Below are 144,179 nucleotides of genomic sequence, written 5' to 3'. Positions count from 1 at the left end.
TAGCCAAGGATGAAAGAAGATGTGAAAAAGTATGTGGAGACTTGTATTGTTTTCCAAAAGGCCAAGGGCACTTATTCAAATGCTGGTTTATACCAACCTCTTCCATACCAAATAGAACTTGGGAGTGCATTAGTATGGACTTTGTAGTAGGTTTACCAAGGACAAAGTGGGGATTTGACAACATTTATGTCATTATGGAAAGATTTAGTAAGATGGCCCACTTTGTGCCTTGCAAGAATACACATGATGCATGCCAAATAGCTCATTTGTTCTTCAAGGAAGTGATAAGGATACATGGTTTACCCATGAGCATTGTTTCAGATAGGGACTCAAAGTTCATGAGTCATTTTCAGAAGACACTTTGGAAAAAGCTTGGCACCAACCTATCTTTTGGATCAACCTACCATCCACAAACAGATGGGCAGACCGAAGTGGTGAATAGAATCTTAGGGAACTTATTGAGGTGCCTTACCAGAGAGTATGGTTAGACATGGGATCAAGTGCTATCACAAGATGAATATGCTTATAATGACTCAACAAATAGGACCACCAGAAAGAGCCCTTTTGAAGTAGTCTATGGTGTTCACCCAAGGGGTATATTGGAGCTAAGAGACTTAGGGAATGTAGCAACAAGAAGTGGATGATGAGTTGAGACATTGTCATATTTCTATCCTCAAAACTCTTGAGTTTTTGTCATCTTTTGGTTTGCATAGTAGTAGTGATGTATTGGAAGTTTACTATATGTATTCCATATGTTAAGCCTGAACCTATAAAATCATGTTTTATATTTGCCAGTTTATTCCTGCAACCATGCCATTTATTCATGCAGCCATGTGATTTATTCCTCTTGCCATGTAGATTATTGAGGGCAATATCATACATGAAATTAATAGATGTCTTGATTAAATAAAATGCGTATGTATGTTCTTGTATGTTATTTCATTTGTAGTGCAGGGAATAAATGATGTTGTGGTGGATGTTTTCCTATCGCGCCTGTTGAAGGGAAGGATACTCAAGAGTTGATTGAAGATCAAACTATAGAAAAGATGAGAAAGCGTGAGGGATGGCATAAGAGGAGCAATCAAGTGATACTACCAATGTCTAACTTAAGTGGACATTGAAGTTGTAAATAACACCATAGTATGTTATGACTGTGGTTCAGTTTAGATCCGCGTTTCCTGCAGCATAACTCTAGCTATCTCCTTTCTCGGTCAATCATCTATCTCCTCTTTTCAGCGTGATTTGTGTTGTCTATTGTAGATAAAAAAAATTTAATAATAAGCTCTTCTTCTTCTCAGAGGTTAGATAGAAAGGAGAGAAGAATAGAGCAAAGGATTTTTCATAAGCGTTTTTTAGTTTCTTTTCATATTGAATTATGTAATGACTTTCAAAGTATGATGAATAAAATTATATTATTATGATCTTTTAGAGTTGTTTTCAGGAATCCTGGTATCACTCATCCAAGGGGGCCCACTTGGTGAGTGTTCCTGCGCATTTGTTAAGATTAGTTTTCTTTCCTTAGCTGCACTAGACATTCTTGCATTGACTATTCCTATAGCCACTGGAAACAGATCCACTGACTGTTCCTGCAGCCTAGCCAGAACAGAGTAATTTCTGTTTATCAGCATTGAATTTATCCAGTATTATTTTTATGAGTTTATGCAGATTTTTTCCTGTAGCCTTTCTATAGTTTCAATTCTTGATTATCTTTTCCGCATAATGTTAGTTGCTGCAGTAATGCAGAATAGCTATCACAGAAACTTAGTGCATATATAGGGCAGACCCATTTCAAGTATTACGTCCCTGGATTCACAATCAAATGAACACTAGCTACGAAAATAGTGACTTTACCAAATGAATGTCCAAACTTCGGGTTGAGACTTCAACTAGAGTTATTATTCTTATTGTTGGGTTGAATATTTTTTGCGTCATTGTCGGGATGGTCTCAAACTAAGAACCTATTATAGTTATTATCTTTTCAGTTTTCAGTTATTTGTTTTTTTTTTGGCATACCTGATTGTTCGAAAAATTTCATGAATCTACATGCATAGGCGAAGAAGAGATGTTCTAGGTAGATTTCTGCCCAGTCATCCTAATCATGCAGAAAATGATTCCTTAGATATAAACCCTTTTGCTGAACTTTATCAAACCCTAGAAAATTTGAACCATCCTGAATCTGAATTTCCAGAAGGTAGTCTTCAATTCCTCTTTGGACCTCAAGAAGAAGAATTTCATATAGTAACTACCCCCACAAGTCCAATGCAAGGAAACCCACCTCTTGGTGGAAATAATCCACCACCACCTTTGGACCCAATGTTTCAGTTCCCCATATCTAATCAGCATGATAATGCTAATCTCAAGAGCATTCCAGCTTCTTCCCTCCCTAAATTCTATGGATTGGTGATAGAGGATCCAGACACATTTCTGTTTGAGTTAGATGTTCTATGTAGGAGTTTTGACTATACTATAGATGCCCATAGACTCAAAATATTTCCTGCCACCTTGAAGGAATCGTCTTTAAGATGGTTTATGAGCTTGGGTAGTATCACAATCAATACACGCAATGAGATGAAATGATTGTTTCTTGCAAAATATAAAGAGTATTGTAGAGGCTCTGATCATCATGGGAATGATATCTTTAGAATGACATAGAAAGAAGATGAGAGTCTTGAAGATTATCTGGAGAGGTTTCTGTTTAGTGTCAAAAGCCCAAACATAGTACTCTAAATGAAGATTCCCTCAAGTTGATATTTTTGAGGGGAATCAGTGATGAATGCATTGATTCTTTGGATCTTATGGGAGGAGGTGACATTACACAGTCCACTTGGGCTGAAATAGGACATATTTGTAAGAAGTATTCCAGATCTGCTTCTAAAAAGAATAGGCATTTCAAGCTAGGAGTATCTTCATCAGCATTTGGTACTGGAGTTTCTAGAATGGAACTTATCCATTTATTGAAGGACTTTAAGGAGGACATCATAAATAATATGGCTACTCAGTTGGATACACTTTTAGCTAAGAAGAAGCATGAAGAGGCTGATGCATTTCTTGTAGAATTTTGCCCTCATTGTAGACAACAAAAGAAGGATTGCAAATGTAAAATGGTTGCAAATGTTGAGGTTCCTGACTTCAAGCCAATATAAGGTGAGGATGAGCAATTTTTCTATGTTTCTCAAAGAAGGCCAAATTTCCAAAGACAAGGTATGCCTCCGGATCCACTTTCTTTTTCTGGTTATAGTGGAAATTCTTATGTACCAAATAACCAATGGCAATCACCATATGCTCAAAATTTTGGTAATTATCAAAACTGGTATGGTTCTCAAGGCCAAGGGAAACATTTTGCTAATCAAATGCCACAGTGGAAGCAACCACAAGGGAATTGGTATCCACCTGAGGGCCAAGGAAGTTAGTTTCAAGGGAATTGGTAACCTACTCCTCAATGGAGGGGGGGTTAGCCATGGACTGCCCAATCTTTTGGTTATCAACAGCCGAGTCAGTAGCCATAGCCACCTACAATAATGCCTCCTCCTGCAGCCACCATTGTCCCACCTAAACCAACACAGTTGCCCACTCAACCAATGCCAAATCCTAATATTAAATCTCAGTAACAACAACAAGCTCATTCAGCCGATCTTAATCAATACCCAACCTATTCTTTATCCCTAAGTGATATTCACCTCTGATCTGGGAAAACTCTTCCTAATCCATCTCCTCCAATTATCACTGAGGTACAAGAAGAACAAGAAATCTCTAATCCAATAGATACAATACCTTAGAAGCAGATATTATCGTTGTTTCCCCAAACATTGCAAGAAAAGGAAGTTCTCATAGAACAAGAATAAGGTTTTGATATTATAGATCAACTGAAACATGTTTGTGTTAAAATTCCATTGTTGCAAGAATTAAAAGATGTTCTTATATATATTAAGGCACTGAGAGAAGCATGTTTAAAAAAACCTGGCAGGAAGAAGAAGGATTTGCAAACAATGCATGTTATGGGTCAACTGGCAGATATTATGTTAGGCAAGGTTGCAATTCCAAAATATTCTTATCCAAGTAGTCTTGTTGTAAGTATAGTCATTAATGGTAGCCAGATAAGAAATGTTTTAATTGATTTAGGGGCAGCCATTAATGTGATGACAAGAGAAGTAATGAAACAACTTGAAATCAATAGTCTAAGGCCTACACCCATAGTTCTACAACTTGTTGATAGATCTACAGTGAGACTTGATGGAATAATTGAAGATGTGGTGGTTATTTTGGATTCTTGGGAATACCCTACATACTTTATGATTCTATCTCCAAAGGCAACACTGGGAGGATATCCGGTGATTTTGGGAAGACCTTGGCTTTCCATGGTTGATGCATATATTGGATGTAGATCAAGGGATATGACTATTTTAGACGGGAACTCGACACAAACATTAGCTTTGTATTCTCCTGCACAACCCCAGTGTGATCAACAACAAGTAGTTTGGCCTATTTTGGGAGAAGAGTCTGAGGAAATTGACTCTATTAATCACCTTATGATGATTAATTGAGGGCCATTCATGCAATTACATGAGGAAGACTCAATTCTTTATAAAATTCTAATAAATAAGTTGATACAAGAACATCAATTGCAAGAGTTGGTACCGAATATTGCACGTTTAGACTTTCCTGTAGTCACTAATGTATTGCATACCCTATTGCCACAGGAAGTCTGTACTTCTCATTTTTCTGATATGTCCCACATTGATCTTACTACTGATGGACTTGAAAAGCACTGAGAGGGGGGGTGAATTAGTGACTCCAAAACACACACTACTTTCAATACTAATCTATAGATGTTCTTAACCAAGAGGTTAAACAAAATACATGGTATCCAAAATGAAATAACAACATCCACAAAAAGCAAAACATCCACCATAACACAAGTGTTTATACGTGGAAAACCCAAATAGGTAAAAACCACAGTGAGATGGAACTCACAAGTTAACTATCTGCAGTAATAGAAAACTGACCGATTAAGGCCTTACAAAGAGCTCTGCTAGGAGCGAATCTTGTTGGAGATTCCAAGCTTGATTAGAAGCTTATACCTTGTTAAAAGTACTACCCTATTAGGAGTAACCTCGCTGGAGAATTTGAGAATCCAAACTAATGGATCACCTTGTTAGAGGATTTGTACAATGAAGCTTGTTAGAGCTTACCCGGTTAAGGGATTTGCACCTGTTGTAATGATTAGAAAACAACATGAGTAGCTTGATTTGTTTTGAGTAGCACAGAACTTGCTTGATCGGATCCTTCTAAGTATATTCAATTCTTCTCTGCATCTTAACATTTATCACTTCTTAACAAAATCTTTTTCATTCTTTTCACATAACAACTCTCTATCTTCTACTTGACTCAAAATATGGTTCACTACAATGTCTTAAATAGGCATACAATCCTTATGTCGGCCATAGGAACACAATTTCCTAGGTGTAGTGAATCTAGACATATAATCATAACTCATCACAAAAATGACCGCCAAACAAATGGTACTGGTGACTCATCACAAAAATAGATACCGATTAGAGCAGTTTAATATTGGTTGAAAATTAACCGTTGTTATGGAATCTTCACTAGATCTTCTTCTTCATTTTCATTTTGATTATAATGCTGATCTGATGTTATCTCAGGTTATCTCATAGGTACATACCGGTTGACACAAAGTACCGGTTTAGAGATAAACCTTAAACATACCAGTTAGAAGTGTAAGCCAATTGAAGCTACACTGGTAGTTAGTTTTGTCACATATGTGTGTGAGAGTGTTTCATCAATGACAATAAGTGATGAATACATTACAATCATCATCAAGCCAATAACTATCAAGATAGAAGTTGATCTAAATAAATGTTTGATTATCAATAGAGATCTTTCACATACTCAAAAAGGGGCCCTTGTAGACTTGCTAAAATGTCATAAAAATGCTTTTGCATGGGATTTCAAGGATATGCATGGAATAGATCTAGCAGTTTACACCCACTGTATCTATATAAAAGAAGAATGTTGCCCACTCAGACAGCCACAAAGAAGAATCAATCCTGCATTAAAAGAAATAGTTAAAGAAGAGCTGCAAAAATTGTTAAAGGTCAGGTTTATCTATCCTATCTCTGATAGCCAATGGGTATCACCTTTGGTAATAGTCCCTAAGAAAGGAGGACAATGGAGGGTATGTGTTGATTATAAAGTCTTGAACTTATCAACAAGAAAAGATCATTTTCCATTACCATTTGTGGATCGGGTATTGGATTATTTGGCTAGTAAAAGATATTTTCATTTCTTGATGGATTCAGTGGTTACAATCAAATTCAGATAGCCCCAAAGGATCAAGAAAAGACAACATTTACTTGTCCTTGGGGCACATATGCATATTATGTTCTTCCTTTTGGGTTGTGTAAAGCTCCAACCACTTTTCAAAGGGTAGTGATCAATATCTTTTCTGATATTTCTCAAGACATCATGGAAATCTATATGGATGACTTTACAACTTATGGTTCTAAATTTGAACAAGCATCAGAGAACCTGAAAAAAAATTTGCAGCGATGTGAGGACTATAGTCTGTCACTAAATAGTGAGAAATGCTTCATCATGATGCAAGAAGGAATTGTCCTTGGTCATCATATCTCTATAAAAGGCATACAGGTGGACCCAACAAAAATTGAAGTCATTCAACATATTAATGCTCCAGTGAAGAAAAAATATGTAAGAAGTTCCCTTGGTCATGCTAGATACTACAAAAGGTAATCAAATATTTCAGCAAAATTGCAAGTCCCTTATATTCACTGCTTACCAAGGATATTGAATTTAAATGGACCTTTGCATGCAATGAATCTTTCTTAAAGCTTAAGCATGCCTTGACCCAAGCACCAACTTTTAAAGGTCCAAATTGGTCTTTACCATTTCAAATTCATACAAATGCATCTGATTATGCAATAGGGGTAGTATTAGGACAAAAGATTGACAACTTGGAAAGTGCAATATATTATATTAGCAAGAACTTACAGGGACCTGAGTTGAATTACACAGTCACTGAAAAGGAAATGTTAGCTGTTATATGTGCACTCAACAAATTCAGGCACTATATCACAAGATATCCCATATTTGTGCATACAGATCATACTGCAATCAGATATCTCATGAATAAGCCTTCAATTATTGGTAGATTAGCTCACTAGTTATTGTTGATGCAGGAATTTGATATCATTGTTGTTGATAAACCAGGTAAGTCTAATGTGATTGCAGACTATCTTTCAAGACTTCAGTTACAAGAAGATTCTACAGCAATAGATGATGTTTTTCCAGATGAACATTTATTCCTTATACAAACTCACACACCTTGGTACACTGATATTGCCAACTATTTAGTTGTTGCTAAAATGCTAATTCATTTCTCTCCTAAAGAAAGAAGGTTGTTAGTAGAAAAAAAATTTAAATTCTCATGGATTGTTGATTGTTTGTTTTATACTGGGTCTGACCAAGTCATGAGAAGATGTGTAAGGGAAGATGAAACATATGATATCTTGCATGCATGTCATGATGAGCCATGTGGAGGATATTTTGCTGCCAAAAGAACAACACTCAAAATACTAAATATAGGATACTATTGGCCCACATTACACAAGGATGCAACACAGTATACAAGAAAATGTGACAGATGCCAGCATATGGGAAGACCTACTAAATCTAATGAGATGCCATTATATCCACAAATATCAGTAGCACCATTTGATAAATGGGGATTAGATTTTGTTGGCCCAATTGATCCACCTTCTAATGACAAATCCTACATTTTGCTATGTACAGATTATGTAACAAAATGGGTGGAAGCTCGTGCCATGACACATGCAAGAGATAATAAGGTGGTTGAGTTTCTTTATGAGAATATATTTACAAGATATGGAGTACCAAGAGAAATTGTCTCAGACCAGGGCCCACAATTTACTTCAACATTGATTGCAGCTTTGGTAAATGAATACAATATAAGGCACACGAAATCTACTCCATATCATCCACAAGCTAATGGTTAGATAGAGGTTACAAATAGGGAGCTTGAGGCTATTCTTACTAAAATATTATATGTTCATAAAAAATACTGGTCTCATAGGCTTTCAGAAGCAATTTGGGCACACAGAAAAACTTGGAAAACACCAATTGGTTTTACACCTTTTGAGATGGTTTATGGAAAAGCAGCAATGATGCCTATTGAATTTAAGCATAAAATTCTGAGGACAACTTTGCAATTAAATATGACACTATCTGAAGCACAAAAGGAAAGTATTTAGCAATTGAATGCTCTGGATGAATGGAGGAAAATAGTTGTCCAGCAAATAGAACTGATCCAAAATCAGAGAGCAAAGTGGCATGATAAATATATCAAAGAGAAGCTCAAAGCCGGTGACTAGGCACTATTGTATGACTCCATATATAAAGATACTATGGGAAAGCTGCAAACCAGATGATTAGGTCCATATGAGATAGAACAAGTTTTCAATAATGGAGTTGTTCGTTTGACCACAATTGACCCTGTTTGGTTTAAGCTTTTGGTGAATGGTCACCGATTGCATCTATATCATAAGTCGGCCACTAAAGAGGAGTTTCTACAGCAATTTTCCCAAAAGGATGAAACACAGGTTCCTGTAGCAACTGATAAGGTTCCTGTAGCAACTGATCAAGCTCCTACTACAATTAAGCAAAGTAATGAAGGTAAGGTTCCTGCAGCCACTGCAGTGAACATGCTTGCCGCTTCATCATAAATATTTCCATGTCTTATGGAAATATTCTTCTCCATAAATAAAATTTCATCCACATCATTCCATCCCATTTTCTTATCTGTCATTTCATTTCATTTTGCCATCATTTTCATACGACTACAGTTATGTACATATGGTACTTTATTTCAATTACGCATTTATGATTTCATTATGATTATTGTCTTCCTAAATCTGCGTACACTCCCCTAAATCTCGTCAGCTTGTGTGGACACCTGCTAAGTTAATTTGGGGGGGTGTTTTATGGTTCAGTTCCCAAAGTTAGTAATTATTCATCCTTTTCAGTACTTAGAATTGATTGCTTGCCATCATTGTTTTAACAAGATATTCTTTCACACAAGGAAGTAATAAATTCTGCCGCCAATTTGGAGATATGTATGGAATTTTCAATTTTGCAAGTTTGTCAGATATTTTGGTTCTTTGTTTCTCAGCTACAAAGTGTTCTATACTAACAAAGTAAGAAATGGGTGGAGATCCAATCTGCCATGAACCAACAGTCCATGATGCATTGTTGCAGAATGCTCTTTGTGAGCATTATTTTAGACACCATGGCTGGCTTGATTACTTTTTGAAAATCAGAGATTTTATTGAAGAAATTGTTGCAGAGTTTATGCATTCCTTCAATAAAGGAGAATCTACAGTTAAAGGTTTAAGGGTAATTGCTATGGAGTAGTAGATAGCTGAAGTAACAGGATTTCTGCAGGAAGGATAATTGTTTCCAGAATCAAAAGACGCAAGGAGCGCCAGGGAAGAGTTTACACTTCCCACAAATGGACCTCTAACGATGGACAAACAAGGAACTAGGAGGGTTTCCCTACCAGCAAAGTGGCCTCAAGTAGCTTTATATGTCATTAAATACATTACTTGCAAAGGGAGATATTCAAATCTACATTCACCACATTTTAAATTACTTAGTCATTTACGACATGGTCGGAGGATGAATATCCCTAATTTTCTATACCACCTCATTTCTACAAGTGCTAAAGAAACACAGAAGAATGGAAATCACTCTGTCAGCCATCATGGTTTGGTTAAGTTGCTTGTATAACTTTCTCTTAGAGACATTTCACAAATGGAATGAGGGGTATTTGAGGACAAATTTCAATTTAGAGTTGAAGATGCTCCTGTTGCAGAGGATCCACTAGTTGAAGAAGAGATGGTTGAGGAAAATGTGGAGCAACCCTCCACTTCTCTTCAAAGAGATTCACCACTTGCTAAGAGAAAGGGGAAGGAATTGGAAATAAATGAAGAAAATGAAGAACATATGGCTCGGCTGCATGCAACTCAAATTTCTCCTGCATCCAAGAGGCGTAGGTCAAAAAGAAAAACTCTTGCAGCAGAGCCGCAGGTAGAAACCAGTTGGCAGAAACCAGTCCTGCAGCCACTCCAAAGGTTTATGTGAGAAGAACACGGAGTAGGACCCAGAAGGCTTGCCCAATAGGTGATCTGGTAGAGGTTATTGCAGTAGAAACATCAGAAGAGGGGAGCCCTACAGATGTTGAAATCCAGGAAGAAGGTGATGAAGATAGACTGTCAAATCTTTCTTTTGTGGTAGAGGAACTTGAGAAAACTATTGTAGAGATTCCACAATAGCTTGAGGAACTTATTGAAGAGATTCCATGGCCTAAGGTAACACCTATTAGACCTCCATCATCCTTAAGCAGTTTATCTATTGCTTTAACATTTTATAGACAATGGGAAATAGAGAGGGCTAGATTGCAAGGGGTTATTGACAAACAACAAAGAGAAATTGAAAAGAGGGATAACAAAATTGAGGAATTAGAAGCTAAAGTTGAAACAATCACTAGTATGGTCCCCGAATTGATGCAATATAGGGCACCTCCAAGGGTTTATGCTTTGCATTTAAAGGAGTTGTATTTAAATTTCAAATTGAACCGCATTGTAAGGGACCTTATCCCCTCTTTAGAAACCCCTAAGGAATTTTATTATGCTTACTAGACTTCTCCAGCGGCTGTGAAGAATTTGCTATGTAAATTTTATTTACATAACTATGTTGTACCCTTAGACAGTGAGTGGAATCCTTTGTTATATATTGGAGATATCCATATAAAACCTTTAATGTCATGGATTCAGAATGAGATTAGCATGGAGGCACAAGCCAGACCATACAAAGACTTTGAATTTGACTGTCCATTGCCATTAAGGAAAGAAGAAAAAGAACCAAGAACACTTTATTATGAATGGCAGAAATTATTGGTAAGAGATGATGTTAGGAAACTAGGGCTTCCAATGAGAGAGGAAATATACCAGACATATGAGCATTTAGTTCAGACTAACACTGCAGCTACAATAGATGGGTTAACTAGGCACTGGAATAACTTACCAGAAAAATTGAAGCAAGGAGAACCTCATTCACTACAAAATTTTTAGGAAGCTATGCAAAGAGCCCGCAAATATATACAATTGGGCAGAGAGAAGACCAATAACTGGTTACCATTAATCTTTCAACCTCCTATTCTGATGTGGCCACTATTGGGATGTAAACCTACGGATCAACCCTATGATGCAGTTACAAAAAAATCAGCTAGATGTTCCAAGCTAGAAAAGATGAAAGGATTTTACTGGAATTCAGCTTCAGGAGGAACAGGTCAAGGAACCATTGGTGATATGAGAATTAGTGCAAGAGTCAGAAATTTTCCTTTTGCTATAGAATCAACAAGCTCTTAAGTTGGGGGGCATAATGAGTTGAGACATTGTCATATTTCTATCCTCAGAACTCTTGAGTTTTTGTCATCTTTTGGTTTTCATAGTAGTAGTGATGTATTGGAAGTTTACTATATGTATTCCATATGTTAAGCCTGAACCTATTAAATCATGTTTTATCTTTGCTAGTTTATTCCTGCAGCCATGCCATTTATTCCTGCAGCCATGTGATTTATTCTTGTTGCCATGCGGATTATTTAGGGCAATAACATACGTGAAATTAATAATTGTCTTGATTAAATAAAATACGTATGTATGTTCTTGTATGTTATTTCTTTTGTAGTGTAGGGAATAAATGATGTTGCAGTGGATGTTCGCCTATCGCGCTTGTTGAAGGGAAGGATACTCAAGAGATGACTGAAGATCAAACTGTAGAAAAGTTGAGCAAGCGTAAGGGACAGCATAAGAGGAGAAATCAAGTGATACTACCAATGTCTAACTTAAGTGGACATTGAAGTTGTAAATACCGCCATAGTATGTTATGATTGTGGTTCGGTTTAGATCTGCGTTTCCAGCTATCTCCTTTCTCGGTCAATCATCCACCTCCTCTTTTCAGCATAATTTGTGTTGTCTATTGTAGATGATTTTTTTTTAATAATAAGCTCTTCTTCTTCTCAGAGGTTAGATAGAAAGGAGAGAAGAATAGAGCAGAGGATTTTTCATAAGCATTTTTGAGTTTTTTTTCATATTGAATTATGTAATGACTTTCAAAGAAAGATGAATAAAATTATGTTATTTTGATCTTTTAGAGTTGTTTTCGGGAACCCTAGTATCACTCATCCAAGGGGGCCCACTTGGTGAGTGTTCCTGCGCATTTGTTAAGATTAGTTTTATTTCCTTAGTTGCAGTAGAGGTTCTTGCATTGACTATTCCTACAACCACTAGAAACCGATCCACTGACTGTTCCTGCAACCAAGCCATAATAGAGTAATTTTTGTTTATCAACATTGAATTTATCTAGTATTGCTTTTATGAGTTTATGCAGAAGTTTTCCTGTAGCCTTTCTATAGTTTCAATTCTTGATTATCTTTTCCGCATAATGTTAGTTGCTGCAGTAATACAGAATAGCAGTCACAGAAACTTAGTGCATATATAGTGCAGACCCATTTCAAGTATTAAGTCCCTGGGTTGACAATCAAATGAACACTAGTTATGAAAATAGTGACTTTACCAAATGAATGTCCAAACTTTGGGTTGAGACTTCAACTAAAGTTATTATTCTTATTATTGGGTTGAACAGTGGATATGTAGAAGACTTTGCTCAGTCAATGAAGGAAGTACATGAATCAATCAAGCAAGCATTGATGGAGAACATGATAACTAAATGATGAACGATGAATACCAAACTGGTACTGAGAGGGGGGGGTGAATCAGTACAAGCACAATAACTTCTTCCTAACTGATTTGCCTGCAAACTGTGAACTTGAGTGGCAATAACTAACATCGGTCAGAACCAGATTACTACCGGTTAAACACAATGCTACTGGGAAAGATAGAAACCTACAACACTTAGCTTTCCATACAACCTAATCCCTCATTTCCACTTTATCCTTATGCATAAGAAGATAATCTATCATCAGAGGTACAATAATTTACTAGCATAACATGATTCACTGCTTGATAGAAAATAACAACGCATCACATGAAAGAGGCATCACACATGACACACATATTTTTCACGTGGAAACCCAACTAGGAAAAACCACGATGGGGATGAATACCCATAAGTTGTTTTTGAACTCTTTAGAAGTCCACTCTGTTAGGAGCCTAGTCTGGTTAAAGACTATTACAATAGGTTCTGTTAGGAACTGATCCTGTTAGGGATCACCCAATTAAGGGATGGCTAGAATACCTGGTTAAGGGTTAAACCCTGTTAGAGGTTACCTTGTTAGAGGATTTTGTAAACTCAATGGCTTTGAGTCACCCTGTTAAAGGATTTACAGCAAGCTAGTTAAAGCTACCCGGTTAAGGGATTTTCCAACTGTTGAAGTGGTTAAAGATCAACAGGTATTACACTGATCTGGTAATAGCACTCAATGCCAATGCAAATCTGCTTTAGTTCCTTTCTTTTGCACACACACTAGGAAGGTATCAATCCTCTTATCTGGTCTGGCAAGAATCACGTATCTTTGCACTTAGATACACACACAACATTTGCCAACAACCTCAACATGAAACACAACATCGACCTTATAGAACATAGCTAGGTCGGCAGCATAAACCATAAACCCTAAACACTTAGGCTGGGTAATTAATCATTTCAATCCTGACCATTGAGCACTTTGCATTTGAATACAATGGTCTTGAATAGATCTCAAGACATTCTATATTGTTTGTTCTTCACCGCTTCATGGAGGCGATAACCCATCACATGTTCTCCACTGTTTGTAAATACTTCACACATTCCCAAGGTAGATAGGATCAATCTCTTTCATGCAAGATCCTTCATGTGCACGAGACTGACGTGGCAACATGATCTGATCTTCATTACAATGCTAACCCATCACACAATGTCATCGGTTGAATCACACAGGCTTGGAACAGTTCAACCGGAAACCCTGAAGCTAAGACTGCCAACTGGTAGTCCTACCACATTCCATGTACCAGTTCTCATTCCTACATACTGGTTTCGGTTCAAAATATCATACCGGTTCACTTGGACAAGCATACCGCTTCACTTATTTCACATATACCAGTTTACACCACCATACCGGTTCTTCTTTGCCAGTTGCTTAACTTTAATGTATCAGTTCACTTCCCAGCATATTGACAGTTACACCACCATACCGGTTCTCTTTTCCAGTTGCTTAACTTCAATATACTGGTTCACTTCTCAGCATATTGACATCAATGACAACATACAATGTCATCATGTCATCATACTCTTGCACATATGCCAACAATCTTCCCCTTTGGCATTGATGGCAATATACAAAGATATCACATCTTCTCCTTAATGCTACAGATATCTTTTCCACTTCATATCTTCTCCCCCTTTGACAACAATGCCAAAGTGGAGGCACAAGCTTCCTTGTTCCACTATGTTTCTCCCCCTGAGGAGTAGCATCCTTCAACACATCAATCCTGAAGAGATATAGGAAAGTAAGATCTGACTGATGTGGAGCACAAACCTTTTAGTTCACCTCTTGAAGGGGCAGCACTCCTAACTCCCCTCTTAGATAGGTAAAAGTAGCCTTCGGTAGAGGCTTGATGAATATGTCTGCTAACTGCTCCTTACTAGAAACATGTTCCAATGCCACCTCTTTGTTCTGAACCTTTTCCCTTAAGAAATGATACTTGAGTTCAAAGTGCTTGGTTCTAGCATGTAAAACTGCATTCTTGGATATGTTCATTGCACTTGTATTATCATAGAATATACTTACCGGTTCAGATACAGGAACTTTGAAGCCATTCAATACATGCTTCATCCAAATAGTCTGGGTACAGTTCATAAAAGCTACAACATACTCTAGTTCTATTGTAGACTGAGAGATACAGCTCTTCTTTTTACTCATCCATGAGACCAGTCTACCACTGAGAAACAATGCACCATCAGTTGTGCTCTTCTGGTCATCTACATTACCAGCCCAATCAGCATCTGTGAACACTTTCAGGTTGAAATCATTATTGTATGGATACCATAACCCATTGTCAATAGTTCCCTTCAGATATCTAAGAATCCGCTTGACTGCTACCAAGTGGGATTCTCTTGGGCTTTGCTAAAACTAAGTGGTAATACCCACCGCATGTGCAATGTCCAGTCTACTATGCACTACATAATGCAACTTACCAATCATTGATCAGTAATCCTTCTCATTCACCAATGCCGAGTCATCCTCTTTTGATAGCTTACAACCGATCACCATTGGTGTACCAACCGGTTTACTATCTTCCATGCCAAAGGTCTTCAGTACCTCTTCGACATACTTAGACTGAGTAATAAAGATTCCATCTTTCATTTGCTAAATCTGTAGTCCAATGAAGAACTTAATCTCCCCTATGAGTGACATCTCAAATTCCTTCTTCATCTCATCTGCAAAATCATGACTCATCTTGTCATCTCCTCCAAAGATGATGTCATCAACAAATACTTCACAGATCAGAATCTGATCTTCTTTTGATTTCAAGTAGATATTGCTATCTTCACTTGTTCTTTCATATCCAATCTTCACAAGATGGGAGTGCAAGCATTCATACCAAGCTCTTAGTGCCTGCTTTAGTCCATACAAGACTTTATGTAGCCTACACACCATGTCACTATCTTCTGATAGGGCAAACCCATCTGGTTGCTCTATATACACCTCCTCTTCAAGTATTCCATTCAGGAATGCAGATTTTACATCCATTTGGTATACCTTGAATCCTTTAAAAGTTGCATATGCAAGAAGCATACGAACTCCTTCCAATCTAGCTACTAGAGCAAAGGTTTCTCCATAGTCTTCTCCTTCTTCTTGGGCATATCCTTTACATACTAGTCTGGCTTTGTTCCTTGTCATTGTGCCATCCTCATTTAGCTTGTTTCTGAAAACCCATTTGGTTCCAATGACATTTTTATGCTCCGGTCTGGGTACCAAAGACCATGTACCATTCTTTTCTATCTGGTCAAGTTCCTCTTCCATTGCCTTGATCCAGTCTTCATCTTTATGTGCCTCTTTGAATGATTTAGGCTCAAATTCAGAGATCATACATGAGCTTTCTCTGACCTTTCTTCTTGGAAGAATTCCTGCATCTTTGTCTCCTATGATCTGGTCTGGATCATGATTGAGTTTGACATACCTAGGTATGTTCTTAACAAATTCCTCTTGCTTTTCTTCTTCATCCTCATCTTCATCAGCATCAACATCCACCGGTGTAGGAGCACAATTACTGGTACTAGGTTGATTTGCAACCAGTTCCCAAAAGGTTACTACTAGTTCATCTCCTACTTGCTCACTATCGGTTTCCTCATGTTTCCCAGAGTTTTCATCAACCCTAACATTGATACTTTCAACAATTCTCTGAGTCCTATTGTTGAAGCATTTGAGAGCTTTACTCTTGGTGGAATATCTTAGGAATATTCCCTCATCACATTTAGCATCAAACTTGCTCTGATGTTCACTCCTCTTGATGTAACATTTACTACCAAACATTCTAAAGTAGCTTACTACTGGTGTCTTACCAATCCAGTACTCATGAGTCTTATCCTTTCCCTTTTTGATGAGCACCTGGTTCATTGTGTAGACTACAGTGCTCACCGCTTCTCTCCAAAAGGTGTGAGCGACCTTTCCTTGGATCAACATAGTTCTAGCCGCTTCAACCATAGTCTAGTTGTTTCGCTCTGCTAGGTCATTCTGCTGTGGAGTCTGGGGGGAAGACAATTGCCTCTTGATGTCATTCTCTTCATAATATTTGTTGAATTCACCAGAAGTGAATTCCCCTCCTTGATCAGTTCTAAGGCATTTGATTCTTCTACCACTTTCCTTTTCTACCAGTGCTCTGAAAGCTTTGAACTTTCCAAAGGCTTCAGACTTGTCCTTCAAGAATGTGACCCACATCATTCTTGAGCAATCATCTGTAAGAATCATAAAATACCTATCTCCCTGCACACTCCTAGTTTTCATATGACCACACAAATCAGTATCTACAAGATCAAGTAAGTTGTCAGCAATGAAAGATTTACCTTTGAAGGTTGAAGAAGACGTTTTCCCCAATTGACATTCTCTGCACAAAGCATTTCCTGGTTTGCTCAACATCGGGAGTCCTCTAACTACCTTGATCTTACTGGCCTTTATTATGTTATCAAAGTTTACATGGTAGAGTCTCCTATGCCATATCCAGTTATCATCAAACTTAGCCATAAGACATGTACTTATATTTTCATTTAGCTGAAATAAGTTACCTTTGGTCTGCATACCCGTGGCCATCAATTTACCATTCTTTCCTTTCATTTTGCAGACTCCATTTTTGAATTCCAGAGTGAGTCCACTGTCATTCAGCTAGGCAACACTCAATAGATTGTGTCTGAGACCTTCCACCCAATACACATTGTCAGCACTGCTCTTTCCATTTAGAGAGATGGACCCCTTGCCTTTGACCATACATGGTGCATCATTACCAAAGAGAACCACACCACCATCATACTCTTCTAGAGATATAAACTTGCTTCGATCACCAGTCATATGGTGAGAACAACCACTGTCAATAATCCACTCATTTGAATTATCAAAGCGGGAGACAAGAGCCTTTTTGTCTGACACATCTTCTTTGACTGCAACAAACACAATATCTTCATTTTCTTCATCTTTTGATTCCTCATCAGTGACACCTTCATCAACTGCTACAAAATAGTTTCACCGGTTTCCTCCTTTGAATTTCTTGAACCTTTCTGATTTGTCCTTGCTATCACAATTAGGATAGTTTATAGCAATGTGTCCTATCCGGTTACAAGAAAAGCATTTCAAAGGAAGCTTACCTCTGTATTTGTCGGTTCCCTTAGGAAGTCTCTTGGCAATAAGAGCTTCAAATTCCATCAGAATCTCCTCATCATCCATTTCTCTACTCTATCTTGGTTCATCGCTGGTGCTTGCTTCTTTTCCTTTTCTGGAAGGTGCAATAGATGCTCTAAAAGTTGATTCAGTCTTCTAAATACTGCCATCAAAACTATTTAGCTCATAGGCTGTCAATTTTGCAATGGTGGAGTCTAGGACTACCTTAGTCTTGTCTATAAATCTCAACTCATGAATAGCAGCAACCCTTATTGCATAGACTGGTAATAAGGATCTCAAAACTTTGCTAACAATAGTGGAATCTTCCATTTTACCACCTGCACTCTTGATATCTCCAACAACGGTTTTGATTTGTATTCCATATTGTTGAATGGTCTCACCTTCAACCATCTGCATGTCTTCAAACTTCCCTCTAAGGCTTTCTTCCTTAGCTTGTTTTACATGCTCATCACCGCCATAGCTATTCTCAAGAGTATCCCATACTTCTTTGTGATTGTCTTTATCCTGGACATCAATAAACTCAATGTCAGATAAGCTACTGATTAGGGCTTCCATGACTTGCGCATTCTCCTGAATCTCTCTCTTTTGGTCATCGGTGAGAGTACCGGTAGGGATAAGATAAACATTCTCAACATAGCTCTAATGTTGAGCACCCATGCTTCTGATGTATATCTTCATTCTATCCTTCCATATTTTAAAGTTATCTCTATTGAAATTTGGACCTTCCCTCTTCATCATTACAATAGGATCTTTCCCTCAAGTAGTTAAGCTTACAACACAGAGGACCTAGAGGATGCTTTGATACCAATTGATAACTAAATGATGAATGGTGAGTACCAAATCGGTACTGAGAGGGGGGGATGACTCAGTACAGGCACAATAACTTCTTCCTAACCGGTTTGTCTGCAAACTGTGAACTTGACTGGCAATCACTAACATTAGTCAGAACCAGATTACTACTGGTTAAACACAATGCTACTGGGAATGACATAAAACTACAACACTTAGCATTCCATACAGCCTAATCCCTCATTTCCATTTTATCCTTATGCATAAGAAGATAATCTATCATCAGAGGTACAATAATTTACTAGCATAGCATGATTCATCGCTTGATAGAAAAAAACAAAGCATCAAATGAAAGAGGCATCACACATGACACACATATTTTTCACGTGGAAACCCAACTGGTAAAAACCACAGTGGGGATGAATACCCATAAGCTGCTTTTGAACTCTTTAGAAGTCCGCTCTATTAGGAGCCTAGTCCGGTTAAAGACTATTACAATAGGTTCTGTTAGGAACTGATCCTGTTAGGGATCACCGAGTTAAGGGATGGCTAGAATACCCGGTTAAGGGTTAAACCCTATTAGAGGTTACCTTGTTAGAGGATTTTATAAACTCAATGGCTTTGAGTCACCTTGTTAAAGGATTTATAGTAAGATAGTTAAAGCTACTCGGTTAAGGGATTTTCCAACTGTTGAAGTGGTTAAAGATCAACAGGTATTACATTGATCTGGTAATAGCACTCAATGCTAATGCGGATCCGCTTTAGTTCCTTTATTATGCACACACACTAGGCAAGTATCAATCCTCTTATCTGGGCTGGCAAGAATCACATATCTTTGCACTTAGATACACACACAACATTTTCCAACAACCTCAACATGAAACACAACATCGACCTTATAGAACACAGATAGGTCGACAGCATAAACCCTAAACCCTAAACACTTAGGTTGAGTAATTGATCATTTCAATCCTGACCATTGAGCACTTTTCATTTGAATACAATGGTCTTGAATAGATCTCCAGACATTCTCCATCGTTCGTTCTTCACCGCTTCATGGAGGCAATAACCCATCATGCGTTCTCCATCATTTGCAAAGACTTCGCACATTCCTGAGGTAGATAGGATCAATCTCTTTATGCAAGATCCTTCACGTGCACGAGACTGGCATGGCAACACGATCTAATCTTCATTACAATTATAACCCATCAGACAATGTCATCGGTTGAATCACACAGGCTTGGAACACTTCAACCAGAAACCCTGAAGCTAAGATTGCCAACAGGTAGTCCTACCACATTCCATGTACTGGTTCTCATTCCTACATATCGGTTCCGGTTCACAACATCATACCGGTTCACTTGGACAAGCATATCGGTTCACTTATTTCACATATACCGGTTTACACCACCATACCGGTTCTTCTTTTCTAGTTGCTTAACTTTAATGTACTGGTTCACTTCTCAGCATATTGACAGTTACACCACCATACCAGTTCTCTTTGCTAGTTGCTTAACTTCAATATACCGGTTCACTTCTCAGCATATTGACATCAATGACAACATACAATATCATCATGTCATCATACTCTTACACATATGCCAACAGAACACAAGCAAAATCAAGCAAAAAGTTGATGAGAGAAGGAAGAACCTACAATTCCAAGTAGGAGATCTTGTCATGGTGCACCTAAACAAATCCAGGCTATAGCAAGAGGTACCTAACAAGTTGCAAATGAGAAGGTTGGGTCCATGTGTCATTCTAGCCAAGTATGGAGAAAATGCATACAAGGTGGACCTACCTATTGACATAGGATTGTCACCAGTTTTCAACATAGCAGACTTAGTTTCTTACAAAGGACCAATTCAAGGTTCGAATTGTAGTCACTCAGAGGTATCAGATGATGCAAACAACCTACAATTACAAGGAAAACCAAATCCAAAGGCTGAAAAGGTGTTGAGTTCAAGGATCTCTAAGAAGACAATGCATCAAATCTATTGGGAGCACCTAATCAAGTGGCAGGGTATAAATGATTTTGAAGCTACATGGGTGCTTGAGACAGAGTTTAAGAAGCTAGGCATTCATCAGAATCTGATCCCCAAGGACGAGACTTAGTTTTCTTTTGTTTGGGAGAATGGTGTAGGAGCACTTAGGACTTAGGCTTATAGTATTTTCTAAATTGTGTCTTGTACTGACCTTATCCAATTCAAGTTCTTAATAAGGACTCCAAGAGGGTCCAAAGAGTGAGTGTGATGAGTCAAGTGTAGGCTTAGTTGAGTTAGTTTCTTCCTAGGTTTGCATTTTGCGCATAAGTGGTGGTTTGAGTAGGAAATTGACCTTCTTGATGGTCAAAAGTGGTAAAACTTGGTGTGAGAATGAGAGAGGTTTAGTATGGTCTTACAAATGCTTAAAAAGTCATGAGTAATGACTTAAAATAGGTTTTATAGGTTGGCAAAGCAAAAAGTGCAAAATTGTAAAAGTTGTCATGACAACTTTTGTCCTAAAATGCTTAGCGATGGGTTAGGGATAGCACAACACCCTATAATTCCTCCACACATGGGGAAGACTATTAAAACCTCCTCTTGCATGATTACCAAGGTGGGAGTTTTGTTTTTGTATAATCAACAATCTGAAACTACTCATTTTCTAACTGTTTGTCACTATTTTGGCTTATCTTGCTCATAATGTGAATAAAAATGGATTGAATCCATTGATCCAGTAATGGATGAGTTTATTTGGTGTGTTTTAGAGTCATTTGATTAATTTCAAGCTTTTTAGTTAGTGTGTGTTAGTGTTTTCATTGCTCTGTTTTCAATCAGCCAGTTTTGGCTTGTAAATAGCAATTTTCTATAAAATGGTTGCCCCATAAAATCCCTTTGTGCTACCATCACGGCCTATTGGTAAATGGAAGGCAACCACTTTTATAGTGTACATATGTAGGGACAAGTTCTAGAAGTGATTTCTGACATGGCTATCACCTTGTTCTAGGCGAGTCCAGGAGCAACCCAACTAGAGAAGACAGGGTGAAATTGGAGTACAAAGTGCAGGTGTGAATACTAAACCACAACGAAACATTTTGGAGAGGTCCATGAAGTCCATATAGAGTTTTCATTTCAAAGAGAAGCCTTGAGAAGAACATAGATTCCCTTTTCACAAACTTGACCAGACACTGCCAGTTGGGAGGCCTCGAAACCCTTCAAAACCCTCATTTTTGGGTTAGGGAATTGTACGGTGATTTTGGAAACCAAAACCACCAAAATCACTTGGGGATAGGTGAGTGTTTGAATAGAAACCAACCTTTTTGCAGGGTCTTTTGGACCATTTTCTTCTAAGCCCTAGAAAACTGGATTTTGGAGGCCTAAAAGGGGGCTCATTCCTTGTAGCCCTTTTCTAGGCAAAATGGTGAAATCGGTAGGAAGTATGGTGGATGTAAACCAAAAATGGACCCAAAAGGTATTCATTTCATGTTAAAATCCACCTCCACACCTCTACAACAACTCACAACGGTAGGAGGTGAAATTGACAAGTTGGAGACAAGACAACAAGAATGAGCATGTGGGAAACACTTTGAAATAGTAGGGTTCCTCGTTAAACACTTGATGCAAACACCTTGAGATTGGAAAGAAGAAATCCCTAGAAGAGATTGAGAAGGACTTGGAGGTCTTAGTGCATAGCTAGACCTGGAGAGGTTAGTGAAATTGAGCAACACCAACTAGGTGAAGTGTGAACAAGCTAGGCAAACCCCATCAGTCATATGGTCTTCTAACACATGCATGGTGCCTTAGGATCCCATATGATCCCTTAGGACACCATATGACCCTTGATAACACCATATGATCCCATTTAACCTCTTAGTACACGACATGGTCTCTTATGACACCATATGACCCCTTAGGACAATATGATGTCCTAATGGGTCATATCGTAAACTAAGGTGTCATATAGTGTTCTAACACATGTGTGGGCCCTTAGGACCCCATATTACTCCTAATGACACCATATGACCCCTTAGGATACCAAATGGTACTTTAGGACCCCATATGACCCCTAACAACATCTTTTGACCCCTTAGGATACCATATGACCCCTTAGGACAACATATGACTGCTTAGGACAATACGATGTCCTAACAGGTCATATGGTGTTCTAAGGGGTCATATGGTGTTCTAACTAATGCAAAACATAGAGGGAGAAATGTCAAACGAGGTTAAAACCCTAGTTACCTTGCTAACCAGGTCTTCGTGTATTAATGACTAAGCTTCTTCTTCTTTGTAACGAATTCGAAACTCATATCACTGGCAATTGGAAGGTAATTCAATGCTTAACCATACATATAACTTGACCAACTTATTTGAATTCATACAATGACATGTAAGTATAGGAAACAAATTGATTATAGAAAAATGGAAAGAACTTTCAATACGATGCTAGTGATTTCAAAACTTTCAAACTGCGTTACAAAATCATATTCAAATTCAAATTTTCATATTTCAACCTTCTAAATCTATTTTCCAACATCGCTATACAATTTATACAAAATTTATTTTTTCCCGCCATGACCGTTGGGCTGAATGACTATCCAACTTCCACATTTAAAAAATCAAATTTGAACACATACATCAGAATCACAATTTTGAACTGACAAAACACCACTGGACACTGATGTCGGGATAGCAAAATCCTGAAGTGAAGTCTAAAACACCCATCAAAATAACTAAAATAGGCAGAGTAACCATTTTGTGTAATTCCAATGGAGTAACTTCATCTAATGTCCCTCATGTCAGCATAGCTATACTGAATGAGGCAAATGAATGACTATCAAAATAACCTTCCACAATCGACTAAACCATATTTTCTAGACCCGATAGAAGAAATTATCTCGATGACTCTGATTTTGACATAGCTATATCGATCGAGATAGTCAAAGGCCTATTAGAATAGCCTTGCAAAGTTGGCTAAATTAGTTTTAGCAATCGCAATAGTAATAACTATCTTGATGACCCTTTTATCGAAATAACTATCTCGATGATCCCTTTGACAACTTATTACAGTAATAACACGATATTAGTATAACTTATTCCAATGATAACATTTGACAACTTTTACAGACTTGCAAAATATGACTCCAAATTTTACATACAAACCTGAAAACATGAAATCACTACAAATGGTCTCCATAGACCTTATTGAATCAGAAAGACATGACCCCTAACTACTAAGACTCAAACCTCTAACTAACATAACAACTAGACTCTAGGTGCTCCTGCACCATACACCTGAAGAGGAAATATTTCATGCTCCTAATGAAATGAGATCTGCAATTGAGACCCCATGTTGTGTTATATCCTCCTCTGACATCCAGGTGGCAACTTCATTTGGTAGTCCTAGCCCCTTGACCATGTGCTCCTTATAAACTTTCCTCCTTATCCTCTTCACTTCTCTTGAGTCCAAAATGGCTTCAAGTTTCATAGACTGAGCAGGTGGAAGGTCCTTGACCCACTCCATATCAATATCTTTAGCTCCTTATTCCCCTTGACCTAAAAAATATGACTCCTTATAGGGATGCAAATCTGCTACATTGAATATAGGTGAGATAGAAACCCTTGGTGGGAGTTCAATCTCATAATAATTATTGTCATATTTGTGAACCACTTTACATGCCCCTATCTTCTTCATCATCAAATTTGTATACTTTCCCTTTGGTAATCTCTCCTTCCTCAAATGTGCCAATACTAGATCACCCACCTTGAATTGTACATCTCTCTTCTTCAAGTGTTCCTTCTTCTTATAATTTTCCACATTCTTGTCAAGTGTCTCCTTGACTTGTTTGTGGATTACATGCATGGCTACTGCAAAGTATTTACCTTGGACATTCCTCCTATCCATTCCACTCAAATATCTCAATTCATAGATACCTTTGGGATAAAATCCATAGACAACTTCAAATGGACTCTTTGTGGTGTGGAAAAAGGGTGATGAGGAGATCAAATAGAAATCTTTGCCCTACTCAAGAAGGAATGAAAGTTTCACAAACGATTCTCTTCAACCTCTCATGCACATCACATTTAAAAGAGGGGGTTGAATTTACTAGATCCAATCTCAATGGAAATAGATTGAATGCTAAGTGAATTGTCAATGGATTTGGAAAGTAAAGTAACCCTCTTTTAGAATGGACAAGTTGAATTAAGCAATTTGAGACTAAGTGTAAAGATGAAAAAGAAATGATTATAACTTGAGATAGGAATGCAGGATGAAGTTGTGCACCTAGAATTAGCCGTAAAATACCAAGACAAAGCTCCCCTATAAATTTGAGCGAAAGTTGTCAAGACCAGGTTGAAAGTGTACTTGGTCCTCCAAAAAATCCATGCACTAAAATGGGTTTTTTCGTCTCTAAAAATGAAGTCTAAACCTACAAATACAACTATGCACCTGCCACCTACACGCAGAAAAGAGAGGAAATGTTGTTGGGATTGGGGGTTTGCCTTTAGGTCAAACCTCGGTTTTGGAATTAACCAAATGATGAAAAATACTTGCAAGTAAATGAAAGGAAATGTTTGAAGTAGAATTAACATCAAGATACGATGCAATTGAAATGTAGATAGAGTTGTTTGAAAGGATATGTAGAGTAGGATGTCAAAAGAGATCTCCTCTTTAATTGTTGAATCCTTGACTTGAATGCAACACCTAGTCTTGAAAGGAGACTTGAGATGCTCAATACTTGAAAGGTTACTTGAATGCTTGAATGATGATAATGCTTATTCACCTTACTTTCGCTTAATTGTACCTGATTAAAATTATGCGAACAGGAGGGGAAATGCATCTTATATATTGACCAATTAGGGTTATTTGACCGATTTTTTATCTTAGGCCGACATAGGGAAACTTTTACCATTTCACAATTGACAAGCCCAATGTAGGATTTAAGTGGAGGGGCCCCAAAATAGGGCAAGGATAGGAGCGCCATGCCCCTATCCTACCCTAATTTAGGAAAGAAAGCAGGAACAGGCAATGCAGGGTGCAAGAAAATGCATGTTTTGGGAGGTATGATCATGTCTTGGGTCTCCAATTAGGCTTAGGGATTCGTTCCACCAATGTGAAGACCCAAATATGATCAAAAATTGCAAGGTCACAATTTTATGACACTACATTTAGCCCCCACTTTGGCAGGAGTATAAGTGTACACCAATACTACCAATAAAGTACAGGAAAACAAGATTGAAAGACTTTCACCACGTCAAGGAGGCAAGATACACGAAGCCCCTAGTGGACTAAGGATCTTACAACTTCAATTGACAAAGTAAAAGGGAAGATCAAGAGGGAAGAACCATGACTGCAAGTAGCAAGGTTCTCCTCACAATGAGTCATGAAAAGCAAGGATACCAAAAATTACAAAGCAAAGCCAAGTTCACTAAGTAACTTTAAGTATCTGTTACCAAAATTTTGCACATGCCAAATTTGGTTCCCTAATGAAGCTTTGCATTCATTTTGAGAAGGTCAAATCATGAACCAGGAAGAAATGCACTATTTTTTCTAACTTGTTTGCTTCATGTGCAGATATAGGAAAGTAAGACAGTATGTGGGTTAAAATGGGCTCCCGAAGAGGTTGAGCTCAGCATGCTGATTTAAGAATGCCAAAATCTCCCTGTCACCTGATCAAGTAGTGAAAAAGAAGGACTCAAAGGTTTTCAAGCATCAAGCTCAGATATTTTCATGACAAACACTCACGTGCAAGTCACATATAACAACAGGGATCGTGAAAAGAACTTATCCCACATTGGTAGTGGGAAGGAATTCTTCAGCATTTAAATGTAAATCGCACACATACCAAGCGTCAAAATCTTGAAAGCTTTTGGCAAGAATAAGCTCGTGGCCTGGTGGTCCTCGTGCATGCGCATCTCAAGGCATCCTAATTTTGTGACCGGCTGGCAGGAAGAGACTAAAGAGTGAGCAAGTTGAAGAGAGATCAGCGGTGATCATATAGATCTAACGGTGGTCGCTATGTCACAATGAAAAGATGCACATCGGGTTATCACTGCGACTTAGTGACTAATGATGTGGTAGGGCAGAGAGTTTAAGACCAAAGATAGGTGGCATACAGGTGGCAGTCCAGTGGCTGGTGACATGGCATGTATGGGCAACATCGAGCAAATCTTGGATGCAATAAGTCCCGAAAGAATTTCACTGAAGGCTCAGTTTCATCGACATAATAATATCGATGAAACCTTAGGTTCAATGAGATTGGTAAATGATTCATCGAGAGAGGATTTTGGCAAAAAAGAAGAGGTCTGATAGAGCAAGACACATAGCGATTGATGACGTCGCAGACAGGTGGTGCCCAGGCGGATCTCTGGAGCCAATCAAGCGGTGACACATGTGTACACGTGGCACAAGAGAGATCAGTCGATGCTAACGATCGAGCAAGTTTAGGAAAAATCAATGATAGTCTGAAGGATCTAAGGACTATTTCTATACCACTATAGAAAGAATCTCGCTAGTAATCATAGCGACTTGGCGACTAAGCACGTGCGGAAAAGGCAAAGGGGAGGTGAGCAACTAAGAGGTTAAAGATCGAGCAGTTTGAGGGTAGATCAACGACCGTTGCTATACCACAAGATAAAAATGCTCGCTGGTTATCTCATGCAACTTGGCAACTAATGATTTGGTCATCTAGGTGGACTTGGAACGAATAAGGATGCGCCACATGGTAGAGAGAAGACGAAGAACCATGGGAAGCCCAAGAGTAATGATCAAGTAGATTGCTCACATCCAACGGTTGGGTGGACAAATCCAACAGTGGTCGCCATACCGCAAGGAAAAGTTGCTCGCCCAGTTATCGATGCGACTTGGCAACAAGGTGGGTCCAGTCTAGATGGCAGTCTAGATGGAAGACAAAGTGGACCCACGAACAAATCAGAGGCTGACACGTAGCAAAAGTCTACAGATGAGCGGATGTCTAAGTCAACCTTGAACTTGAACCAGTTCAAATTGGTTCAACGCTTCAAAATGGTTCAATGGTTCAAAGTTCAGTGGTTCAACGCTTTAAAGTGGTTCAATGGTCCAAAGTACATTATCGTAGCTTGTTCCCATGATGCCAGGATGAAGAAAGCAAACAAGCAAAGATAAAATCAAATGGTGGGGCCCGCTAGGAAGTAAACGAAAAGTTAAATGCAAGCGGCCATGGTTCATGTAGGCGATCTAGTGGTTGACAATAAAAATTGCACGATGGACTCAGAACTAGTTGTTCAAACAGTGAAAAGACCGCCAAGCAAGGGGATAATTTCTACATGAAAGATTAATGCAATTGATTATCTGAATATGTAAGTGTTACATAATGTTGGAAAGCTCACGAAACATGAAGATCATTTCTACAACCATTTTCAATAGAATTTTTCAACACAGAGAGCAGTTGTCAAGGGATGCATAAGATTTTCTCAATGGGATTTCTTTTAATATAGTCACAGTTTAGTTCATCATGCAACTTTCACATGGGGATAGCTATTTTCCCATTTAGATATGCAGATTTTTAAACAGGAGAATCAGTGGCAGTCCTTTTGAGGAGTAAAGATTATTATTTTACAGTATTGTCCATGAATTTTTATGCATTTTTGGGGCAGATTCGCTCAAGGCTTTTTCTCATGCAGTGTTTTTAGGGTTTTTGAAGGGGATTCATCATGATTTCTATATATTCCTTCTCTCCTTTTTTCCCTCAAGTTCTTTCTTTTTTGTATACTCATTTTTGCAAAAAAAACATTGTATTTCAGCAGTATTTGAGTTTTGTAACAGCATCACTCCTTTATTTTTCAGTAATATAGCAGCAGATTTCCTTCTTAGCACTTCTTGTATTATCTAGTGAATGAATGATTTGATAATTTCCTATGGATTTATCCTCTATTTTATCTCATTCAGTCAATTTGTGGTGCAAGGAGATACGTGTTAGTTACAGGTTCTAGTTTGTGGTAGTTGATTTTAATTGCTTGAAGTTGTGAAAACTTGTTGTTTTCCTTCATTCATGCATTAAATTCATCTCTTTCTAGGAAATGTTTATGCACCTACATGTTCAGTTGAGTTGTGAAGCAATCAAGGTTATTTGTTGAAGGTTTGGTAAGTTAAGCAGGTTGTAGATCTCAGATAAGATATTTGGTGCATCACCTTCATTAGAATAGATTTTTATTACATACAAGATTTCTATCTCTTTCTATCCCTTTTCTTATCAACAGTATTTACATGAGATTCACCAAACAAGAAGCCCACCTGATCTTCGGAGATTCACCTTCACTTTGAGCAACCCACGGGATTGCTTTTTTTTCGAACTTAGCATCACGGGTCCAATCCTCAGTGACAACAGTTTTTGGCACGCCCGGTGGGACCTCTTTGGATTGTTTTAATCCAAATCTTTTCCACACACTTCTGATTTTTGGTGTGAAAATTAGAAAGTTCAGCCTTTGGAGGCAAGATCTACCCACACCGGGCGACTCCGAGTTATAAATCTACTAGTTCCAGCAGTCTAAGTGTTGGTATGATTCAAAACAATTCTAAATTTTTAGTTTCCAACTCTTTATATGAATAAAGATGTCTAATTTCCAAGGATGATATAATTACCCACCTCTGTATTATGAGAATTATGTCCAAAATGCTTCTTATCAGCAATACACAAATAGCCATACTGTTGGTTTTAACCCAAATAGCCATATTGCAGCTAATAACCAGCAAGTTTATCCTTCTTACCACCCACCCACCACAACTCAATTTGAATGACAACCTAACCCAGCCTATAATCAGCCTCAGGAAGGTTTTATTGATGCAAATCGATATGCTTCAGAGCTTAGATAGATCAAGGATATGGCGAAAACGCATTTTAAAGACCTAGAATCCATCCATAGTATATTGCAAGGCTATGTTGTGCAATCCTCAGTGACAACAGTATCAAGAAGGAAAATATGAGCAGAGTGCATGCCCCCATGTTAAAGCGATTGTGCACGCCTTATCGGGAGTGATTGCTTTAAGGTAGGATACACCGAAGAGAGAGAGAATAAGAGGGAGCATGTTATCACAAGGATTTATCCCCCAATCGACAAATAAACCCAAGGATAATGAACACAAAACACAAAGCACGAGGTAGTTTTGCTTTCCTCAAGGTCAATATGTTGCATGATAACTCATGTATATCATGTATATATATGCATAGAATAGTTGTCATTCCCTAAAGAAAGGAAACCACCTTGGAAGAAAGGGAATAGAAGTGTCTTTTGAGTCAACATGAAAGAGACCAAAAGAGATCTCAATGCTTTGCATCGTCCTCAAGTAGACATTACTAGGGAAAATAGAAGAAAAGGGATACACATAGAAGAATGATCACAAAAGAAAAAGAAAAGAGAAAGAGGTAGAAGATCTATGGTGCTAATGTAGCTAATCTAGCACAGCATCCACCTCCCGATCTTGTTGATCACTATTTCGGGAATACAGAAAACACACCAGAGGAGCGACATCGAGCATAGAAGATGGAGCTATCACAATATCCAAACAAGGACTATGCCCATGTGCTAAGTCACTTTGTTCAATTCTAGGAGCTAGGATTAAGGCTTTGGAAAATTCTGAAGATAAATGTTTGTCAACATCCACAAATTCATGTTCACTATCAGAAGCATTAGGAGTTGTATTGCCATCATGAATATCATTTTCACCTATTTATTCATCAATGTTTATAGAAAGAGGAGCTCGAACATGAATAGGAGTAAAACCATCACATGTTTTCTACAACTTATGATTTGGAGATGTAGCTTCAACATCTTGTTTAAGAGAAAAGGGAATCATGTCAATTGTTGGAGTTTTGGGAGATTGAATATTTTGAGGAATAACTTCATGAGCTCGAGCATGACGCTTTCATCAGTGTTCTCTTGCACAATGATTCCATCAAGTATTAGTGGAAGGATGAGAAGAAAGAGGAATATTTGTTGAAGGAGGAATATTCTCATCTTTGGTAGTTGGAGGTTTAGGTTGAGGTCTTTTAGGTTGAACAAGAGGAGAGATAGGTTTCTCCTCTCTATAAGAGAAAGAAGGCGGAACTGCACCATATAAAGGAGGAATTTTTGGTGTAGGGAGGAGACCAGGTTCATCATGAGGAGGAGGTATAGGTCCAACCTTCAGAGGAAAATTATTGTTCTTTTTAGGAGAAGGCATAGGTTCATCCATAGGAATAGGTTGGAAATCTTCCTTAGGAGGAAGATTAGTTTTATCCGTCAAGGGAAGAACTTCATCTTCAAGAATGATGGGAACATCAAGTTTTGGAGTTCTAGGTTTCCTTAAGGATAAGATCATATCGTTCTTCCATTTTTGATAAGAATGAAAAAGAGAATCGTTTCTTGGTGGAAGAGATTGAAATTGTTGAGGCCAAAAGTAATCAATAGGAACTCCTAGGCTTCTTTTGGTTGGTCGAAATAAGCTATGGTTAATAGTTATGATTTCTCCATTGTGGAGAAATTTCAAACACTTATGGATTGGAGAAACAATAGCCTTCATGGAAGATAACCAATGATAGCCTAACTTCACACGAAATTGTTTAGAGGAATGAATGATAACAAAGTTGGCATCCATAGATTTAGAGTGAACCTCAATAGGAAGTGTGATAAAACCAATGGTAGGACAAGAAAATCCATCAAATAACTTAACAATCACATTAGTATTATCATAGATTGGTTTATGCAAATGTAAAGTATAAAGATATTCCTCAGTGATAACATTAATCATGCAAGAGGGATCAATAAGAACACCATGAAAAGGTTTTCCTTGAATCTTCGCAACTATGTAAAAAGGGTCATCAGGTGCTCTAATGGTCTCACTAGGGTCAAAAGTGATACATGAATCCTTAGGTTTTTCTTGTTTCTCTACCATATTCACCAAATTCGGAGCCATCGTATTAAGATCAGAAGGAGAGAAAGAGGTGTGTTAGTATTAATCACATTAGAGGTATGAGAGGGTAAAGGATCAGTGAAAATATTTAGATTTTGATTAGGATGAGCTACTGATTTGTTTCCCTTATCATTCACACCTGCCATAGATATAGTATTATTATAAATCAAGTCCTGAATTTTACTTTTTAATGCAAAACATTTCTCAGTATCATGACCAGGTTGACAATGAAATTGACAAAAATAATTATTATCAAAGTAGGGTGAGGCTACCTTGGAAGGGTCAACTGGTTTTATTGGAGGAAATTTGATAACATTTCTTTGTAATAATTGAGACATACTTTTATGTAAAGATTCATTCAAAGGAGTAAATTGTCTTTCTCTTTTGAAAAACTTAGAAATAGGAGGCACACATGTTGTAGCATTCACATTGTTGTTGTTGATGGTGTCATTGAATTTAATGAATTCTTTTCTTGGTTTGAACTTCACAAATGGTTGTTGAGCACTATCACCCTTATCACTCGGAGTCATAGGAGTGGATTGCTCCAATTGACTCACAGTCAGTTAATAATTGTGAAGTGTTGTGCACAACTGCAGAAAGGAAGTAAACTAAAAAAGGAGAAGTTTATCTCTAATATTTTGTTGTAAATTAGAAATGAAAATTCTTTGAATATCATTATTAGGCACTGGAAAATAAATATGAGAACACAAATGCTTATATCTATCAATGATATCAGTCACTTTTTCTTTAACACCTTGTTTACAATGCATTAAATAAACCAAATTAATTTTAGGACCTATGCTATTTTGAAACTGTTGAATAAAATCATTTGCTAATTGTTGAAAAGAAGTAATAGAATAGGAAGGCAAAGAGCAATACCATTGTAAAGCCTTATCTCTTAGTGTTCTAGTAAACAACTTGGCAAGCAATCTTTTATCATAAGCAAAGTTAGTACACAAAGTTTGGAATGTCTTAACATGTGTTAAAGGATCACCTTTTCCATTATAAAGCTCCAACCAAGGGACTTCAACATGTTTAGGAGGGACAATTTTAACAATATCAAGAGAAACTAGGATCACAATATCAAATGTGGGCACACTAAACTTGGATTGACTCACAGAGGTGATTTGTTGTTGTAATGAGGACACAGTTTGAGCAAGATTATTAATGGTTGCTTCAGTTGAGGAATTTATGTTAGACATGTTTGATTGAGAAGATGGTGTGATGTTGTTGAAAGAAGGAATTGATTGAGAATAAGGTGGAGGAACACTATGGTAATTAAGTATAGGTGATGATTGAGTAGGAAATTACACACTAAAAGGAGGGATAGAATGATTAGATGAATTGCCCCCTTGTGTCACATTAAGTGGTTGAGAAACAATAGGAATATTTATTGAAGGCATAGATAAAGATGGAGGATTGAATGAAGAAGAGGGATTGCCCCCATGACTAATGTTTGTAGGTATAACATTTTGAGTTGATGTAGTCATGATGTTTGAAGTGAAAGTAGGAATACTAGTTATTGGAGTGGTCAAAGGAATATAATGATTGATTTGTGTAGAAAGATGTGAATAACCTAAGGTCTATGAGAAATGCCACACAATATATCAATTCCATTCTTATCACTTTGAATTATGTTTTATAAACCTTTAATTAATGGAAGAGCTTCACTATTAGGGTATTCTTGGGACATCCATTGTTCAAAGTTGTCAAATTGATTGTCCAATTTTGAAAGTTGATATATGGAAACTCTAGTCAAAGCTTCTTCTTCATCATTAGAATCATCAATTGGGTATATAAGAATGTTATTAGGATGGAAAGAATTAGCATTATCCTCATTGAAGAAGTCACCCAAATTAGGCTTTATCTCTTCAGGAATTAAACCTTGGGAAGCCTTAATTCTAATGCTTCGTCTAATGAGGATAGTATAGGTAGGACTAATAGTGGTAAAACTCATGCACTAGAGGGAAATTTTGAATTTTGGTAACAAAGTTGGCAAAATTGAATAATGCAAAATTAGAGGAAACAATGATTACATAATTTGAACTTTGTGGAAAGAAGAAAAATGACACAATTTTCTAAGAAAAATATTGAAAAAAAAAGATTGAAATTTTAAAATTAGGGCCAATGGGATACCACTTAATTTTAAAATTAAAATTGACAAAATTAAGATTTTTAAAATCAAGGCAGATTATACTTAACCACTTAATTTTAAATGTTTCCTTGAAAGTTGTGATGTTGAAATTGGGAAGTATTTTTTATTTTAGAGGGATCAAAATTCGACAAAATCAGCCAATTTTCTGGATTTAAGTAATTAAATACAGTCATAACAGTCTCCCGAAATTTTAGGAAAAAGTCAAGGACTAGGTTGAAAGTGCACTTGGTTCGCCCAACTTTTTCAGAAATTTTCAGGGATGAAAGATATGATGATTTTAGAGCTAACCCCAAAAAATTGGTTGATTTTACGAGCTGTAGATAGGCAAAATTAAGGTTTGAATGTGAAAATAGGACCCTATTAGGGTTTTGAAAAAGATAAGAATTTGGATTGCAAATTTAAAAAAGGTCAAACCTAATGGATAAGGCCACCTTGAATAATATTTAGAAAACTAAAATTGGTTGAAATTGATTGAAATTTGCACAAAATCCAAGTAACTTTAAAAATTAGGGTTTTAGTACCTAATCACTAAATTTTAAAATTTAAATTTTGGAAAAGGGAGGGAAATTGAAATTTTGAATTTGAAGCAAGAAGACAAATCTAAAAATAGTTCTAAATCTGAAAATTAAATGTAAATACAAGTTTTTGCACAAGTTCAAGTTGATTTTGGAAAGTCAGGGTTTTGACAACTAACCACTTAAATTTGTAAATTTAATTCACAAATTGAACAAGACAATGAAGAAATTGAATTTGACAAGCAACGCAATTTTTATATCTAAAACAATAGATAGCAATTTTTTACAAGACACAAGTTCATTTTCAATTTTAACAACTAGGATTTTGAATAAATTAACCACTAAGTTTTGCAAGAAAATTAAACTTGTAAATGAAAAATATGCAATAATTTGAAATGTCAAGCATATGAGACGTCGAGTTCACCAAAATGTGATGTGGAAAAAGGGTGATGAGGAGATCGAGTAGAAAACTTTACCCTCCTCAAGAAGGAGTGAAAAAATTGCAAAGTATTCTCTTCACCTCTCACGCACATCACATTTAAAAGAGGGGGTTAAATTTACTAGATCCAATCTCAATGGAAAGAGATTGAATGCTAAGTGAATTGTCAATGGATTTGGAAAAGTAAAGTAACCCCTCTTTTAGAATGGACAAGTTGAATTAAGCAATTTGAGACTAAGTGTAAAGATGACAAATAAATGATTATAACTTGAGATAGGAATGTGGGTGAAGCTGTGCACATGGAATTAGCAGTAAAATGCCTAGACGAAGCTCCCCTGTAAATTTGAGTGAAAGTTATCGAGACTAGGTTGAAAGTGTACTTGGTCCTCTAAAAAATCCATGCACCAAAAAGGGTTTTTCCATCTTTGAAAATGAAGTCTAAACTTGCAAATATAGTTGCACACCTGCAACCTACATGCAGAAAAGAGAGGAAATGTTGTTGGGATTGGGGGCTTTCCTTTAGGTAAAAACCCGATTTTGGAATTAACCAAGTGATGAAAAATACTTGGAAGTAAATGAAAGGAAATGTTTGAAGTAGAATTAACCTCAGGAGAGGATGTAATTAAAATGTAGATAGAGTTTTTTGAAAGGATATGTAGATTAGGATGTCAAAAGAGATCTCCTCTTCAATGGTTGAATCCTTGACTTGAATGCAACACCTAGCCTTGAAAGGAGACTTTAGATGCTCAATGCTTGAAAGGTTACTTGAATGCTTGAATGATGATAATGCTTCTTCGCCTTACTTTCACTTAATTGTACTTGATTGAACTTATACGAACGGGAGGGGAAATGCATCTTATATATTTGCCAATCAGGGTTATTTGATTGATTTTTCGTCTTAGGCCAACATAGGGAAACTTTTCCCACTTCACAATTGACAAGCTCAATCCAGGGTTTAAGTGGAGGGGGTGCAAAATAGGGCAAGGAAAGGGGCCCCATGCCCCTATCCTGCCCTAATTTAGGATAGAAATTAGGAACAAGCAATGTGGGGTACAAGAAAATGCATGTTTCAGGAGGTATGAGCATGTCTCGGCTCTCCAATCAGGCTTAGGGATTCATTTCGCCAATGTGATCAAAAATTGCAAGGTCACAATTTTATGATGCTAGACTCTTCCCTATGCTCTGGTTGATTGAATTATTGTATGCATACTCTTCTTTTGATAGGATTAGATCCCATGACTGATTGTGTTCCTTAGTCATACATCTCAGTAGGTTGCCTAATGACCTGTTGACAACCTTAGTCTGCCCATCCGTTTAAGGATGATGGGTAAAACTAAAAGTCAGATTGGTTCCTAGTTTTCTCCACAAAATTCTCCAAAAATATCCAATAAACTTTGAATCTCTCTCAGACACAATGGATAATGGCAATCCATGGATCCTTACAATCTCCTTAAAGAATAAGTTTGTGGTGTGGGAGGCATCATTGGTTTTTTTGCATGCCATGAAGTGAGTCATCTTGCTGAACTTGTCCACAACCACATACACACTGTCATATCCCCTTGTGGTCCTTGGTAGACCAAAAAATAATCCATATTGATGGCTTCCCATGGTCTATTGGATATGTGAAGAGGTTGATACAATCTTGCATTAGAACTTCACCCCTTTGCTCTCTGACATATACCACAGCCTTCCACAAACTTCTTCACATCTAGGTGTATCTTAGGCTAGTAGTAAAACCTTTTGACCTGATCCAATGTCTTATCACATCAAAAATGTCCTCCAAGGATGCCACTATTCTTCTCCCTGATCAAATTTTCCCTCATAGAACACTTTGGGACACATAACTGAGCTCCCTTAAACAACAGACCACCTTGTACTACATAATCTGCATACTCACTATGAAAAGAACCCTGTAACTTCTCACAAATAGAAAACACTTCATGAAAGTATATATCATTCTCATACATACCTCTTAAGGTATCAATTCCTACACTTTGAAACTGCACCTCTTGTATATCATTATCCTCTTGCTCAAAGAATTAGCTACCTTGTTAGCTTGCCCTTTTTTGTGCTTTATGATAAAAGTATAGGACTGCAATTGCTCTACCCAATTCATGTGTTGATGAATCAACTTCTCCTGACTATTTAGGAAACTCAAAGCATGGTTATTTGTGTATAACACAAACTCCTCGTGCAATAGGTAGTGTCTCCATTTTTTAAGTGCTTGCACGATGGCATACAGCTCCAAATCATAGGATGAATACTTCTTTTTAGCTTCATTCAATTTCTCACTAAAGAAAGCTATTGGCTTCCCTTGTTGACTCAACAATGCCCCTATGGCATAGCCACTGGCATCACACTCTATTGTAAATACCTTATTAAAATTTGGTAAAGGATAGGTTGGTGTGCTACCCTTGTCTTGAGGTACTCAAAACTCTGATCGGCCTCCTTGGTCCATTGGAATCTAGTCCTCTTCTCTCATTTGATGGTGTCTATCATGGGTGCCACAATATGACTCAAATTCTTGATGAACTTATGGTAGAAGCTTGCTAAACCATGAAAACTTCTGACTTCCCCAACTAATTTAGGTGTTGATTAGTTGAGTATGGCCTCTACTTTTGCAGATCCATCTTCAAAGTTTTTTGTGAAATCACAAACCCCAAATATACTAGCTCTTCTTTCATCCATTCACACTTCTTGAGATTGATCATCAATTTTTCTTCATCCAACCTTCTTAACACCTTATCCAAGTGTTCCACATGGTCCTCCTTTGTCTTGATTAATACCAAAATGTCATCCAATTATACTACCACAAACTTGTTTATAAATTCTCTCAGGACTTCATTCATGACTCTCATGAATGTACTCGGAGCATTAGATATCCCAAAGGGCATGACGAGTCATTCATACAAGCCTTCATTAATCTTGAAAGTCATCTTCCACTCATCCCCCTCTCTGATCCTTATTTTGTGATAGCCACTTTTTAAATCAATTTTAGCAAAGTACCTTGCTCCGACCAGACTGGCCATAAGATCTTCCATCCAGGGAATGGGAAATCTATATCTAATGGTTATCTTGTTGATAGCCCTTGAATCTATATAAATCCTCCAATCTCCATCTTTTTTGGGTGCCAAAACAGTTGGCACGACACATGCGCTCAAACTCTTTCTCACCAATCCCTTATCAAGTAATTCTTGGACCTGCTTCTTGACCTCCTCATTTTGTTGAAGTGTCATTTTGTACGTTGCCTTGTTGGGAAGACTTGCACCAGGGATTAGGTCAATATGATGACTCACATCACAAATGGGAGGAAAACAACTAGGTAATTCCTTCACTAATATACCTTCATACTTATCAAGCAGTATCTACACCTCTTTAGGGATTTCCTTGCTGTCATTATTCGTTGCTTTTGAGATTGGTTTCCCCACAATGGTATATCCACACTCCTCTTTTTCTAGGTTATTCATGAACTCCTTCTCCTTCACCACCATTACACTAGGTCCTTCATGGTCTGCACTCTCATCTTCCTTTAGTGGGGTAAGGGTATAAGATATGCCCCCCTTCTTGATGACAAAGACATTTTTATTTCCATCATGTTAGGCTTCCCTATCATACTTCCAAGGCCTACCAAGTAGGATGTAGCACACATCCATGGGAATGATACCACACAAAATTTTATCCTCATATGGACCAATACTGAACTCTACCCAAGATGAATCATTGACAAGTACTTGTTGACCCTTATTTAGCCAAGACACCTTATATGGTGTAGGGTGAGGGATCCTCTTTACTTTTAACTTTTCTACCATCTCTAATACAACTAAATTATCAGTGGAACTAGAATCAATTACCACTTTACATACCTTACCTTGTGCCATACATGTAGTTCTTAACAAATTTTTTCTTTGTCATGGATCCTTGATGGTTGGAACCTTGATCAATGTCCTCCTCATGAGTAATTTTTACCCTACCACAGGTTCTGCAAGCAATGATGATGAGTTCACACTCTTTGCCTCTTCCTCATGAACAATGTGTGTCCTCATTTCTATTCCCTATGAGATTGTACTTGGTTTGTCCAGGCATATTCAAGCAAGGTGACCAATTTGGCCATATTCAAAACACTTCCCTGATAATGTAATTAATCATCTTCCTTGGTTTCCAAACCTGCCTCATGTGTTAGATCTCCTACCCCTGAGTCCACCTCTTTTCTCATTGGTTTGTTCTTGTTGTCTACTAGTCTCCCCTTGATGCTTTTGGAATTGTGTTTTACCTCCTCCAAAGTTTCCACTTCCTCTATTGTTCTTTCCTCTACCCCTGGTATGTTGCTCCCACCTCCTTTTAACCTTCTCTTCTACTCTTGTGGCTAACTGAAAATATTCTTCTACACTCCTAGGGGTAGTCAGACTCAATTCGTCTTGTATGCTATGTCTCAACCCATTTATATACCTTGTTATTTTCTCCACTTCATCTTCATGGTGCCCTGCCCTTAGGCTCAATTTATGAAACTCCTCTGTGTATGTCATCACATCCATTTCTTTTTGCTTTAGGTTCTGCAATCTCCTAAAGATTTGAATCTCATAGTCACCCGATAGAAATTGGGCCTTCACCTTTGCTACTATTTTGCCCCAAGTGTTAATCTTGGGCTTTCATCTTCTCAATCTCTCTGACTAAGTCTAATTCCACCAAGTTAGTGCTGACCCTTCAACTTAGTCTTGGCCAGCTTCACCTTTTGGTCTTCCAAAACCTCCTTGAAATCAAAATAGTTGTCAAGGGAATCTATCCAATCCAGTGCCTCCTCATTATCTATCTTGCCACCATACATTGGCAAATCCAATTTCACATCAGAATGGTCTCATTTGATAGCCTTGAGCACCACTAGGAAATTTTTCTCTTTCAGCCCCAACTGTTCTTCTTGGGGTACATTTTAGGGAGCTTCATTCCCCTACTCACCTACCTCTTCTTCCTCTGAGTCTCTATCCATATTAGCAACCCCAATTCTCCTCAAAGTTGCTTCTAGTGCTGTTATCCTGACTAACATACCATCTTGGCCCTCCTTGACTGACCTCACCTCTTTTGTGAGGACTGCACTTGCCTTGGGAGGCATCTTGCCCTTCTCGTTTTATGCAATCACTATTTTTTCTCAGACTACACACACAAAAAACTTCCAATATAAACCTAAGCTCTGATACCACTTTGATGCAATACATAGAGCGAGAATTGTCAAATGAGGTTACAACCCTAGTCACCCTGCTAACTAGGTCTCCATGTATTAATGATTAAGCTTCTTCTTCTTTGCAATGAATTTGAAACTCAGATCATCGGCAACTGTAAGGTAATTCAATGCTTAACCATGCATATAACTTGACCAACTAATTTGAATTCATACAAAGACATGTAAGTATAGGAAACAAATTGATTAAAGAAAAATGGAAAGAACTTCCAATACGATGCCAATGATTTCAAAAATTTCACTGTGTTACAAAATCATATTCAAATTCAAATTTTTATATTTCAACCTTTCGATTGGTTTTTCAACATCGCTATACAATTTATACCAAATTTGTATTTTCCCGCCATGACCATTGGATTGCATGACTATCTGACTTCCACATTTGAAAAAAAAAAATGAACACATACATTAAAATAACAATTCTGAATTGAAAAAACCACTGCACACTGATGTTGGGATATAAATCCCGAACTGAAGTCTAAAACACCAATCAAAATAACTAAGACAGGCGGAGTAACCATTTTGTGTAATCTCGATGGAGTAACTTATTATGATGTCCCTCATGTCGACATAGCTATACCGAACGAGGAAAATGAACAACTATCAAAATAATCTTCCACAGTTGGCTAAACCATATTTGCCAAACCCAATAGAAGAAACTATCCCGATGACTCTGATTTTGGTATAGCTATATCGATCGAGACAATGGAAGGCCTATCGAAATAGCCCTGCACAGTTAGCTAAATTGGTTTTATCAATCTCGATAGTAATAACTATTCTAATGACCCTTTTATCAGGATAACTATCCCGATGACCCCTTGACAACTTATTACAGTAATAACACGTTATTGGTACAACTTATTCTGATGACAACATTTGACAACTTTTACAGACTTGCAAAATATGACTCCAAATTTGACATACAAACCTGAAAACATGAAATAACATTACAAATGGTCTCCATAGACCTTATTGAATTAGAAAGACATGACCCCTAACTACTAAGACTCAAACCTCTAACTGACATAACAACTAGACTCTAGGTGCTCTTGCATCACTAACACACGTGTAGCCCCTTAGGACACCATATGACCCTAAAGAGGTAGGGAGGGGGAAGAGAGAGGGAGAGATAATGAGAAAAGGAGAGAGGGAGAGGGAGGAGAGGGAGAGAATGGGAGAGAGATACACCCGAGAAAGGAGGAGAGTGAGATAGAGAGATAGAGTCTGAGAGGGAGAGACTTAAGAGATAAATAATGGGAGAGAAAGAGAGATGGAGAGAGAGCTAGAGAGAGATATGGTAAGGGATAGATGGAGAGACACTTGAGAGAGAGAGAGAGAGAGAGAGAGATGGAAAGAGAGGGAGAGATAGAGATAGAGATAGAGGACAACAGGGAGAGAGAGAGAGAGAGAGAGAGAGAGAGAGAGAGGTATGGGGAGGGAAGGAATGGGATAGACACACCTAGGAGAGGGGGGGAGAGAGATGGGGAGTGGGGGAGATATCAAGAGACCTGAGAGGTGAATAAAGGGATTGTGTGAGAGAGAGAGACCTAAGAGGTGGAGGGAGGGAAGGTGAGAGAGATACCTAAGAGGTGGAGGGAGGGATGGTGAGAGAGAGAGATGGAAGGATATTACAAGAGACTACAAAGAGAGAGGTGAAGAGAGGGAGAGAAGGAGAAAGAGATATAATGAGAAAGGGAGAGAGGGAGAGAATGGGAGACACATACACTTGGGAGAGGAGAAGAGTAAGATAGATAGATAGAGGCTTAGAGGGAGAGACTTAAGAGATAAATAATTGGAGAGGAAGAGAGATGGAGAGAGAGTTAGAGAGAGAGAGAGGGGGGAGGAAGAGAGATACACTTGAGAGAGGAGGAGAGTGGGATAGAGAGATAGAGGTAGAAAGGGAGAGAGACTTAAGAGAGAAAGAATGGGAGAAAAAGAGAGGGAAAGAGAGTTAGAGAGAGAGAGGGAGAGAGAGGGAGAGATGGAAAGAGATGAAGAGAGGGAAAAAGAGTTAGAGGGAAAGACAGAAAGAATGGGAGAGAGAGACGCACCTAAGAGAGGAGGAGATAGAGATATATAGATAAAGGTTGAGAGTGAGAGACTTGATATAGAGGAGAGATACTTGAGAGAAAGAGAAAGGGAGAAAGAGGGAGAGAAAGAGAAAGAGAGATAGAGGGAAAGAAAGACTTGAGAGAGGAAGAGAAAGGGAGGGGGAGGGAGAGAGAGAGAGAGGGAGGGAGGGGGAGGGAGAGGGAGAGAATGGGAGAGAGTGAGAGATAGAGATACTTGAGAGAGGGAGAGAAAGAGAGAGCCCAAGTGAAAGAGGGAAAGAGAGGGATAGACGAAAAAGAGAGAGAGGGTGAGGGAGATGGGAAAGAGAGGGAGAGATACCTAAGAGAGTGAATGAAGTAGAGAGGGAGAGACGTGAGAGAGAGAGAGAGGTAGGGGTTAAGGAAGAGAGAGGGGGAATGCAGGGAAGAGACCAGAGAGATAATGTTGATATGAGCATGCTAATTACTGAAATTTGACTAAGTCTGAAATTTATTAGAATACTTAAAAAACTAGAATCTACATTATAACTTCTAGAGATCTGGAACCAGTCTCAAACATCTTGACAATATATACATAAAATATAACTTAAAGAATAAGAAAGAAAAAAGACAAATAGAAAGGTGACTTATACTTAAATGTTATATTTTATGTATATATTCCAAAAGAGAGAACACTTTGTGCTTCCTAGCATGAAAATTTGCTATGAAATTCATTTAGCATGCACCAAATATAGCACACGCTAAATGAATTTTTGAATTTTTTTCATTTGGCGTGTGCCAAATGTGGTGCCTTGGTAAAAAACAAGCCAAAGGCCTGGATTTGCCTTGGGCATCCAACCCAAAGGCTTGGATGCCCTTCTTAGGCCTGAGACGTGTTTTCCAGGAAGTATTGAAAAATTTCTTACTTTTTTGTTCGTTCTCTCCGTCAGGTTTGCATGTGTTTCAATAAAATAAAATAAACACCACACAATTGTCAAGCTCTCTCTTAGCTATCCAACCATATAATTCTTTTCAAATTTTGATAATGTTAAGGTCCTCATCCATAATTTATTTTGTTAGTGTGTCCATTTTTTGTCAAAAACCAACATGTTGTATTTCAGCCATAGATTTTTACTCGTTTATTCAATTTTGAAAAAAATTACATTTTTAGAAACTAGACTTCATTCTACACAATTTTTTTTAAAAAATTGATTATTGATTAGTTTTCACAAATTTTTAGGGGGAGCATGCTCAAATTTCATTAAAAAATTAGTGTCCACTTTGAAAATTGGTAAAAAATCATATATACATTAAAAATCTAGTATAAACTACATGATGTTAGCTAATTTATCACTAGAGCAATTTTTAAAATTCCAAAAAAAAGTTGGCATTTTAGGGGGAGCACACTAGGTGCTATGTTATTTTTTTCTGAAAAAATAGAACCACTTTGTGTGCTCCCACTTTTTGAAACCCTTAATCTCCACCATTTTCAAAAAAAATTAGTAGTTTAGAAAGTATACTCATAGCATTACAACTATTGTTCTTACTGCATCCTCATATTTTGAGTGTAACTATCTTCATTTTCTTGTCGAAATTCAGACTTTGTTGATTTTAGAAAAAATAAGTGGCATCTTAAGACCCCTTTTTGGTCCCCCATCTTTGTGCACTTACCCATATACGATATATTTGTACATTAGTACATTAGTGTAGTTGTATAATTGATGATACACAATGTACTTGTATATGAGTACATGGGTAATCAAAAAGACATGTAGTTCTAATTGTGATTATGTGTCACAATGTATGCAAATCATGATGATTATGATGAAAAAGATGCAGACTAAAAAATATTGTTTATGATCCACTTATGTATCTTCATGGATGTCACATGTAAGTGTAATGGTAATTATGTGTATAATATATTCAAATAATAATGATCATGATCATTAGTGCTTCCCTAAATTCATTAGGGTTCTCCTAGATTCATTAGTTCTTAATATAGGCTTTTTAGTCTATATTTATCCTTTTCATCCTCATTATCATTTTGTTACTTGGCTATTCATTAGGGTTGTCAAAGGTTCACTAGGCTGCTAGAAGAGTTTGATCCTCAACGTTCGATCGAGTTGGGAGGCAAAATAGGAGCATGTCTAGGGTAAAAATGTCTAACTGAGCGCTTGGAAAAAAACAAACAAAACGATAGTTTGGCCCCGTTGCAACTTTTCATTGAATGCATTTGATGATTTTTGCATCAACTAAAAAATCATTTCCTTATGAAAACTGCTTTGAATCTTAAACATTTGAGACAAGCTATTGCACAAGGCCCTCACATGACCCTGTAGATTCAAATGGAACATTCACAAGTTCCACATATTCTGAGATACAACTTGTCAAAGTTTGACAATTTTCACACTCAGGGCGCTCAAGGGACGACGTCACTACGGTATGGCCATGAGAATTTGACCAAGTAGGGAGGCAAAATAGATGCGTTGGAACTAACAGTTCGCACCCACGATTAACATAATGAGAATTTGGCCCCATTGCAACTTTTCATTAAATGCATCTGACGATTTTTGCATCAACAAAAAAACTATTGCCCTAGAAAATCACTCTGAATATTGAAAATCTGAGACAAGCTATTGTAGAGGGCCCTCACGTGACCCTGTAGATTCAAACAGATAATTTACAAGTACCACAAATTCCAAGAAATAGCCTATCAAAGTTTGACAATTTTTTGCACTTAGGACGCTCAAGGGACGACGTTGCTACGATATGGCCTTGAGCGTTCAACTAAGTAGGGAGGTGAAACAGGAGCATGGCTAGGGTAAAAATTCCTAACCAAACATGTTGGAACCAACGGTTCAGACCCACGATGAATAGAACTAGAATTTGGCCCCATTGCAACTTTTCATCGAATGCATATGACAATTTTTACATCAACTAAAAAATCGCTTAGAATTTTAAAAATATGAGACAGGAAATTGTAGAGGGCCCTCACATGACCCTATAAGTTCAAACAAATAATTCGCAAGTGCCAAAAATTTTGAGATAAAACATGTCAAAATTTGACACTTTTCTGCACTTAGTGCACTCAAGGGATGGCACCGCTACAGTATGGCTTCGATCATTTGACCGAGTTGGGAGGAAAAATAGGAGCATTGCTAGGGTAAAAATGTGTAACCAAGTGTGTTGGAACCAATGATTCATTTCCATGACGAATAGAACGAGAATTTGGCCCCATTGCAACTTTTCATTTAATACATTTGATGATTTCGCATCAACTAAAAAATCGTTTCCCTAGGAAAATCACTCTAAATATTGAAAATTCGAGATAGGCTATTGTAGAGGCCCCTCACATGAATTTGTAAGTTCAAATGGATCATTTGCAAGTGCCATGGATTCTGAGATATAGCCTATCAAATTTTGACACTTTTTCATACTCAGGATGCTCAAGGGATGACATCGCTACAATATGGCCATGAGCATTCGAACGAGTTGGGAGGCAAAACAAGAGTGTGGCTAGGGTAATGCCTAATAAAAAACGTTGGAACCAACGGTTTGTGTCCATGATGACTTTTGAAATTACTTCTATAACTAACATATAAAGTTAACATTTAAATTGCATTTTTAGGAGAGAGTTAGTATAACAAAAAAGTGAAATGTTTTGTAGGAAAATCATCAAAGAACCCTGCACATTGTTTCTCCTATCAAAAGAACATGGCAATAGAGTCTACTTCGTTCAAATCAGATAAATCATTTCATAAAATGGTTATGAAATCATATAATATTAGTGAGTCATACCATCTAGTGAGACCAAATTCTTTGCCTTCTCTAGTTATATACATTTTCAAAGTTTAAATTAGTAGTAGAAGATTTTAAAAGAGGTCTTTAACGAGAAAATAAGTTGTCTTAATTTTTCCCATAATTTTGTTAATATTATACTCATACAGGGATTTGCATGTTTGTGAATTGTAAAGTCTAAAAAGAATGGAGTAAATTAATGCAATCTAATGTCTTGTTTGGTTAAGGAATGAACGGTACAATGCATTATGAAGCACAATATGCCTACCTTAAGTGAGGGGTGGAGATATTTTGGACGTGATAATAATATAAAGGAAGGTGACATTTGTATCTTTGAGCAGCTGAATGACAATCGAAACAAGTTATATTTGGTCATTAAATTTGGTGAAGTTGCCCAAGGCAACCAAAAATAACAGTTAAGATTTAGCCAAACAAATTATATCGAATCTCAAGATTATACAAATAACATGCTATTGTTCATTATTGCATTCAATATTAAAGTTTCAAATAATGAAGCCATGCACATGGGGAACAAAATATATCAAATCTCAACTTCTATATATCAAATTGTTGAATAATTACAAGTGTATATCCATATGCAAAAATGGCATAATCGCCAACCCAAACAAAATATATGTTCATATACAAAATATACATGCCAACTAGACATGTATTTATCTCAAATGTCTCTATCACATCCTAAACTACTAATGTATCATCAAAATTGATCCTCTTCGAAGCACTCCTTGGCTCTAAAGGATCCTACACAAGAAAAATCAAACCACAATTGAGATTAGTTATATTATATAATTTACATTCAAAAAGTTAACATAAAAATCAATATATATCAAACTATAATTGAACTCTAAATTTAATTTCTTGATTACCTCAAGTCCACTTCTTCTCTTAGGATGGTTGGGAGTCCTAGAATATGCCTATGGTAGAGAGGGGATGTCATCAAGATTTTCGTCAATAACCTATAAATGTACACAAACATAACATTGATACAAGTTAGCATATAATTGTTTATGATAGGAGCATATCTACTAAACACAAAATAAAACAAACACATGCACCTAAGGTGTCTCTTCTGCTTCTTCATGTATTGTGGGTGTACCCAACAAGGATGTGAAGCTAAAAATTCTCTATACATAAAGATGGCATGTATGTGAAACTATTAATCTATGTAGACATGTATAATCATTATGTTATCTAAACTTAGTTCAATCATATTTGCATTTAATTACCTTTCCCTTGTCTTTGGTTGCGCTTCTAGAGCTTGGATCGTGTGGCACTACACTCATGCTAGGTATGTCCTACAAGAGTAAAATAAGATAAGCATGTAAGTTAATATATAATTTAATTAATGACAATTTAAATGAAAAGCATGTATACAATAAAAAATGTAAATGACTAGGTGCAATAATATATACCGTATAGTTGTTAAAGCCAAATGAAATGGCTGTCACAGTGTAGTCATGGACCTGTGATAACTCCTCAAACATCAACTATTAAATAGACCATGTACATAAAAATTAGTACTTAATACTATCTCTTATTAATATTCATTTAAAATAAAATGCACTATGAAAAATTACAAGTTAAGTCTTACCACTATATCGTCAGTGTATGATGAAGGTACCTCCTTGTCACTAGCATGCAAGGACTCCCTAGTGTATGCTCCAGTTCCTGTCATCTCATGTGGTGCATTAGCCATATCATGCACCTCATAATCAGTTGTGTCTATGGGAGGATAAATAGGTCATCCAAGGGGACCTAAACATACATGATGGCACATAGTGCAAGTATACGATACACAAATAGGTAGAGATGAGGAGGATGTGTTAGTGCCACCCGATCCACCACTAGCATCACCAAAAGGTTGAGCTAGTGCTCCAGCTTGAGAAACCAAAAGGCCACTCAAAGAGTGAATAGCTTATATAGTCCATGACGTTTCCTCAACAATAATATTTGGATGTTGTACTAGAGGTGAGTGATCAATGGGTGGAGGGGGAGCACATGGGCCTTGTAATACTCGAATTGTCCCAGGCCTATCCTAAGGCATACCTCCCCCCATTCCCTGGAAAGACTTGATGTCAAAGTAGTTGGCATGCTTACCCAAAACAAACTCAACATACAATTTTTTGATGAGTAGAATGGCACATCGAGATTGTTGTTGGATGGTCTATCAAAAACCATCCACCAACAATCCCAAAAATGTTTTACAATATCTTCATTTTGACACCATTTACTGGAAAGTTTTTATTTTTTCACATCTACGAGTTGTCTAGTGCAAGGATTAATGAACAGGGTAGAAATATCATCTTTAGATATCTCAAGCTCCTTCACCTAATCATAGGTCAAGCCATACACATATTTATCCCTTGTGGCCCCTCATCACAAAAGAATGGCATTGTGCTTAGTTGTGATGGTTTTTAAATTGGCTATTATAGCATTTAATGTGGTTAACATGTCGGATGGACTAGGGATTCTACTATAAACATTTGCATTGCCCCTCAATTAGTTGAAATTTTAACCAATTAAATCTTGAATTGAGGGGGGGTTTGGTAAAGGAGGGTTTGGTGGTTGTCGCGGTTGTGGATTGTCATTGTTATCACCCATTTTATCAAATTGAAGTTGAAAATTTGGATTTAATTAACAAATTTCAAACAACAGTATATTTGAAATCAAAAAACCTAATTTATATCATAAAATCAAAAAATATGAATAAATGATAAAAACACAAGGAAATCAAAAGAAAATCATACTTGTTGGCAAGATTTTACAAAAAAATGCTTCACAAATTGAATATTGGGTATAAATTTGATATCAAGCCACTCCAATTTGCATAGCCCATGGGTAAAAATGACCCACGGGCTGTCCCAATCGGGTATAAAATACCCACAGGGATTGGATTGAATTGGATATCCAATCCCTGGACCCTTTTCTGATTTGAAAATACAATGTATGTATATTATATGATATATGATATATGATATATGATATATGATATATGACATATGATATGTGACATATGATATATGATATATGATATATGATATATGATATATGACATATGATATATGATATATGATATATGATGTATGTATATTATATCATATATCATATATCATATGTCATATATCATATATCATATGTCATATATCATATATCATATATCATATATCATATGTCATATATCATATATCATATATCATATATCATATATCATATGTCATATATCATATATCATATATCATATATCATATATCATATGTCATATATCATATATGACATATGATATATGATATGATATATAATATATTATTAAATATATTATATATTATTCATATATAATATAATATATTATATGATATATAATATAATATATTATATGAATATTATATTATATATTATGTATTATATATTATATATTATATAATATATTATATATTATATAATATATTATATATTATACAATATAAAATTTTAATAATATCAGATATTTGACTATGTATTGTGCCATGGATAAATGTACTGACATCCAAACCAAGCAAAAAGTCAACAAAGATTTTTCACATTTTTGGGTGAGTGAAGAAGGCAATTTTTTTCATATCTCCACTTTTTGGCCCCTCATGATTTTGCACATACCCATGAAATCTTAACAGGAACAAGGGAAAATGGTGGGCTTAGAAAGAAAGGCATGCTTGGATGGGAAATTTTGATGTCCCAGTAGGAATAAATGAAATAGTAGAGTTGGGAAGAAAAGCATGTTAGGATGAGAAAGTTTGATATTTTGATAGGAATAAGGAGAAAGGAAAAGTTCAAAGAAAATGCATAACAATAAGGGAAACTTTTAAACTTCAACAACTTGCACATATTCAGAAAATTGAACATATCTCCATATTTAGAAACTTTTGGGACCTTAGAAGCTTTTGAAAATAGGATAGACACATTGGGAATGAAAAGAGAGAAATAATATCCAAAATTTGGCCAGTGGGGACACTGGAAATAGGAAATGGACCTTGAGTCTATAAGCATAAATTAATTAAAAATAAGGCATTACAAGTTTATTCCGCCAAAATTTGCTTGTCCTCAAGAATTTCAAACTCAAAATGGTTCAGGTTCTCTAATTCTTCCCTTGTAACATACTTTGTAGGTAGGTCCATTCCATGAACCAAATATTTTGTGGTGACTCATCTCATAAAAAATTACCCTTGTGACAATTATGACCTCAAGAGATATATTGGGTGATATTATAGCAATATTTTCTAAATTACACCCACCTAATCTGTGTAGATTTTTTCTCTAAAATATATTCCCTCGGGTATTCTTCAACCCACGTATTTACCATTTTGAATTGTTCTTGACTATTTTTAGTTGATAATACTTGTGCTAAGAGTGAGTTTAGCACCTATAAAATGAGATAATTCCTACCAAAAGTAACTAGCACATCTGTTAGCTCTATCCATGGCAGTACTTTTAGGAAACTCATGTAACATAGTCATCTCTCTCAAAGAGAATTCTACTATATGATGTGCATTGTATTCAAAATAAATTGCAAAGTATTCATACTTAATTAGCTTATCCACCCTAACTTAAATTCAATATTTACCATGTACCTTGGGAAGACTCTTAATGGATTCCATGAACACACTTCCCAATCCACCCTAACATAAATTCAATATTTACCATGTACCATGGGAAGACTCATAATGGATCCCATGAAAACCCTTCCCAATCTTTATGGGAAATAAGATTAGGTTATAGCAAACTCAAAGAAAAGACATGTTCTCTTTCATTATGATGGTAGGTAGTGTACTCACTAACATGCTTGATAACATCCTTATTGAAGAACTTCCACAAGAATATATGTGTTTCCTATAAATTTTGTAGAGTCTAAGGTGTCCCATGAGGAGTATATCATGCAAATCCTTAAAAAAGGTAATTTTATGGGTCTATGCACCAAGATGGTATACGGGTCTTAAGTAGCCACCTTTTTTTTTTCTAAAATTATCTTAACCTAAACTTGGAGGAGTAATTTGAGACTCGTGGACTCAAAATTTGAAGATACCAAAAGAACAATAACTGTAGTACTCTAAATCTAGTTTTTAAACTACTTTTTTTTTTGAAAAATAGATAAGATTAAGAGGATCAAATGCTTCTTGCATACAAAATTGTTCCTATCTTTTTTTAAAAAAAAATAGCATAGTGTTTGGTGTGCACCCCTCAATTTTTTTTATTGCATTTAGTATTTTGAAAAACCCAGAGGTAGAAATACAGTAAAGACTAAGTATTAGAAGTAATTTTTTTGTAATTTTTTGTTGAGTATTTTTTTTTAATGATTTTCAAAGTGGTTGCATCCTAAAAACCACATCACCAAGCATGTGCATCAAATAACTTGCACCAAAATAATTAAATTTTTTATTTCTAATTTGTGAAGAATGGAGTGTAGAGAAATATTTAAAAACTTTAAAAATTTGGAAAAATAGGTCAAAAATTATTAAAAAATGTAACACACATGTCTTTGATAACTATGGAAACATTAGTGAAAGACATTTAAACATAAATATGTTAATGTAGTTCAAATCTAATAAAAAATATGGTTAGAAAGCTCAAAAGACGTGAAATTATGGTGGTAAATTTACTAAGACTCGATATATAATGTGTAAACCTAATGACGAGCAAGAACTTGAGAAACAAGAATGGATGAAGAAATCACATCAAAATGAGTCAAATAGACCTTTCAAGCCTGAGACTTTTCATCCAAGCCTAAGTGCAAGCTAAAATGCATACATGTTTCATGCAAAATAAAATGCGTACATGTTTTGTGTAAAACAAAATGCATACATGTTTTATGCAAAAAAAAATTGCGTACGTGTTTAGTAAAAGATAGAACACACTTGTGTTTTTAGTACCACAAAACACAGACACATTTTTAATACTAATTCCTTTGTCTTCCCATTAGATTTTTTTCACCAAGATATATAAATGACATTTATAATGTCTTTTACCTTTCTTATACTTGAAATTATATTTTTTGTATATATTGGAAAAATGTTTGAGAATGGTTTCAAATCTCTAAGAGTCATAATGTAGATTCTATATTTTAGGAGATATTATAATTTTTTCGGACAATCAAATTTCAATAATCAATAGACTCCTATCACCATTCTCTTGCTATCTCTATATCTCACACTCTGTCTCCCCTAAGCTCTATACCTATCTATTTCTCCATCACTCTCCCCCCCTTCTACCTATCTCTCTCTCACTCTCTCCTCTCTCCTCCAAGTTCTAAATCAAGTATAATTTCTCTGACTTAGTCAAATTTCAATAATCACCAAGCTCATATCATCATTGTCTCTCTATCTCAATTTCACTCTCTTTGTCTCCCTTGATCTCTAGACCTATCTCTGTCTCTATCACTAACCCCCTCTATATCTCACTTTCTCGTCTTTGCCCAAGCTCTAAACCTATCTCTCTCACCCTTTACTCTATATATCCCCTTTATTCTCTACCCAACTCACACACATTTTCTCCTCTCTATCTCACCTTTCTCTCCCTCTCCCATCTCTCTTTCCTTCGCTCTCTCTACTTATCTCTATCTCCTCTCTCCCCTTCCCTACATACCTCCTCTCACTCCCTCCCTACCTCTATTTATCTACATACCTCTCACTCACTCCCTCCTACCATCCCATCCTCCCTCTCCACTTATCTCTCTCACCCTTTACCTCTCTACTTATCTCTATCTCTCATCTTCCTCTCTCTACATGCATCTACCTCCCTCCCTCCCTCCCTCTATTTATCTACATAATCTTCTCTCTCTCTCTCTCTCTCTCTCTCTCTCTCTCTCTCTCTCTCTCTCTCTCTCTCTCTCTCTCTCTCCTTCCCTACCCGCCTTTTATACATACATCTCCCTCCCACCCTCTCTCTACATACCAACCTCGCTCCCTTCTCCCCTCTCTCTATATACCAACCTATCTCCCTTCTCCCCTCTCTCTACCTCTCCACTTCCCTTTCCCTCTTTATCTTTATCTCTTATCACTCTCTATATTTCCATCTATCTCCCCTCTCCCTTTCTCTCCCTACCTCTCCTTTCATCCCTCTACATTTATCTCCCCTCACTCTCTACCTCCTTCCCTTCATACTACTCTCTATCTCACCTTGTTGTTCCTCTCCTACATCTCCCTCCCTCCCTCCTTCCCTCTCTATAATATTATCTATGTATCCCCCCTTTCCCTCTCTCTCTCTCTCTATTATATACTTCTCCCTCCTTCCCTAATCACTTCTCTATATTTCACCCTTCTCACTCACCTCTCCCCCTCCCTACCTCTCATCCTCTCTCTACATACCTCTCCTTCCCTCCCCCAACACCCCCCCCCCCCCTTCTCTCTCTCTCTCTCTCTCTCTCTCTCTCTCTCTCTCTCTCTCTCTCTCTCTCTCTCTCTCTCTCTCTCTCTCTCTCTCTCTATCTACTTACCTCTCTCCCTACATACCTATCCCTTTCTCTTCATACCTCTTCCTCCCTCCCTCCTCTTTCCAATTATCTCTATCTCATCACTCTCTTCCATCACTTCTCCCTACATATCTCCTTCTCTCCCTACATACCTTTCCTTCCCTCTCTCTCTTATTGCATCTCTCTATGCCTACCTACCTCTCCCTAGAGGTAGGGAGGGAGAGGAATGTAAAGAGAGGTTTATTATCTTGTTATTGTTTTTTGGTTTTATTATGAATTATTTAGGCTTTAATTTTATTTTTTAATATTAGGTCTTGTTATTTTTATTAGGGTTAATTCAAGTTTATGTAGGCTTATAAACCTAAATTAACCCTAATGAACCATAATAAACAATAACTCTTCCTCCATGTCTAAATATCCACCTCTCTCTCCATCTCTCTCTCACCTCTATCTCTTCCCCTCTAGGTCTCTCATCTCTCTCTCCCCCTCTAGATCTCTAACCTCTACCTCTCTCCCTTCATGTCTCTCTATTGATCCTCATCTTTCTCCATCCCTCTCTTCTCTCTCCCACCTTTGTCTCCCCTCTTGAGGTATCTTGATATATCCCTCTCTACCTTTCCTTCACTACCTCCTTACCCTCTCCCTCTATCTTTCTCCCCATCCCTCCCTCTTCTTCTCTCTCACCTCTCTAGATCTCTCCCTCCTTCCCTCTTTACCTATCTCTCTCTCCCACTGTGTTTCATTAGCCACCTCTCTCTCCCCCTCCATCTCTTTCACCTCCCTCTCTCCCCCTTTAGGTCTCTCAATTCTCTACTTCTATCTCTTTGGTCCTCTCTATCAATCCTCCCTTTTTCCCCTCTCTCTTCTCTGCATACCTCTCTATATCTCTCATCTCCATGTCTCTCTCTCCCTCCCTTTTACCTCTCTACCTCTCCCTCCATGTCTCCTTACACACATTTCTTGCTCCCCCTCTATCTTTCACTCATCTCCCTCTAGGTATCTCACCTCTCTCTCCCCTTCTAGGTCTCTCACCTTTCTACCTCTCTCCCTCTGACCCTCTCTATCGATCCTCCTGATATCCCCTCCCTCTCTCCCCTCTTTCTCACCTCTTTATCTCTCCCCTCTCCAAGTCTTTCCCTTCCTCTTCACCTCTTTACCTTTCCCTCCCTATCTCATTACACATATCTCTCTCTATCAATTAGTAGAGAGAGAGAGAGAGAGAACTAAATATGGGAGGGAGGGACGTGTATGTAGAAGAATAGAGTATGGGAGTAAGGGAGAGGTAGGTTGATAGAGATAAGTAAAGAGAAAAGGAAAAACAAAGAGGTAGAGAAATAGGCGAGGGAGAGAGATGTAGGTTTAGAGAGAGGTAGAGAGGGAGAGTGAGGAGAGAGAAGTGAGATTGATAGAAGTGGTAAGGTAAGGCTTAGGAGATAGAGGGAGGGAGAGAAACAAAGGTGTGTGTATATATAGATAGATAGATAGATAGATAGAGAGAGAGAGAGAGAGAGAGAGAGAGAGAGAGAGAGCGAGAGAGAGAGAGAGAGAGAGAGAGAGAGAGCTAAATATAGGAGGAGGGAGGGAGATATGTAGATGAATAGAGTATGGGGGGAGTGAGGGAGAGAGAGAGTGAGGGGAGATAAAACTAGATAAGGATGGAAGGAGAGGTAGGTAGAGAGAGCGAGGGGAGATGAAGAGAGTAAGAGGGTAAATAAATGGATGGATAAAGGAGATAAAGAGAGAAAGGGAGAGAGGAGATAAAGTGTAGAGATAGATTGATAGGTAGAGAGGTGGAGAGAGGGAAGGAGGGAATTATAAAGAGAGGGTGGAAGGGAGATGCATATAGAGAAATAGAGGTAGGTAGTGAAGGAGGGAAGGGTGTGCAGAGAGAGAGAGAGAGGGGGGTATGTAGCGAGATGGAGAAGGGAGATATAGATAAGTAGAGAGGGAAACGGTAAGAGAGAGATAAGTGGAGATGGAGCATGGGAGGGTGAGATGGAGAGAAGGGAAGGGAGAGAGAGAGAGGTGTGTAGAGAAATAGGGGTAGGTATGTAGCGAGAGGGAAAGGAGAGAGAGAGATCGAGGTGAGAAGGGAGAAAGGTGAGATAGAGAGGAGAGAATGTGTGTGAGGTATCTAGAGAAGAGATGAGAGATAGATAGTAGAGTGAAGGGTCATAAAGATATGTTTAGATATTGGGGAGCGAGGAGTGAGTGAGATAAAGAGGGGGGAGAGAGGGGAAGGAGAGTTATAGGGAGAGAGATAGGTCCAGAGATCGAGGGAGACAAAGAGATTAAGAGAGAGAGAGAGAGAGAGAGTAATGGTAGGAGCTTAGTGATTATCAAAATTTTACTAGGTCTAAGAAATTATAACATCTAGAACTTGGGGAGCAAAGAGAGAGTGAGATCGAGAGAAGCAAAGAGGGGGGAGAAAGAGAGTGATAGGGGAATAGATAGGTCTAAAGCTTGAGGGAGACAAAGAGCATGAGATAGAGATAGCAAGAGGATGATGATAGGAGCCTACTAATTATTGAAATTTGACTAAATCTAAAAAATTCTAAGATCTAAAATCTAGAATCTACGTTATGAATCCTACAAATCTTAAACCATTCTCTAACATCCTCTATCTATCTATCTATATATATAGAAGAACTCTAAAGGAATGATAGATGAATTAGCATTAAAAACGCGTATGTGTTTTGTGGAACTAAAAAACAAAATACCATGAGAATATTTTTTTTGTAACTTCAAATCAACAAATCACATACACGTTATGCTTATTAAGAAAACTCAATGTTATGCTCTCATAAAAACACAAACCTTTTTTGAATGCTAAAAAACATGAGTGTGTTTCTATTCAAAAATCATGTATTGTCGTGACTTGGATTTTTTAAGCCATCACACGTGGTATTTGAATGTATTCATAACACATACATATTTTGTTCATTTTATATATATATATATATTTTTTTATTTTTTTTGCATGTGGCCATTTTTTGTATACCATCTCGATGTACATACCCTCATCTCGATGTACATACCCTCATCCTAGACTTGAATACAAAAGGATTTTGAATAAGTACCTCATGAGACTATTTTCTCTCAACCTGCTTATCATCCTTCCCATTTTCATCTAGACTATTAGCAGAGCATCTACTCTTGGCATTTTCTATCCTACTAAAACTAATCTAAACACCAAACATGATATAAATTGAAAAAGGGATGGGAGTTTTAAGAAAGACATTAACATCTAAATTCCTTTTCCCCTTAATATTAAAAGTCATCATCTTGGTTGTTCCTTGCTTAAATTAATCATAAGGATTTGCAATCTAAATCTTCAATCCTTCTTGTGATCTAATTGACATCTGCTATGCTATTAGAATATCATCACAAGATGAAAAACCTAAACTAGTAGATTGCTTTGAATTGATCTCAAAGGATGGCTTATTAGTAATCCAATGGAAATAAGGAAAATCTCAAAAAATATTATTGTCTTCATGTAAGATTTGGCTATGACGGTAGCCACCCAAGATCCAAGAGGCCTAATGGAAAGCACGAGAACCAAAAAGAAATAATATGACAAGAATAAATTGTATCCTTATAAAAAAATGCAATAGAATCAATGAAATTACATAGAAGACCCCTTAGTTAAATAGTCCAAGGTAAAAATATAGGACAAAATAAGATTATGACAAGAGTCTTAATCTTATGAGATAACTTATCACCCACCTAAGGTGGAAAAGTGATACCACGATAAAACTAAGAAATGTGGAAATTCCACATGAAAAAAAAATGTCATAAAACTATTTTTTAAAATAGTGTTTCTAATGTGAGGGTTATATAAATAAAGCTATTTGAAAAAAAAAATCAAAAATTCATGGGAGTAATAAATAGATTATCGCATTATAAAGAACCAAAATTAATAAAAATAGAATCAAAAGTCACCAATTAAACTTCAAAACCAAAAGCAATCCTCATTAGTGTCATGGAAACACTTTGTGAATGTAATGGGATCAACAAGATTGAGCTAGATGGAAAACAGGTGTACTCAAGCTAGCAAAAATTTGCAGTGAGTAATGGAAGTAAAAATTTGCAGTGAGTAATGGAAGTAAAAATTTGCAATGAGTAATGGTAATAGGTGAAGAAAAATTGGCCAAGCTCCAAAGAAATGTTGAGGAAAGTAGTGTCTTCTAATTAAAGGAGTTTTACCTCTGTAAATGCAAGAAAGTGAATAAGGAAACAAACTACACTCACAAAGTGCTGAACTTCAGATCACATCTTATTTCAATTTAATATATCTATGAATTTTTTTAATTTTTTTATTATAGCTAAATTGTAAGTCCGGTTTATATTAATATTAAACATAATTACGCAGCTATAGTGACATCATTCAATTCAATTAAAAGCCTTCCTACACAGAAATTAGCAAACTTTCATTAACAAACTTTCAATGTTTTCGATTTATTTTTAGTTTAATTGCAATCCCAGAAGTCCCATGCATATCACTAATTGGAATAATGCAATCATGTTCAAATGAACTTCCCTTCTAGTTTCTTGTAGGTGTAGTTTGTATCTTGTTACGAAAGAGCTCTCTATGACTGATATTTAACGAAAACATAAGTATAATTCAATGAAAGTTAAAAATAACTCAGGAGTCCTTATAATCGTTATTGTACTGCTCTACATTACACACGAAGGGCAAATCATTCACCCCAAGGCAAATGAACACAACTAACAATAACTAAATAGCTTGTATTCCTGATAAAATTAAATAAAACATTACATCTGAATCTGAGATAGAAATTCATTAATCCCAGATATATTTCTACAATAATGATTGATGTGCATCTTTCAACTGGTAAATAATCCATATGAAGGAATGGAGATAATTAATTTTGTTAGCAGCTTCTGCACTGAATTGTGAATTCGTGCTATTTCTTGTCCATTTGCTGTTAGGTCCCTGACATACTGCCCCCAGAGCTAGATAGAATAATGAACGAAAATACAATTGAGAAAGAGAAAACAGAAACCCAGGAACCATTTGAGTAGAGATCCATAGCATCGTTGAATGTAAACCTTGCACGACTTTCTGCCCATATTCGGACTCGATCTGTCTCTGCTGCATATAGTGCTTTTCCCTAAAAAACCCATGTGGAATTGTGAGGAATGGAATTTCTACAGTTGAAAAGAATTATATGCATTGCTTATACAAAGACAATGCAATTTAAAGAGACCAAGCATGGTCGGATATGTTTCAGTTGGACATTAACAACTACGTACCAAAAAGTAAAACTGGTACAGTATCTAAAAGAACTTTCATAAATCAATTATCAAAGTGTAGAAGCTAAGCAAGCAGACTATTAGAAAATGCACATGGTACTCATATTTAATGTAGCACATTAAAGAATCATTTTGGTGCTAGGTCCTGGTCCTGCTTCAGGGAAACGTTTCATTTTTGCCTGCTCTGAAATGACTTTTGCAGTTCTATATTTCATTGCCTGATTGTAAAGATGCCTAATTGAGAGAATTAATGAAAAATCATCAATAAGGAAATTCATTGAATCTGTGACGTAAGTGAAAAATACAAAATCAAGCAAGATCAGTTAAAGATATTTAGGCCACAACAAAAGCAAACCATTGAACACTCTAATTTTAAGAATATCTGTCCTACTGCATCGTCATTAATTTTGAGAATATATGTAATACTGCATTGTCATACTTAGAATTCACGTATCCTAACCAGGCCGTATTTTATGCTTTGTTGGAGATAACCAGGCTTATTTTATAACCACATCCACACTATGTTAAAGAAAAAGAAAAATCTAAACAATAATTATCGCCATGAATGGTTCTGTTACCTGTATGGTGAACGGTAAATATTATAGGGCCAATACACTATTAGTCTATTAGATTGCATCACTAAGAATCAATGGATGAAAAATGTTCTGGCACTTTCCTCAAGAATTTCTACAAAATAGGCATGTGAAACATAAAAATGCGAGATCGATACTACAGACTAATACACAAACTATTTGATAAAAAGTTTATTTTATATTTTGATATTCGAATGATGTGAGTATCTAAATATTTGTGAAGATGTTACAATCAAATACTAACCGTGTGTTGTTGATGCATAATTTTAAACCCATTGGCAGGGGGTGGACAAGACATATGAAACATCCTTGAAAATCAAGTTAGAAATAACATAGTATTGTTAAAAGGTATGAGATAAATCAAATGAAACAAGGTGGATTATTGTCAAGTGGGCCACAGTCTCGCAAGCGAGGAAGAGTAATTGTCATGATGACGACGTGGAGAGAACAAATTCTCCTCAGACAAGGCTCCTAAGATGACAATATTCCATGCTTGATAGTGCATTCGCCAGTAAATCAACTGGTGTACATGTTTCCAATATATTAAGTCAAAAAAAGGTGGGTGAATGAAAATAAACTAGCTCACCTTGTTCCATGCTTGATAATGTATTGCACTATTATTTAAATAGAATGTTACCAGCTAAACCAAAAAGAACAGGCTAAGTACAAGCTAAACAAGTAGATTAGAGTTACCCCTCCAAGAGTGTTAGGACTAGAGGAAATAATCGTATATTTCCATGGATATTTCCTTTGCCAATGACTTAAAAAAGACTTTGATAAGGTTTTGTGTATGGCCAAAACAATAAAAATTAGAAAACGCCTTATCCAATAATTTGATTACTCTAGGCATTCTCTATGTTTGTGATATTTGAGCCTGCAGCATCTCTTGTGAATCTTGGAAGACTTTTAAACAAATCCAAAATAATTTCATAAATGCATTTTAAATATTAAAAGTCTCCTTAACAGAACCAAAAAAGCCCAATCCAATAGTTTGATTATTGTGGCATCATCTATGGTTGTGATACTTGAGTTAGGACATATGTTGCAAGAACTGCAATAGGGAGGACCAGTTTCATGTTTTTGGGGCTAGCAACCTGTCCATAATGAAAAATGACCGTTGCTAACATTTTTCCATTTTGGGGCCATTTTTGGATGCTACAACCTGTTGCTATGAGCATATCGCTGAAGAAACATTATTTTTTTGGAAGGAAATATTGCATATGATATGGTAAGGAAGTCGAGACTCAGCAATAACTTTTTGACAGATCCCTTGCAGTCCAGGTCAGTGAGCTAAAATATATCATCTAGTCACAAGCTGAAGTACTTGAATGACAACCAACCAGAGGCAGGCCTGCACCCCATTTATGAGTTGTGATTTTCCTTCAGTAAAAGATTTGTTAATACCCTAATTGTTAGTTTTTATGTTAATTTAGTAATGTCTCCAAGTTTCATATGCATCTCTGTACAGCAATAGCTCGACTATTGAGCAAGAAAATGCACTCTTCAACATCAGATTAAAAGAAACGACTCTCTATTACCGTTATTTTGATGTGGGAAACAAATGAGGAAAAATGAATCAATGATGATGCATATCTAAATCTATGCTACTTATTTTATATGGCACACATCTACTAGAAAAATTAACAAATACACATATATGAGTGTACATAAATATATGTGCGTACATATATATATGCATGTGTGTTACTGCTATAACCATTTCCTATTCATTTCTTATGCAAAAGCCCAGCCAACCTTGTTTTCTATTATGTTTTCATTGCCATCCCGTTTACCATTTCTTGTTTCTGGTAACAAAGCTTGGACCTGCAGCATCTCTCACTGAACTTGAAGACCTCTAAACAAATACAAAATGAGTGCGTAACATATAAATGAAACATTAAACATTTCCTGGTCGAGGCTGGGTGCAGATCTTTGGAATAAAAAATTCCATGATAAGAATGTAATTGAAGATTTTTGACAGCATGGCACTTGAAGATAAATATCATTTTTTACTATTTTGTCCTGCTAATAGATATGTCATAAACCAATTTTCATTACATTGAGAACCTACAGATACTTTTAAAATATGAAAATAAATAGAGCTTGGTAATTACATTTTCAATATATCGAATCTCTCTTATAGAAACATAAATGATCTTTTGTTTTAAATTTATATATTTTACAGACCATGTTGGTCTTTATTGGTCAACAATATCATAAACGTAAAACTGCAAACATAATATTGCTCTATAGTCTCTTCCTCAAGGTCCATGGCTAATCCAAAACCAAGTTGAGTGGTTTAAATTGGGTTGGTTTTTGTGTCTGGTACATGCTTTGAGCAGTATTATTATGCTATCATGGATTGTTTTCAGCAATCTAATGGGTGCTTGAATTTATATACTGTGAGCTTATGACAGGTAGCAAGATCCACAAGAGTTACTCGTAATGGTCGGGAACATTATTTCAAGGTTCATGGAGGAATACTCTTTGCTGTATAGTAGTTGGTTTCATAGTTCAACTACTCACCAAGCACTTGGCAAGTTACCAATTACTCACAGACATTTCTGCCACCAAGTTCCACTGTAAAAACTTGCGACTTGCAAAGGGTGGGTAATTGGCAAGTTTTAGGGCCAAACTCATGGGTACTCGATTAGGCCAAGCTTAAAACTTACAGGTCTTTGATCTGATGTGGAAATGCAGGTTCAACAGGGATTTTATGCTGAAAAATACGGTATTGACATGATTTCCAACTTCGTTGTTTTCACACAGTTTAGGGTTCATTGCCAACAATTTTCTGTTTGTCATGTGAAATCATTTATTTTGCTACTGTTGTTCCTGATCAAACAAAATAGATGCCCTTTCTGGTGCATTTGAGCACTCAATTTGATAACTCAAACCATCACACGTGTCATGTTGCATGATTACAGGGTATTCACCACTCATCCACAGAACCATATGCCCTAATGATCTCTATCAGCAAAAACTGCTCCATTATACAATTCCTTCCCTCATGCCACTTGATTTTGGTCACTTATTTTCATTTACAATGCCAACACTACTTACCTATCGCACAATTGTGTTGGCAATTGTTACTTGATTGTGCAATCTAAGCTATTGATTAGAAAATCTGTTTGTAAGGGGATCTGCATTTAGACTGTATTTTGAATAAAAAAAAATTCTTCAAGAAATGTATATATTTATTTAATTAGCCAAGTTTTGCTGAGTTGTAAATTTTTCGCCTGCCGCGTCTGAGTCAAGTCCAAGTATGAAAACCATGGTTTGTTTAGTCAATAGGTGGTTGTAGTTGCTATGAGGTTCTGTTTAAGTGTATTCATCACTACCAAAGTGTTGCTGAAGATGAACTTACTGCTGAAGTAAATGTAGTTGTTGCTGACAAAGTACTATAACAAGAGTGGCTAGACAAGTTAGCAATAGCAGACAAGTAGTAGGTTTTTTGCTGCTGAAGACACGATAACGGCTAATGGGGATTGTTCATCATACAATGTATAATACTATAAACCTATGCCTGGAAGAATGACATTGTAGCATTTATTGTAAACTTGCTTACCAAGGCATTGTAACACTAAGAAAGCAGAGGAAAATTGTTTTGAAAGAATCTTGCCAAGGATCATAATCTGAGTGTGATGAATGTTTTTGTCAATGAATGAAGAAGACCATCAAAATTCCTGCACAAGGATGTCCTTACAAAACCTGTTGGGTTAAATGAAATGTCAAGACAGAGTTCATCCTGCTAAAAATTAGCACTGACAAAGCCCTTTCTATATATATATGTGTGTGTCCGCCAAGGCATGATCTTTTACTCTCCATGATTGTTATATGAAAATTAATTTTATTGACATTAAATTTTTACCTCAAACTAGAAATTTACCTTCTCATCAAACCATCGATCTCGTCGAAGCCAAGCAGTGATTAGAGCAAGTAGAATTCTTGGAGGTGTCAAGTAATCAACTGCTTTACCGGTGCCTTTCACAGTCCGCATTCTAGGAACCAATGACCTTGCAACTGTCTCGGGAAGCTCACAAATTATGTTAAACATTTTCTTATTTTGAAGTGATGCACCACTGCATGCCATGATGTGAAAAATAGCATCAGCAAAATTACCAGCATCAATATACGTCATACAACATTACACATAAGATTCATCAATACAAGAGTTTGAACAAAGTTGGAAGATAAGTGCTATCATTTTGTTTAGATTTTATTTGGAAGAAAAATAAATATCAAAATAACCCTCAATTTGGAAGATTCTAAAAAGCTTCCCCATATAAAAGACCCGAGGAGAGTTTTCAAAATAAGTCAAAGCAACAAGGCAAATTATTGAAATTTCTTTGTGTTTGGCAAGTTATAGATACCATTTACCTTAGAAGCAGATCCGTAAGAACCATGCCAGGAGATGCTGTATGAATTCCTACTTTGGATCTCTTACATTCCTTCAACAAGGATGCATGAAGCTGTCTTAATCCACACTTAGTTGCCCCATATCTGCAGAAATTTATGGGAAATATTATTGATGGAAATACAAATATTGATAAAGACAATTTTGAGAAATAAGGACAGAGAAACATCACAACTTCCAATGACAGTAACCATAAAAAATCAAATTTCCATAGTTCATAATGAAACATCAACATACACTGCAGTCAATGGCGTACTCGAACCACCAGATCCTGCACCATCCATGTTGAATATATGGCCTCCTTTTTCCTGCGATTTCATGAGTCGAATGGCCTCTCTTGTGCATATTAAAGAACCAATAAGATTTGTAGAGACAATCTGTTTACAATGTAAAAGGAGATATGCATGTCAGTTTACCAGCAAACTGACTAAAATTTTAATTTATGAAGAGATTATATTAATGTCCACAATTGATCAAAGAAGGTGATCTGGGGTCCAAGTGTGCCCTCAGGACAACATACAAACGAATTAAAATATGTAATGAACAAAAGAAAATGAAAGAAAAAATATCAATTAAATAATATTCAACAAGAGAGATTTCAAGAAAAATAAGACACTGCGCTGTAACTGTAAATTGCAAAGTTCTGTACAAATCTGAGAGGTCAGAGACATGCCACAAGATGTACAGTGGCTTTCCTATTCTTTCTCTATCAAGGAATATACAGGAAAGGCAAGCACTAACCTTCTGTCAGTTATGTTCCTTTGATTTGTCATTCTCTGAAAATACTGCAGAATGACAGTATAGAACAGCGCTTACATATAAATAGTAAAGGAGCAAAACTAAATATTGTTAAATCTTCATGGTATAACCTCATGGTCAAGGGGAGGCTGTGAAGCTAGTGATGAATACATCATATGGTACAAAGTACCACCATTGCATCACAAGTCAACAGAAGTTTCAGGTCCTCTTGGATCAGTAAGTCAATCGGATTAAAAAGTATATGACTTACAATAGCACAAGGGAGTTAATTATGAGCTCAGGCATCTAAAAGGGCTAGTGACTACAAGTTAAAAGCACAACTACAAAAGAAGATATATTGGCAGTCATTTTGATGAAATAAGAAACTAAAGGGAGACTTTGACCATCGGCATGTTGCTTTTCAGTTTTCACACATACAGTCAGGCCTATCCTCCCTTCCATTCTGACTTATTGCTTTATAAGGTTCAACTGCAGATAATTCTGCTGTTCAAAATTCATGAAATAAACTTATTTATTCTATAAAAACCTACTCAGGTGACACACATATAGATAGATCATCAATAATCTATGAAAACAGGTTATTTTTCCACTAACCGATCCAACATGAATGGAACAGGTTTAACCATAAATTTAAGGGTCACTTCCAATAGCTATTCACACAGAAAATTGGCAATGAAGCAATATGAACATTATTGAATTTATCTACAGTGACATGCCAGCGGAAAGGTTGTTCATTTAATGTTGATTTGAAAAGAAGAAACAAGGAATTGAGAACCAAAATATAATCGTGGTAAAGCTCTGCCTGATTAATGTCTTCATCTGTAAACTGCATAAGTGGTCTAAATCCCTTGTTGGTTCCAGCATTATTTATCTGCCATGAGAAAGATTCACACTGGAAATTAAAAACAAATTAACAAGAATGTTAGGTATTCTTCAAAAATTAAAAATACAATACGACCTCTGTACTTGATTTGTGCATTTTTCTTTAACACACAATCAAAGAATAAATTGTTCTGGTAATAAAATATCCAAGCTATAAACAGTAAAGCGATTGCGGGGACCAAACTCTCACCCAGATATCTATAGAGCCAAGCTTACTGACAGCAAATTCAGCTAGCTTTTTAACATCCTCGGCATTAGAAACATCACATGATATTCCAAACACCTTGCCTTTCCTTTTCTGAGTTTCAGGAGTCCGAGTACTTGATATTGCTATTCCTTCATTAAGCTCTTGTTGAAGCTGTGCTACAGTTGTCCTCACTGAATCAGGGCTGCCTTTACAGAATTTGTGAATGCATTAGTGTTGGAGTGTTTGTGACTCATAAAGCCAAATTTAGCATTTATTAAGATACTACTGTGTTTGCAAAATCATTAGCACATTTTAAAGTTGAATAACTTAGCATTGGTTGGAAGAAATGACATCTGTCTCGATCAATAACCTGCGTGAGGCAATAACCACATGATCCCCAGAAAAAATGAATTCTCTGGCAAGTGCTTTCCCAAGGCCTCGAGTGCTGCAATATTAAAAGCCAAACAAATAAGCTTAATTTCACCCCTTATGTTAGACAGGTAAAGAGAAGACATGATGTAAGTTCAAATCAAATGTTTCTCACTCCAGACATGATATTATTATGATTAAAATTTGAGGCATTCTTTACCATAAGCATTTTAGAACAACAAAGTTACACTTCACTAGCATGCAAAGGAACACTATGCGGCATTCTAAGAACAGTTTTTTGGAGATTTAGTAGCATTGCCATTCTGTAAAATTTCAAAATATCTTGAAGCATACGTACCAATTGAGGGTATTGCGTTACTATAAAGTTTACAGCTCTCTGAATTTGCATCCAGCAGGATTCAAGCAGAGAAAAGAAAATTAGAAACAGCCTAACAGGCTCTTGGGAAACCTGGTATATGGACTCTTACAAATGACAAAATACACTCCAAGCAAATTTGTGATGAAAGAAAGAAAGATGAAAGGTTAAAAGGACAAGAAGTCTGCACTTGAGGAAAATAAATTTAGCACCTTAGAAACAAAACAGATGCAATAGAATTACAGGATTCCTGAAAATTGTACATCAGATTCCAAGTGATAGCCAGTTGTGTTCCATACAATAGAGTGACACTTTATGCAACAAGAAAATAAATGGATGACTTAATGTAAACTAAGATAAGTAGCGAATACTGCATGCAACAAAATAACGTATTTAGTTGAGGATTGGCAGAACCTTTGGACTTAGAATGCAAAAATGAATATGCCATTCTAGTGTGTATTTGGTGAGATAGCAAAGAGATTCAGAGAATTGTGTTTTTGTCATTATACTAGATATCTGATACAATAAAGACATATTCATTTTTGCATTCTAAGTCCAAAGGTTCTGCCAATCCTCAACTAAATACATTATTTTGTTGTATGCAGTATTCGCTACTTATCTTAGTTTACATTAAGTCATGCCATTCTAGTGTGTATTTGGTGAGATAGCAAAGAGATTCAGAGAATTGTGTTTTTGTCATTATACTAGATATCTGATACAATAAAGATGTCACCAAAATATGTCTTCTCATTATGCATCTGCTCATGTTAAATGGGTAGCCAAATAATTCACTACCAAAAATGCATCAATATCATTCACTTTGGAAATTTAACTTGTGGTCAAGAGATACCCTAGTCAATTTTGACAGTAAAGTTATAAACACTGAATATAAACAAGACCAATCCTTGGTGATCCATTGTCGTACCATAGAAACCAAATCAACATTCAAGCCCACATTCATTTCAAGAGAAAGTACCAAGATTTAAAAGGAGTAGGTTCCTATCACAAACTAGACATAAAAAATTAGAAAAGGGACTGCACACCTTGGAGTGTTTTTTAAGCTTCATGTTGTATTCGAAACCATAACAAGGATGCCTCAGGATATATGCTGATTAATCGCCAAAGACAGAAAGTTCAAAGAAACAACCTTAAATTTCTGAAAAAAGCATATTTCAAATTTGGAATATTTGGGCTTGAAATACCTCGCACTCAATATGCCACCGCAGAACACTTCACAAGTACAGAACGCCATAACAACAAAATTGCAAAGAATACTTTAAATAAGTTGAGTACAATAAATTATGAAGTAAACAGTGGCTTACCTCCCAGTTATGACAACATTCTGTGGCCCAGACTTGCAACGGTATTCAAGAACCTGATTTGCCCATATCATTGTTCCCCCGAATACTACAGCAAACCAGCTAGACCAAATCAATGTATCCAGCTGACTATTCCCATCTTTGAAATAAAAACATATGCATCAATTAGCAGTTTGCTATATTAATATTAAAGTTGTATCTTATAAGGAAAATGACAGATCAAGTCAGTAACTAGATGATACAAGAACTCACCTGAGATTCTAAATGCAATAGCTAGAATAGCTCCATTGGCCAGCATAATCGCCAGAAACTTTTCAATGAAACTAGTAAACTGCATCAAATAGAGAGTTTGGAATGTCATAATACTCTACTGTACATCCAATTGAAATGCAATAGCAGAGAATATGACACTTCCTAAGCATCATTTGAAATTAGAGGCTCTGTGATGAAAGGCAAGTTTGGTAAGTCAAACAGGCATCTCTGAAGAAGCAAACCAATGAAGATGAACAATATTATATTACATTAGACGATAGAAATTCAAAATGAGTCATGACCAGTAATTTGGTTATTTGTAGTTAAAACCCTTGCAACAAGCTACATGGAAGACTGGAATGCTTAATGAGGATGTTTATTCTTTCCGAACTGTGTCTACCATGATAAAGCCGGATTAATACATCAAATACAGAAGATATGCAGCTGACATAAGTAGGGGAAAGGAAAGAAAATAAAACTATCTATAATCATGAAATGAAGTATTAATCTTACGGTCGTGGAACTTCCTATATAAGGCATAGCTAGGTGCCCATACCTCACACCTGGAGAGACAAGTTGGAATAACTAGTATGTAGAAGAAACAATATTTTGTCACAATGTGACAATTAAACCAATGGAACCTTTTCTCAAACTCATGCCTGAAGCTGAAGGCGTGTTAAAGGAAGGCCAAAGAAATGTGCAGGAGGTTACCACTTCAACACTTTCTTCTGTTGGGGACACCCTAGTAATCCTTATTGGAAATGTTAAAATTCAGTATCCTTCTCTTAAGCCCAATTGAATTTTTTATTATGGGTCAGAAAATGCTTAGAACACCCACTATTGTTATAGGCTTACAACTGCCTGAAATGGAGATTATGTGGTATAGAAGCACAAAAATAACAATAACTTCAGAAGGCATAAAACATTCATCTTTGGTCCATTGAATGTGAACTTGTTTCTTCCAGATTCCAATTATTTCATTCTAAAGTTAAATATTGTGGATGAGACAGGTCATCCTTCATTGGTTCCACTTGTAATCTTATCCCAACATGGCAAATGACACTGTCAAATAAATTAAGTCTTGGTAGAGTTGTTATGACCTCGATCCAGCCTAAACTGTGTTTACAACTCTTATATCAGATTCTGTTATAATCTAGGCCATGCCTGAACCATAATGAAATACATTCAATTATATAATTATTCATAAATATGTCAATATTATAACTCTGAAAAAGAATTATATAAATAATACAATGATATAAAAAAATATACAGATGAGTTAATAATAAAAGAAAAGTAGCGTCCATGGAAAGAATAATAGATCTACCCCCAAAAGTGTAGTCATTTTTTGTCAATCAAAATAGTAATGATAAGGAAAATTCTGTCAATTATTGCATGAATAAAAATCAATGCAAAAGCAGTACCTGCCGACATTTAAGAGACAAACATTGCAGGCAAAACAGATTGCAAAAGAGCAGTTTTCATAGTCAGTTGCCTTGCTGAAGCTTTTCCTAGTGTTACTTTTGTTTGCACTGCAAACATACTAACTCCGAACAAAAGGCATAAAGGAATTTTTTGGGTACAAGCTAGGGACTACATGCCACATTGTAAAGGGTATTTCTCAAAGAATGTTTCTTTGTGTTTGCAAGTGAATATTGTGCATTTAAAGAGCATTTTTCCATTCCAAAATTGAGAAGAATTTAAGGATAAAAAAGTACAGCCTTTAGCTGCATTTTAAAATACTTTTTCTAGTTCAACTTCACCTTGGGTATGCCTAGAGTTCGTACCTAAGAATACCCAAGGTGAACAAGGGTTGAGACCAATACCAAAACCCGTAGAATACAAGTACAACCTCCAAGTCAAGTATACCCAGTAACATAGCCTAAATTCCAACCTCAAAACAAACACAAAACAGCCATAATCAAGGCCAAAATCCAAGGAACCTCCCACTTCTGAACCTACTGTGTTCCCTCCTACCCTGCCACTCTCATCACCTACAACTAATATTCCACCTCTTCTTCAGCCTATTACACACCATCACTTCCTTTTGCTAAACCAAACTTCAAAAACAATTTGCCCCTTGATCCAACTTACTTTCCCTAGAGCCCCAACCCAAGGTTATCACCCCAACTAACCTTTATATTCCCTTTCCTACTCCACCTATTGTCACAACAACTTCACCTTCTTTGATTGTTGTTGTTGTGGGTCATATTATGGCTTACCATTCCCAAGAAAAAAGTGTATCAACCTTGCATTACAAAAGGTTACCATTTCTAGTAAGTTTACATTTAAGCACAGACGGGTTTGAAATTTTCCCCAAAGCTAAGGAATTCATACTAGAAAAAATTTGATCTAAGATCATGTCTGGTTTTCAACGTACCAAAGTTTCAATTTTTCAAGTTTTAAAGTGAATTTTGAGGCACTTAAAGGTTGTTTATAGGCATGAAAGTAGTCGAAACTGGCAAAGTGGGTTGTAGCTTGATAGAGCACTTAACAAGCTCTCCAATGGTTCAAACATTTCATCAATTGGCCTCCTAGATCAAAAGTTACGGCTTCCAACAATTGGGTTTCTTGAATTAGAAAATGTGAAAATGTGTTGGACGCAAAAGAGTTGTAAAAGGTAGTTGCATCTGTTGGTGTGCGTTTTGACACATCATAGGGCATATTTGATTGGACATAAGTTGAGTGTCACTTTTTGGGTGGTTTTAGCTCGTGGTTTTGTAAATATCATTTTACTATTTCATGTATTGTATCTCTTATATCATAGTTGTAAAACTCGAACTTGACAATTACTCAGCAGGCCCAAAAATTCGTTAAACCCAGGACTTAGCAAAAACTTGAATAAAAACTTGGCAACAACTCAGCAATTTTATTGAACATTTTAAAATACATAATTTTTTAATAATATTCTCAAAAAGCACATTTTACTGAACTTGTAGAGCATATTATTGATTTCCATTGTGCATAAAACAAAATTAGAGTTTAATGCATATGATAGACCCCAATGATGTTGAGGGGCAATTCCATTCATGGGGTTTTAGGGGCAACACCCCCGACAAGGTAAGGGACAGCACCCCTCATGAGGGTCTAGGGCCAACACCTCCAAGGGGGTTGCTGCCCCTCACCATCACCATCAAGTAAAATTAAGGCCTTTGAAACCACACAAACCTTCATGGCACACACCATTTATCACTTAAGAGAGAAATTAAGTGTTTGGCACTTTTTTGTTTATAAAAATGTTTTAAAAATCATATAAATTTTTTAACATTAGATGAAAAACACAAAATTTGCTCTTTCCAGTGAGTTTTTGGCAAGTTTTTATCAAAAATCACTGCGAGTTTTTCAAAAAATCACATGCAAGTTGTTAGGTGAGTAATTCACTAGAACTTTTGTATCATAAGTACTCATGACTCTGAAAGTATTTCAACTATATCTTATATATCAAGTGCTTGCGATGGAGGTTGTGTGAGAGTCTTATAGATGTTTAGTTTCCTTTGGATCTCTAGTTGGTCATATCATGTTAAAGCTTGCTCTACAAGTATATTGTAATCTTGTTGATTCGAAGTGTGGGGATTTTCTCCCAAAAGGATTTTCCCCACATAAATCACTGTGTTGTGGCATGAATACTACTTATGTTTATTTTTGTTTAATTTCTATAATTGTTGTATAGAATTTTTTTTAAATTGCATAATCCTCCTCTCAAACATAGGGTAGGGAGTTGTTCTACTACCTTAGCTTCCTTTTAATTCTTTCTACTCTCTATACTATTGCTACAGCTCTTCCTACTTCTACAACATTCGGTATGCCTCTTCCCCTTCTCTTGACAAGATGTTTCAAACCATTGTTAACATTCCTTCTCTAGCTTCTATATTTTTCAACACTTCACTCTAAGTTCCTTTGGAACATTCTCTCGGTCTTCTTACACATGGTAGAGCTCTCACATACACATTTTGATGATGTTGCCTACTTGAAGGATGCTCCTTATGATTCTAAAATTAACCAGTGTCTTTTTCTTTTTTTGGTTCTACAACTATTCTATAATTAGTTCTTTGTTTTGTGTGGATGATTTATACCATTCTTATTGATACATGATTACAAATAAGAAAAGTACTACATATAAGAAGAGCACCATGCTTGTTGCTCACATATGTTTGTGCTTGCTTCTCTATGCTTCTAAGCATAGCTTACATACTCAACATATGCAAGCTTGCCCCTCTATGCTTTTGAACATAGATTACATACTCAACAAATTACCAAGTATGTAATCTATGCTTAGAAGCACAAAGAAGAAAGCACAAACATATATTAGCAACAAACATGATGATATACTAACCAAGACTCGCAAAAAAACCAATGAGTTTTTCCATTTACCTCACAACACCAGCAACATGTAAAAATTGAGGGAAAAAATAAAGGTTAGGCACAAAAACTCTGATTTTTTGTCTTTATAGGCATTGTTTTTTGCCTTTTTAAAAATTACAAAAATGTTGTGCACCATAAATTTTTGTGTGGTTTTGAATGTCTTCATTTGGGTTTGGTGGCAAGTGCTTTACCCCTCAACCCCAACCTACATCACAATAGGGAGCAGAGCTCTACCCTCAAACCCTTCAAGGGGTGCTACCCCTCAATCCTACTAGGAGTGCTGCCTCTAGACCCCCATGTGGGGTGCTGCCCCTCAACTTTGTTGGGGCATTGCCCCCACACCCCCACCAAACTCCTTTGATATATTTTATAGCTATATTTTGCTTCTATTTTTAAAAAATTATGCTTTTTACAAAAGTTTAAGTGTTGTTTAAGGTGTCAAGTTTTACTCAAATACTCTGAATCAAAAATTTTTAGCTTGCCGAGTACTCTCCAAGTCCAAGTTTGTGAACTATGTTACTGAGATTCTACCTAGTTTAAATTCTAGTTTTTTGCCTTTTGATATCTACTTAAATTAGGAACAAAGCAAAGCATTGTGGTCTCAATATCTCTTTCAAGTTGACCAAACCAATCTAGATATTCATTTGTTTCCATTTCTACTATGTGTTTATTGCACTTATTTTATATACCTCTCCTATATATTGTTGCCACTCTTTCTTATGTTCCTCCTAGTATATTGGGGACAATGCGATGTACCAAGGTATTTCACACCTTTGTCATGTTGACTCAACAAGGGCCATGCTCATCCATCTTATTTGTAGTATCCCACTTCTTTTTTCCTTTTTGTTCCTTTGTAATTGTTATTCTATGTGCATGGGAAAAGATGAAAAATGCATGAGCAATTCTATTACACAGTTCTAATATTCTTGACCCCATACATAGATCCCTTTGTGTCTTACATTGTTTGTTGTCTTTTCATACTCCAAACTGTCAATCCTCTACTTGACTTCTCTAATGCTCTACTTTTCCAATTTTTCACTCATGCTAAATTTTCTTTCTATGATGTACTCATGATTCTTCTTATACACAGATGTTTATTACTTCTTTATTTTTCTATTCATATGATGACATGTTTTCCTCACTTTATCTTTCTAGTTCATATGACATCCTTATGGTCCTCCACTTCTTAGCCTTCACTATGTAGCTTTAAATAGTGTGAGATACAATAATATTTAAAAATAAAAAATATTATTTAAAAGCATTGAAATAGATGTTAACAAAAAGCGCAGATTAATTATATTGATATTTGATAATCACCATCATGATGTGAAAAAATATTTTAAACCATAATAAATTGGACTTGGTAAACAAAGACTAAGAGGGAAATGATTATTATTTTTTAAAACGATAATACAAGGGTCCTAAGATGAGTTTATTTCAATCAATTGATAAAACTTCAATATATGTAGACATCTTAAGCCTTATTATTGTTTCTCTTCATCTATTTACCTCTTTGGGATTTGATAAGAAATTTTCTCCAATAAAAAGAGTTGTAAATTTTTATTAAATAAAAAGAAAATTGCAAGTCTATTGCAACGGCACCAAAATGTTTACTCCCTACAGTGTGAGTTCTCATATTACTAGAAGTAAACAGAAAATAACAAGTACATGAATGCTAACAACAGATATCATTCACAGAATAATTGATAGAATATTTGTGGCCGAAAGATATAGCTTTTATTTCAACATGTAGATTGGATACAACAATAATGCTCCTATTCCCGTTACAACATACACATATATACCATCTGCCAGTTGGCGGATATACCAATTGTCGCCAACCACCAACTAATCCCTACGGGATTATTACATGGCCAATTACTAACTAAACATAACCAAGTATTATTCTTATGTCAGCAAATTACCGCCAACAACCATCATCCAAAACAAGTGTACCTTTTCCTTTGATCTTTGCTAATGAATTACCACCTAATATTACCCTTCCTCCATTAGTGCTTTTGAGAGTGAGAAACTTGCTCTTGTCTCCGGTCATATGTCTAGAACAACCATTGTTTATAACTTTATATACCATATGTCTTTTTCATTTTGTGCATGAAAGCTTGTTTGCACAATTAGGGATTCCACTAAAACTTCTTTATCCTTCTTCCTACAAACCTTAGCAACCTTCTTCACTGTGTCCTCTTTCTCAACCTTCTTGTTCTCCTTAGAGGAATCTACCATACCACTTTTATAAACTTTTGCAGTGTGACCAATGTTATTACATTTACAACATATAACATTGCAGTTCCTTGAAGGAGCAAATGAGTTCTTACTCATAATCTAAAGTTATTTCTTGCAAACATTCTACAATTGATCGTCTTGTATCCAAAAATAATTGCAAGAGAAACAATAACCATAAAAGAAAGAATTGTTAAACCCGGTCATATGTGCTTGCTTTGAGATAGGAAGCCTCTTGAAAGCATTCTTTCTAATTTTTAATGGCGAATTTTTTGTGTTGTCCATGTTGATCTTCTATTGTTTTTCTTTTGTAGACTTAGAACTTTGAACTTCTTCAAGACCAACTCCACCTTTATCAGTAGACAATTTTTGTGAGCCAATGACTTCATCCAAAGACATGGAACTTTTTTTATTTATCTTTTCATGATTCAGATGTGTTAAAGATTTATCTAACTTTCTAAGTGAAACAATTTCAACTTCAAGTCTCTCACAGTTTCCTTAAGCTGATTTTTTAATACCTCTTCCATTTTCTTTGCTTCTTCAACTTGAACCTTTAAATCAACTATCAATTTTTCTGTTTCTTCAAGAACTTGAGATATCTTGGTATTCATCTTATTCTCTTCTTGTAATAGCAACTTCAAATTCTGATTTTTCTTTCTAAGTCTCTTGATTTCACTAAGAGCACTTATTAGCTCTTCTTCAAAATCCACGTCTCCTTCTTCATCAAAATAATCTTCATCTTCTTGATTTTCAGCGTGTACTTCTTCTATAGCCACGAACAATATTTCTTCCTTTGAAGAATCTTCATCACTAACATCAGAAGTACAACTTTCTTCTTTTGAATAGAGACTCTTTTTGTATTTTTGAGACTTTTTCTCTTTTCCCTTATGCTTCTTCTTGTTAAACTTAGGCTTCTTTTCTATAGTTTTTGTCCTCACTTTTTTCATATGGACATTTAGCTGCAAAATGTCTTACCCAACCAAAGTTAAAGCATTTAAAAGCCAACTTGCCTTTATATTTACCAGGACCTTTGTTCAACTTCCTCATAAAATGTGCTTCATCAAAATCAGATTCTTCATCAAGAATTTCACTAGATACACTCCTTGTCTTTTCCTTTCTTTGAAGCTTTGAGGACTGCCTCCCTTTTGGATGAAGAATCAGAGTTTGTCCTCATCTCATAAGCTGTTAGAAAACCATGAAGCTTATCAACAATCAACTTATCAAGTTTTGTCATCCCTTCAATCATTGAAACCTTTGCATCAAATCGCATAGGAAGAGACCTTAAAATTTTCTGGACTACAATGGACTCCTCAACCTTTTCTCCTAAAGCCTTAATAGATTTGACAACTTCATCTACTCGCAGAAAATAAGCAGCAACGTTTTCCTCTTCCTGCATCTTGAGACTTCCAAAAATTCTTTTGAGTCTAAAGTTTTTCTTTCTTAACCTTGTCATCTCCATATGTTTTTTGAAGTTCTCCCAAATATCATGAGCTGAATCACAATGCATAACTTTTACAAATTCTGTTTGACTGTAATGTTCTCACTTTGAAATATAATTTAATAATAAATAATAATAATAAAATGAAAATACAAAAGAATAAATATTAAAATTAAAATAAAATATAATTAATATTAGTAAACTTATTTAGTATCGATTAATCATCCATTTATTTCTATCAGCAATATAATATGAATTGAATCAGTTAAGCAATATAATATTAATTGAATTAATTAAGAAATATAATATTAATTAAATTAATAATTAAACAATATAATATTAATTAATTAATCAAACAATATAATACTAATTGATTAATTAAACAATATAATATTAATGTATTTATCTTCCATAATATTAATTGATTAAGCAATATATTTATCTAATATTAATTGATTGATCATTAATAATATGTTAGAAGGCAATGTATTAACTAACAAGGCTATCAGTATCACTTAAGATGCACAATAATAAACCAATAAACCTTAGACAAGGCGCCCTTTGTAATAAGGGGAGACATGTCCTTCCTACGTAAGTTGAGTCCCAATGATTTTTTTAGTGGCTAATATTTGCCAATTGGCTATTTTTTAAAATTTGGGAATCAAAATTTGGCTAATAAGTTTAACTTTAAGGTGACCCAAATCGCCACATTTTTATAAATTTTTATTTTAGTGTTATTTAAATTGCCAAAGAGTTTATTTTATTAATTTTTTTAACTCAAATATTTGCCACAATATTCAATACATGATTGGATCAGATTCACCAACATTTTTAAATTATTGTCAAAATCTAAATTAATTTGCCAATAATATATCATAATTATTAGTTATTTTAGGTTTATATCAACAATTTTTAGTTGCCACCATTGATTTAAAATATAATCTAATGACCTCAATGAAAATAGAGACTCTTTTTGTATTTTTGAGACTTTTGAATTGTTGACCTCAATGAAAATCAATGGTCTAAAAGCAGTTTTTGGCCCCATGATTATTACAAATAATTGGTACATTTTATCTCATAAACAAAGAGGGTTGTTAGATTATTTTAAATTAATAGTAGAAACTAAATAAATTAGTCTACCCCTTAAAACTCATTAATGATTTCCACCTTCAGGCCTATACATTTCTATTAAAAACTATTTTTTTCAAAATGAAAGGATTTGTAATAGTAATTAATGTATACTCTTAGTATTTTCTAAGATTCACCATTTTTTTCTACTAAAAAAAATTGATATAAAAAAATTCGCCAATAAAATTAAAAAATTTCTTTTAAAAAAGGAAAGATTCGCCAATTAAAATTATTATTTTTTATTACAAAAATTAAATATTCGCCAAGATTTTATACAATTTTTTGAGAGGGTGTTTCTTAAAGTTATCACCATACGTAACCCCTCACACCAGCAACACACCATATTTGAGATCCAGCGAATCAGTATGACAAGGGAAGAGGGAGAAATAGGAAGAAAAAGAATACCACGATAGGAAAGGAGACACACAAGAGGAAGTTCGATTGCCTTGGGAAGGCATTCACACGGGTAACTCCCTAACTGTAAGGGAGGCAGCAGGTATGAAACATTACACTGAATATTCACGGTATTAAGATGATAACTTTAATTAAATTCACAGTATTAATGCATGTTCACAGCATGATAATGATAGCTTTAATCACTGCATGTTCACAGCAATAAAATAATAACTCTAATCAGATTCACAGAATCACATCAAATTAATATAAATAAACGTGATAAGATATGGGACTGAGCATACTCTAAACAGTGGGAACAATTAATTAGAACATAGATAGACATTAATTCTAATTCATGGAAATTTTATTCATAAAGTAATAAATCTCTACACTCTCAATCTTATTTGACTAAATGGAATCGATCAAATCAGATCAGAACTGTTATTAAGTTACAGGCAGTAACATCTTGGTTCTTGGTGGTTCCAAACCAAGCTTTAGTTGACATTAGTGTCCTTCTATTGTTCTCTCTATGTACTAAAATTGTGATTCTAGGACAGAAATTAAGAGGGTCCCAGTAGGGGACATTACACAAACAAACCACATAAGATTGCATTCATGGCTTTTGCATTGTTTTCAAAAGCCTTCTTCCCATCAGCATCCATTGGAGGATTTGACGAAATTATGTAACTAGTCACCACACCATTCCTAACATCAAAACCAAGAGACATCAAATAAGCTCACATTCACACACTCCAGAATGCACAGTTGGAGCCATCAAATAAGGGTGCTCTATTTGTAGCAAGACCTTCAAGAGCACTCATGTGTGCTATCAAAATCAACCTCCAAACATTTAAGCTCTATTTCTGAAGGTAACCTACTTTGATACCAATAGAAAAGCACACAAAAAATACTAAGGGTGAGGGGGAATTAGTATTATAAACTTTTGAAACAAGAAACCACATTAAACATGAAAAGAACAACTATTGAGATGCAAACTCCGAGTTCATGTGGAAAACCCTTTCAAGTAAAAAACCACGACACACAATAGCTTTCACCTAAGTCACCAGGTTCGAATTCGAATTTGAAGTTCGACAGCTTTGAAATTCGAATGAAGTTCGACAAGGAAAAAATTTGAAATGTATAAAATTCGAATTAAATTCACCATATGTAATTTTTTTTAATATTTAATAAATATATGTAATTTTTTTAAAATTTGAATAAACATATGTAACGGCGTCAGAGGCGAACTGGCAGGGCGTCGAACACGGCAGTAAAGGCGAACTCACTACATTGAACACGGCAGCAGAGGCGAACTCACTGCATCGAACACTACCGCAGACTACCACAGACTACCGCAACTTCCTTCGGCTTCCACACTTTTCCAGGGACGACTCACGATGGACTGAATACTGTGGGTTTCTGGCGCTCGTTTATTAAAAAAAAACAGAAAAAACCCTAATCGCGATTAAAAAATATTAACTTTTTTCAATGTACGAATTTGAACGAATTTTTTACTCTGTTTTAAAGTTTGGTGAATTTTGAACTTCAAGGAAGAAATTCGGCCGAACTTGGTGACTAAGGCTTTCACTAACAAATGGGCACCAACCCAGATTACACAAGTGAGCCCTACTCATAGAGAGCACCAACTCCTAGAGAACACCAACCCTCCTCAAAGCACCAACTCCGAACAATTGAGGCACCAACCTAAGTTTGAGCACCATGGTGCAGAAGCACCTTGTCAAGTTCAAGCCTCCATGAGTCAATTTTGGTTTTTTAGCTTAGGTTTGGTAATTTAATTATGTAATTAGGTCTAAAAGACCATATTGAACTTGTTTGTATTGGTTTGGAGCCTTAGAGTGTCATTTTGGGGGTCATTTGTCAAATAATGTAAAAATTGTCAATTCTTGCAAAATTGTCATGTTGTAAAAAATGCAAGAATGGGAATATGAAGAGTCAAATGATGTAAGGGAGGTTAAGAGTCAGTTGTTTTTGGTTGGGGAAGGTTTGGAATACTTTAAAAAGTATAGATGCACGTTGGTAAAGCGGTTGGAAGTTGTAATTTTTATTTTTGAATATCAAACACTAAGCTTTTCCTGCGTTTTTTCATATAAATCTACTGCTACAAGCTCTTGTACAGCCTGGTACGAATCAGAACATGCAAGTTTATGAGTTGGGATTGGTAGAGGGATGAGTTAAGCTTCTTTTGGTTTTGGTTTGAGATTTTTTCATTAAGATTTGAAGATTTTATAGAGATTTTACTAAAACTGGTCTTAAAACCCTGAATTTGAGGGTTTGAATGAATAAAATGATTGCCTGAGCCATTCCACCCTGTAGAACATGCTTTAACTTGGTGGAATAACAGAAATAGATGTAGGTTTTGTGTTTATGTGGTTTGCAAGAGCAGAGAAGGCGGATTGTTAAAGTTTGAGTGATGCCCTAGTTGATTTCACTCAAGTTTTAAGCCAAGAATGGTGGCTAAGAGTTGGAATTAGAAGAAAGGTCATTGGAAATGGTTGGAAAACGGTTTGGAGAGGTTGTTCAAATCATATAAGACCTCGTAAAGGTGTTGGGGAAGTGATTTGACGCTTGGGAGTCATAGGACTAGTAAACCCTTGGTGAAATAAGCCTAATTAAACCCTTGTGCAAGCATAGCAGCAGTCTTTTGAGGGTTATGTTCCAAAGAAACCCTAGGAGCTTTCAAGATATGTTGTATAAAGCCCAAATGGGTATCCAAAAGTGGTCTCATATCTTCTAGATCGGTTCTGGTTTGAAAGTTATGGTCAAAATACATGAGTTTCTGCTCTAATTAGGCCTAATTGCAGTGCTAATAGTCCATTTTTGAGGAAGACATTCTGAAACAACCCATGCCAATTCTTTTATATGTTTTAGGGAAGCCAAGAGGGATATCCAAAAATGCTTTCACAGTCTGGGAATGAGGCCTACTCTGAAAGTTATTAATGACTGTCCTGTTTAGGAGGGCTACAAGGAAACTAGGTTGCTAGTGAAGGAAGGGTCTTGAGGTGAAAAACCCTAAAACTTTGTGTGATCAAATATAGTTGTATATGTCATTTGAACCCCTGCTTTGCATCACACCAACTCAAATACTCTAAGACATAATATCATGCTCAGCACTCCAATCACTGAAAACTTTATTTTGAATTCCCTAAAATGATTTGAGATAATAAGAAATGTTAGTTGTTGTTGAGCTGGATTTTTTATCAAAATGTCACAATCTCCTTTTCCTTAGTAGCAGTAGCATGAATATGAATTATTGCATGTTGTTTTCCCCACGTCCACACTAAAAATGCTCAACTCTGATACTCAGCCAGACACAAAAACAGTAGTAACCTTATTACAAAATCAGACTCCTCTTATTGTCTCCACGCCCAGAGATAGGCCTTTTTTCAGACCATGAACTCTTCTTTTGTAAACGGCCAACATTGAATAGTTATCATGCTACACAAGTAGAGTTGTCCTAAAAAACAAGTAACAAGGGTCAGTCTCAGCAATTTAATAACCAGTCTTCTTTATGGCAACCTTATTATTTGCAAGGGCCTCTTCGAAAAAGTAGTCCACCTTCATTTAATCTTCAGCACCTAAATATAATTGCATACTTCCCCTCAATCAACAAGCATCTCACAAACCTTAAACATAGGCCATGATGGTCAAAAACATCTGAAAACAATAGCTTGGAAAACGTTACCACGTATTCTAAAGAAGGAAAATCTGTACGATTCATAAAAGAAATAAAGCGTTTCAAATGCTGGAAACAACCCCACTCCCTTACGTCGTCACACTTAAAAAGATCACTTTAAAGAGCATTACTTCTGACATATTTAAAAATAGCCACCGTTTTCAAAATACTACCACATACATAAATGAAATAACTATGCCTCAATTCATCAACATACTTGGAAGAGTCAACCCTCCTAGAATGACGTGGCAATCTGACTTGGCGCAAATAAGTTGACAAGCAATCAGCTTAAGCAAACAGTCAACCAGCTCAGGCAAACACACATGTAGCTCAACCAAACAGCCCCACTCCCTTACGTCGTCACACTTAAAAAAAATACTTTAATAAGAATAACTTCTGACATATTTAAAAATAGCCACTGTTTTCACAATACTACCACAAACATAAATGAAATAACTATGCCTCAATTCATCGACATACTTGGAAGAGTCAACCCTCCTAGAATGACGTGGCAAATAAGTGACATGGCAATCTGACTTGGCGCAAATAAGTTGACAAGCAAGCAGCTTAAGCAGACAGTCAACCAATTGAAGCAAACACACAAGTAGCTCAACCAAACAGCCAAGCAGCTCAAGCAGCTCAACTAGACAATCAACCCGCTCAAGCACGCAAACAAGCAGCGCAAGCACGCAACCAAGCAGCTCAAGCAGCTCAACCGAACAACCAACCAGCTCATACATGCAATTGCTAGACAACCTTTGATCATCATCCTTTGACATTAATGACAAAATATCCAACAGTACCTCCATGGTCAAGATTATTTGTTCCTCCAACCTCTTGCAATCACGATTTTCACAAGTATTTTTTATTTTTTAAAATTTCTATTGTAGACTTTAGTACTTAACATTCTTTAATTTATTTTGCATTTATATTTTTAATTTGTGTTGGATTTCTCTCCAATTTCAACAGATTGCAAGTTTCTGCTGAATGGAATTGTAGTACATACTCCTTTATCCACTCAATGTAACCAATTGATTACAAAAAAAGCAAAAGACTTGGTTTATGTTAATTCCAATTTGCATCTTCTATCACATAAACAACACTACAGGAATGGATCAACGAAGAATTGGGATTTAACCCCTGTGATGCAGGAGCATCCAGGTCCACATGAGATCCTACATCACCCAAAAAAAAATTCAATTTATTTTCAGTTTTGGTGTGGGTTTTGGTTTGTTTTGTAGTTTCAAGCATCTCTCTATAGCAGGAATCCATGAAGTTGATCAGATTTGCAAAATTTGAGTATCCGTTCTTGTGCAGTTTCACTCGCAAGGGAAAAATTTCACAAGAAAATTCCTTATTTAAAATTGGTGAAGGTTGGGCTCAAATCCTTTTGCAGGGGCAATATTAAAGGTAATTTGCAACGTGTGAAAATGATTTCATGGTCATATCCTTCATGGTTTGGGAGAAACTAATATGTAGATAAATTATTGACATTTTTAGTTTCTGGAGTTTGATGAAGGCTGGAGAAAAATCATTTGGAGGGAAGCTTCATAAGGTAATTCCACACATTCTAGCTAGTTTTCATGTAAAAATTCACATTCAATCGAAAGTTATGAAAAGAATCAGTTTTTTGCAACTTTTCCAACACCCAATTCTACGCAACCAGCTCCTTTGTGACTGTTCAAACTCTTGGGTCGGTAATTAGAGAGTTTTGAAATCTCTAGCATTCTAGTTCTCTTATTTAAATATTTATTTCCATTCAAAAGGCAGAGAAGAGTTTAAATTAATGAAGTAAAACACAAAAAAGAGAGTGGCACCAAAATTAGAGGTAAAAAGAAGCATTAGAAATCATTTTCAGATTTCTTGGAAGGCATAACTTTGTGAAGAAATGAAATGTCTATTCCATGGTACATGTGGCAACAAACCAAAAAGGAAATTGCAGTTTAAAATTTCAGAAATGCGAGTTCAAGAAAGGGGAGATGCAACACCTTTCTTGGCTGGGGAAAGCTTACATTCAAAGCGCCCAGCATGGTAAAGATTTAGAGCAGTTCTTAAATTTATTTTTATCATCATTTGGCTGGAAAAGAGAGGTGCTCAGCTGGAGAGTAGTGGGAAATTTAATATTGCAGACTTGAAAAGACAAAGTAACATCTATTTTGAAATAACAGCAAGAAGCTGAAGAGGCTCCAAAACAGAGTTTTTTTTTTTAATATATAAAAAGGGAGAATTGGTGTGTGTGGGAGAGGAGGGAGAGGGCAGCACAAAGGCACCTCATTTTAGACAAAGAAGTGCAGGTTTAAAATAATGAATTCCCTCGATAATTGCTGAACAGAGAGGGAAAAGTAAGAGGAATATGAGTAGATAAAAAAAAAAGATTGCAGTTAACAAGAAAGGGGCATAGCAGTGAGTTGGATAAGAGGTTGCAAAGAATACAACAACAGTGGGCACAAGGTAGAAACATAGAATAAAAAAGTGCACAGAAATAAAATTTTAGGTTGTAAGTTAATAGATATGACCTTTTTACATGAGCAGAGAAATGTAATAAAAGACTTTGACTTGCAGATTAAAAAGAGAGGGGATGTTGAAAAGAAGATATGTGTAGAGAATAAGGATGCATGCCTGAGTGGAAAAAGGGAGGTGTGTGCAAGGAAAAGAATTTGCTGTGAGTTGAGAGGCCATTACTGGCCATTACAAATATTATTTTATTATATGTATGTAATCTATTTACAGATTTGTGAAATTTGTGTTTGTGTCGAATGAAATTTCAATTGTTTGAGCATTAAATAAACGCTTGTGTTGAGTAGGCTGCTTGTCCGGGCTTATCCTCGAAATTGACTGCATTACCCTAAGTGTACCAACTAGGAATTCAAGAGCTTGCTAGAGTCACTATGGATGATGATGATGAGACACTTACACAAGATGCACCTAATGGGAGTGGCAGCGCATTTACTACTTGTTCAAATGATGTTGAACTTGAAGCAAACCATGATCTTGATCTAGATCCTTTTGATGATTGATGAAGATTGAAGAATGAAGACACTTATTATTTTTGATTGTCAATTTTGCAATTGTAATGATTTTCAATTGAAATGTGACCCTAGACTATATTATATTTCATATGACATGATATTGAAATTTTGAAACATCGATTGGCATCTAATATTTATCTTTAACACTACCATTTTGGCATTTGGCATTGATCAATGATGAAGTATCATACTATCAAATATATTTAGTTTTACAATTATGTATATATATACACACGCGTACCCAAACATAACATACCATAGGGGAAAAGATTGCATACCTACGTACTTGTATCCCATATCTGTACACATTCCCATACCCATACCAGCAACTTAGTTTATAAACTTAAAAATAAACAAAATATTTTCCATAAGATATTGTCCCTAAAATTGTGTTATCCTATTTATTGTTGTAGATACCTATAACAGAACACTTAAATATCAACAAACTTAATCAAATTTAAGTTATTTAACTATTATCATCATTACCTTAATTATATAAATTTTATTTTTTATTGTTAAATTTTAATATGATTGATCATTGTACAGATAAAATATTGCGGCATAGCTTTTAGAACTTAATTTAAATATACAAATACTAAGTTTACAATTGAGCAATAAAAAACTTCAATAAATTTTTTACGAGCAGTATAATTAATATTTTTATTTCTTTAAACAACTTCTTTTACAATAGCAAATGAGAAAGTACTTCCATTAAGTTGTTCTAGTTTCAACTGTAATTTTTGTTTAATATTTAATTATTTTGGATTTTTTTGCATGATGGATAAGTTTTTATTACATTGCTTTTAAAATATTGTTATATTAATTCACAAAAAAAAAGAGGTTAGAATGGAATCATGCCTCAAAAAGTCTAGTCAAGGAAAAGCCTTGAACAAATTAAACTAAAAACGTACATAACAATCAAACTACTATGTAGCCATACTTATATAATTAGTGGAAGGATTAGTGGAAGGATGATGGATCACAATCAAAGGATTTCCAACCATCCAAAAGGTCCTAACCATCAAGAATTGACTCCCACGCTATAATGAATCCTTCTCCATTTTCCTCGTCAAATTATGGTACATTTCTCACAAGCGGGATAACCAAACTCAATTGAGGGACCTTGCCATGGTCCGGACAACCTAAGACACCAATGTCACATGGCTAAGAAGTAACAAAAGGCATACATATCTGTTGAGAAAATTCATGTCCTCGATATTGAGGAGAGCCATGAGAGTTATGCCTAATATGATCACAATGATACTAGCCACATCTATACCTTTAGGGAGGAGATGGGCCTCGACTATAAGGGGAACATCGCATGCGTGCAATAATAGAAAGTGCATTAGCCTACTTCTCCACAAAAGTCTACACATGGGCAACTTTATTAGCTTGTACTTGAATATGAATATGTAGAACATGAATAGAACGAATCATAGATTTAGTATATAAGGAAAAATGCAAGTCAAAAGAAGCTCTTGAAAAAGGAATTGTGTTTCTGTATTTGGGTGAACTTGGCCAGCATTAATGGCCAATCGCCCAAAAGAATCATGTCACAAGAAAAGAGCTTGGGTCTAAAAGCCCTGAAGAAACTATGCATCCAAATCCAAACAACTTGAGCTCAAAAGCAAAACCAGAAGAGGTGCTTAAGTATTTTCCAAATAACCACAAAAAAGGTCAACAGAGATTAGTAATATAACGATGGATCGAACAAGAACCAATGGGGAGACTCTTGTAAAGAATACATGTAGCGAAATGAGCAACATTGGGCTCCAAAATGTTTGGAACCATGGACAAATGCAGAGAAAGCCATTAATTGTGTTTACAAGGCTTGAAACTGCACTAATTTTAATTTTAATTTAAGTAACAGCTCAAATTGAACTATTTTAATTCATATATTATATTGACTAAATATTTTACACATTTAATGCATAATTTGGACTTCTCGCCCTCTGACCTCTATTTTGATTATATATTTTCTTTGTCTCCAATCATTGGTTAACTTTTTTTACGCGACAGCTTTTTAAAAAGCACAAACTGAGCATTCCTTAACATGAGAATATTCTTACAGCTAGCCGGCAGCAAGCAGCTTCCATTAACTTGATACAAAAACTCGAGTCCGATCCAAATCCACTCTCATTTTTCTTGAAAACAACAATAATTTAAAGGGAACGAGAAAACGATAAACTTGCCTTCAAGAAATCGGCTTCCACCTCTCTAAATCTCTTGCCAAATTCGGCTTTACTGCTTGCCGTCCACGCCGAGCCAGACATTGTCCGCACAAACGTATTCAGAAACGACTTCAACGAACTTTTCCTTGCAGGCATAAAGCTTGTACTCCCGTTCAGAACCCTAATTAAAGGTTTAACACTCCCAACAAAACCCTCCCCAAGCTCTTCCAATTCAGACTTCTTTCTCTGCATCTCCCTTTTCTCCTCCAAATTATTTACATCATCTGAATTTTCCTCTAAATTCAACTCATCGTCACTAGTCTTAATGTCTGAATTTCGGGAAGCATACACGGAAAATTTGGCTCGCGACGGTGACGTGAAAATCAGTGGCCTGGCGAGAGTCTCAGGAGGATTGCATTCTGCGTGATTCGAAACTGGAACCTGCCAGACGGAGCTCAGATTCAGCTTGCAACTATGCTGCATTAGAAAGCAAGATTTTAAATTCGGCCTGAAAATAGCCTGTCCAGTAAAAGCCGCGGCAGCCATTGCTCTGCAGAGAGTTTTTGCTCGGGCAATTCTCCCGAGCGTAGTGAGAACAAATTTATTGGGAAATAAATTGTTCGCAAAGTGTGGTGGAGATCACGTCTTTTAACGCCAATGGAAGCCGAGATATTTTTTAATTCTGTCAATGTGTGGGGACGGTAGTTAGATAGGCGTCAAATCGTTAGTATTATTATCATTTGCTAGCGTACCACACGTTATATAATCTAGTATGACACACGCCTCGTTTTGGTCGATGGCATTATGTGTCACGTGGCACTTCCTTCCCCTCCTATCGTTGGGGAGGTTGCAACCTTAGGATTTAGTTTTCTCATTGGGTGCCTCCAAGGATATTTTCTTCCTTATACATCAAGTGTGGGTAAGATTTGTTTTGATGTGCTTATAATTGATTGTACTTAAAAAGAAGAAAAATTCTTGGATGTTTAAACATTTAATATCTTTTAGAATTTTTGCTAAAATGTGTTTAGTTAGATAGAAGTAGATCAAATCTTAATTTTATTTTTTGAATTGGGAGGAAATGTTTAATTATAAGAAAAAAATAATTTGAAATCTTTTTCTATTTTTGTGAAGTAACTATTATTTAAAAAATAAAAATAAGTTGTGGAAAAAAGAGGGGAGTCAGAAATAAGTAGCAATTGCATATTAAAAAAAGAGTCAAATGGCTACACAAATTTCTTTACCTCCATGTTTACCAATTTTTATGTGCGGGATTTATTTATTACATAGATTGTTATATATACTATTCAAATAACTTAGTATGCATGTGGGAGAAGGATTTAAGGTAATTGCTTAACTATAAGTAGAAAAAATAATGTTCATGGGGCCACCAGTTCCACAAATTGCTCCTTAAAATCTTGAGCAAATGGTTGTTAGCCAAAATAAGCTAAGTAGTTGCATGGGAACCTACCCTAAGTCCATGATTGTGAAGTGCATAAAGTGTAATAATAAGTGGGTAGGACAAATATAATTGGTAGTTAGGTAGGATAGGGCAAGAGACCTAACTTTATACAAAATGACAATGTTTCTCATATATTAAGACACTCAAACTATTCATAGAACTAAATCCAAAATAATATGGGTATCAAATTTCTCTATTATAGTATTATATCTAATAAAAATAGGAAAAAAATCAATAATATTTAGCTTTATCAACAACAGTTTTTCTACGCTTCTAAAATACACATCTCCTCAAGTCAAATACACTTAAATGTATATCTAGTTTTCACTCATGTTAGTTAATTGTGGGTGTGTGTATCTCCTTTCTCTTGTCACTTTATTCCCTTTGCCCATTTTGGGGAACGACTATCCAACCCTTAGAATGCACCAAATATCTATTATAATGTATTTATATTGTAAAAAAGATCATGATATTTTGGTGCATTATAGGGTTGGATAGTCGTTTGCCCCATTTGGTCCCTTTTTCATTTTAACCTCACTTTGACCCTACTTTCTCACTTGCCTAAGTTATAGGCTCCCCTACGCCCTCATTTTCCTACTTTATCATGTTAGCCTTTTGATTTTTTGGTTTGAATCCTATAAAATTCAAAATTAAAGGGAAAGATTGCCCTAGTTTATTGGTTACACTATTATTAGCTCCCAAAGTGCATTTTACTTAAATCGTCCTTTAACTATCAAATGGCTTGCCTCCCAATTATTCTTTTGTACATTACTAGATAATAAACATTATGTTTGTGACTCATCACTCATAATATTTTAATAAGTCAAAAATATCTAGCTACTAAAAAGGAAAAACCAAAATAGTTTTGTCTTCATGTCACTTTTGCTCTTATTCTAGCAATTGCACTCTAAATTATAATGAACACTAGGATAGAAATTTGTAAGGTAGAGAAATTTGAAGTAATTGACACATATAAGACATGCCACAAAACTTTAGAGATAACTAAAAAAGATTTTTAATAAGTTTGTATTATAGATTATTTGAAAGCTTGATTTCTTCACATGTGTAACTTTAGATTTCAGCTCTTAATGTCTTTTACCTCAAATTGAATGCTAAAAAATATGCAACCAAAATTTACACCATTACTAAGATTTCAATCTCAAAACTTTAAATACTAAAGTTACAAAATATAATCATAATCAACAAATAAGAAGATGCAATTTCCCATTATTTCTTATGCACCCACTAAATTTTTCACTATACCCCCCAAAAAAAAAGTTTTTGTCATTGCAATACCCCTAATTTTCCATTTTAAAAAAATTCTCTACACATCCATAACTCACATACACCACGAGCTTGCTAAAAGAATACATATATATTTAAAAAAATAAAATTAAAAAACCAAAGAAACTTATCAATTGATTATGTGACAAGAACATATATTATGTTTAAATAAAACTTCATTAATATTAAATAGAAATAATGTTAAACAAATATATTTTAAAAATAAAAAACATACAATTTTATAAAATTTTGATTCATTCATACATTTAAATAGAAATTAAAAACTAAATTCTCATCTTATAATATTTTCTAGAAATTTGAAAATTAAATAATTAAAAAAATATTCATCAACAAAACTCACTCCCTACCAACAATACATAAATTTTAATATATAAAACATTTTTTCAAATTTTAAAAATATTTACAATCAATAAATGACAAACAAATTATATGATGACAAAACTCAATTCTTATCAATAAATAACAATTTTTAATAAAAGAAACTTCACTCACATTAAAGACATTGTCAATGGACCCTTCATCTGAAAAAATAAAATTAAAAACATTAAAATATCAAACAACTGAAACAAAATTACAGTAATCAATAAAACTCAACCCCTATCAACTGTAAACAAAAATCTGCTCAAACCCCTGCAATTAACGCACAAATATCTGTAAACAAAAGACTCTGCTCAGATTTCAGTCGATCAATGCAAGCTACCGCATGTCCTGAATTCATCTGAGGACTGCCTCCAACAAAGCTGCCGCCTTTTTCAGAGCAGTAATTTGACTGGAAATTATTATGCCAACAAAGACAGACATAACAGGGATCATAAAGGCCATGCCTCCATTACATAAGATAGAAAGTTAGTTGGCTTCATGGTGTAGAGGGTGTCAATTGGTCGTTCGAGTTCTCACCTCATCCAAAAAAGTGAACACGTGTCGTAGATAAGATTGATTTTATTATCTCTCAATATCTTTAAAGAAAAAGAAACATTGGAGATACATTTAAATATTAGCTATAGATTCAATGAATCCATCAACTTTATGTGTAATTGAACTTTTAGCTAACACGAATGTTGGTAATGGTTAATTAAAGTATATAATAAGTACAATTGTATATGTACAATATGTCAATATAATGGTTTATAATTAAAAGCTAAAATGACATTAGATTCAATTTAGGATTTCTTTAATAATTTTTTTTAATTATGTGTGTATTTATACAATTGAATAAAAAGTTGTCATATAATTATATATAGCTTGATATATCTTTCATGTAAAATAAATTGTCTCGTGTATTGGCAAGGTGTCCAACCTTCCATAATATTTAACATATTTCTCCACATCTCCTCAATTTTCCTATCCTTTTGCAATCTCTCTTTGCTCTTTCCTTAACACGCTATGGTACGTCACACTTTATTTATTTTGATGGAATTTCATTGATCAGATTATGATTCCATTACTATCATTCAAAGACAAAGCTTTAGGTGCACGTGCCTAAGAAAATGTGGTGTAAATATAACTTATATCAACTTCTTCAATATAAAGATAGCAATTTCTTCTCTCTTTTTGCACCATCATATTATACCATTAATGTTCAACATTCTTTCATTGCCTTTTTTTACTTATTGTTTGACACTCGTTATTATTAATGACATTCTTCCTTTTCCTTAGTTTCTCTTACCTAATCTTTCTTCACTGGCACCAATTTTCCAACTTCCCATGTGCCATACTAGGATCTAAATCCAAAAGGGCCTCTATTGGTCATTTTATATATTTATTTGATTCAAAACTAAAAGAATTTTTTGCGTTCTTAGTTGATCATTGAGGACCTCATTTGTATAATCCTCTTAGTTTATCCCTTTCATGGTAGTGTTGCAACACCAAAACTCTTGGATGTTCATTCCTAATGAATCATCCAAGTGTTTTTATCTCAACATCCCTCACAAACATCTATAGGTTCCAATTGGTATTGTATGGAATAGCCATACATAAAATTTGCATAGCTCAATCTTTTCCTAACAACACACAATTAGTTTGATGCTAGGATTGAAGGTCTAGGAGAAGATAATAAGAGATTTTCATGACACTCTTTTGGCTAGTCATCAAGGGTATTATATGACTTACTGGAATATCCATGAGATATTTACATGGAAGGAACTAAAAGGGGACGTTCTCAAACATATCAAAGAGCGTATTACTTGCCAACAAAATAAGGGTGGGCAAATTTTTTTGCAAGTGTTATCTAGTCAAAATCAATTTCTAAATAGACACGAGAGAGAATTTTTATGGAAATCATCAAAGTGGTCAGGTTCAAATTTATTTCTCATTTATTTCCTATAACATTTGAATTTAAGGAACTCTAAAACATCATGTTCCCATGCAGCTGCATAACTCCATTTTCTGCTTAATTTTAAGCAATTGGAGTGTTCCCATGCAAATTTAAAATTGTTGGTAAAGGATAATTTAGAATCTTTTGCTATTTAAGTGGAGCAACTATTATTTAGGAATTGAAAATAAGCTATGGAAAAATAGGGGGGCTGGAAATAAGCAGCAACTGCATATTGCCAAAACTACCACGTGGCTCCACAAATTTGTTTCCCTCTTTTTTTTTAACATTTTATTTCTATTTTTTCTTGTGCACAAATTATTACTAATAATATTAATACCAATTTTAAGATTTATCTTAAAAATAAGCAAAAAAATAAATACTCATAGTGCCACCAGCTCCACAGATATTTCCTAAAAAAGTTGAGCAGTCGCTGCTAGCAAAAATATCATGGGAACATGCCATAAATATCAAAGTTGTTTAACATATCATGAGTACCTTGAAGAAGAATGAGGTTGAAAATCTCAAGCCCAAGTACTATGAAACCCATAAAATAATCATGAAGGATATTGAAGTAGCTTATGAATTAGAGCTTCTTTAGGGTATCAAAATTCATAATGTTTTTCATGTCTCGTGCTTAAAAGAGTTTCTTAGACAGAAAATCATTTTTACAACATATTTACGTCCTCTAAATGATGAGGGGAAATTGATATTGGTTCCAAAATAAGTTTTAGATACCAAAGAAAAAAGGGCGTGGAACAAGAGTAACATAATGTATTTGATTAAGTGAAAAAAATTATCTATTGAGGATGCCACTTAGGAAGAACTTGAAGTTCTCGAACATTCATATTTTCATCATTTGAGGACAAGCAATTTTTGGAAGGTAGAACCTGTCATGTCCCCTTTTCAAAACTAATAAAGTTAGGATTGTTTGTTAACCCATTTTCCCCATATGTTGATAGGAAGATCATAGAAAAATAGTCGATTTAATATATTTTAAGTTATCATGATTTTTCACATCCTATTAGATAATTTAATATTTCTAGCTATGAGGGGCATTGGGAATTTTTACAAGCATCTAACACCTATTTATGGCTCACATCTTTGGTAATGGTTAACCCACTATGTTTGGTTGGTGGTTTCCATGTGGTTGAGCTCGCAATTTTCAATCTATTCCCCCTCCCCCCCCACCAAATGAGGTGTGTGAATTTTGCAATTCATTGTTATCATGTCATTTTACCTTCTTGAGCACTTTGTGTCCAAGCCTCTTCTATGGACGAAAAGTGTAAATTGTGATTTGGGTTAAATATTTTGTTTGAATAATCTCTATTTACTAGAAAAAATACATATTAATTCAAGAAGAATATTAAAAAAAATACAATATAATGTATTTATTTATTTTACTCTTAAACATAAAATTACCTTGAATATTTTAATTTTTTTTTTTTCATTGGTAATGGGCCAAAGCCGATAAAGTGTACATACCCTACCCCCTAGTGGGATTTGAACTTGTGACCTCTCTTTGAAGAAAACAAGTTCTCCACCACTAGGCCAACTCAGGTTATACTGAAAACTTACTTTTATTTTAATATTTTTAACATTATAGTAATGGTTGCTATATTAAATTATAGAAAGATAAATAAAAAATCTTAAATTCATTTTTCACATCAATAATAAATAGATTGATAAAGATAACAAAAGATTATTAACTATATATTAGATCTATTTATAGTACATAGTCTTTTGTTATCCTTTCATATATTTGGATTTTTATGTACATGACAAATATGATAAAAGATGTTTTGTTATCTTTATCAATCCATTTATCATTGATTATAAAAACAAATTTAAGATTTTTAATTGACTTTTTTTATGATTCAACAATTTTTTAATCTATCTCTAATAATAAATGTATTATAAAAAATATAAAACAATAAACAAACACATATATATATAATCAGAACTGAATTACAAGAAATAAATTACAATTCAAAACTAAAAAGGAAAAAAAAGAAAAAATTCAAAACTATTTCTTCAATAAATCTACATAAAATATACCCCAAAAAAATCTGAAAAGAGAACTAGGAAAAAATAATAATTACAACTACTTCTTTAAAAATTCTACATAAAATATATACACAAATATCCTGATACGTCTATTGGTACAGCTTAAAATTTTACAATGAACCAAAAATCACCATTAAGAACTAAAAGAGAAAGTCTATCCCCATTTTTGCTCTTTCTTTTCCCATACTTCAATTTTCTGGTTGATCTGTTTGTGTTTCTACTTCTTCCTTCCAAAATTTTCAGTTTGTTTTCCTGCTCAACTCATCTACTCGTAATACTTTCTCTTTTTAAATTCCATCTCTGTAAGCATTCCAACAATTTGTCCTCATTGTTTGTCATTAGCTATGGCCAATAAATCCATACTTCTGTACTTTCTACTGGTGGCATTTATCATAGTGAACCTCCTTTCTACTCATTCTTTTGCTGAAGCAAATGACGAAATGCAGGTTTTGATAGATTTCAAGGCAGGCCTAAACGACCCTGACAATCTTCTAGCTAAATGGAATGAAAACAAAGGAAATCAAGATCCCTGCAAATGGGATCATGTTTCATGTAATGAAAATGGAAGTGTTATTGGCCTGTAAGTCTTATAACTTTCTCTGATTTCTCATTCGTTTTCAAGCTTTCAACACCCACTTTTAGAATTTCAACTCGGCCAAGAGAAATTTTATTATTCTAAATAACCTGTTTGCTCAAATAGAATAGTTATCAAAACTACACCATTATTTTATTTTTTAATAAAACTATCTAGCTTATAATCTTTGCAGCGATTTGGGGGATACTAAAATTTCTGGGCCCATCTCACCAGGGCTTGGTTATCTAAACTCCTTACAAAATCTGTAAGAAAAACCTCTCTTACTAGATTCAACAGACTTTTATTCAGGAAAAGCTTCTTTTTTTTTTGGTTTAAAATGTTTTGTGATTGCAGGGATCTGCACAACAGTTCATTTAATGGGTCTCTCCCTGATACTCTAGGGTATCCCATGTTTCTGAGTGAGATTGATGTTTCTTTGAACCAACTGACTGGATCAATACCTATCACCTTAAACCAACTGTCTGGCCTTAACTCATTGTAAGTGCATGCACATTTTTTAAGGAATAGCTGAATTTTTTTTGGAATGAGCCAACTAATATGTTTTTGGTTTTGATTTTTGATCTGCTTAGTAACGTGTCAAACAACCATCTCAGTGGTCCAATTCCAATTGGTGGTGTAATACAACGATTTGGGGTTAGCAGGTTGGATTCACTTCTTTGTCAAATTATTGTTTTAAAGCTATGTTAGTTTTTATTTTCTATTTTGTTCTGGTTCATCTCTGTAATAATCTGTACAAGTTTGTTTATTGTTGTGTTTGTGAAGCTTTGAAGGGAATCCAGATCTTTGTGGCCCTCCTCTTCCTAAAAATTGTTGACATGCTATAAAAACCAGAAAACAGCTCCAATCTGTACTTCATAATGAAAGTATTAAAATATAGTAATAGTATTGTCTGATGGACTCTTTCAAGTCCAGTCTATTATTGATTTATAATAGATGTAATGCCCATATTCCAAAATATTCCATGTTATTCTTTTATTCTTAGTTTGTATTCTTTATTTAGAAGTGGAAATGATATGAATTTAAATTTAATATTTAGTCATGAATTGATTTTTCAAGATCTTTAGGGTGATTCATTCACAACTTTTTGTTAGAGGGGGTAAATTTATTTTAAAAGTTTGATCATATAGATCAATGACTACATAAATGAAATGGGTTAAGTTTACAATCACAAATCTGGCTTGAGACCAAATTCATGATTCTAGTGAATAGATAAAGTTTGATCATATAGATCAATAGCTACATGAATGAAATGGGTTAAGTTTACACCCACAAATTTGGCTTGAGACCACAATTAAGAGTTCTAGTGAATAGATAAAGTGATGTAATTAACGGTTTCATTTATATATAGTGATAAATAAATAGTAACTCTTCAATGTATATACTAAATTAATTTGTAGAATCAGTGAGAAATCTATCAACAATATTGTAATGTATAATACCATTCATATCTAATTGTACATAATAACAAGTTTGAGAGATCTTCTCATTATAACACATAATCAATAAGGTATCATGAGAGCAAGAAGAGTTACTTCTAGAATGTACTAGAAAGCTTAAGCAATGTACTATGAGAGGAAGATGTATCTCTAGAATGTGACTATGCATGAGAGTTAATACATCAATCATCCATAGAATATCAACCAATATGTATAGTATATTAATTATTAGAAGGATATTCATCATGAGATATATTGATGTTATTAGAATTAATTGGAAAGGGACTAATATAAATATTTGAATTGTCACTAGGGGGATTACTTAAGGGTTTACCTCATCATTGATGCCCTCTATAATATGAATCATATTATTTTCAATTGAATTTTGCAACCTCTTATGCTTAAAATCCATGCAACCTTGATTATGATGTTAATTGTACAAGTTACATATGTTTATTAGAGTTTTAGTTATCCATGTATTTGGCTAGTGGATTCAATAAGAGGAAGAATAATTGTATTAGAGACCAACAAACTTTGAAACAAAATCTTAAAATTCTTTGATAAATTAATAAGATTCCTAAAATTATGAGTCTTAAATGATGATATATTGGTCCAAATATTAGCTACATGATGTGATTCTCTTTTTTCTTTGTAGAATCATTGTCTTTATAAACTATTAGAATTATAAATTGTAAAGGATAAGTTTAGATAGAAGATAAGCTATACTTAGCATATTGGATCTACCATTAGAAGATAAGCTATACTTAAGCACATTGGATCCACCATAACAAGAGAAGCTATACTTAAGCATATTGGATCCACACAAATATTTATTCCAATATTCTTTACATAAGTACACATGTAAATAAAAGACTAAAATTCACTCAAGTACATATCTACGTGGTGGTAACAATCTCATAATAAAAATGGTTTATAATTCGTCATCATCGAGTTAGTATCATAATGTAGAGAACACATATTGTTCATTCTAATAATATATTCGCACATTCACTTATTAGATCCTTGGATAATAAAAAAAATAATTTAGTCGTATTCAAACGTATGTTAACTTTTAAGTACTCCAGATGTTCTTTGGCTAATTTTAAAAATTGGATAGATAAATAAAGGAAAAAAGAACAATTAAATAATACTCTTTTAAACTATGAGGAAATAACTAGGTGAAAAAATTATCTTTATACACATACCTAAAAATGTAAGACTAAAAAATATACAATCTATATTAAGATTAGCTTTTCCATTTTACATTTTAAATGGAAGTTCCATAAAACTAACAAGTAAAGAATAAGAAACAATTTCAAATGTAAGTAGTAGTAGTTTGCACTTCCAAAAAAATATCTTTATTATTGCCACCAAATTTAAGTACCACCCTCTCTCCCCCCGCTCGCTTCTCTCACTCTCTCTCTATATATATGAAGTTCATCTAATGTGGAGATAGGAATAACAGTAGTAGGAATAAGAGACAAAAAATTGGCTGTAGATACATTGGTAAAAAGGAGTGGTAGGTCATAGGCATGGTGATAGTAGGAGGATTAGAGTGTAGTATGGAAGAGGGTATGCAATAGGATATAGAACAAAGAATACAAAAAGGTGATGAAATGAGGACATGACCATGATGGATGTAGAGATGATACTAGATTAGATAACAACTACAAGTGGAAGTGGATATGGAGTTAGCAACACTAGGACCATGTGTAGTCACAAAACTAATAAGGATAGCATGAAAGTTAGGTGAAATGCTAGTGGGATGAGAATGATGTAGAAAGATAACAACATTCAAAAAGATAAAATGAGTGAATTTCACTCTAAAGTGTTGAAACACTTGAAATCAAAATGGCCTAGAAAACTTAATAAATTATCAAAAGCTTAACTGTCTTCTTCAACTAAACCAAAAATATTATGTGCAAATTATTGTCGTTTCAATGAATATTTGAACTTATTCTAAAGAATATGAGTAATAATATTTCATATGATAACATCATTAGGAACATTAACATTCTTATTAGATCATTCTATTTGAGGAATCAAAGTAAGCTTTCTCAAGAAAAAATGAGGATGTGAATGAGTCCTTAGAGTGCAATCAAAATTTATAAATACTAAATGATATAAAAGGATGCAATTTATAATAAAATTAAACAATCATCGAGTGAAAAGTTAAAAATAAATATAAACAAGTAAAACACTAGGGGCGAAAATGAGGGTGGTAGGCTAGGGTAAATATAAAACCACTTAATACGAGAAAAAAAAATCCTTAAATGAAGGTATATCAAAGAAATCTAAACAAATGGAAACCTTATAAGAAAATAAAATAAAAGGTATACACTCAATAAAATTATATTTACAACCCTACAAAAAGAAGAATTAATCCTAAGATTAAAACCCTAGGTTATGCAAGAAATATGAGTTCATTAAAAATTTAAGGGAAAAGCACACCTTATAATTAAACCACAAAATAATTAAATAATTTAAAGAACAAACAAAAAACTAACCTAGAACAATGAGCTAGGTTTAAAAATTTTAGATGCTAAATTAAATGAATTTAAGTCTTATACTTAACTATATTTTAGTGTTTGAAAAATGATACTAAAAAATGGGCTAAATTGATATTCCACAATACTAGATTTTTAGGGTTCCGCATGTGGTTGTCTTAGAATCTAAAAACTAATTACATTTGACTTTGATTGTGCATGTGTATGCCTATAGAACTACCTACATGGATGTAGAAGTGGTCTATCATATCTAGAAGGTCTAAAATAATACCCATAATAATGAACTGACATTAAAATAATGGTTGAAATTCATTCACCTTAAAATATTTTATATCTAAATTTTTGCAAGGATTATTAATATTTATAAAAAAATAGGAAATCTATTGAATTGTATAATTCGTGTTCTCCTTAATTAGATCCCTAGGGTGGCTAATTTAATACCTTCAAAATAAGGACTCTATCAAACTTTTAAAATCTTGTAAAGCCCCTCCCTAATCAAGCTCTAGTTAACTTAGTTGACCATGGTTGACCATATTATTAAATGATATAATTCAATAGGATGGGCTACGGTAGACAGATAGATTAGTGGGAAAAATAATTGAACCAGGTTATGGAATCATTTTACCTTGCGGTGCACATTTTGATGTGTATGGATTTAGATCCTATATGATCCACTGATTTGATAATCTTGATATGACGTATGTCAGCTATCTCAAAATTTGCAGTACTTCATTTTGATGCTTGAAATTGCGGATGAATGCTCTATAAATGATTTAATTCCATGTTTATGATGATGATGCCATTTAGTAGATTATTGTATGTGGATTGGATATATAAGCATTTTAATAATTGAAATTTTATGTGATGTCTGAATTGTATTCTTTTTGATAATATTATATGTGATTTTTGAAATTACTAATGTACAAGTGAGATGTGTAGGAAAATTATTCCATGTGACCATGGAAATTATTCGGAGAATCAAGCCTAGGCCTATGTGCGATTGTGAAGTCGGGGGTTGTCTATATGGAGAGACAACCCCTCGTTTGTAAACGTATTTTTATTTGTAAATGTTATGCTTGGATGAATGTTTAATTTGATAATTTGTTTAATTTATAAATTTCAAAAGGGACAATTGCCATGTGTGTTTTAGTGATGTGTAATTCTTTTTGTAGTGTCACTTGACACGTGTTGTAAGTTGATTTGACATTGTCATGTCTCTTTTTGAGGAAATTTATTTTACCAATGCATATATTTTTCAGTTATCTTCATATGGTCCCAAGAATGTCTTGGTTAGGGTGCCATGAGTAAGGTCAACTCAGGGTTGACCCGTAGGTAAACTTTGGATAGACTTTCAAAGGGTTAAACCAACTCCTAGAGTCAGTTTAGGAGCATTTTTATTGAGTCATATGATGTACCTATGGATGAAGGCCAAATTTGGCCATGTGTCCACTCCCTAGAACTTGTTTAACCTCCCCAAAAAGTGAGTTTCCCAAGTTGGCTGAATTTCATCTTTAGAAGAGCCTTCCTTGGTTAGATAACCCTTTTGATAAGTGTCATTCCTCTTCCCTATTCTTTTTCCCTTTTTTGAGGTGTCTTGGTTAGGGAGTGTGTAAGGTTTTGGGAAGACCAACCAATGAGTATCCTTCACCCTTCCCAAGTGGGTTGGAAAGAGTGAGGTGTGACTTCATAGGGAATAGTTTGGGAGGGAAAGGTTGGATCACCCACTCTCCATTTTGGAGACTTGAAATTTTTCAGAATTTTTGGCAAGTATTGGAAAGATTTTTGGCTAAGTTTGGAAAGAGAAAAGTGGTGGATTTGGGCAGCTCTCCTACAAATTTCCTTACCCTTTTCGATAGATTAAAGTTGATTTAATTTCTAACTATTGTGGTTGTTTTTGCTTTTACATTGTTGTTGTTTTTGTGTAGGAAGGAGTAGAACTCTTCCTTATGTGTTTTTGTTGTGTTTTTATGTATTTGTTTATGGGAGTTTTCAAAGCCAAACTCACCCTTGGGAGGGTAGAATGGCCTTAGGGTGAAGGGCTATTTGACAGCCTTTTGAGTGAGAGGCTCTCTTTGGAAGAGAGTGATTCTCAAGGGATTTTTGTGGCCCTTGCTGCATATTTTTATGTTTATAAAATGGGGGTCATAAGGGGAGTCGTAGGCTTGTATGCCTCGGGGGTCATAAGGAATTTAGGGGACAAGTTTGGAACTTATGGATATGTTATATTTGTAGTCTTGTTATGGCATTATGTGCACTATTTGCAGAATTCTCCTCAAGGGTATTTAGTCCACCTTCACCCCACTTAAAAAGTCACATAAGTGACATTATTTAAACCTTGGATTGGGAGTGTTTTTGTTGTGTTTGAGTTTCTGCATGTATGTGTATGTTTGAGTGTCTCCAGTCTAGCCTTGATTCTCCTAGCTCGGGGGTGGCTTCTAGTAAGCCTAGGTTGGGAGGTGAGCCTCCATGGTCACAACCTTAAGCTTTTTATTGCAGGTTTTGCTTGGGAAAAGATTGGAAGGAAAAGCTTTGAGTGGATCCTATCATTATTTGTATTAAAAATATATATGTATTTGGGGAGCCCTCCTTTAGTAGAAATGAGAGGTTTGATTTTGTAATCTTCCTATTTTAGTGAAGGAAATCATGATGTAATAAACGTATTTATTTGATTAGTTCATTTCAAGGAATAGAGATGTATTTAAAGGCTTTTGAATTATTTCATTTTATTATTTATTGCAAAAAAAAAATGGAAAGAAATTTGCTTGTGTTTATTAGATAATGAATAATATGCATGTTGGAGATGGAAATAAAATAGTTGTTTATTTAAGTAGTTTCATTTTTATGTTAATCTACAAAAAGATATAAGTGTTAAAAATGCAGAAAGAGAAATACTATTTATGTCTATAGTTATGGAAAGGAAATGCAGAAAGAAAAATACTTTTAAAGGTAGTTTTATTTAAATCTTCTTAAGCTTGTATCGGGTTGTTTTATTTATCAAATGAATGTGGAAGAAATAATGTAGTTGTTAAATAATTTACTTTTGTTATTATTACTTATTTCTAAATTTGTGTAACAGAAAGTAAAAGTGCAGAAAAATTTAAATGTTGTAGCAATATAGATTATTCTGGAAAATTACAGTGAGTTTTGAGAGTACAATTACTTTTAACTTATATATATATATATATATATATATATATATATATATATATATATATATATATATATATATATATATATATATATATATATTCATGTATATAAATAAACATATATAGCTAATAAAATAGAAATGCATTACATGTAAATAAACATAATGTTGTTGTAGCATATATATATATATATCACTTAATAAAATTCGGTTATAGCTTATCTATTGAGAAATAGATACATGTATTTACTATTGTTTATGCATCCAGATTATTATTTTTTATTTAAAACTGAAATACAAATAAAACTATTATATATATATATATATATATATATATATATATATATATGCAAGTTTCGGCCTAGCCGAGCCACTGGTGTAAACCACAGTGGGCAACTGCTGCCACTATGGGTAACCACAGCAGACGACACGGGTTGCCACTGTGGGTATCCACAATGAGCGGCACACGACTGCCACTGTGGGTATACGTAGTGGTGTCCGGGTGCCCTCCTCCGCCCTGCGCCATGCCAACTCACCTTTTGTCCTCTGCCATAGCCTTCAACCTCCCTCTCTCCCTCCTTCACCACCATTAAACCTGCACACACACACCAAGGGCAAGCAAAAGAAAAAGATATGATATGTTAAAAAGAAACCCTAACCCATTTTCGGGTTAGGGTTTGCTTAATAAGAAGAAAATGAAAAGATTAGGGTTAGAAAGGAAAACAAAAAAAAATAGAGAAAGTTAGATGTGTGTTTAAAGAAAGGAAATAGGGTAAACCCTAGTTAGGGTATAATAAAATAAGAGGGCCTTTTGAAATTTAAAATAAGTGGATGGGAAATTTTCCATTTCATAAGAGTTAAATTTATTTATTTATAACAATTTAATTAGAGTTGTTTTAATATAAGAGGGAAAAATTTTAAAAGGTAATATTTAATTTAAGATATCATTTTAGCCAATTGGCTTCCTTTAGAAACTATAAATGAAATTGGGATTTAATTTTTTTATATAGCAATATTAATCTCATATTTGGTTAAATTTATTAAAGAGGATTATTAATGGGAATTTTCATATAAGTTAATGATTAAATTTAAACCAAGAGGTAATGTAAATGTTGAATACTAGATATTTAATATTTAATGTATGGAGGAGTAATATTTAACAACTTGATTTAAGTTATATAAATACATTTTAGAGATTTTAGTGGTGTTTATAATTAAATTGAATAATTTAATATAGGATATTAAATGTTTATTTGTAAGAGGGTATTGTAGTGGAACAATATATTTTTCTAAAATAAATTAAGGGACTTGATCTTGCGAACTTTATTAACCCAGGTGGAGTCTTTTATCAAACAATTTAATTATCATAATGATGTTTGGTACTTTGATTATATTTGCTCAATTAATTAATATTAATACAATGAAATTGTATTAATATTGAATTGATAGATTCAAGAATTAGTTAAGTTACAAATAAAGAGATTAAGTGGGGAAGCTTGATATTCCCTTACTTAGATAATAATAGATATTAGTTCAAGAAATTTTATTAATGTCATTTAGTGGGTTTTGAGGCCATTTAAATATTATTAAATGTAACTAAAATTGAAGGGGCTTTCAGCGAATTTATTAAATATCTAAAAGACATTGTCCTTGTAAAAATTAATTTGTTCTTCTTGATTATAGGAGTCATCGTAATTATTATGTCAGTAAAGATCTAATTCTATCGTCTAGGAGTTAAACCGAAACCTAAGACTTCTAGATAAATTTTAATTCATCACCCACTTTAAAAATCCATTTTAATATCATTTAAAGATTTCATTTGGAACAACTTGTTAAGTTGTCACATCTAATTAAGCATAGGTTGCATGTAATTAAGTTTTTCAAAAAAAAAATTCGTTGTTGTGTTTTTGCCCAAAAGTTTGGGCATGACAAATCCCTTATAATATATATTATGATCAAAAAATTTAATCTTGAAGGGAATCATGTGGCAATTTTTTTTTGCTAACTAGGGATTTCTTAATCAAGGTTACACTAATTAGAAGGGGAAATGAGACTTCTAAGGGAATCTATTACCTTAATTAATGATTATTACCTATGCCATAAAGGATGTTAGATATCCTACTCTTCTCATCATTGAAGGGATATGGATTCACATGATTTTCAATCATGATTTACTTTAGTTCATAAAAAATGTTCTTCAATCTCTCCTTTGGAACTCGATTTCAACTTATGTTAGTATTTTAGAATGGTTGTGACACTATATCACACCTTTTATTGGATAAAACTTTTCTTTTATGGTAACTAAGATCAATCAAGGTTTATATTTCATGGGTGGTGAAAGAAAATAAATGGAGAATATATCCAATGAGTTGGCCAAACAAAAGGTGGCTTTAAGAGGATCTTGAGAAGACAAATAGCTAATAAGCTATGTAAAACAAATCAAAGAACTTATATTGACAATATCTATCAATTTTTATAGAAACAAGGACTAATAGGTGGTGAAAATGAAATGCATTCAAATTTAAGGTTTTTGAAGATCTCATTGTTGCAGTTATTGGTCTATCTACTAAAGTCATGAAAATATTCAAATGAAGAGAAATAAAGAGGTTAATTTTACTTATTTTTTGTTAAATGGTGAACAAAAAAAGTCTAATCCATAATGCCTTTTCTAGGGCTTCATTACCATTCCACTAGGATGAAGTTTTCCTACAAATAAAATTAGGTATATTACTCTTGAAGGTAGATTTTAGTATGTCTATTCATTTTCCTTAACTCTTCAAGTCATTGTTGTCATGCCTATCTAGTTAGTTTTGTATCTTTTCTATTAGCATCTCTTAAGTTCTTGGTTTTGGAGGTTAAACATATAGTCAATTCTACTCTAGTACATTAATCCTTTATTCTAGTGTTAGTGGATTATAGCCCCACATTAAATCTTTGATACTTAATACCTATTAACCCTGCTCCAAGCCTCCCCTCTTATGGAAAGCCCCTTCAAAGAAATACAAACCTAACTTGGCTTCCGTCCTTGATTCTAGTTTGGTTCATTCTTTGGAAATGAACCATTGTATGAGAAAATTATCAAAATCCTCAAGAGGAAGACAAAATTATTTACATGAAGGATTCAAAATACCAAAGGGAAGATGATGCTTACCTTATTTCTTTTGTAAAGAATAAAATGGTATAGAAGGATATAGGTAGGGACTTCCCTTATGCTCCAAAACTTGATTAGGATTATAAGGATTTTATCCCCAAAACATAATCAATGAACTCATCCATCAAGGAGGTTGTCACTATGGTTACCATGTTTGGGAAAAACTTGCAAAGCTATATACAAGGAAACAATCACCCACAATGATACATTGAGGTGGTTTCATCCAGAACTCGGTAGAGTTAGTTTTAAATTGTCTTGATTGGTGAAGAGAATGGGGTGGATCTCACCCCTATGAAAATGGACATAATTATTTCCATTTAGTGGTAAAAAATGGAAGAAATGAAAATGCTTAAGGTAGAAACCACTATGTAGGATGATAGGGTAGCCAACATGGAGAACTTGGATGTCGTCAACATGAAGACCAAATCGTAAAAAGTGGTGGAATATAGAAGAAAAACCATCCAAAATTATAAACATTTAATGGGGAAAAATCAGCCCATAGGTTGCTAATATTGGTCCTAGCACCAATACTAGAAGCGAGAATTCCAAAGATGCAATATAATGGGGTGATTAGGTTAGCTAGTACAAGCTTATGAATCTCTATGAGGATTAGGAGGATGCTAGATTACTTAATATCTATGTTAATTTTTTTGAATTACTATGTTATATTATTATCTTTGGTTATGCATAGTATTAGTTCCTAATGTATCTACTTCTCAATGTTTGGGATACTATATTTTTTCTAAAACATGGTTGTCATATATTTTTTCTTGTTACACTTATTAATCTCAAACATTAAAGGGAGGAGGCCTATTCAAAACATATTTTTACCCTTAGTCAAAAACCTAATGAATAAGCATTTATACCAAATATTTTAAAATTTTCACGTACTACCATATTTAGATTTTTTTAAAACAAAATCACCATGACAATAATAGATCCATTGATCATTCTTATTTTACCATTATCAATAGGTCAACCTAGATATAAATATTTATATTATTATAGTCAAATCATATTTTTTAACATATCAAAATATATTAGTCATAAATCAACAAAAAAAATTAATATACTTGCAGAGCAAGATTTTTATAGGAGTATCACCAAGATAGATCCAAAGGCAACTCTATAGCTATCAAAGTCCTCTAATAATACATCATACTACATAGTTGTAATACAATGCCCTTATAATATAAGGTTGTCTTGTAGGACAAATAAAGCACTCAAAATATCTATCATTAGATCTACATAGACCTAATGATAAACAATGAAAATTTACAATGATCTCAAACCCCCAATAGTTAGGGGCAAGCCCTCAAACCCTTGTTGCTCATGTATCAATAACTTAGCCTTTTTATTATTGCAAGGCTAAGACACCTTTTTCCTAACAAAACAAAGACCTTAATGTTTGATTAAAAAAACCTATATTCATATTAAGATAAATATATTAAAAAAACTAAATCTATTCCAAATTATAGTTTTTGGAAAGCTTATAATAAGGACTACATACTTACAAAATGAAACTTTTAATTGAATTCAATTGACCCCCCCAAAAGCCAATGTGAAAGTGATTTTTTGTCAACATGTTGATAGGTGCAAAGGAGACTCCATTACAAGTATGATTTAAGTCTAGAGAGGTTATATCCAATGGGATTTGATTTAAGAGGCTTCGATCTAATCATCTTCAATTAATTTATTCAAATGAGACCTCTCAAGACTTAAATCATTATAGTTTCTAAAAAAATGTGATTTCAGGTAAAATTAGAATGTACCAAAATTTGTAACCCATTATTTTGGGATTACCCTTGAGCTAGTAACTTCTACATACTTGAACTTGAATCCAAATTAGGTATTATTCTTCAAAAGAGGTTGAAACTAGTCAAGAATTATTTCTATCAGGGTAAGTGCACAAAGATGGTGGTCAAAAAAGTGGACACACCCAAAAAAAAACATGAAAAACACCAAAACGCGCACAGGGTATTTCAAATTTAAAGAACCCCATACACGTTTAGGCTCGTTTTGCCGAGCCTAACCAAAGCTAAACTGCGTAAATAGTTTAATGCATACTAACTGCGTACGCGGTTTAAATCATACTAACCGCATACGCGGTTTAAAGCAAACTAAAATCGCGTACGTGGTTTAAAAACTAAAACCACGTGTGTGGTTTAGAAACTAGAAACCTCGTACGCGGTTTTAGTTTGTAAACCATGTACATGTTTGTATGTCAATAAAATGCAATTAATTTAGCATTCCATTAGGTTTTCCCATAGGATATATACATAAAATATAACATTTAAGTATAAGTGACATTTCTCTTTGTCTTTTAAGTTATATTTTATGTATGTATTGTCAGGATGTTTGAGAGTGGTTCCAGATCTCTAGGAGTTATAATGCAAATTCTAGTTTTTTGAGTATTTTTATAAATTTCAGACTTAGTCAAATTTCAGTAATCAACATGCGAGCGTGTGCACAAAGATGGTGGTCAGAAAAGTGGACACCACCCAAAAAAAACTTGGAAAAACAGGCAGCGCGTACGCGGTTTTAAAATTTAAAATTCCTGTGTACGTGCTTAGGTTTGTTCTTCCCGAGCCTAGAAAAGATAGCGCGCACGCGCTGCTTTTAGGAAAATGAGCGTGTACATGCTAAGCCTAGGAAAACTAGCGCATGCGCGCTACTTATAAGAAAATGAGCGTGTACACGCTAATAACCCAAATAAAACCGCATACGCGGTGCTTGGTAGAAAAAGTTTAAAATAAAAAACTGGGTCTCATTTACCCGTAAAGCGCATTTTTTACTTTGTTTTTTCCCCATTTTCTAACCTAAACCGCAAACGGGGTGCTAAATTTGTCCTCCGGGCTATGGATCAAGGTTAGTTTTTGTTTATTTTTGTCTTTCTTTTTGGGTTATGCAATTTGTTTTACATTTTGAATTTAATTTCATTAATTTTGATTAGGTTTTTTCATTTTTTGTTTTAAAAACTAGATTCTTCTAATCCAGAACAAGAACAACCAAATGCACCTCCTAGAAACCCACAAGAACAACCAAATGCACCTCCTAAAAACACACAAGAACAACCCCCAATTCCTCCTTTTGACCGCACAGCTGAAACACAGGAAGAATTAATTAATCAGTTAGGACAAAATACGTCTAAAATCAATAGACTGATTGTTAAATTGAAAACTTCTGAACTTGACCATCATCAATCCCTCGCCTCTAGACTAGAAACATTAGCTAGTGGTGCCCTAGTTGTTTCCACAAAAATTACCAAATGGGGAAGCTTTAGGGATAGGTGTCATCAATTCTATGCCAATGGGCTATCATACGATGGAGTAAAAAATAAAAATATTTCTAAACAACAAATATGTGACCTTTTTGTTGATCCCAAAACTAGTGAGTCATTAACTCTTAATGCAAAGAGGTTTCCCATACATTGGTGTACCAATGTGCAAATGAAGAATCTTTTTTGGCAGAGGTGGTGGATGGTCTTTGATGATCCACCTTGTAATAATTATGAGGTGCCATTATATTTTTTGAGAGAAATATATTGTGAGTTTGTGCTCAATGTGCAGCCAAACTATTTTGACATGAGACAGTTTCATGGTAGAGGTGGTGGCTCTGCCCAAGATAGACTTGGAGCCCGTAGGATATTAGCCACAGAGAGTCGCCACCCCCTAGCACCCAAAACCAAGGTGCATCACGCTATCCCATTAGAGCTGAAAGAGTCGATGGAGCTACAGACTCTTTAGGCGGCCACAGCATTGACTGGTGCCATCATCCAGCATGGGACGTCATTAGCACACCCTATTGTATTGGATGATGAGCCATTAGAGGTTGACAGAGAGCCCATCGAGCATATGTGTGTCAGTTGCTCGGGGATATGCTCGAGGATAGATGATGCAGCCAGTGCAGATGGATCCTCATATCATCTATGCACGATTTACGACTGTATATGTCAGGCTCACACGGTTGAGGATGTCGCGCTGACAGATGAGTTGATGGACATGGTGTTTGCCCATGAGCCACAGACACAGGTGTGTTGATTTGAGTTCATAACATTTTATTTATCAATTACTTTAAATTTGTAATTACATAAATGAATTTTCATTTATACATCGATTTAAATTGAGACAAATAATATGCATTTTAGGATGTAGTAGCGGTATCCCATACACCTCCCCCAGTTACCATAGCTGCAACTTCGATGCCTAAGGTATAAATTTTGTAACATGTTAAAATAGAATAGTACACTTTGAATTCAAAAAAATACAAGATATACTAACTATCTTTAATGCTTGGTCCAATTTCTGGTTTGTAGGTGTTGACAGGGGACGAAATGTCCCAGATTGATGACATCACGCTCTCAGCGATCAATTTTGGCCTACAAGGCTATACGGTATCATATTTTGTACAACTCTTTTTATGTATTGTTTTGATGGAATATGCAAGTCATTTCATTTTAGATTTTTAAAATTATGTTTAATTTATTATCTGTACTAATATCTCATGTTAATTTTGTGTTTTTAGGGTACCCCCTCTGCATTTAGGACTCGTCCTAAGAAAAGAATTTCTCGAAGACGCCAAAACGTGTGAAGAAGGTAATTGAACACATTTTTAGTTGTACAATTGTTTGAAAATGTTGAAATCAAGTATTAGTTGGGGTTTGTAGATTGATTAGTGTTTTTTGTCTATTTTACATGTACAGCGGCCATTGAGCTTTGTGGATATGTTGAATGCACCTGATTCGCCCGCGGATCAAGAGAGGGTGGAGGTATGTATCTCTACTTTATTTTCTTGATTTCATGATTATATGCATGCGTACATGTGAACTTGATATATATTATAATATTATAATTTTTTCATACAGGAAATATCCATACCTATTTCATCAATGGTGAACCCTCCTCCTTGCACTGGAGAAGCATCTCAGGACCCGGTACACTTTTGTTTGATATGTAAAATTAATTGTTTTCAACCTTCAATACTTATCATTATATTAATTGTATTTAATCTTTGTACATTTTTTGTATAGGTAATAGCGTCAGTTTCTACATCGATGGTGAGCCATCCTCAGTCCATTAGAGAAGCATCTCAGGCACAGGTACGTCATTGTTCTCTATATTATACCTTTTAAGTGTTTTTGATATATTTATGTTAGTACATTGTATTAATTGTACATTTAATCTACAATAGACTCCTTCGCGGTATGACCATAACGTGGATCAATTTAAGTATGTCTTCAAGAAAACTCCTAAGAGTGACAAGGAGAGGAGAGCGAAGACATTAGCTCCTGGATCAGTCGATGAGGTAATCTACATTTCAATTGCAAAAGAATTAAAGTTAAATGCATAATTATGATGTTAATTGTGAACTATTTTCTACAAAAGAATTCTAACTTGGCTTTTGAATTGTGGTTTTGCAGCCATCTACAGAGCCGTGTACTACACCGAAGAGGCTTGATTTTGATGATCCACCACAAGTTTAGGATCATATAGTGTTACTTTTGGTCATAGAATGACCAATACATGTAGATATATTCTACATTTTTATTGTATATCGATGGCATATGCCACATTTTTGTAATACTTGTATTGACTTGGCAGACATGCCTTATATATATATATATATATTGATATTCAATCCAATAAATGTGTAATGAGTTCATTATTTTGTATTTGTTGTATTTTGTGGTTGTCCTTTTATAAATTTAAATGAATATTTGCATATGTAATCAACAATATGAATATAAACAACAAAAATATATGATATAAAGCATTGCAATCGTGGAATATGATTTGATAAAATTTCTAAAATGTTGAATTAACCCTACAAAACTCCTTGTATTCAGTTCATTATTGTGTATTCACTGTATTTGGTGGCTGCCCTTTTATAAATTTAAATGAATATTTGCATATGTAATTAACAATATGAATATAAACAACAAAAATCGACGATATGAATATAAACAACAACGTGTTTGGTGCGAGAGCACCCTCAGGCTCACAATGGTCAAATTTTGTTCCTCGTGTGCACAAACCGACATTGTGAGCGCGTCCGGGTGGGACAGTTTACACTAGGCATGGCCCTTTCGTGCATCCCAAAGCACCAGAACGTCGAGAGTCATACCCTATCGGTGTGATCTCTCAAGTGCCCCGAGTCCAAAAAATTGTCAAAATTTGACGGACTGTTTCTTCCAATCCACGACACATACGATCGATCTGTTTGATCTCGTGGGGTCACGTGAGGGTCCTCTACAATGGCCTATCTCGGTTTTCAATGACTCGGAGCCATTTTTTATTAGTAGCATTTTTTCGCCTACTCAAAAAACCGTCAGTTGCTTGCAAGGAAAAGTTGCAAGATTGGCTAGAATTGATTTTGTTCCTCGTGTGCACAAACCGACGTCGTGAGAACATCCGGGTGGGAAGGTTTATGCTAGGCATGGCCCTATCATGCATCCCAAAGCACCAGAACATCAAGAGTCATACCCTACCGATGCGATCTCTCAAGTGCCTTGAGTCCAAAAAATTGTCAAAATTTGACGGACTATTTCTTCCAATCCACGACACATACAGTCTATCTGTTTGATCCCGTGGGGTCATGTGAGGGTCCTCTACAATGACCTATCTCAGTTTTTGATGACTGGTGGAGAAGAACACTGAGCCTCAAGCTTGACTCTAGAAAGAAAGGGAGTCGGTGTAGGCTTAGAATCAGCCATATGAAAGCATGCAAGTAGATCAAGAGCATACTTGGGCTGCGATAGTGTAATCCCGAAAGGTGACTGTGAAATCTCTATCCCAAGAAAGTAGTGCAAAAGACCCAAGTCAGTCATAGAAAATCTGGCATGCAAAGCAGATTTGACCCTACTAATGATGGATGCAGTACTCCCTGTAATGATAAAGTCATCAACATAGAGCACAAGTATCAAGTGAGAGTCATCCTATCGCAAAATGTAGACATTCGGATCAGAATGACACCTGGTGAACCCTGCGGAGAGAAGAAAGGAATCCATCTTGGCATACCAAGCCCTGGGGACCTGCTTAAGGCCATAGAGAGATTTCCTTAGTCTGAAAACCAAAGAAGTATCTTAGATGAAACCCTGTGGTTGCTCCATATAAATCTCCTCATCAAGATCACCATGAAGAAAAGCACTCTTCACATCCATCAGATGTACAACCCATCCATGAGCTGCAGCAATAGCAAGTGTCAAGCGAATGGAGTTCATCTTGGCTATAGGCACAAAGGTCTTAGTATAGTCAACACCTTCTACCTAGGAGAAGCCTTTCACAACAAGTCAAGCCTTATACTTATCCACACTACCATTCACAGCATACTTGGTTTGATAGATCCACTTACATCGAACCATCTTTCTCCCCTTAGGGAGATGGACTAAATCCCATGTGTTGTTCCTCATCAAGGAACTATACTCTTCCTCCATAGCTTGGTCCCACTCAGGAACCCCTGATGCTTCCCAAAATGTCTATGGATCAGAAGTGGTAGCAATGAATGCATGTGGAAGATCCTAATGCTGTGATTGAGTTCTTCGTGTATCTGAAGGATCCCCAACAAGAGAACCCGCAGACTCAAGTGTCTGTCAAGCCCAACGAGGTCTAGGTGGAGGTGGAGAACAAGGCTCCTTAACTGCAAGTGGACCCTGCAGAGGTGTAACCCTGCGAGTCAGAGTTGAAGGAGTCTCATCATCTGAATCACTAACATCACTACCCACAATGGAGTAAGGTGGAGGAGGTAGAGAGGCTACGCTAGGAGAGCTTTCCTCAAAGTGAACACTCCTCTCAATGAACACCTCACGTGTCTCAAGATCCATCAATCTATATGCCTTAACACCCTCAGGATATCCAACAAATATGCAAGGTCGACTCTGTGGTTCCAATGCCTTGCATTTCTGTGAAGGTATGCGAGCCCATGCTGGACACCCAAAGACTTTGAAATGTCTCACAATCGGTTTCCTACTAGCCCAAGCTTCAAAAGGAGTAATACCTTGCAAAGCTTTGAGAAGAACCCGATTCTGGATGTGTGTGGCACAACTGATAGCCTTGGCCCAAAAGGCGGGATCAAGAGAATGTGCATGAATCATACAGCTAGCCATTTCTTTAAGAGTTATATTCTTGCGTTCTGCAACTCCATTCTGCTATGGAGTGTATGCTACAGAATGTTGAAGATCAATCCCCTCAAATGTACAAAAATCCTCAAGTCTCTTGTTCACATATTCCCTTCCATTATCTTGACCACTTTCCCGGATTGCTTCTCCACACGAGTCTTGAAGTCCTGAAATCTGTCAAATACTTCACTCTTATGAATGAGAAAGTAGACCCAAGTGAAGCGAGAGTAGTCATCAATGAAGGTGAGGACATAGCGGGCCTTGCTAAATGAAGGTGCTGGAAATGGACCTGCTACATCGCTGTGAACAAGTTGAAGAACTTCCAAAGCTCTCCAAGCTTTCCCCTTATCAAACTTCTCCTCAGGATGCCTGCCCATGGGACACCCTAAACATACACCCTCTAAAAAACTGATTCGAGGTAGACCTATGACAATGTCTTTAGTGTTGAGCTGCTGAAGATGGCGGTAGTTGAGGTGACCAAACCGCTCATGCCATAGCTTACTTTCAGAATTTGAATGAGTAAGCAAGGCCCTAGAAGGTGAACTTGGCACAAAGTGGGAGACTGAATAAAGCCTTGAGTTGTCATTGACTTGTTCCACTACTACCAAGGCATCATCATCAAGTTCCTTTACCATAACTAAATCAGGTGTAAACTCAACCTTTTTCCCATTCCCATAGTGAGTAATTTGGTAGATAGAGAGAAGGTTGGTAGACAAGTTAGGAACATAGAGAACATTCTCAAATGTTCCATCATCCATGTCAACTGAACCTTTCCCTTCAACCTCTACTTGTGTATCATCACCTATGTAAATGTGAGGTACCTTAGATGGCTCCAATGAAGAAAACTGCTCCTTTGTAGAACCCATGTGATATGAGGCACTCGAGTCAAGTATCCACTGTTGTGAAGAACCTGTTGTAGCCACAAATGCTTGCCCTTTTCCCTTAGAATGTGCGGAAGAGGAAGGAGATGAATCCTTCTTTGTGTAGGCAGATGGCAAGTTGATGTTGTTTTTCTTAAGAAGATTAGTTAACTCATCAACTTGTTTTGTGTGGCATCGATGCTCATCATGACCATACTTCTTGCAATATGCACAAGTTGGTTTATCCTTCTTAGGTGGTGTCCCCTTCTTGGAAGAGGATGAAAAATCACCTTGTGATGGAGAGGATGATTGCCCTTTTTCCTGTTGTGGCTTAGACTTGGAGTGCTTCTTCTTCTTGTTGGAATCTTTGCCTTGACTTCCTTGATTCCCTTGATTAGCCACCAAATCCTAGGACTTTGAAGACTTGAGAAGCCTCATGTTCAACAACTTAGATTGTTCCAATATCAACATTTATGTGAAAGCATCAAATGAAGGTATAACATAGGAACTCCCCACTATCAAACGATGAGTTTGGAAGCTAGACACAAATGCTGCATATTCTGGTGCAAGCTTGTCCAACAAGTTGAATATCAACTGAGCATCCTTTTTGTCAATTCCACAACCCTTAAGCTTTGCTCTTAGCTCATTTGCTTTGGTGACATAATCTTGGATTTTATAAAAACTCTTGGGATCCAAGTTGTTGAGCTCATTGTCAATCTTATAACCTCTGATTTCATCAACTTGACCATACAATTTCTGAAACATATCCCAAGCATCTTTGATTGTAGTACACTTCTCAATATGAAAGATGAGGTCATTTGATACATACTTGCGCAAAGTTCCAAGAGCCATGTAATTCTTAGTGAACCATTCTAACTAAGCATTAGGATCGGCCTTAGGATCAGGTGGTGCTGCTATTGTTCCATCTATGTAATGCATGAGACCTTTTTCCATTAATTTGCTCCATACTTTAATTTTCCATGATGCATAATTATGTGGAGTTAAAGGTGGAAATTTATGAGGACTCATTGCAACAAAAATGAAAGAGCACAAGGAAAGAGAGGCACAATCACACAAGACAACCCCCCAAATTCACTCAATCAAAGAACCCCCCCAAAAGTGATGATTTGACACTTTATACTTAGTGCGTGTACAATGGGCCACTTGCAAAAAATGACAAAGTGGACTTTTGATTTCAATTTTACAATTGCCTCAATAGGGCCAAATAAGACTCAAACTAATAGTGCAAGAGATCTAAACTAAGATCCAAGCAATTTACAAGTACCAAATAGGCCAAATAAGACCAATATCTGAAAGTACAATTTCTAGTTAAAATCTCTGAAATCTGATCATAGATTATGAAAGTAGATGAAAAAACATGCACTCTCAAATAAAAATGACACCTGAAAAGGAGGTCGTGTGAGCTCAAACGAGGCCTTTGAAGTTGCAGAATTGAGGATTGGATAGGTACAGCTGAGAGAATCTGAAAATTTCAAAAAACCTGTGCACCAAAACCATAAAATAACTACACCACTGCGAACAGTACGAAAAAATATCCCAAATAAAAAAAAATTGCACCCAAAAAGGAGCAAAATTGAGCAAATTATGGGCCTCCAAAGTTGACCCAAAAATCCAAACTGCTCAACGGAGAGGGGTCTAAAAATTTCCAAAGAAAATGCTGACTAGGCGCTGACTGGGTGCTAACTGGGCGCTGACTAGGTGTTGCTGACTAGGTGCTGACTATGCACTGCTGACTGGGCAGAAGGTACGGATCCCAAAAATAATTTTCAAATTTTTTTTTTCTCAAAAAAAATTTTTAGAAAAAAAAAAAAAAAAATTTTTTGCAAAAAAATCCAAAAATTCTGTACCGTACCGCTCGAATTGGGCAGAAAATTTCCTCCACACCCAAAAATCGATTTTCGCCAAAATAGGTCGAATTTATACTCGATTTTTATGGAAACGGCCTCCCGGACGCAATGGTGAGGTTGAAAATGCTCTAAGATGCCTCCAAAAAATGCAGTCCCTCAGATCCAAAAATAGAAGCCTTCCACGATGTCTCCAAAAACCAATCAATGAAGCCCCAATGGCTCTGATACCATGTGAGATTTTGCCAAGATCAAGGGCACAATGAAAAGTATAAAATAGAGACAAAAGAATGACAAGAACAAACTGTATTCTCATCAATATGCAAAATGATCAACTAGATTCACCAATACAATGAATATAGGCCTTCTTATATAGGCAAGGCCATATGGATGTACGAGCACACAATCATGACATGTAGCTCAATGAGAAACAAGGGTAGGTAAGAAATACTAGGGGTAGGTAGGAGAAATAATATAATATTCCACAAGAGGTAGATGACCCATCGAATGTGGAGTGTAACAAAAAAACAAGACCACAAAAGGTGGAATTTCTCCTACAAGCTCTATCCCTATGCGCACACTTCCCTAAGTGTCTCAAATCCAAACTACGAAGAGATGCATTATCTTAAGTTAACTTAAGTAAAGTGTAATAATATCCATAATGAATTTTTATTTACACCAACACTTTCTATCCTCCTCTGTGCTATCATCTGCATGCATGAATGCTATGTGTACAAAAATAGAAACTTGTGTAGAGTGATCATACATGGATTGCACTTCATTTTGAGGTTGTAGTGTATAATTTTCAGCGAAATCAATGATAGAGACAATGGTGCCAAGAGGAAATGTGTCCTTACACGACTTGAATTGCTCATCTAACCATCAAGCTCTATGTGTATGCATTATGTACTCATAAACTAGTTTCTCTTGAAACATTCTCATAAATTGAGCTACACATATATCATTTTTCACTAGCCCACATCTCTTCAAATCTTTTCCATCTTTAACTCCATATGTGACTGTCTTGTATCTTCCGAAAGAAACTAGTTTCATACCAATTTCATGTGTGCTCTCCAAATGTATGCATCTTGGTAAATGTTGCAAACCACCACATATAGCACAAGAACCTTCCAAACAGGGAATCTTATAATAAATGCAACCATCATGTCTATTACATAACACACTTGAAATAAATTCTCTTGCCGACCTAGGAGGTGCTTGTATATTACATTCCTACAAAACATCGTTAGTGTGCAAAGTAGAACAAATATGACAAAAAATATCATAATGCATGGAAAATTCAATATGCATCCTACAACAACACGTGGTGCATACATGATTAATCTTAATATAAAAAGGTTTTGCCATTTCAAAAAATATTTGAGAAATTTTTATTTGAGGAAACTTTTGAAGGAATCTTTCATAAAATTTAGTTTGAGTCATATCCAAATAGTGTTTCACATGTGGCTCATGATTTTTAGACCCAATTCACCTTCTAACAACATCTCTTTGGTTGGGCGATACTCTTGTGTTGTCATGCCAAAAAAATTCAATTAATGTTTTTAGTGCATCTACAACAACCTTGTCTTTGCATGGTAGTCTACTCGAGAATGCCCAAAGAGAATTATTGTTAGGGTCCTCTATTTGTTCTCACCTCTTTAATGCTTTACTTAATGTTGTTCTACTCACGTTTAATGACTTACTTGTTTTGCTTATCAAACGATCTTTTTTTATTTTCTTGCTCATTATGGTTGATGTAATGACACGTCGAGTAGCATTAGAATCTTTACTACGTGATTTTGAACCAATAGATTGATATGTATCAAATATATTTCTGACAATAGTTCTTTCACTATTACTTTCAGATGATCTTAGGCCTAGAATTTTCATTGTCTCTCTAAAATTCAAATTTTTAATCATTTGAACAATTAATTGATATCTTGTGGTTTGATTTAAGTTTTTAAAATAGTTTTTCCATATTCTTTTAACCATTCTCCTACAAGTTCGTTCATTCATTTTATTGGGCATTGACTTCAATATATTCTCATCGATGTCAATTAGATACTTTGGTTTCCTACGAATGATTCTAGGAGGTGTTAACATCGGTGCATTATGTACATTCAATTCATCAAGTAGAGAAGGTGTACTATGTTCATCATTTAATTGATTATTCAATGCGGTATCTTCTTCAATTGCATTAGGTTCAAATGGTAAATTATCAAATGTTTCTTCTTCAATTGCATTAGGTACAAACGGAAAATTATCAAATGTTTCTTCTTCAATTACATTAGGTTCAAACGGTAAATTATCATATGTTTCTTCTTCAATTGCATTAGGTGCATTATATTCGTTTGGTAAATCAAATTGAGATGTTGAGGTTGACATACCTTCTTCTCCCATTGTTCTTATGTCATGCAATTTCTTCATACGCTGCCTTTGTCTTTCCTTTTGAGCCTTTCGTTGTTCCATCGTTCCTCGCTTGTTCTTTCCCATGGTTGAGATCGGTTGACCTAAATAGAATCATATTACATATATATGTAAAGAAAAGTTTATAAATAAACAAATAACAAAAAACTACTAAAAACAACAATTCAATCATTTGAAATCATGCAAAAACAAAAAATTCACTTACTTTTATGTATACAACAGTGATAGAAGTGCAGACATAGTTCCAGTGGGGCCTTCAACGACCTCAAAAACTTCTTTTGAGACCGTTGAGGCTCTTGGGCAACTAAAACTATGTCTATAAATCGTGTACGTGCTACATTGATAACCGTGTACGCGCTGTTAGACCATAAAATGTTGACAAGCCCAATGGTATTCCTTTTTCCCATTCTGGGCTGATAAGTAGTGCGTATGCGCTACTAAGCCTAAAATGTTATCGTAGGGTATCGAATAATACCTCTCCCTTACGTGCTACTAAGCCTTAAAAAAGTTATGGCAAGGTAGGGAACTAATAGTTTCAGTACCTCGTACGCGCTCTTGAGAGAGGTAGCGGGAGGGAGAGAGAGAGAGAAAGAGAGAGAGAGAGAGAGAGAGAGAGAGAGAGAGAGAGAGAGAGAGAGAGAGAGAGAGAGGAGAGAGAGAGAGAGGAGGGGGTGGGAGAGGGAGAGAGAGGGAGAGGAGAGGGGAGAGGGAGAGAGAGAGAGAGAGAGAGAGAGAGAGAGAGAGAGAGAGAGAGAGAGGGTAGGAGAGGGAGAGAGAGAGAGAGAGGGGAGAGGGAAAGAACATGGGGGGAAGGGAGAGGTAGAGGGAGGGAGAGAGGGAGAGAAGAGGGGGGAGGGAAGGTAGAGAGAGGAAGAGAGGGAAGGAGAGAGAGAGAGAGAGAGAGAGAGAGAGGGGGGGGGAGGGAAAGAGGAGGGGTCTTAAGGGGTCACAGGATACCATATGACCTCTTAGGAAACAATACAACCTCTAATGACCTCTAATGACACCTCTAATGACCTCTAATGACACCTCTAATTTCATTAGGTGACAGGCGTTGTGTAACAACATGGGAACTCTCGCATACCCACCACTATCATTCTATAGGACATCATTTGTGTTACTCTCCCTCTTTCTCTTCCTACCTATTGTTTTCTTCTGAAAAACATATTGCAAGTAGAGACAGAGGGAGAGAGAGAGACGGGGGAGGGAAGGTAGAGAGAGGGAGAGAGGTAGAGGGAGGGAGAGGGAGAGAGAAGGGGGGGTGGGAGAGAAGAAGGGGTATGGAGAGAGAGAGAGAGAGAGAGAGAGAGAGAGAGAGAGAGAGAGAGAGAGAGAGAGAGAGAGAGGGAGAGGGAGGGAGAGAGAGAGAGGGAGAGGGGGAGAGTAGGGGGAGGGAAAGAGGAAGGGTCTTAAGGGGTCACAGGATACCATATGACCTCTTAGGAAACAATATGACCTCTAATGACACCTAAGGGGTCATATGGTGGGCTAATAAAATGATATATTAAATTTAAAGTTATGAATAGAACATCATACAACGAGACTCCAAGTGAACAAACAACGAGGCTTCACTAAAAAGCAAGTGTAAGAGCTTGAACTAACCCTAAGAGTACTGCCTAAGTTCTAAAACATATGATGCTATTAAATTTGCAAGGTTATAAGACTGATCTCGATTGTGACTATAGGAATTACACACTTGATTTCTTTCATGGGTATGTACCATTCCAAGTTGTTTGACAAGTGATGATCATCATATACTACCACTGCCATGCATAAAACAAACTTTAATTTCTTTAGGTGATAGGCGTTGTGTAACAACATGGGAACTCTCACATACCCACCACTATCATTCTATAAGACATCATCTGTGTTACTCTCCCTCTTTCTCTTCCTACCTGTTGTTTTCTTTTGAAAAACATATTGCAAGTACTTTGACTCATCATGTTGCTTTGTTGACACTATTTTCCACATCTGCTCTGCTCATTAAAAACACATTTGAGAAGAATATTGCTACAGGTTTCCTTTCTTGTCATGGTAATACACCTGTGGTTCAATTTCAAACCCTATTCCTCCTATTCAATATACACACAAAAATCCATCAGTCAATTTTTTTAGGAGAGGATACATGATAAAAATCAAAGAGGAAGTTGCAGATAAGAAATAAATTCACTTACTTCCTTTAGAAGTGCAGACATAGTTGTAGTGGGGTATGGAGGTTGAGAAGAAGAGAAAGAGGGATGGGGTATGGAGGAAGGGAGAAGGGGAGAGAGAGAGAGAGAGAGAGAGAGAGAGAGAGAGAGAGAGAGAGAGAGAGACCTTGTATGCATTTGAGAGGGAGAGACGATACACTTACATGTGTATATATATGTTTAATATATTATATGTATATAAACATATTATATATGCAATGTCATATTATACACATTATATATTACATATATTATATGTATATACACATATTATACATAGAATATCATATTATACAATAGCGCGTACATGCTATTTATAATAAAGATAGCGCGTACGCGTTGTTTATAGGGAAACAAGTGCGTATGCACTGCTTACACTATACATACCTCATACATGCTTTTTAAACCATAAGTACCCTGTATGCGCTTTTGATTGTTTAGGCTTGGAAATAGGCCTGGATGACAAAGCTACGGATTGGAAGTTTGATTTCCCTCCATTTCTCTCATTTTTGACGTGTATTATTTTATCAACTTGGTTTATCGACTTTGTCATCATCAGGTTTACACTTCATAAAGTGGGTATTTCTAAAATTGCCACCATATTTTCACCCATCTTTTGAGCTTTCTAGCCATATAATTTGTTTTCAATTTGAACAACAATAACATATTATTATTGAATTTCTTTTACTAGTGTCTCCATAGTTCTCACAGACATAGGTGCACCAGTTTTTGAATAACTTTTGATATACGTATCCAAATTTAAAAAACTTTATATATTATTGTAGTGCACTTGATTCTTTACAATTTAAAAAAAAAAAATTGCATTTTCGATTTGTTTAGTGCAACTTATGCTTCGTGCACGAACAGGTACCGAATTTTCAAGATGTGCTTGATTGAAAAAATCATAAAAAAAAATACTCGACAAAAAATTACAAAAAAATACACATCTTCTAGTGCTCACTCTTAACTATCTTTCTGCCAAAGGAATTGTCAAAATACTAAATCTAACTATGACATTTTTGATGCACATGTCAGACACTATGCTATGTTTTTTAGAAAAAAAAACAGGGTCAGTTTTTCATGCGCGAAGGATTTGACCCCCTTAATCTTATCCAATTTTGAAAAAGTTTAGTAGTTTGGAAACTAGATTCGGAGTACTACAATATTTGTTCTTTGATTATCTTCATATCTTGAGTGAATGACTTTCAAATTTTGCCTCTAAGTTCAGGTTCACCTGATTTCAGAAAAAAAGTGTCCACTTATATCCCCCTTTTTTACCACCATCTTTGTGCACTTACCCATGCTCATATCAGTATTATCTCTCTCATCTCTTCCCTACATTCCTCCTCTCTCTTCCTTAACCCTACCTTTTTGTCTCTTAGGCATCTCCCTCTCTACTTTCTTCCCTCTCGGGTATCTCTCCCTCTCTTTCTCATCTCCCTCACCCTCTTTCTCTCTTTCATCTATCCCTGTCTTTCTCTCTCTCTCTCAAATATCTCTATCTCTCACTCTCTCCTCCTCTCTTAAGTGTCTCTCTCTCTCTCATTATCTCCCTCTCCCTCCCCCTCCCTTTCTCTTCCTTTGTCAAGTATTTCTTTCCCTCTAACTCTCTTTCTCTCTCCGCCTCTTGGTCCATTTCTCTTTCTCTCAAGTCTCTCTCCTTCTCTCTATCACATCTTTGGATATCAACCTTTATCTCTCTCTCTCTCTCTCCCCTTATTTCTCTCTTAAGTCTCTCTCCCTATCTACCTCTATCTCTCTATCTCACTCTCCTCCTCTGTCAAGTGTATCTCTTTCCCACTCTCTCCCTACCTCCCCCCCCTCCCTTTCTATTTCTCTCTCTCTCTCTCTCTCTCTCTCTCTCTCTCTCTCTCTCTCTCTCTCTCTCTCTCTCTCTCTCTCTTTCTCTCTCTCTCTAGTCTCTTGTAATATCCTTCCATCCCTTCCTCCCTTTCACTCAGACTCTCTATATCTCTCACCCTCTCTTTCTCCCTCTCTCTCTCTCTCTCTCACCTTTCCTCCCTTCACCTCTCTCTCTCTCTCTCTCTCTCTCTCTCTCTCTCTCTCTCTCTCTCTCTCTCTCTCTCTCTCCTTTCCTCCCTTCACCTCTCTCTCTCTCTCTCTCACACACACACACACACACATCTCTTATCTCTCACTCTCAGTATATCTCTCTCTATCTCACTCTCCTCCTCTCTTAGGTGTATCTCTCTCCCATTCCCTCCCTCTCCTCCTCCTCTCTCCCTCTCTAGGGTAAAATGGTATTCTTAGGGTTCATATGGTATCCTAGGGATCCATGCATGTGTCCTAAGGGGTCATAGGACACCATATGACCCCTTAGCACACCATATGACCCATAATGACACCAAATGGTGTCCTAAGGGGTTATAGAACACTATATGACCTCTTAGGACACCATACGACCCATAAAGACACCATATGGAGTTCTGAGGGGTCAGATGGTGTCCTAAGGGGTCATAGGAGAACCTGAACTTGGAGGACACCATTTTGTGTTTTTTTCATGTCATATGGTATTCTTAGGGGTCATATGGTATCCTAGGGATCCATGCATGTGTTCTAAGGGTTCATAGGACATCATACGACTCCTTAGGACACCATATGACTCCTTAGGACACCATATGACCCATAACAACAAGTAAGAGGTCATATGCAGTCCTAAGGGGTCATAAGACACCATACGACCCCTTAGCACACCATACGACCCATAATGACACCAAATCGTGTCCTAAGGGGTCATACTTTATGACCCCTTAGGACACGATTTGGTGTCATTATGGGTCGTATGGTGTGCTAAGGGGTCGTATGGTGTCTTATGACCCCTTAGGACTCCATATGACCTCTTACGACCTCTTAGGACACCATACAACCCATAACGACACCATATGGAGTCCTAAGGGGCCAAATAGTGTCCTAAGGGGTTGTAGGAGACCATATGACCCCTTAGGTCACCATATGACCCCTAATGACACCATATGGTGTCCTAGTGTCCTAAGTGATCATAAGGTGTCCTAGAGGTTATACGACACCATAAGACACATAACGATACCATATGGTGTCCAATGGGTCATTGGACACCATATGACCCTTGGAACACAATACGACCCCTAAAATCATCTAAGGGGTCATATGGTATCCTAAGGGGTCATAGGACACTATATGATCCCTTAGCACACCATAGGACCTATAATGATTCCAAATGGTGTCCTAAGGGGTCATAGAACACCATATGACCCTTTAAGATACCATATGGTGTTGTTATGGGTCGTACGGTGTCCTGAGCGGTCATATGGAATCCTATGACCCCTTAAGACACCATATGGTGTCGTTATGGGTCGTATGGTGTCTTAAGGGGTCATATGGTGTCCTAAGGGGTCATAGGACACCATATGACGTCTTAGGAAACAATATGACCTCTAATGACACCTAAGGGATCATATGGTGTCCTAAGGGGTCATAGAATACAATATGACCCTTTAGGACATCATACGACCCATAACGACACCATATGGAGTCCTAAGGGATCATATGATGTCCTAAGGGATCATAGAATACCATATGACCCGTTAGGACACCATATGACCCATAACGACACGTAAGAGGTCATATGGAGTCCTAAGGGGTCATAAGACACCATATGACCCCTTAACACACCATACGGCCCATAATGACACCAAATGGTGTCCTAAGGGGTCATAAAACACTATATGACCTCTTAGGACACCATATGGAGTCCTAAGGGGTCAAATAGTGTCCTAAGGGGTCGTAGGAGACCATATGACCCCTTAGGACACCATATGACCCCTAATGACACCATATGGTGTCCTAGTGTCCTAAGTGGTCATAAGGTATCTTAGGGGTCATAGGACACCATAAGACACATAACGATACCATATGGTGTCCTAATGGGTCAGAGGACACCATATGACCCTTAGAACACAATATGACCCCTAACAACATCTAAGGGGTCATATGGTATCCTAAGGGGTCATAGGACACTATATGACCCCTTAGCACACCATAGGACCTATAATGATGCCAAATAGTGTCCTAAGGGGTCATAGAACACCATATGACCCTTTAGGATACCATATGGTGTTGTTATGGGTCGTATGGTGTCCTGAGGGGTCATATGGCATCCTATGACCCCTTAGGACACCATATAGTGTCTTTATGGATCGTATGGTGTCTTAAGGGGTCATATGGCATCCTAAGGGGTCACAGGACACCATATGACCTCTTAGGAAACAATATGACCTCTTAGGAAACAATATGACATCTAATGACACGTAAGAGATCATATGGTATCCTAAGGGGTCATAGAATACCATATGCCCCTTTAGGACACCATATGACCCATAACAACACCATACAGAGTCCTAAGGGGTCATATGGTGTCCTAAGGGATCATAGAACACCATATGACCCCTTAGGACACCATATGACCCATAACGACATCTAAGGGGTCATAATACACCATATGACCCCTTAGTACACCATACAACCCATAAAGATTATCCAACCAATACATCCACACGATCCAAAGAAACCAATACATTCATTTTCTTCAAACGTTCTACTTTATATCCTATCTTCTTAAAAAAAAAGAAAACCGACCACCTTGTCAATCTTCTTATATGTATATACACATTAAATATATAATATCATATTATACACACTCCCAAAATTTAATCAAACGTAGCCTGTACGTGCTATTTATAGTAAAAATAGCGCGTACGCGCTTCTTACACCATAAGTACCCTATACTTGTTTTTTATACCATAGGAACCCCGTATGCGCTTTTGTCTGTTTAGGCTTGGAAATAGGCCTAGATGACAAAGCTACGGTTTGGAAGTTTGATTTCCCTCCATTTCCCTCATTTTTGGCGTCTTTTATTTTATCAACTTGGTTTCTCGACTTTGTCATCATCAAGTGGGTATTTCTAAAATTTTCACCATATTTTCACCCATTTTCTGAGCTTTCTAACCATATAATTTTTTAAAAATTTGAACAACAATAACATATTATTATTGAATTTCTTTTACCAGTGTCTCCATAGTTCTCACAGACATACGTGCACCATTTTTTTAATAACTTTTGATATACTTATCCAAATTTAAAAAACTTTATATATTATTGTAGTGAAATTGCATTTTCAATTTTTTTAGTGCAACTTATGCTTCGCGCACGAACAGGTACCTAATTTTTGAGGATTTGCTCGATCGGAAAAATCATAAAAAAACAAAATACTCAACAAAAAATACACATCTTCTAGTGCTAACTCTTAACTATCTTTCTACCAAAGGATTTGTCAAAATACTAAATCTAACTATGATTTTTTTGATGCGCACGTTAGACACTATGTTATGTTTTTATGAAAAAATCAGGCTCTGTTTTTCGTGCGCAAAGGATTTGACCTCCTTAATCTTATCCAATTTTGAAAAAGTTTAGTAGTTTAGAAACTAGATTCGGAGTACTACAATATTTGTTCTTTGATTATCTTCATATCTTGAGTGGATGACTTTCAAATTTTGTCTCCAAGTTCAAGTTCACCTGATTTCAGAAAAAAAGTGTCCACTTATACCCCCCTTTTTGACCACCATCTTTGTGCACTTACCCATCACTTGTGTTTGACTTTACAGGTCTACAAATTGCATTAGGAGTGAATCTTTTGTAAGCAACACTTCTTCAATTTCTTAATCTATATATGTTGAAGTGTGGTCTAGTACATCTCCAATGCTTGATTTGCCTTCAAACACTAGCTCATCATGAACACAATGGAGAAAAATGTCTATGTCTCATAATGAGTGCTACAAATCTTTCATAAAGGACGATTGTAGGCTTAGAGAAAATTGGATCTCTTATGCCTCTTTAACCATATACTTCAAAAAAATCCTCCAAAGAGGTAGAAAAGAATCAAATGGAATGTTATTTATTGCATAATTGCATTATTTTGAGACAAAAGCCAAAATGGGAACATGAGCTTTTGATAGCATTTCTTCTTCTACGAAACAAATACAATCTTGGCATCAACACATTGACAATTGTATATTTTTTTTCAAGTTGTGATTGTACATCGATTGTTATGATCAAAACAGTCCTAAATTGTTTAGGATGAATTATTGAAATTTAAGAACAAAAAGGGTAAGGTCTCATGAGAGCTTCATGATCTATTTTCATGAAATATTAGATCCCATAAAATAGAATGAATTATATTATTGAAACTTTTTCCTGAAAAATAGCAACTCCGAACATATTTCAACAGATGAAATTGAAACGGAATTGAAAATTGCCCCACCAACTTCAAAAAAAAATCCTGTCCTTCCATGAGACCTTGCCCTATATCCCAAACCTAATCACAATCTGCAAAGAAAGAGAAATCACCATCAACGTAAGAGCCAAAAGAGAAACTCCACCACCGGTAGTTGATTTCGCTGTTTCTTTTCCAATACTTTCTAAGTTTTCTGTTTGTTCAGTTTTTTTTTTTTTTTACTGCTTCCTTTCTAACATAATACATACCAAAGTATCCAGTTTGGTTTCTTTCTCTATTCGTCTGCTAGTCTACAAATAGATGCTCCATGGAGGCTTTAAAGTATAATATCAAGCATAATACTCTCTTCCTCCCACTTTAAAATCCCTTCTCTGCAAGCATTCCATCCATCAATTTGTCCTCACTGTTTGTCATTAGTTATGGCCAGTAAATCCATACTTGTGTACTTTCTGCTGGTAGGATTCATTATTTTGAACCTCCTTTCTGCTCATTCTCGTGCTCAACTAGAAATAGAGATTTTGATGGATTTCAAGGCAGGCGTAGACGACCCAGACAATGCTTTAGCTAACTGGAATTCAGAAATAGAAGACCCTGATCCCTGTGAATGGTTTCATGTTTCATGCAATCACAATCAAAGAGTTATTAGTCTGTAAGCCTTTTTCTAATTTCTAACTGATTTTCGAACTTTCTAAAATTCGATTTTAAAATTTTAATATGATCTGAAATGTTGATAAAACATTAATACACAATCTAATCCAAACATTTAACATTGATTGACCAACAGCTGAACTACAATTACAAATAGTTATCAAAAGTTCACTCATAATTTTGTTTTCTTCTAAAGCTATCAAACTTATAATTTCTGCAGGGATTTGAGGGATACTAGGATTTCAGGCCCCATCTCACCAAGGCTTTCTGAATTAACCTACTTAGAAAATCTGTAAGCAAATCCTCCCTTACCAGATTCAATCAAATTTTATTGAGTGAAGGAACTTTTTTAAATGTGAAGGGCCTGGTCTTAATTGCAGGGATCTTTACAGAAGTTCATTTAATGGAACTCTACCTGACAGTCTAGGGAACCTGAAGTTCCTGAAGGAGCTTGATGTTTCTAAAAACCAATTGACTGGCCATATACCTAGCACTTTTAATAAACTCTCTCGCCTTCACATCTTGTAAGTGCATGCATCTTTTTTAAGGAATAGCTGAGAATATTTTTTGGAATGAACAAACTAATAGGTTTTTGGTTTTTATTTTTGATCTGCTTAGTAATGTGTCCTACAACAAACTCAGTGGTCCAATTCCAACGGGTAATGTATTCAAACAATTTGGATTTAGCAGGTTGGTTTCGCTTCTTTGCCAAATTATATTGAGCATTTAGAGCTATGTTAGTTTTGTTTTTTATATTGTTTTGGTTGATCTCTGTAATAATCTGTGCAACTTTGTTTATTGTTGTGTTTGTGAAGCTTTGAAGGGAATCGGGGGCTTTGTGGCACTGTTGTAGGTAGACCTTGTTCACCTATTATAGAAACCAGAAAATAGCACCAATGAGCATATTGGTGTCCTTCACAATGAAAGTATTAGTAAGTAGTAATAGAATTGTTTGTGTCTATGTCTTTTAATGGTTATTGATTTGTGATAAACACAATGTCCATATTCTAGTATATTTCTAATGGACACTTTCAAGTCTCTGTCTTTTAATAATTATTGATTCCAATGCCTATAGTCTAATATAATCTTAATGGACACTTTCAAGTCTATGATTGATCTGTAATAGACACAATGCTTATATTTTAATATATTTCATGTTATCATATTATTCTTATTTTGTAAGAGAAACTTTACATTTTACATTAAAAGAATTTGGATTAATTAGATGTGAAAATTATCTTAATTCAAATTGATATTTTGTTGGATACAGAAGATAGAAAAATGATAAGTTGTCATGAATTGATTTGTCAAAATCTTCATGATGACTAACTCACACCTCATAATTAGGATTAAGTTAGTAAGGCTTATTTTCAATTTAAAAGTTTACCATTTAGATCAAGGGCTATATAAATGAAATGGGTTAAGTTTCCACTCACAAATTTGACTTATGAGTATCATGAGAGGAAGAATCGAAAAATTAATCAATATAACTTATGAAATAAAAGATAACATATCTCTAGAATGTGAATATCAGTTAACATGTATAGTAAAAGGGTCTTTTATTCATCAGATACATTAATATTAGAATGGATTACCCTCATCATTGATAACTTCTATAATAAATCATACTAGTCATAAATTGAATAGCAAGAATCTCATCTTTAAATTCATTCAATCTTGATTACGATATTAATTAACTTTATTTAGGTTACAAAGTGCATTTTCTTTATAGTTCTATGTATTCATCTATTTAGATCTAAAGGAAGAATAATCATATTAGAGTTCTTCCTAGAATTTTCTAAGTATTAGTTAAAGATGGGTGTATTCCTCTAATCTTTAGAATCATTACATTTTAAAAACAATGAGACTTAAAAATTTGGAAGAATAAGAAAAGATGGAATAAATGAGAAGATAAGCTATACTTAAGGACATCATATCCAAGTAATTTCAATTCAATGGTTATTTACACAAGCATACATGTCCTTAAATATTTTTATTTTTAAATTTAAATAGAATTATCCCTAAGTGGTGGCAACAATCCCTTAATAAAAATGGTTATTAATTCATCATCGTGGAGAATGTGTTGTCATAGAGAATGTGACACGCTAAAGATAACAAATTTAATAGTAACTTTTAGGTACTCACAAATATTATTTAGCCAATTTTGAAAGAAGAATGAATAGATACATGAGGGAAAGAAAAGAAGCACCCAATAATGTAATCTTTTAGAGTATGAGTAATTAACTTAGTGAAGAATTTATTTTCATATACATAACAAATAAACAAATAGCAATAAAAAAATATCAAAATGTAAAGTTACCTTTCCCATTGTACATTTTAAATTGAGATTATGTCTAACCACTTTGTAAAGGATAAAGGCCAATCACAAATGCAAGTGGTGTAGTTTGCACTTTCACATATTTATATTTATCATGGCCATCAAATTTAATGAATTTAGGAACAACACAAGAAGAGGTAACACTAGTGGTGGAAGTGGAGATGTTAGAAGCAATAGTAGGACCATTTAAGGTATTATAGCTAGAAAGGATAACATGAAAGTTAGGTGAAATGGTATGGGATAGGAATGATGTAGAAATATTATTAATGGATGCATTCACAATAAGGGGCTTTAATATGATGGGGAAAGTAGCAAATGAGGAGGGAAAATATTATAGTACAAAACCAAGGGAAATGTGAAGAGGTTGCACCATTCAAAGAGATAAAAAGAGTAAGGTTTGCACTAAAAATTGCCTAGAAAACTTAATAATCATTAAAAGCCCAATCCACAAATTTAGGTCTATCTTTATCAACTAAAATAAAGAGTTCATGCACGTAATATTTTTTAAGTTTCAAATGAGCCTTTGATCACATTCTAAATATAGTAATTATAGTGCATATGAGAGAATCATTAGGAACATTAAACCATTCTTAGTAGATTGGGCCATTTGAGGGATTGAACCAAGTTTTTTCAAGGAAAGTTGAGGATGTGAATGAGTCATTTACAATCAATATTTATAAAGAAAAAATGATATAAAAGGATGTGAGGTATAATTAAATTAAAATAAGCATCAAGTAATCATATTTAAAAATGAATAAGCAAATAAAATTTTAGGAAAAAAGAGGATACATCAAGGTGAATGTAAGGTTGCATAATTCGAAACCTAAATCACTAAAGATAGGTGTATCAAGTGGGGCTCCATAAAATATAATCTAAAGCCTATATAATGAATGTATGAATTAAAGAAACTCATATTCACAACCCTTAAAAAAAGGATAAACCATAAAACAAAAATCCTAGGTTATGTAAGAAAGATGAGCTCACAAAAAATGTAAGGAAAAATATAAATCTTACATTAAAAATCAGGTTAATCAAATAATCAAACATAAACGAATAAATAACTAACCTAGAGCAATGAGCTAGACCTATATACATTAAATGTTTGACAAATTGAATTTCATGTAATACTTAACTAGATTTTGAAGGTCAAAAAATGATATTGAGAATGTTAGGAATTGGTTTGCCACAAATGCTAGATTTTTGGGGCTTCCACATGTGACTATAACTATTTTATAATTACAAACTAAATATCTTTAATTCTACATATGGAAATAATCTAAATGAGTGCAAAGTGGTCTAGCATATAGGTGGTCTAAAATAGTACCCACCATAATAAATTAACATAAATTTAATTGTTGGATTTCACTTGTCTTAATATTTTTATGTCTAAATTTTGGTAAGGATTGGTAATTTATTTATAAAAAAATTAGTCAATATGTTGAATTGTATAGGTCATATTCTTCTTAGCCATACCCATATGATGATTGAGCTAATATCTTCAAAATAATGATTACAAAAAATAGACAAACATATAATGAACCTAGAATGATCTCACAAGCAATAATATAAAATTGATTATTCTTGAACAAATTTACCATATATTATATTTCACATTCCCAAAAACACTCTTAAATAAAAAAACAAAAAATAAATTAACACAAATGCACAATAAGTATGTTGGTTAGATTTGTTTTTAATTTAAAATTTAGAAGTTTAGGATTTAGAGATCTATAATTGCAAAAATGACAGGTAAATTTTGCTCCCATGGATTTGATTTGTCAAATTAGAATCTTGGGATTTTAATCCTAAGAGATAAGTGATGATAAGATCTATTTGGTGAATTTACAATTAAATTTGAACAGATGAATGTTTGCTAGGTAATAAACCGATATGTACTTTGCATAATTGACCCTAATGTAAAAATTGCTATTGTTGAACTTTTTTATGATTTTGGTCCTAAACTATATTTTACACTCTTTAGAAAAATTATTAACATGAATATACTTGGATTGAGTATTTCTTATTTAAATAAATGATAATAATTTATATCAAGTTGGAGGATGTATGGTTAGTCTTGGTCATAGTCAATCCTTATGTAGTGATTTAAACATACTTTAACTGTTAGGATTAAGGTGCCATATACCTTGTAAATCTTATTACATGGTTCTAACATCCTTGGAAAGTGTCCTAAGGAACTTAGGGTGTATTGGGAAAATATTTTGATCTTCACATTATTGTTTTTGATAAATTCATAAGGGGTGATGGGTTGCACTAACAATGGTAAAGGTGGGTTGTGAACACAATTATTTAATATTGTTTTCCTCACATGTGAAAACCTAGAATGATATAATTAGTGAATTAGGAAGTGGAGACATGAGTGACCTTTGGGCTTCTCCAAGTGGGGGCTTGGAAGAGGTGTCATTTTTCTCTCGGTATTCCATCATTTATTACATTTAATGTAATGTTTATCTTGCAAGATTGGGCACCCAAGTTGGAGGGAAAATATTAGGGCCAAAATTGGTGTCCTTTCGACTTTTGTGGAGGCAATCCAAGGGTTGTATTCATTTGGAATGAAGAGAATTCTTTGGACACCTTGTTTGGTGGTTTTGGATCTCTTTCCTTTCTACAAATTCAACTCTTTGAATGTAGAAAGAATGAGGAACAATTGAATGCAAAGTATTTTGCAGGAACAAGGATAGGTGGGAGGCATAAGGAGGTTGCTCATAGACCCGTTCATAGGTTTTTTTCATGTTGGATGCAAAGAGCAGAATGCAATTGAATGTATTATAATCATGTTTATTGTTGATGATGCATAATTGACCTCTCTTCTTGGTGGATTTTTCCCCAACAAGGGTTTCTCCACATAAATCATATGTTATGTAATGTTCTTATGTTGATAAATTGTGCCTCTTTGTTGCTATCTTGTGTTGATTTTATTCATTATTTATTTTTGTTATAAGTTCATATAAGATATCATTATCACGCACAATATGGAGGTTGATTTTTAGCATCATAAAGAAGAAGGATTCAAGCATGGTTTTTCACATAAGGCATTTACTTAATTTTCAGATTTGCATATAAGTTTTATATTTTCATGTTGTAGTTGTCCAAGTCTTATATACCATTATTTGATTGGTTTGTTGGATAGATATTTACTTTCACAATATTTGGCATTGAACCCATATTATTCCCAACATTTGGTACTAGAGTTGAAGGTTAATTAGTTTTTGAGTAAATATTCCTCTCTTTTTTTTAAAGCCTAGCAAGCTTGTGGGAATCTATTAGATGGAATTAAACGTTTTTGAAAGGCTTATGGGGCTATAATGAATGTTCTATGAGTTAGCTTTGTTTTTGAAGATTTATGAGATTATATTATCAATGTGATATTGTGTAGGGGAAAAAGCGAGACTAGGTTAACATGCCCTAATCCTACCTTTTGACACACATTACGGAATATGAAAGAGCCTAGAGGTATCACACAATTGGCTACTTCTTTTTGTGAAAGAGAGAGCCACGGGCTACCTATTAGGATTTCTATTCCTTTGTTGTAATTGAAAGATAAAATGATGCAAGTTCAAGTCCTAATCCCAAAATGCATGTATGAACTAATAACAAGATTGCAGAATTGAGATTAAACAATGAACAGCTCTAAACACAAGGACAAAACAAGAATGCTGATGCATACCCGGAGTCAAAATCTGATTGAAAATATTCGGGACGGGGGCGCGGGCGCCACTGTCCTGATTCTGTCCCGGAAACTGCACCTGAAACTGCTGTCTTGCACTCTGGAAAACTATCGGAAATGCTGTCTGTCAGGAGGACTAGGGCGCCCAGCGCCTCTATCCCAGGGACCAAGGTGCCCAGTGCCCCTGTCCTGGTAGGACCAGGGCACCCCACGCCCCTGTCCTGGTCTTTTGCTCTACAACTTGGTGGGAAGGTCGGTCTCAGTCTGCTTCTCCCGGATTTGCAACCTGCGGCGTCGTCCGAGTCCCGAAACCTGCACTTATATCTGAAAAGGGTATGGTGGGCGGCTATATAGGGTTTTGCCTTAGTCAAACCCCCGCTTCGGTGATTTCCACCTCCACGAATAGCCAAGTTGTATTGTAAAAAGTATTGTGTGTGCAGACCTTGTGTGTGTGTAAGATCCTAAAATGCAAGTAAGCAAACTAGAGCAACCTAGAAAGTAAACCCTAATTGCTTGTAAATGATAATGTAAATGCTCTAAATCAAAATGCAAGTGATCTAAAGCATGAATAAGTGATATATTGAAGCTTATGCAAAGACATGAAAACAACATGAAATCATACCCAATCCCAAGGGAGGGGTACAAGCCAATCTTCAGTCAGTAATCTCCTATTGCTCTTCAATGTCTTCCAAGCCCTAAATGGATGAATGAAATTGATAAATGCTTGATAGATGGATGTTGAATGTTGTTGAAGTCTTCAAAGATCTGCTCTTTCGCTGCATATGAGGTCCTGAAAACAAAATTCGGGTCGTTTCCAATGAAGAAAGAGAGCTCTTATGTATGAAACCCTAGGTCGTAATTTCATCTTTTCGCCGACCTAGAGATTGAATCTCCTACCAATTTCTTGGGGTTAAGCTTTATTTTATGATTGGATTGTGCTCCTAAAATTTCGAGAAAAATGTCCGGGACCATGTGCACTCCGGGCACCATGGTCCCGACAACTTTTCACCAAATTTTCAGGGCCGTTGGATATGATGATTTTAGAGAGAATCCTAAAGTTACAGGTGATTTCGAGATGTTTTGACCCCCGAAACCAAGCCCCCAAGTTCAAAATAGGACTTAATTAGGGTTTTTGATTGAATGATGTATTGGAGGAATAAAATGAAAAGGGCACACTTTAACGAAAGGGCCCAACTTTATGATGTGGAGGACGATGAAATAGGACCTTAGACCTAATTAATTTGATTAATTAAGTGCTAAAGGAGAAATGCAATGCAAAATGTAAAATGCACCAAGGCAGGTGCTAAACTAGGTGTGAAATTGTACCACCCTAGCAAGTGAGTACAATTTACGATGCTACATTTAGTCCCCACTTTAGCGGTCATATGAGTACTAAGTGCATATGCAAGCTAAAGTATAGAAAAGTAAACATCATTTGAAAAAGGATATATCCATAAGTTGTCGGACGAAGCCCCCAGCGGTATCTGCAGTACACAGTTAGGAACCGCACCCTACAAAACACACGTTAGATCACAAAATCACCTAATGCTTACTAAGGAAAGTGATGAAATTTGTGAGTAGCTATATGCCCTCCCTGTTTCGACTTGCTTATTAGGGAGGTGAAACAAGATAGCATGTTTACTTATGACAAATTGTGTAAGAGATTATTGATGAGGGATGTTCACTAAAAAGGCTTCATTGGAGCACTTTTTGGAACATCCCGAGAGTAGGGGAATGAAAATACAATTCCTACGCAACAAACGGTTCGAAAATCGCATCTCCCAAACTCAAGTTATGATGAAATGAGTGATAGAGGAAAACTAGGGTTTTGAAAGTAAAGGTAAAGGAATGAAAGTATATACCTTGAAAGTGACACTTGCATTTGTCACTTTGTTGATTTCTGAATATTGTTCATTGCAGTAGAGCCCACATAGCCATCATCATGCCTTCACGATGACCGGAGCGTCCCACGAGGATTGAGATCCTGCAACAGGCCGTGATCGATGACGAGCCACTGGACGAGGTGAGTTGACTGAATGTTGACTTTTGATTTTCTGCATTTGACTTTCTGTGATCGTTTGCAGGCCCTGGAATCTGACCCTGGGTCCCACCCAGGGCACCATGGTCCCTGTGGGGTGCCATGGTCCCCTCAGGGTGCCATGGTCCCTGTGGGGTGCCATGGTCCCCTCAGGGCGCCATGGTCCCCTCAAGGCGCCATGGTCCCTTCAGAGCGCCATGGTCCCTTCAGGGCGCCATGGTCCCAATCAGGACTCGGCGAGGGATGTCAGGGTTAACATACGATGTTCGACAGCTTGCGTGAATGATTTTGATGATTGAGTACTGATTATACTTATGTTTTTGTGTTGCAGGGTCTCCCATACATGAGAGAGCATACGGCGGGGCAGATTCTTCGCAGTTTGCGAGATCAGATTCCTCGACTGACTCAGGCAGAGAGGGATACATTGTCAATCGTGGGTTTATGGTATGCGATCCTCATGCTAGCCATTCGATTTCATCCTGCAATGCTGATGGCACTGATGGAGCGATGGGATCCTAACACATGCACATTCCATCTTCCAGTAGGAGAGATGACGGTTACACTTGAGGATGTGTACCGCATACTTCATCTTCCTATCAAAGGAGCTACTATGACATACGCGACCGATCGATCAACGGAGGACCATCAGAGAGAGCAGGTATACTGCATAGGGAGAGTCATGCCGAGCGAGACGAGAGGTCGTATCATGGTCAGCTGGCTCTTACATCCTATAGGAGAGGTGCCCCTTGTGAGACATCTTATGATTGCCATCATAGCACTAGCCGTCTGCCCTAATGGGCGAGGTATGCACATGCATGGGGGTCTCACATGGTGCATTAGAGCTATGGAGAGACACAGGAGAGTATATGCTTGGGGTCGGAGTATGCTTGCACATCTCTATCATGACCTTGAGGAGTATGTGTTTGGACAGGGTTGCAGCTTGATGACATGCACACTTTTGCAGGTGTGGATATTTGAGCACTTGACATGCACCAGGCCTGTCGGCTTTCCGATGAGTACGACTAGTGAGTGACCTAGGGTGTTTGCTTATCCACTTACCAGCGAGTAGAGATTTGGGGATCTGCTATATTGGAGAGCGATATTTGATAGATTGACAGCCGAGGTGACAGTATGGAGACCATATCTGCGGATGCACAGATGGGATGGGATGGAGAGATAGTTAGCATGCTTACAGAGGAACTGCCTACTACGGGGATGATATTCACATATCATAGTCCCATTCTACTTCGATCAAGTACAGAGGTAGTTTGGGCTAGAGCAGTGCGTTCCAGTCGATGTACCCATCTATACTCGACACTCACGAGTCCTTCCCAGCCCTAGAGCAGTAGCGAGACCGACGATAGATGACATCGAGACTACAGATATAGAGAGATCTGATCAAGATGTGGTCATTGATTACTCTGTAGAGCCTGGAGCACAACACAGGTATCTCTCATGGTTTATGAGATCATACCCAAGGCCTATCTTTCCACCAGATCACGACAGGCCATCTAGGCCCATGGAGACATGGAGACCGAGATGAGGATCAAGGATCCAGGTCGGAGGAGCCAGAGGAGGGAGAGGGTCATGAGGAGGCAGGAGATCCTGATCCACCCATAGAGGATCAGCCTAGTGCCGAGGAGGAGGTGGATGACATAGATAGAGATGAGGAGAACGAGGATGCAGGTGAGGATGCGAACGAGGATGAGGATAAGGATGAGGATGAGGATGAGGATAGAGATGATGAGGAGGGGTCAGATGCATCTCCTCACCATTCAGGAGATGATACCATAGCCCTGGATCCTCCTCTTATTCCCCAAAAGGGGGAACATGAGGCGATACGGAGACCTGTTTCTAGTACGGGCCAGCCTACACCCATCGTGCATAGATAATTTTAGTGTGGGGAGCCTAGTAGTTCCCAGTCACAGATGCTACCATATCACGATCCCTACTGGCGTGAGGGAGATCCAGGTATAGTAGGTTTATATTGATTGATTAATGTTTTGATGATATAGAATGGTACTAATACAAAAATCTGTTCTACTGCTACAGCTAATGTGCAGGAGTGGCATTCCCTGATTCAGCAAGCAGTGACAGACATTTCCACGATGGCACAGATCCCTAGTTCCTCACAGATTGCTTATAGGCCTCAGGGGAACGCGGGTCGGCATGAGGACTTGTTTTCCCCATTCCGAGTATAGGTGGACATATGGAGGGAGAGAGAGAGTTCTATCAGAGAACCTTCAGCAGGCACAGCGAGATCTAGCAGTAGCTCAGGCCGAGGCTACCTCCTATCGCGCGATCCTTATGGATAGGGATCGTAGGAGTTCCTCTCGGAGTCACTCACGGTCTATATTGCGCTACACACCTATGGGTCCACCTGCACGGCCGGATCAGGAGGGAGCATCTAGTCATCACTCTCCAGCCACTAGCCCTAGGGATAGGAGATGATCTTATGATGTAGGATAGGTCACATTTTGGATGTATAGTGACCTATATTTGTATACGATCCACATATATATATATATATATACATGCTTCTCTTTGTCTCAAATGTGTTATCTTTAATGCTTAAAACAATGTATATTTTGCTTTGATTAAATCTTATACATTTGGTAGATGTACATGTATGTTCAGGATTTAATTTCCATGTGATTGATTTCTCAATGCTCCATGATTAAATTGATACATGTGTGGCTTAATTAAAATATTTAATCAAGTACTACATTGATGATAGGGAAGAAATATGCCTGAAGTCTAAGAATCATATAACTAATGTGATTTAATTTTGAACTTAAACACAACATGATACGATTCTACTTAACGCATAAAGACATTGTGCAATATGCTAGCATAATGGAAATGTAAATCTTTTACAATTTACATAAATGAATTCAAGACAAACTATAAAGTAAAGAAACACGCTTGTCAAGAACGAAGCAATATAGATTAAACACCATATCATTTAACTCTATTTTTCTCTAATTAGGATATACTAACATATTACCCAATGTTGAAGAACTGAAAAGAAGATAGATGAAATGAAAGATAAGGAATGAAGAATTAAGCATAATATCTATGCAAGTGCATAGCATTGATAGGTTCTTTAAGAGGCGTACTGTCTACATCCGCTATTTTGTAAGCACCTGATCCATAATCTTCAATAACGATATATGGTCCAAGCCAATTAGGACTAAATTTTCCCTTTTCTGCAGGTAAGGCATTCACATTGCACTGATTCTCATAGAGGACTAAGTCACCTACTGAGAAGGAACGTTGAATAACCTTATCATTATAGCTTCGTTGTAGAGTTTTGTGATACGCTTGAATATGCTCAAGAGCGTTTATACGTTGTTCATCAAGCATCTCAAGTTGTTGAAGTTGTTGTTCTCTATAAGAGTCATCATCTACTATACCTTTGAGAGAAACCCTAAGTGATGGAATCTCTAACTCTAAAGGCATAATAGCATTAGCACCATAAACAAGATTATAAGGGGTAGTTCCTGTAGCAATTCGTACACTCGTTCGGTAGGCCCAAAGAACATAGATTAGCTGATTACTCCAATCCTTACCATGCTTATTCACGGTTTTTGCGAAGAATTTGCTCAATTATCTTATTGGATGATTCGGCTTGACCATTTGATTGAGGATAGTATGGTGTAGAAAATAGATGTTTGATATGATACTTCTCGAGGAATTTCTTCACGTCCTTGTTCTTAAATGATGTCCCATTATCTGAGATTATAGTGGAAGGTATCCCGAATCGAGAAATGATGTTTTCTAGAAGAAATTGACAAATCACTTCAGCAATAGTAGAGCGAAGGGGAATAGATTCTACCCACTTCGTAAAGTAATCTGTTGCGGTTATAATGAAGGTGTGTCCTTGAGATGAAGGAGGAGAGATTTTACCAATGAGATCCAAACCCCATGCGGAGAAAGGCCAAGAAGCTACTTGAGAACGAAGTTCTTGGGTAGGAGCATGAATCAGATTATTGTGTTGTTGACATTGATGACATTTCTTAACAAATGAAAAAGAATCCATCTGCATAGTTTGCCAATAGTATCCCATACGAAGCAATCTTTGAACCAAGGATTTGCCTCCAAAATGCCCCCCACAGGCACTTGAATGTGCCTCTTCAAGAGCAACGGGGATTTCCGATTTGTTAAGACAGTGAAGGAGAAGACCGTCATAACCCCTTCGGTAAAGGACATTAGAAAGAATGATATATCTAGCAGACAGCTTGCGGATTCTAGCCCTAGTGTTATTATTGGTGGAATCGGGAAAGGTACCATTGGTCAGATATCTTATGATATGCGAGTACCATTCATCTGAGTCTATAAAGTCACAACATGTTACCAAGCTAGAATCGTCTACAATAGCTGGAGAAATAAGGTTGTGAATAACAAATTTAAGATCAACCACAGGGTCCTCTAAAGATACAAGAGAAGCCACACATGCCATTGCGTCCGCATGTCGATTATCTTTTCGAGGAACAAGTTCCATGGTATAAGAATCGAATTTTTGTAATAAAGAGATAGCAAGATCTTTATATTGTGATAATTTGTCTTGTTTTGCTTGATACAGTCCTGTTACTTGTCTTATAATCAATTGAGAATCTCCATAAATATGTATGTGTTTTATATTCAGAGCTAAGGCTGCTTTTATTCCCGCTATAAGAGCCTCATACTCAGCAATGTTATTGGTACACAGGAAATTTAGACGATAGGATAAGGGAATGGATTTCTTTGTAGGAGAAATTAGAACAACACCTGCCCCCGATCTCGTACAACACTTAGAACCATCAAAGTATAACTCCCCAATTTCATCTTTCTCTATAGAAAGAATGAAGTCATTGGGGAAAGACTCAGGATTAGGGAAGGAGAAAGGTGAAGGGGCCTCAACTAAGTGATCCGTCAATGCTTGCCCTTTAATTGCTCTTTGTGAAACAAATTTAAGGTCAAATTCAGTTAACATCATGACCCACTTAGCTAGGCGTCCTGATAAATCAGTTTTAGAGAAAAGATGCTTCAAAGGATCAAACTTTACCATGACGTGGACTTTTGAATTTAAAAGATAATGTCTCAATTTCTGAGTTGCAAACACCAAGGCCAAGCATTGTCTTTCTATCGCAGAATATCGGGTCGCATAATCGAGTAAGGTATGACTTATGTAATAAACCGGACATTCCTTACCATCTTTATCATGTTGTGCCAACAATGCTGCGAGAGCATGAGAAGAAGCAGGTGTATACAGAAGGAAGGGTTTAGAAGGTTCGGCAGGTTGAAGAATAGGAGGACTAGCCAAATACACTTTTAAATCTTCCAATGCTTGCTGACAATCTTCATTCCATTGAAAAGTGATATTCTTTTTGAGAAGTTGAGTAAAAGGAAAGGTACGATCCGCAAGTTGAGATACGAACCTACGAATAGCTTGAATCTTTCCTTGTAAGCTTTTAAGTTGAGATACATTTCTAGGAGGTGGCATGTTGACAATAGCATCTATTTTCTTAGTGTCCACCTCAATCCCACGATGCGAAACTATGAATCCTAATAGTTTTCCACTATCCACACCAAAAACACATTTTCGGGGATTCAAGCGCATGTGATATTTACGAATTCTTTCAAAGATTTGACGAAAGATTTTAATATGATCTATGCGAAGAATTGATTTGGCTAAAATATCATCAACATAATCCTCTAAAATCTTATGCATATAATCATGAAAGATAAGGGTCATCGCTCGTTGATAAGTTGCACCAGCATTTTTAATTCCAAAAGGCATCATTATACAACAAAATGTACCCCAAGGAGTGGTGAAAGTGGTTTTGAATTGATCTTGAGAGTTAATGAAAATTTGATTGTATCTTGAAAAACCATCCATGAAGGATAACAAGGCATGTCCTGTCGTAGAATCAACTATCATGTCAATGTTTGGAAGAGGGAAATCATCTTTTAACGAAGCCTTATTTAAATCTTGAAAATCGGTACACATTCTTATTTTATTATCTGGTTTAGCCACAGCGACAATATTTGAAATCCACGGGGAATAATCAATAGGGCGAATAAATCCAGCCTCCAATAATTTTTCAATCTCAGCCTTAACAAGCAGAGCTACCTTAGGATTCATTTTTTGAATCTTTTGTTTCACGGGCTTAGCATCAGGAACTAAGACAATATTATGAGTAACAATCTTAGGATCTATACCAGGCATGTCAGAGTATGTGCAAGCAAAGATCTCAGGGAATTCATGCAATAAATCTTCATATTGTTTTTGTTCCTCTTCATCCAAACATTTTCCAATTTTAATAACTTTTTCTTCTTTACAAGGATCCATCTTAACATTAGTGGTGTCACTTATGAGAAGATTACTTTGTTGAGGAGTATCCTTTAACTGAGGGAATTCTTTCACAATCTCATCATTATCATTCTCTTTTCCAAAATAGGCTTCAGTGTTCAAACAATAAGGGAGTCCCCTATTGTGAAGATAACGAGGAAGAGTATCATATGCTCCTAAAAACTTAGCTAAAGCATCATCGGTAGGAAAGATATCCAAAGCACAGTCACACGAAGGATCCTCATCAATATACTTGGGGTGTTGCATTGATAGAGATGTAGAAATAGCATTAACACTAATACATGGTCTCTTAGAAGCTTTAGTGCGTTTGCAAGGATTAAAGCCAAGTCCAAAGGCATAATGGTGAAGATTATTCTCTAGAGGAACCTTTATCCCTTGTTCGTGAGTGCCACAACCATTTCCATGATACCCATGCTTAGCAAAGATGTGAAAACCATGACCATAACGATCAGCCATTTCAGAAAGAGAAGGCGGTTTTTCATAAGACGAAGAATCAAACTCTTCAGAATTAGAGGTGTGAGGAGAAGAAGTTTGAGAAGCGGCCACAAAATTATTGCTCATAGGTTCAAGTAAGATTGACTGATTTTTAGCTTCTTCCTTCTTTTCAACTTTAAGCTCTCTAGAAGGAACCTTATATTCACCTACAAAGGTGGGATTAAAATCAAGAGATCCCCAATCGTCTTCTGCGAGAACCTTCTCAGGATCAAAATCCTTCTTATGTGTAGATTCAAGTCGAGAAGAATCTTCTTCAGGAGCTCCAGACTCATCCAAAGAATTTTGATCATCAGAGAGCGAGGATTCATCGATAGGTATCTTGTTTAAAGAGTCATCACTAGACGAGGACAACTTAGAAGAACCCCCTTTGGAAGTAGATGTTTGTAAACAAGCTTGGAAGTTAGTATCACCTATCAAGGTATATGTCTTATTGTTATAGATAAATTTAACTTGTCAATGCAATGTAGAGGGGACAACTTGCATACTGTGAATCCAAGGTCTCCCTAATAACAAGTTGTATGTTAAATTTCCCGACATAACATGGATAGGAGTAGGCAAAGTAACAGGTCCCACTGTGAGGGGTAAGGTGATAATACCTAATGAAGTCTTAGCCACATTGTCAAAGCCTCGAATGGGACGAGAGTCAGGCTCAGTGAGGGATGTATCCACATTCATTTTATGCAATAGATTAATGCTACACACATTAAGGCCAAAGCCATTATCTACTAGTGTTCGTCTTATAGCAGTGTCTTTCATGATAACCACAATCATCAAGGGATCATATTGATGTTGAATTTCACTAGTAGGCAACTCATCTTAGGTAAACACAATTTGAGCTTTAGGGTTCATCACAGAGTTAACCAAAGATGCTATATTACTAGATGCATTCGGTGGAGGAACATTCAAATCTTTCAAGGCATCTTGTAACATTCCATGATGAGCAGAAGAAGTTTGAATCAAATCCCAAAGGGATATCTTAGCAGGGGTAGCTTTAAGTTGTTCTATGAGATCATATTCCTTACCCATTACTTGCGAAATACGGGGAGCTTGCGGAAGAATTGGTTGAGGATTAGGAAGAGAAACTGGAATAATAGGAGGAGGATTAGGCTGCCTATTATTTCTGGTGTGATAAGTATGGGCAACCGCATGATAACTCTCTCTAGTTAATTGCTTGGCATAACTATAAGGACTTATAGGTTTTCTTCCTTGCACAGTGATGATTGCTTTATTCGAAGTAAGAAAGGAATCATGATCATACCCTCCTTGGATAGTAAGGAGAGGTGATTTAGGAACTTGAAAGGTGGGAGAAGGATAAGCACCTTGGACTTCAAAGAGAGGCTTATTATGCCCATTCAGGTTTATCATGTTAACCAATTTAGAAGTCTTGTTCTTATTTAAAGATTTCGATAAAACCACAAAGTCATCAAGAGAATCATCCAACAAAGTATGATCATAGCTATCAAAAGGTTTATCTTTTGATTCAAAAGGAGATATCTCATCATAGAGGGGATTGTTGAAAACAGCCATGTTACTAGATTCAGTGGAAGAGTTGATAGGAATGTACCCTTGAGAGGAAACATTCGACTTATCTTTCTCATCACACCTAAATGGCATAGTAACAAGGTTTATGAGTCTTTGGTAAAGTGAAGGTTTGGCATCTTTAGGGTTCAAAAACTCATCTAAAGCTTCATCTAATTCATCTTGGCTATACTCATAATAATCATCATAAACATGAACATCTTGCAAATAAAAATCTGACATTTTGAAATAAAGGTTGCATAAAATTTAAACACACAATGCAAAGAAACACACTCTTTTTTCTTTTTTCTTTTTTTTAATGAAAATGAAATGAAAACACACTAAATCTAGATCTAGATCTAACAAATGCAATGCAAGAGGAAGCAATGATAGATTCACGTCGGGTTCACCAAAATGTGTAGCGGAAAAAGCGAGACTAGGTTAACATGCCCTAATCCTACCTTTTGACACACATTACGGAATACGAAAGAGACTAGAGGTATCACACAATTGGCTACTTCTTTTTGTGAAAGAGAGAGCCACGGGCTACCTATTAGGATTTCTACTCCTTTGTTGTAATTGAAAGATAAAATGATGCAAGTTCAAGTCCTAATCCCAAAATGCACGTATGAACTAATAACAAGATTGCAGAATTGAGATTAAACAATGAACAGCTCTAAACAAAAGGACAAAACAAGAATACAGATGCGTACCCAGAGTCAAAATCTGATTGAAAATGTTCGAGATGGGGGCGCAGGTGCCACTGTCCTGATTCTGTCCCGGAAACTACACCTAAAATTGCTGTCTTGCACTCAGGAAAACTGTCGGAAATGCTGTCTGTCAGGAGGACCAGGGCGCCCAGCGCCTTTGTCCCAAGGACCAGGGTGCCCAGTGCCTCTATCCCAAGGACCAGGGCACCCAGTGCCCCTGTCCTGGTAGGACCAGGGCACCCCACGCCCCTGTCCTGGTCTTTTGCTCTGCAACTTGGTGGGAAGGTTGGTCTCAGTCTGCTTCTCCCGAATCTGCAACCTGCGGCGTCGTTTGAGTCCCGAAACCTACACTTATATCTGAAAAGGGTATGGTGGGTGGCTATATAAGGTTTTTCCTTAGTCAAACCCCCACTTCGGTGATTTCCACCTCCACGAATAGCCAAGTTGTATTGTAAAAAGTATTG

The 144,179-nt window shown here is 35.8% G+C and overlaps 2 protein-coding genes across 4 annotated transcripts; one reads left to right on the top strand and one right to left on the bottom strand.

The window, feature by feature from the left end:
* Positions 1–57,915: 57,915 nt before the first annotated feature.
* On the bottom strand, positions 57,916–89,751 carry LOC131030538 (probable chlorophyll(ide) b reductase NYC1, chloroplastic). Of its 3 annotated transcripts, XM_059207197.1 has the most exons (11): positions 89,616–89,751; positions 89,463–89,491; positions 67,751–67,829; positions 67,502–67,637; positions 65,805–65,879; positions 65,438–65,636; positions 65,168–65,236; positions 63,844–63,983; positions 63,570–63,692; positions 63,079–63,271; positions 57,916–58,454 (listed from the first exon to the last, which is right to left on the bottom strand). In XM_059207197.1, the coding sequence occupies exons 1-11, from the start codon at positions 89,686–89,688 to the stop codon at positions 58,269–58,271; spliced, it is 1,302 nt and encodes a 433-aa protein (XP_059063180.1). In that variant the 5' UTR covers positions 89,689–89,751; the 3' UTR covers positions 57,916–58,268. The 3 variants fall into 3 exon arrangements, with proteins under 3 accessions (XP_059063180.1, XP_057817377.2, XP_057817378.2); XM_057961394.2 differs by lacking the exons at positions 89,463–89,491; positions 89,616–89,751 and adding an exon at positions 86,228–86,885; XM_057961395.2 differs by lacking the exons at positions 57,916–58,454; positions 89,463–89,491; positions 89,616–89,751 and adding exons at positions 58,476–58,830; positions 86,228–86,894.
* Positions 89,752–93,692: 3,941 nt separating this feature from the next.
* LOC131030534 (disease resistance protein BAK6-like) lies at positions 93,693–127,104 on the top strand. The gene is made up of 6 exons (XM_059221930.1): positions 93,693–93,928; positions 94,116–94,187; positions 94,277–94,341; positions 126,388–126,577; positions 126,797–126,868; positions 126,957–127,104. Exons 1-6 carry the CDS (start codon positions 93,693–93,695, stop codon positions 127,102–127,104), a joined length of 783 nt encoding a protein of 260 aa, XP_059077913.1.
* Positions 127,105–144,179: the final 17,075 nt, after the last annotated feature.

This window comes from Cryptomeria japonica, chromosome 6, assembly GCF_030272615.1.
Source record: "Cryptomeria japonica chromosome 6, Sugi_1.0, whole genome shotgun sequence".
NCBI lineage: Eukaryota > Viridiplantae > Streptophyta > Pinopsida > Cupressales > Cupressaceae > Cryptomeria > Cryptomeria japonica.
Note: the sequence above shows the minus strand (reverse complement) of the source record. Positions and strands in the feature narration are given on the sequence as shown.

Bases quoted from the DNA above. Each gene is read 5' to 3' on its own strand.
- LOC131030538 (XM_057961394.2), bottom strand. From the start codon at position 86,752: ATGGCTGCCGCGGCTTTTACTGGACAGGCTATTTTCAGGCCGAATTTA. The intron at 65,637-65,804 runs GTTATTGATCGA...CTGTAAAGGCAG, and splicing joins GTGGTTATTGCCTCACGCAG to CCCTGATTCAGTGAGGACAA. The intron at 63,693-63,843 runs GTATGTTGATGT...AAATTTCTGCAG, and splicing joins AGTACGCCATTGACTGCAGT to ATATGGGGCAACTAAGTGTG.
- LOC131030534 (XM_059221930.1), top strand. From the start codon at position 93,693: ATGGCCAATAAATCCATACTTCTGTACTTTCTACTGGTGGCATTTATC. The intron at 93,929-94,115 runs GTAAGTCTTATA...TAATCTTTGCAG, and splicing joins AATGGAAGTGTTATTGGCCT to CGATTTGGGGGATACTAAAA. The intron at 94,342-126,387 runs GTGAGATTGATG...TTCTGCTGGTAG, and splicing joins AGGGTATCCCATGTTTCTGA to GATTCATTATTTTGAACCTC.